The sequence below is a fragment of the Eptesicus fuscus genome, chromosome 3 (genome assembly GCF_027574615.1).
Source record: "Eptesicus fuscus isolate TK198812 chromosome 3, DD_ASM_mEF_20220401, whole genome shotgun sequence".
NCBI classification, from domain to species: Eukaryota; Metazoa; Chordata; class Mammalia; order Chiroptera; family Vespertilionidae; genus Eptesicus; species Eptesicus fuscus.
Genome location: NC_072475.1, coordinates 74,615,802 through 74,759,980, shown reverse-complemented (window position 1 = coordinate 74,759,980; position 144,179 = coordinate 74,615,802). Strand labels below are relative to the sequence as shown.

General features: G+C 37.1%; 2 pseudogenes; both read left to right on the top strand.

Annotated features, from left to right (window-relative positions):
* Window positions 1–49,258: 49,258 nt before the first annotated feature.
* Window positions 49,259–133,392, top strand: LOC103301566 (leucine zipper transcription factor-like protein 1; annotated as a pseudogene).
* On the top strand, window positions 132,573–132,717 carry LOC114228681 (small nucleolar RNA SNORA48; annotated as a pseudogene).
* Window positions 133,393–144,179: the final 10,787 nt, after the last annotated feature.

Genomic DNA, 144,179 nt, shown 5'->3' with positions numbered 1-144,179 from the left:
TTTAAACCCAAAGGCTTTAAAACAATAGTCCTTTAATATTGCTTATGAAAGCATAGTTTAGGTAAGCTGTTCTTTTGATTTTGGCTGAATTCACTCACCTGACTGCAATCAGTTGCAAGTTGAGGAAGCCGCTTTGTTGATTTTGAGTCCTCTGCTGTGCTTATAGGAGCCTGGGCCTGGCTAGATGTTGTCTCATCTGAGATGGCCTTTGACTGGAACAACTGGGATGATAAGATAAGAATGTCTCATTTCTTCTCCACATGTCTCTCACGTCCTTTCCCACATTAAACAGTTTTTGTTGCATACGGGAAACACCTATTGAATGATTTTGAGGATACTAATTGGAATTTGTTTTTGTGTTTATAGCTACATTATCTTCCCCCATCCTGAAGTCAGTCTCTTTGCTCATATTGTGCCTTCATTTTCATGCTAATGGTTTTTTACTCAAGAGGCTGTGTCCTTAGTTGTTCAGTTGTATTTATTCATAAAGGATTATGTTAGAATAAGTAGCAGGCGAAGGATAATATTAGATAGATTATAAAATGCTTCCCAAACAAACCTCTCTGAATGGGAGTGTGAACCATTTATTGGTGGAACTGATATTTCACTAGTCAGCATTTAATAGCAGGAATGCCAGGAATACGGGAAGAAAGCAGGCAGAGTGAACAGACTCCGACTACCAAGTAAATAAGGCTTTACTCTGGAAAGGTGAAGCAATTCAATTTATTTTATTTTTTTGTTCTGCCAAATTATTTCCACATCTCACCATATTTTTTCTTCTTTTCAGTTGATACCTCACTCTGTTCACTGCTCTATGAAAACAAACACCCTTTCTAATTTCCTCTAAATTATTTTTCAATTTATGTAACAACTGGAGGCCTGGTGCACAAGATTTGTGCACTCACGGGGACATCCCCCAGCCTGGCCTGTACCCTCTCACAGTCTGGGAGCCCTCAGGGGGATGTCCGACTGACAGAGAGGTTCCCGCCACCTTAGCTGCGGCTTGCCAGCCTCCAGCCATGAGCCCAGCTCAGGGCTTCTGGCTGAGTGGCGGGAACCTCTGTGCTGAGCATCTGCCCCTTGGTGGTCAGTACGCATCATAGAGACCGGTTGTTCGCCATTCAGTCAATTTGCATATTAGCCTTTTATTATATAGGACTAGAGGCCTAATGCATGAAATTCTTGCATGGGAGGGGTGTCCCTCAGCTCGACCTGCACCTTCTCACAATCCAGGACCCCTCGCTCCTAACTGCCCACCTGCTTGCTCCTCATGGCCTGCCTGCTCTCTACTTTCCACCTGCCTGCTCGCTCCTTACTGCCCGCCTGCTGACTCCTTACCACTTGGCTACGTGCTCCTTACCACCTGCCTGCTTGCTCCTTGCTGCTTGGCTTGCCACTCCTTAGTGCTGCCATGGAGGCAGGAGAGGCTCCCACCACCACTTGCCAGCCGTGAGCCTGGCTTCTGGCTCAGAAGCGCTCCCGCTGTGGGAGAGTACTGACCACCAGGGGGCAGCTCCTGCATTGACCGTCTGCTCCCTGATGGTCAGTGTGAGTCATAGTGACTGGTCATTCTGTTGCTCTAGTCATTCCTCCATAACGGTTGCTGGGCTTTTATATATAGATAGATGGTTCTTCACAACTTTTTCTTTGGACAAGTGTTGGTGCTCTATTTGCAGAGAGTAAAATAAAGATGACCGAAAATCCATGTTATTTTACTAAAGTATATTAATGAATTAATTTGATGTTCTCCCATTCCCCCCTTCACCCTCTACATTCTGCTTTGAAATTCACTGAGGCTTCCTTGAGACGAGCCTCACAGTTCTAGTGAATTGAAACATTATTTCCTTTGCTCTAATTTCTTCCCCATTCACATTCTATCTGCCATCAGTATTCCTGGAATCACTCAAAATTTTCTTATCTTCTAACACTCTTATAGTTGAAATAATTTTATAATTATTTGGTAAAACCATTTCTGTAATGACTTAAAAGGAATGGAAGAGAGATGTACTTGCTTTGCCATCAGGATCTGGAAATAAGTAGTTTAATATGTAATAAAATGATTTTAAGAAAAAAAGGGTTAATGTAACATATAATAGGAAACTCTCACTGATTCAATGGCAAATAATCCAGAATGTGCATTTTAGCAATGTAATACTTTGGCTCAAAATATTTTGGTCAGCCCTGGCAAGTGTGTCTCAGTTGGTTGGGCATCACCCTGTGTACCAAAAGGTTGCCTGGTAGCGGGTATCCAGGAAGGCAGCCAATTAATGTCTCCTCTCACATCAATGTTTCTCTCTCTCTCTCTCCCTCTCTCTCTTCTCTCTCTCTCTCCATCCCTCTCCCTTCCTTTCTCTCAAAAAAATCAATTATATCTACACTAATAAAAGAGAAACATTCAAATTAACCATCACTCCGCTACATCCACCAGCCAATCAGGAGGGAGTATGCAAATTAACCCAACTAAGATGGCGGCCACCAGGGAGCTGGAGTGAGCAGGAGGCTTGGGTTGCCCCCGGCGATGGAGGAGGCCAAGCTTCCTGCCAGCCCTGTCCGGCCCTGGCCTCTGCTCAAGGCTACAAAGTTTCAGTTATAGAAGATAAATAAATCCCAGATACCTGCTTCCAGCCGGCCCTGGCCTCTGCTCAAGGAGGTGCTAAAATAAAAAAGAAAAAGAAAAAAAGCCCCTTACTCAGGCTGGCCACACTCCCATGGCCCAATCCCTGTAAATGGGAAGTTGAACATCCTTCGACAGGTCCCAGATTGGAGAGGGTGCAGGCTGAGCTGAGGGACACCCCCCGCTCCGTGGATGAATTTCATGCACCAGGCCTCTACTATGTATATATGCTAGTATATATTTGACCAAATAACTAATTCTGAACAATAATTTTATATTGGTATATTTTGTGATGAGAAATCTATTTTCTATCTTCTCAATTGTCAGTGGCCAATGAGATCTATTATCATCTGTGTGTTTCCATTAGAGAGCAAATACATTTTAATATTCCCAAACAGCAATTTCAAGTAGAATTAAAGGAGTATAAAGTCTAATCTTAATTGACTAAGATTCTCCAACTTGATGACATAAATTATGATATAATTATAGAACTAGACTTGTTAAATCTATAGAATGATAGAGCTCATCTCTCCTATTTTAATTCTTATGTATAAAATTTCCTTATATCTAAAAATGTATCTTTCTTTAAGATAACTTCACATCAGGAGTCAATCAGGTAAGTCCTACAGAAAAATATGCACTTAATTTTTAATCAATCAGATTCTGGTAAAATTAGTATTGTTAGCATTTTCTTTGTAAATGACCCTTAAAATAGATCAAGGCCCTAAATAATAAACTTAGATACAAAATTGTTTATGGGAATTCTTCTTAGAATTCCATATCTAAACTGGTCAGCTGGTCAGAAAACAGGTCTCTGTCATTTTACAACAGGTCCCTTTCACAATCTAGGACTGCTGGCTCCCAACTACTCGCCTGCCTGCCTTCCTGATTGCCCCTAACCTCTCTGCCTGCCAGCCTGATCACCCCCTAACAACTTCCCTGCCAGCCCCTGATACCCCGGTCACCCCAAAATGCCCTCCCTTGCATATTCCCTCTTTATTAGATAGGGTTTTTTCTTTAGTATATTGGACAGTCCTAACTGGTTTGGCTCAGCGGATGCATGGAGTATTGGCCTGCAGAATCAAGGGTCCCAGGTTCGATTCTGGTCAAGGGAAGGTACCTTGGTTGGGGGCACATACCCAGTGGGAAGTGTGCAGGAGGCAGCTGATCTATGTTTCTCTCTCATAGATGTTTCTAGCTCTCTATCCCTTCCCCTTCCTCTCTGTAAAAAATCAATAAAATATATATTATAAAAAAGAAACATTTAAGATTCCTCCATATCTGCCTGGCTGGTGTGACTCAATGGTTGAGACCCCAGGCTGCCACCGCTGGCAGAGGATGGGGCCCTGGCCAGGCTGAGACCCAAGCCCAGGCTGCTGCCTCAGCCCAGCCAAGCTGAGACCCCTGCCCCGGCTGCCATCTCAGCCTGGCTGTGGATAGCCCGGTGGGGGTGTGCGTCTCCAGCCCAGGCTGCCTTCACTGGCCTGAAGATAGCTTGGTGGGGGTGCACCGCCCTGCAGCTTCAGGCTGCTGCTGCTGGCTGGGTGATCATGCAGTGGGGGTGCCCAGACCTGCAGGCATGAGACTCCAGCCCAGGCAGCCGCCTCGGCCAGGGATCATGCGGCTTGGGTGCCAGGCCCTGCAGGTCTGAGACCCCAGCCCAAGCTGTCCTCACTGCCAGGGGATCCTGCAGCTTGGGTGCGGGGCCCTGGTGGTCTGAGACCCCAGCCTAAGCGGCTCAGCTTGGGGGCGAGATCCTGGTGGCCTGAGCCTGAGACCCCCAGCCCATGCCTGTGCAGCTTGTGAGCCATCGTGCGGCTTGGGGGTGAGGCCTGGCGGCCTGAGACCCCCAGCCCAAGCCGGAGCAGCTTGCCAGGGATCACTCGCGAGTCCCTGCTCCCAGCTCCTCCCAGCGTGATTGGCCACCCCGAGTCCCGCCCCCATGCCTCCTGCTGGCCCAATCGTGGGCGTAGCAGAGTGATGGTTAATTTACATATTACCCTTTTATTATGTAGGATATATATACTAGTAGCCCTGTGCATGAATCCATGTGCCAGTAGCTCTCTGCGGGGCCTTGCCGCTCCATGCCCACTGCCCAGAGGCTCTCTGTGGCCCAGAGGCCCATCCGCAGCTGGGCACGGAATGCTTGCCTTATTGCCATGGTGATGAAGCAAGCATTCAGCCAGGCCGCTCTCACTGTCCGCTTTCAGTGGTTGCTGCCCCGGGACTGGGGGAATCCAGCAGGGCTGAGAGTACTGGGCGCTGCCATCTTGTGACTATGGGCACTGCCAGCTTTGTGATGGAGTGATGGTCAATTTGCATATTACACTTTTATTAGATAGGAGATATGTATGTATATATATATTATACAAGAAATTATAAAAGAAATTATTCTAGGGAAATTATATATATATATACACACACATAATGTCTATATATATATAGAGAGAGAGAGACATTATGTAAAATAAGGCATACTGACATCTAAAAATATATAAAAGAAAAATTGGCAGTGTGAACAGAAAAAGACATACTAAAAATTAAATAAAAGAGAAAATTGTAGAGATAATTATCAAGGAGAAATAGGCTAATAATTCTAGAATTGAGAAAAGATAAAATCACATATGTTAATACTTAAGTAAAGTCCAAAGAGAACAAGTAAATGATGTCCCTCTAGATGGAGTATGCTGAAATGGCAGAACACCAAAGAGAAAGAGAAAATATTATAAGCAGTTGGAGATAAAATGGTTTACCTACAGCTAAATGACATTTAGCCCAATAGTTGCCTTTTCAATATCATAATGGAAATAGAAATATAGTAGATAATATATTTATAGCAATTAGAGAAAATAACCATTGAACTAGAATTGTATATATTTTTAAATATCTCTCAGGAAAGAGGTCCAAATAAATTCATTTTCAAAATAACAAATGTGTTCACAATAAAAAAAAGTATCACTAAAGAATATACAAAGTTAATGCTATCCAGTAGAACTTTCTGCAATGATGGAAATACTCTACATTTGTTCTGTCCAATATGGTAAGCCATGTGTGAAAAGGTACTTGAGCTGTGGGATACTGTAACCGAGGAACTATTACATTTTAAATTTAAATAACTACTATGGCTTGTGGTAATGTATTGGACAACCAGTTCTAGAGAATATAATTTAAGAAGAAATTATGTGCAAAAATATTAGTAAAATTATGTCTAAATATTAAAATATATAAAACAATAAATATTCAATGCCTTATTTGTACTGTTAAGAGAATCAAGGGATATAAAACTGAAATTATAGGCAGCAATATCATCTGGGAAAAGAATAATTACAGTTAGAACATCTGAAAGTCTTTGGGTAAAGAGTAAATAGTAAATATTAACCTTAATCTTTGATAAACTAAATAGTTAATTCTAGGGAAATTATAAGTAAATTCTAGGGAAATTATAAAAGAAAAAAATAACTAGAATATGTAATTTCTAGGGAAATTATAAAAGAAGTTATTCTAGGGAAATTATAAAAGAAAAAAAGTAACTAGAATATGTAATTTCTAGGGAAATTATAAAAGAAATTATTCTAGGGAAATTATAAAAGAAAAAAGTAACTAGAATATGTAATTTCCAAAACAGGAGATATATAACAAAGAGTGGGTGGGAGAACAGAGGTTAGAAGAAGTAAGAAACAGATTCTCCTCTAAAGCCTCCAGAAAAATTGGGGCCTGGCTGATATCTTATTTTTGACAAGTGAAAATGAGTTTGGATTTCTAGACTCCCAAACTATAAAAGAATTTCTATTGTTTTAAACTACCAAGTTTGCAATAATTCCTACAGAGACAGTAGTAAACTAACACTCCCTAAAATTTAGCAGTTGAAACAACAAACATTTATTTTCTTTTTCTCTGGGTCAGGACTCCAGGAGTGGCTTAGCTGTACTGTTCTGGCTTAGATCATTTACAAATCTGCGACCAAGGTGTCTGTAATCACCTCAAGGCTGAGATCCCTCTCCAAGCTCATTTGCTTAGCTATTGGCAGATCTCAGAAAAATTGCTTCCAAACTCCTTCATGCAGTCCTTTCCACATAGATGCATCAGTACACGGCAGTAGGCCTCCCCAGAGCAAGCCATCTGAGAGAGAGCAAGAGAACACACCGGAGCCACAGCCTGTTTCTCGCAAACCTCAGGTGTGAAATTTCATCACATATGCAGCATTCTATTAGTTAGAAGTGAGCCTACATTCAAGAGGAGCATATTGTTCAGGGCATGCATAGCAGGAGGTGGGAGTCAATGGGGCCCTTGTTAGAGGCTACCTATCATACAAGCATAGAATTAGTGAGAAAACACCTGGATGCATTGAGGAAGCCTTGTTGTATGTTAGCCCAGGGAAGGGTGGGAATAAGAGGAGAGGCATACCTTAGAATTCCAGGTATAATTCTGGATATTCTTACCAGGAAATGAAGGCAGCATGATAGTTAATTGACTAAAATTGGTACTTTGGGGGTGATGAAATTATACTTAATTATAGTGACAGTTACCTCTACTCAATATATTTGATTACATATGTAACTCAACAAATTGTACCCCAAAATGAGTCCATTTTAGAGTAAATAAATTACATCACAATAAACTGTACAAAAATCATTCCCTTACTTCAAGCTTGGGCCAACATAAAAAACAAATAAGTCTAATTATATACTTAAATTTCTGGGAAAAGGAAAACAAGAATACTCCACAAATTATTTTATGGTGTATAATAATCTGAGTCCCCAAATCAGAAAAGGACACTAAAAAGAATCAGAAAACTAGAGATCTATCTCATTCATAAACATGGATATATAAATTCTAAACAAAATGTTAACAAAACAAATACTTTAAAATATAAAAGAGCAATACATCTAATAGAGTTGGATTCATCTGAGAAATGCAAAGTTAGTTTCTCAGTAAAATAATCAGTTACTGTGATTCTTCAAAATAAACTTAATAGGTAAAAATAAACTATAAATTCTGGTATTATTTAAATTTTTTCAAAAGTATCTCAACAAATTAGTAATATGAAGAATTTTTTTTTGTTTATCTGAAAAATTATAGTCACTGTTGCCAATATTTTATAAGCCATACTTGTCATAAATTTAAAAAGAAAACAAAATCAAACTTATTTTTTTCTAAATTCAGACTAATAGGGTGCTAGTATGAATGAATTCATTCAATTTGCCAGACCTTTTTGTTTGCTTATCCATCATCCTTTATTTCTTACTAGAGGCCCAGTGCATGAAATTTGTGCATGGGTAGGTCCCTAGTGGCTGCCAACCACCAGCTGGGGCCTCCCTTCCCCAGCTGCCAACTGGGGCCTTCCTTCGTTCTGCGCCGCCCCCTGGCGGGCAACACACGTCAGAGTAAGTGATCGAACTCCTGGTAGGTTGAACTCCCAAGGAGACACTTTGCATATTAGGGATATACAGTATATATATATATATATATATATATATATATATACACACACGTATGTACATATGTATGTGTGTATGTGTATGTGTGTGTGTATATATATATGTGTGTATATATATATGTATTAGTAAAATCCAGCTTTGTTCAGAGTAGCATTGGTGAAGCAAAACCAGTCTAAACTGTCTACACATAGTGAAGCAAAACCAGGCTAAGCGGTCATGACAATCTTGCGTTTCTTTGTCAGATAGGGAATTTACCAGCTTACTATTGCAGCCAGGTATGGCCCTGTGTCCCTGTTCTGACAAATGGAACATAGCACTTGACTACTATGTGATTGGAGTTGTTTCTAGGGAAATTCACCTTCTATCAAAAAGCATACAGATGGCAGTACCTTTCTTGTTTTGAATGTGAATGTAATGCCTGAAACAAGTCATTCTACACCCATGATACAGAGAGTATCTTGCTATAGATGATACACAGATATATGAAATGAGCCAAGTTATTTGAAGATATTGTTAAGCCACCATATCAATACTGGTTTGTCTATGTCTAGACTTCTTATCATGGGGCATTTTTCATGTCTTCATTGCTTTAAACAAGTATAGATAAGGAATTTTGTACTTGCAGCTGAAAATACTCTGATAAAATTGCTAATCACCTCAAAGTTCTCTTATAATTAATTATCCTTACTTTCAACTTATGAGAATGGAGATGGGATAGTGTGATCCTTTTTTTTTGAATAATAATTGTTTGGTTCAAAGAAACCATGTGTCACAAATTCTTGTGTAACAAATTAATCCAAAACCTAGTGGCTTAAAATAGCAATGATGTATTATTTCTCATTACTTTCTATAATTTTTGGAGTTTGCTGACTTAGTTGGATTGTTTTTGTTTTTGTTTGTTTGTTTGTGTGTGTGTGTGTGTTTTGTTTTTTTGTGTATTTATTTTTTCTATGCCACATGCTGTTGGCTGAGGTTACAAATGTGCACTTACTTGGCTGCTGGGAGCATGATTAGGACACACATTCGAGATAGCTTCCTTCACACTCACTACATCTCCGCTCTGGGTCTGCAATGTCTATGGGCTGGCTGGGGCTTATTACCACTCATCACTCAGTGATCCTGCCATAGCTTTTACACTTTGTGGTGGAATCTCAAGAGAACCATAATGAAAGGTGCCAAGTCTCTCTCTCTTTTTTAAATGTATTTATTGTCTAAAGTTTTACATATATCTGTCTCCTTTTTCCCTGATTGACCCGCCCCCTAGCCATTCCCACCCCAGGCAAGTCCCCACCACCCCAGTGTCTTTGTCCATTGGTTATGCTAATATGAATGCATACAAGTCCTTTGGTTGCTCTCTAAACCCCCTCTCCCCTGCCATTTGTCTATGGATCTATTCTTGTTCATCAAATTATGTTGTTCATTATATTCCACAAATGAGTAAGATCATGTTATATTTATCTTTCTCCAACAGGCTTATTTCACTTAGTATGATGTTCTCCAGTTCCATCCATGTTGTTGCAAATGGTAAAAGTTCCTTCTTTTTTATAGTGGCATAGTATTCTATTGTGTAGATGTACCACAGTTTTTTAATCCACTCACCTGCTGATGGACACTTAGGTTGTTTCCAAATTTTAGCTATGGTGAATTGTGTTGCTATGAACATAGGGGTGCATATATCCTTTCTGATTGGTGTTTCTGATTTCTTAGGATATAGTCCTAGAAGTGGGATTACTGGGTCAAATGGGAGTTCCATTTTTAACATTTTTAGGAAACTCCATACTGTCTTCCATTGTGGCTCCATCAGTCTGCATTCCCACCAGCAGGGCACAAGGGTTCCTTTTTCTCCACATCCTCACCAGCACTTGTCCTTTGTTGATTTGTTGAAGATAGCCATTCTGACAGGTGTGAGATGGTATCTCATTGTTGTTTTGATTTGCATCTCTTGGATGATTAGTGACTTGAGCATGTTTTCATATGTCTCTGGGCCTTCTGTATGTCCTCTTTCAAAAAGTATCTACGTAGGTTCTTTGCCCATTTTTTATTGGATCATTTATCTTCTTTTTGTTAAGTTGTATGAGTTCTCTGTAAATTTTGGAGATTAAACCCTTATCTGAAATATCATTGACAAATATGTTCTCCCATGCAGTGGGCTTTCTTATTGTTTTGTTGATGGTTTCTTTTGCTGTGTTGAAGCTTTTTATTTTTATGTAGTCCCATTTGTTTATTTTATCACAGAAAGAGAAAAAAAAAACAACAATCCCATTTACAATTGCACCAAAAAAAATTAAGATACCTGGGAATAAACTTAACTAAGGAGGCAAAAGACCAGTACTTGGAAAACTACGGGACATTGAAAAAAGATATAGAGGAAGACATAAACAAATGAAAGAACATACCATGTTCATGGATTGGTACAATCAACATCATTAAAATTATTAATAATGGCACAAGTGAGAATGTACCAAAGCAATCTACAGATTCAATTCAATCCCCACTAAAATACCAACAGCATATTTCAAAGATCTAGAACAAACGCTCCAAAAATTCATCTGAAATTTAAAAAAAATACCTTGAATAACCACAGCAATCCTTAGAAAGAAGGATAAAGTTGGAGGGATCACAATACCTCAAGCCACGGTTAGATATCAAACTATATTACCAAGCCATGGTTCTCAAAACTGCCTGGTACTGGCACAAGAACAGACATATAGACCAATGGAACAGAGCAGAGAACCCAGAAATCGACCCAAGCCATTATGCTCAATTAATATTTGACAAAGGAGGCAAGAGCATACAATGGAGTCAAGACAGTCTCTTCAATAAATGGTGATGGGAAATTTGATCAGATACATGCAAAAAAATGAACCTAGATCACCAACTTATACCATACGCAAAAACAAACTCAAAATGGCTAAAGGACTTAAATGTAAGACAGGAAACCATAAAAATCCTACAAGACTCCATAAGCAGGAAAATAGCAGACATATGTCATAGTAATATCTTTACCGACACAGCTCCTAGGGCAATGGAGACTAAGGTGCCAAGTCTCTTAAGGATCAATCCAGAACTATACCTCACTTTTGCCTCATTCTATCAGTTGAAAAAAATCATAGGGCAGTAACAATTCAAGAGATAGAAAAAAAGCTTCCTATCTTGATGACAGGAATTAGAGAAATTGTTGCAGGCCATCTGCTGACTGTATAATCTGCCTCAGAAGATATGGTATAGATTCAAATATATGCTTTTTACTAATTCAAGATAAGTTGTGGTTGTTTTTTGCCAAAGTATCATTCTAAGTAACCAAATTATTAATAATGGCACAAATGAGAATGTACTAAGTTTCAACTATATGGCCCTGACTGTTTTGCTCAGTGGTTAAAGCATCAGACCTCAGACCCAAGGGTCTTGGGTTTGATTCCCTGTAAAGGTTATATACCTTGGCTGCAGGTTCCTCAGCCCAGTAGGGTTCTGTGCAGAAGGCAACCAATTGACGTATCTGTCTCACATCAGTGTTTTTTTCTCTCTCCCCCTTCTCCCTCCCTTCTTCTCTCTCTAGAAATCAATGGAAAAAAAAATATGCTCCGGTGAGGATTAAAAAAAAAGAAAAAAAGATTCAACTTTTTTTTCATATTATATTTGCATTTATCCTCCCAAACGTTTCACTTTATGTTAGGCTGGAGATACAATATGGCATTATTTTAAACTTTTGGTTTTCAATGAACATTTTTCTTCATTCAAATTTAAAAATTATTTTTTACACTTTCCATACAAATGCAGAATATAGATAATTGAAGAACATTTTTCTATTACCCAAAAGAGCACTTTAAAGAGTAAAACTGCAGCCCTAACCTGTTTGGCTCAGTGGATAGAGCGTCGGTCTGTGGACTGAAGGGTTCCAAGTTTGATTCTGCTTAAGGGCATATACCTTGGTTGTGGGCACATCCCCAGTAGGGGGTGTGCAGAAGGCAGCTGATCAATGTTCTCTCTCATCGATGTTTCTAATTCTCTATCCTTCTCCCTTTCTCTCTGTAAAAAATCAATAAAACATATTAAAAAAATAAAAACATAAAAAGTAAAACTGCAGACTATAAAAATAAGTGAAACTGCAGACTATAAGAGAGAGCCCAGAAATGTTAAGTATGCCACATATGCATCAATTGCTTTAGTAAGTTACAATGTATTTATTTTATAAGTACCTCGCGCTAACTGATTGCTCCACTGGAGCTCCAATTTTATTATTTTTACTTTGTCTTTTTTAAATTTATCTTTATTGTTGAAAGTATTATAGGTGTCCTCTTTTTTTTGTGTTTTTTTCCTCCCCATTGACCCCCTTTCACCCTGTACCTGCCCTTCCCAGGCCTTCACCACTCTATTTAAAAATATTTAAGTATTTTTTTAAATTTATTTAACTTTTTCCCACTTATAGTTTGCATTCAATATTATTTTGTATTAATTTTAGGTGTAGAGTATAGTGGTTAGACAATTATATATTTACAAAGTGTTCCTTCTTGATATTTAAGTACCCACCTGGTACCATACATAGTTATTATAATATTATTGACTATATTTCCTGTGCTGCACTTTATATCCCCATGACTATTTGTAATTACCAATCTGTTCTTAACCCCTTCACTTTTTCACCCAATCCCCCAAAACATCTCCCCTCTAGAAACTATCAATTTGTTCTCCATATCTATGAGTCTGTTTCTGTTTTATTTGTTCATTTATACTCTTCATTTCTCTTTAAAGAACCATATTTTAGAACTCATTAAGGTCTTATACTATAGAATTGAAGCAAATTCATTGTTTTCTTTTGTGTTTTACTAAAACTCTTTGTATTTTTTTTTTTTTTTTTGAGGAAATCCTGACATCTGTGACAACATGGATGAATCTGGAGAACATTATGCTAAGTAAGCCATGCAGAAAAGACAAACATGTATGGTATCGTTTATATGCTGAATGTAAAAAAACACAAAACAATAAAACAAACAAACAAAAATCTTGAACTCATAGAAACAAAGTATTCCAATTGTGTCCCAGGAAATCCAGACTTACAGCCAGAGCATGGGGTGGGGGAGGGGGTGAAATAGGAAGAGGTCAGTAAAAGGGTACAAATTTTCAGATATAAGATGAATAAGGTCTGAGGATCTAATGTAGAACATAGTGACTATGGTTGATAATACTGTATTGTATCATTGAAATTCGCTAAAAGAGTAGAACTTAAATGGTCTCATTAAAAAAAAAGGTAAATATGTGAAATAATAAATGAGTTAGTTAACTTAGTGATCTGACTCCTTTTACAATGCATACATATCCTCCCTTATAATAGAGAAACATGCAAATTGACTGCACCTCCGCTATGCCCATGATTGGACCTGCGAGAGGCTGGGGGCGGGACTCCGGGTGGCCTATCCGGCCGTTGGGAAGACCAAGATGGCGGCGCACAATCCTCTTAGTTCCGGGAGTCCGCGTGGCGGGGCGAGCCAGGCGCTCCCTGGGGTCCCCGGGGCGATCGCCACCCGGGGGGGCGTGGCCGGGCCCAGCCAGCGGATCCTGGGGTGGGGGTCCCCGGGCGATTGCCACCCTGGCCTAAATGGCTGGTGCTGAGAGGGATCAATGGGGCCGGTGGAAGGAGCGGGTGGTAGTTGACCACCGAGGGCATCTGCAGCAGCTGGATGCAGAGCTCGGGTCCGCGTTCTTCAGGTTGGCCTCCGTGGGGTCTGCGTTGCATCCATAGTGGCCGAGTGGGGATGGTGGTATCGTAGCCCCAGCACGAGGCCAGCTTCCCAAGCCAGGCTGCGGAGGGAGGGAGAGCCTCTGGGCTGGGAGCACTCCCCCACCCCAGAAGACAGGGCACAGAGAGCAAGCAGCAGAGAGCTACTAGGGGTGGTGGGTGTGGTGGCCTGGCTTCCAAGAGGCTGGCTTCAGCTGCTGTGGCCTGCGCTGAGGTGGCTGGTGGTGGGGGCAACTGCGGGGGCGCATCCGAGGCTGGGGCACTGGGAGACGTGGGACTGCAGCCCAGAAAGCGAGGCTCCGGAGGACCTGGTCACCGACCCCCGGCATTGAAGCCGCCTCCTACAAGATGTATCCTAGCCTAGGTGTGTGGGAAGCAGGTTCAGGAACCTCTCCTTTTGCGGCGCCAGAGCCCAGGCCTGCCAGCGCCCCAGAGGAGACCCCCGCCAGGATCAGGGGCTTGACCAGTCTCTAAACCAGGGCGGCCATTAGCCCAGGCCTGCCAGCACCCCAGAGGAGACCCCTGCCAGGATTGGGGTCATGGCCAGCCTTCAAACTGTGGCGGCCCCTAGCCCAAGGAGGCCTCCTGGCCGAGGACACCTGAGTCTGTTCTTGACCTAGGGCTGGGATCTCCCCGCAAGGGACTCAGAAGCCGCCAGAGTCTAACCGCCAGTCTCTGGGAGTGCATCCACTGTCCACCAAAAAGTAGGGCCATCAAACCATTCAGTCTCAGTGCAGGCACAGGTCCGTGGCTGACGGGGTGGAGGCCAGACCAAAACAAAACAGCAGAAACACCCTGCCCACCTGGGCGGGTACTGCTGTAGTCCACGTGGCCTGGGCAGTGTAGAAAGCGCTACCTTCTCCCAGGTCCTGTGCTGGCACCTCAGCCTCGCTCACCCTCAAGCCCCCTGAGTCCTGACAGCAAAGTGTGTGGGGCATTCTGCAGGAGTTGTGACGTTCTGGGTGCTTTTGCCCAAAGACACACTTTGGGATGAATTCAGAGCCACATGTCATTTCCCATGAGACTGGAAGAACCATGTAAAAGGATTTTGACAAAAGCTTTCCACATCTCTGTTTATTCTTTTGAATCCATAAAACGACCTTAAAAAAAGCATTCGGGCCACCTAAGAAAAAATGCACTTTCTGGCCAAAGCACGCAGGATTCTTTTGCCCAACAGGTTAAAGGGAGCAGAGCTGGCACAGTGAGAATGGCCCTGGTGCCCTATGAGGAGACCGGGGGAATGGGGTTGCCGAAATTCCATAAGCCTCTTGCCACCTTCTCCTTTGCAAACCACACCATCCAGATCCACCAGGACTGAAGGCAACTGGGAATCACAGCCGTGATTTGGGACATGGTAAGCAAATCTTGAGGGGCCTCTGAAAACATCTGCAATTGATTGTAAGACTGGTCTTTATTTAAAAAGAAATAAAAGAACAGCTTTGTTGAGATATAACCTATATACTGTACATGTCACCTAAAGTGTACAATGAACTGGTTTTTTAAAGTAAATTCAGAGTGGTACAACCATCACCATGCTCAATTTTTAAATATCTTCATGACCCATCCCCTCCAAAAAAAACTTCTACCCACTGGAATCACTTTCCTGATCATCTTCCCCAAAATAGATTGCACTTTAAAGGTGGGTAAAGGAAAGTTGAGGGAAGTTAAAACACTGCACAAAGGATATTGTAAGATGACAAAGCCCAAAGTGAAGATCATGTGTTTCCTTTAAAAAATATATATTTTTAAAATTTCAGAAAGGGAGAGGGAGAGAGAGATAGAAACATCAATGATAAGAATCACTGATCAGCCGAAACCGGTTTGGCTCAGTGGATAGAGTGTCGGTCTGCGGACTGGAAGGTTCTAGGTTCGATTCCGGTTAAGGGCATGTACATTGGTTGCGGGCACATACCCTGGTGGGGGGTGTGCAGGAAGCAGCTGGTCGATGTTTCTCTCTCATAGATGTTTCTAGCTCTCTATCCCTCTCCCTTCCTCTCTGTGAAAAATCAATAAAATATATTTAAAAAAAAAAAAAAAGAATCACTGATCAGCTGCCGCCCACAGGCCCCCTACTGGGGATTGAGCCCGAAACCCAGGCATGTGTGCCCCTGATCAGAATCAAACCTGGACTCTTCAGTCCACAGGCCGATGCTCTCTCCATTAAGCCAAACTGACCAGGGCCATGTGTTTTCTTCAAGTTCTGCGTGGTTGTAATGGTCCCCAAATCTATACTAATAAAAGGGTAATATGCTAATTAGAGTGGTTGTCTTCCAGACATCTTTCCAGACAAAGCCGCAGTGGCTACAAAGGCCAAGGCTCAGGCAGCCATAACCAGCTGCAGTGGCAGCAGCATTGGGGTTATGGGGTGGTGCCTCCAGAGGGAGGCCAGACTGGGGGCCAAGGCACAGGCAGTTTGGGGTGATCAGGCTGATAGGGGAGGGCAAGGTAGGGGCAATCAGGCTGGCAGGAGATCAAGGTAGGGGCGAGCAGGCAGGCAGGCAGTGGGGTGAGGGACAATCAGGCAGGAAGGCAGGTGAGTGGTTAGGAGCCAGCGGTTCCGGATTGTGAGAGGGATGTCCAACTGCTGGAAGTTGGACATCCCCTAAGGGGTCCCAGATTGAAGAGGGTGCAGATTTGGCTGAGGGGCACACATCTCCCCTCTCCCCCCAGTGCACGAATTTCGTGCACCGGGCCTCTAGTATCAAATAATCATGTTGTATACTTTAAATATCTTACAACTTTATTTGTTAACCAGAGGCTCAGTGCATGAAATTCGTGCACTCAGGGGGTGTATCCCTCAGCCCAGCCTGTGCCCTCTCACAATCTGGGAGCCCTGCAATTGATCACCCCAAAGAGGTAGGCCCTGCCCACCCGGCTGGGGCTCTGCAATGGATGGCCCCCACAGAGGGAGGCCCCATCCACCTGCACAGCACTACTGCGGGGTAGCCTGGTCCTCCCGCTTTGGGACAATCATGGAGTCCCCCAATTGATCGATTACCCTGCCAGCTAGTGGCTTGGGCTTCCCTCTGCAGGGCAATCATGCAATCGATTGCACCCCCACAGAGGGGGGCCCTGCCCACCCACTGCAGCCTACTGGTCCGTTGTGGAATCCCTTGTCACTTCCCGCGTGTTTCAGGGTTCCCGTTCAGGTCTGGTTTCTGGAGAAGGCCGCAATCAAAATGAAAAGAAGCTAGAAAATAATCAATTTGGGTAAATGGGGGGCCAGGCGGGAGGCCACCTCTAGTGAGAGGACTACTCACTGCTCTAGCCTTTGCCATCCCTTTTATTGGGGTTCTGAGATACACCCATATCCTTTAGGCAGGAAATTCCAATAATAGACAATCAGCAAAAATTTACATATGATTAACAGGTGAGTGTTGGTTTAACTACCAATGTCTCAACTAAACAATGAGCTTTAACCTTCAGAGCGATTAAGGTTGACTAAAGCATTCCGGATTCCCTTTTCACATTTAACTTCCAATGTCTCAATGTTTGGTTTCCGATAGTCCGTGGCCTGAGCTTCCCTCTTTGAAGCTATCATGGAGCCCCCCTAACTGATTGATCGCCCTGCTGGCTAGTGGCCTGGGCCTCCCTCTGCAGGGTGATCATCCGGCGATGGCCGGGCCCCTGACCAATCGCATTGCATCCGCCTTGGCTGGCCTGGTACCAGTGGGTGTCATAGGAAGATTGTCCAGAAGGTCATCCGGTCGTTTTGCTGTTCAGTCATTCGGTTGATTTGTAGGTTACACTTTTTAAAAAAATATGTTTTATTGATTTTTTACAGAGCGGAAGGTAGAGGGATAGAGAGTTAGAAACATCGATGAGAGAGAAACATCGATCAGCTGCCTCCTGCACACCCCCTACTGGGGATGTGCCCGCAACTAAGGTACATGCCATTGACTGGAATCGAACCTGGGATCCTTGAGTCTGCAGGCCGATGCTCTATCCACTGAGCCAAACCAGTCAGGGCATATTATGCTTTTATTATTATAGATTATACCTCAATAAATATAGCAAGAAAATTTAAAGATTATCATAAGATAATCACTTAATGTATCATAACTTGAAAACTCATATATATATTTTAAATGCCTAACAAGCAACTTTTATATATCATAAAATTTATTTTCTCCAGTCCAGTTAATAGTAATCCTTCACTATGTTACTTACTTTAAAAATGAATAACTATTTAATTTCAAATTACCAAAAATTAATAACACTTAGAAGAGTCAATGTCATATTACATTTTATTGGTCAATACTATATTCAGTCATCCCCAGTCTTCTCTACACACACACACACACACACACACACACACACGAAAATATTTATATATATATTTATGTACATAAATACATATGTATGTATATATAAGCAGATACATATATACATGTGTATAAAGACAATTGAGAGAATACATATTTAAAAAAAAGAAATTGAAAGACACTGGACTTACAGAATTATTGTCATTACAACTAGTCAAATAGTACAGCTGTGATGGTAATTAGACGGCCACACTCCCACTGACAGGCCTGCAGCTCTGTAGCACTCATTCCAAGAATATGACTGGACCTAGACTCATACTGGAAATCACCATTAAATAGGCTTACTTCAGATTCAATCTCTCCAGTCACAGAGTGCAAATGAGGAAATTTGGACTGAGCAGAGTTGTGAAACTCAATCTTTATCAAACAGTATGTACAAGAAGAGAAGCTAGAAGGATATTGTATATGTTTCAGATTACAAACTTTTACAAAAATTGATGTACAATATTGAGATGTATGGCAGTGGATTATAAGGGGATATATAAAGTCTCATAATAATATTTGATGATGCCTATTAATAATGTTCCAACTATATTTTTTGGTTCGAGAAAAGTAAATCAGAATCAATTCCCTCAATCATTCCTAGAAAAAAATTAAACTAAAAATCAAAGTGAGCAAAAATATCACATAATACATAGGCTGTTAATTACTAATAAAAAATCTCCTGCTAACAATCTCACTGAATTCTATATAGTTCCCAATAATGACAATTATATTATAGCATTAATATCAATATTTACATAGTAATTATTTATCAATAGAACCCAATTTTCTTTTATATATGTTATCCTGCTCTACATTATACTTTTATTGAAGTAGTAAAAATAAACATTCCCACTTTGGAAAATTATGCAAGGAGTCAGAATTTTATACCTACCCAAGATCAAAGTAAACTATTACTTGTGAAATGACAGCCCTGAAACAAATGTCTCTTAAGCTCTCTAGACAATGCCTTCTCCTCTAAGTACATTTTCACCAACTCCATTTCAATTGATAATGCCAGAAATTTTGCTACATGGTTTTCTTCCAGTCTTCCTTTTTTCTAGAGAATAAGTAGCTGCAAGTCCATGGTCACAGTGGGAATTTACCATAGCCAAATGAGTGCCAGAACATACATTATTAGCATATCTCTGCCTCAGCCAATTGGTTGCTAGCATGGCCTCCAAGCAAGAATTTTGTTCCACTGATTTCAAAGCACTAGAGGAAGTTCTTGGGCCTTCGACTTTCACAAGAAGGACCACAGAAGACAAAATCAGAGCTATACTTTGCTCTATCAGTTTTTTTTTGTTTTGTTTTGTTTTTTCACTATTGACCTCACTGTATACCTACTTTTCCAGTTAGGGTCCTGTTGATTTTTTTCTTACTAAATGGTCTCTGATTTAATAAGTATCCTCTTCTTTTTTTTCTCTAATCATCAGCCTGATTTGGCTCCATAACATTCCTTTGACTAATTATGCTATAAATTAGGACACATATTCTTAGGTCTGGATTTCAGTTGTACTACTTTGATATCTGTTGAAAATTCTTCAGGCCTGTCCACCCCACTGCTTCTCCTGTCTGGCCTTCCATTGGACCTGTTGGTCTCAGTCTTCAGCAATCTAAATGTTGCCAGTGATGCTTTGACACTATCAAGCAGTTGGCACCTTGACCCTTTCCTTCACACCACCATCTCCTGCAACAATATGCTTACCATCATCTTCCTTATAGTGCAGTTTGAGTCTATTCAAGTGATCCAATAAAGTATCCCCTCAAATCATGTTCCTGTCCTTGTTCTAATGGGTAAACTGTCCATAGGAGGTAATATGGGAAGTTAGTGCCATATTTAATACTCTAATATATTTTGCTTATTTGGCACATTGACATTAACACAAAATTAAATTTGAATGCCTTTTACCATTAAAACTTACTATTGCCTCTTTTTATTAATTTAAATTCTTTATTGTTTAATGTATTACATAAGTCTCCCTTTCCCCCCATTGACCTCTCCCCAGCCACCCCACCCTTATTATTGCCTCTTACTAAGCCCATTTACAAAGTACATTATCTTTTAAATTTGCAATCTCTCAGTTAATAATGAGGATAAGAAAGAACACTATGCTCTATTTCACTTTCCTTACCTTCTAGAATGCAAGCATATGCCAGCTGTGTCCCAGGAAATCCAGGCTTACAGTCAGGCTAGAAGACCCACCTGACTTTGACTGATTGGCAGATAAAGGAAGAACCTTTGATTTCACAAAATCAGTGGAAATCAAACAGAACAAAACAAAAAATAAGAAGACATTATAGAGACCAACCAAATGAGCACAAGATGATGAAGAGCTCTGAACTCATTTCCAGACTTGTTATTACTGTAATCTCTGTACACTCTGAAAAGAGTATCAGTATATATTCAACAGAATAGAATTAAAATATTATTAGAATATAGTTCCTTGAAAATTTTAGGGGCTGCCTATGTCTACATCGTTTTTAAGTTTAGTTATTATTTTTAGCCCTTTAAAAAGAAAATGAGCCATATTCCTTAAGAGAAACCTTACAGGTAACCCCAATATTTAAAAAATAAATAAAGCTTTCCTAGTTGTGTAAAAGTGGGAGGCATTGAGTCTCATCAGTTCCTTTCCTGACACTCTAACCACTACAAGTCAACCATTTCCCCTGAGAAAAATTTGATTATCTCTACTTTCGTTTCACTTATCTTCATCAGTCCCTGATACCAAACCAGTCTATTGCCCTGACTTGTATCACACTTGTTTTAGATGGCTTCTTAATCTGTTCTGTAAGCCAATTTTCACCTGACCTTTATACAACTAACCAAAGTGCTAGTTAATAATCAGGGTCTTAACTGTCACCTACTTTTACCATAGTTTAGGTTTAGAGTCCATTTCCTCATAAAAACAACTGCCCCAAATTTACCTTCATTCAGTGTGTGCATGTGTGTGTGAGTGTATGTATGTGTGTGAACATCTATGCATGTGTGTGTGTGTGTGTGTGTGTCTGTGTGTGTGTATGAGATGGGAAGGGAGCCATTACAATGGAAGGGAATTATGAGATCCAATCTAAATATAATTGAGAACAATTATACATTTTACCTAATTGAGATTACTTCAATTAGGTTTAATACAGTAAACAATCTCTGTCATCAATCCCAAATAGTCCAGGTGCCTCGGCTAGACTTTGCTACTAAGGGTTGTGATTCTATGGTCCACTGATTTCCATATCTTCTCCACACCACACAGAAATACACATCTACCTATGATAGCTGCTAAAGCTCATCTATCCTCTATTATTCCCATTTAGAATCTAAAATAATCCTCTTTTATTATCTAGATGTATTGTTCTCAAACATGATAGCAATGACCTAGTTTCCAATCTAGGTAATTAAACATATCCCTTATTGAGAGTATTCTTCATGAGTTTTATAAAACATTTCTTAGCCTCCAAAATTCTGGTCTCCTTTTGTGGGTTTTTCATCTTACATTTATTCTGCAAAATAATAATCTCATGAGGTTCTGGAATAGACTTAGAATTTCTTCAAAATCTGTTTTCTTCCTCCCCTCCCCTCCTCACCCCTCCCCTCCCCTCCTCTCCTTCCCTTCTCCTTTCCTCTTTTCCATCTTTTTCCCTCCTCAATAAAGTTCCTCATTTTCAAGTAGGTTCATAGCCTAAACTTGCAGTTAGGTAAGGTGGAATGACAAAAATCCAGAAAATAAAATATTAGCTGAAATGATTTGAGCAACTTCTGGATTATGCTATGAAAGGGATATGGCATGCATTCCACATCTTGTCTTAGTCATTTTCTTACTGATTTTGTTTTCTACATTAAAAATTAATGTTTTATTTTATTAAAGTTGAATGTTTACAGAAAAATTGTGAACACATTGCAGAAATTGTCACACAATTTCCATTATTATCAGCATCTTATATCATTATGGTACATTTGTTACATTAATTAACCAATATTGATGTTATTATCAACTAAAGACTATATGTACTTTCTTCATAGATCCTTGGTTTTTACTTCGTGTTCTTTTCCATTTCTAGGATTACAGTCCAGATAGCATAACACATTTATTTCTTGTGTCTCCTTAAGTTCCTTTGGCTATGATAGTCTTATTTTGCTGACCTTCACAGTTGTGAACAGGACTGGTCAGATATTTTGTAGTATGTCCCTCAGCTGGGATTTGACTGATGTGTCTTTTTTGTTTGAACTGCATTTATGTGTTTTAGGAAGAAGAAAAAAGAGGTGAAGTGCCATTCTCATTACATCATGTCATGGATACTTATTTTTAATATTACTTATTATGGCTGATATTAAAGTTAATCACCCGCTACAGCAGTGTTTCTCGGGTTTCTCCACTGTAAAGTTGTTCTTTACAATGCCCTTTTAAGTATGCCCTTTTACATACTATGCTCTTTGCAAGGAAGTCATTATATACTACACACACTTTAGTAGGATTTAAGCGCAAACTCCTTTAGAGTGGAATATCTACATTTGAGGGGGGGTGGTTCTTCTATACAGGATTTTGTCTGTTCTCCTCCATTTATTTATGAATTTAATCAATATATTTATATCAGTTTGGCACTCATACATATTTATTTTATAAAATGCTATATTATTTTATTATTAAAACAAGAGGTCTGGTGCACGAAATTCATGCATGGGAGGGGTTTCTTCAGCCCAGCCTGCACCCTCTCCAATCTGGGACCCCTTGGGGGCAGTCGGACATCCCTCTCACAATCTGGGACTGCTGGCTCCTAACTGCTCACCTGCCTGCCTGCCTGATCACCCGTAACTTCCCCCCCCTACTACCCTGATCACCCCTAACTGCCTCCCCCCTGCTAGCCTGGTTGCCCCCAACTTCCCCCCCTGCTGGCCTAGTCAATCCCAACTGCCCCCCGACCTCTGGCCTGGTTGCCCCTAACTGACCCCCCCCATCAGCCTGGTCACCCCTTACTATCCCCCCTGCAGGCCTGGTCACCCCTTACTACCCCCCCTGCTGGCCTGGTCGCCCCCAACTGCCCTCCCTGCTGGCCTGGCCACCCTCTGCTGGCCTGGTCACCCACAACTGCCCCCCCTGCCAGCCTGGTCGCCCTTGCTGGCCTGGTCTCCCTCAACTGCCCCTGCTGCCAGCCTAGTCACCCCTCACTATGCCCCCTGCCAGCCTGGTCACAGTTTGGTTGTTACTGTGAGGGCATCCTGACCTATTTGTGTATTACCCTTTTATTAGTATAGATTGTTCCAGCTGTGGCCATAGTTTCAGTTGACTTCCATATCTTGATGCAATAGCTAGAAAGTTTAGTATAACACTGAGTTGGAGGGACACCTTTCCTTATTCCTGATCTTAGGGGACATGTGCCCAACTTCTCCCCATTAATTAAAAACAATGTTAGTTGTGACTTTTTGTAAATCTTTACTATAAATTTGAGAACACTTCTCTCTATTGCTAGGTCACTGAGTGTTGTTGTTGTTGTTGTTTTTATTTGATTTTAGAGAGAGTAACATCAATCAGTTGCCTCATGTACACACCTCTACCCAGGAACCAAATGGGGGATGGAACCCACAACCTGGGCATGTGTCCTAACCAGTAATCAAACCCATCACCCTCTGACATATGGGACAATGTTCTAAACAACTGAAACATATGGGCCACAGAAGTTGTTGAGAGGTTTTATCATAAATAATAGGTAAGTCAATTTTGCCAAATTCTTTTTCTTCATCAATTGACATGATTTTCTTCTTTATCCTATCAATATGATGCATTACATTTATTGATTTTTCTAATGTTAAACCAGACTTGCATACCTGGGATAAGTCCCACTTGGTCTTTTTTATACACTGTAGGATTTGCTAATATTAAAGATATTTCATTAGAGATATTATTAGAGATATTAAAATGCAGTTATTATTTCTTGTAACATTTTGATCTGGTTTTATTGTAAGAGTAATACTGACCTCACAGAATGAGTTAGAAATTATACTATGCTTTTGTTTTCTGGAAGGTATTTTAGAGAATTGGCATTCTTTCCTTTGTAAGTATTTGGCAGACTTCCCCAGTGAAATATTGTGAAATGGGCCTAGTGAGTTTTTTTTTTTTAACAGTTATTAATTATTCATTTAATTCATTGAAGATAGGCCTATTCAGATTTTCTATTTCTTATATGAACAGTTTGTGTCTTTTAGGGAATTGATTCATTTCATCTAAGTTATCAAATTGGTGGGCATAGAGTTGTTTATAACTTACTTTATAATCCTTTTTATGTTCATCAGATCATTAGTAATGACCTCTCTCACTTCTGATTTTATTAATTTGTACCTTTTCTATTTTGTTCTTGGTAGCCGAGCCATAGGTTTGTAAATTTTATCTTTTTTAAAGAACTAGCCTCTATTTTGTTTGTTTTTTCTCTTTGTTTTCCTGTTTTGAAGTTCATTGACTTTTGCTCTAAATATTATTTTATTTTTATCTGCTTCCTTTAGATAAACTTAAACTGCTTTTCTTTCTCTAGTTTCCTAATGTGGAAACTTAGGTTATTAATTTTTGTTGTTGTTAATTCTCACCCAAGGATATTTTTCTGTTGGTTTTTAGAGAAGTGGAAGGGAGAGAAAGAGGGAGATAGAAAGAGAGAAACATCAATGTGAGAGAGACACATCAATCAGTTGCCTCTTGCACATGCCCCGACCAACTGGGAAGGGAACCAGCAACCCAGGTAAGTGCCCTTAACCAGGAATCAAACCTGTGACCCTTCAGTCCACAGACAGAACTCTAACCACTTAGCCACATTAGCCAGGAACAGGTTATTAATTTTGGGTATTTTTCCTTTCCTCATGTGTACGTTTAATGCTATGAATTTTTCTCTAAGCACTGCTTTTGCCACATTCTAAAAATTTTGATATGTTGCCTTCAACTTTCGTTTAATTCAAAAATTTTATTAATTTTTAAGACTTCTCCTTTGACTCATATGTTATTTAAAAAGGTATTGTTTAATTTCCAAATAGTGGAGATTTTTCAATTACCTTTGTGTTGTTGATTTCTACCTTAATTCCATTGCGGTCTGAAAACATATTTTATACAATTTCAATTATTTCAAATTTGTTAAAGCTTTATTCACTTGCTTCCAGAGTGTAACCAAGAAGCAGAAATAAATGCTGGCTCTCTAGTGTTCCAATATTCCCCATGAAATGACACTGAGTGATGGTACAGGATATACAGCCCAGGTAGGGGAATCCTCTCATTGTCAAGGAGCCCTGAACAAAAGGCCCCTTTTCATGGAACTAGGAGGGCAGGAGGAAGGAGAGAGTGAAGGAGAAGGGCTACCTTAATTCCGAATGAGGAAATAGTGCCTCAGCCAAGGTGGTGAGAGAAGGAGGTCTTAGAGGAGGCACCTGGGAAATGCATCAGCAAATGCGCCAACAAAGAGGTCTCAAACTGGACCTGCCTGGGCTAGGAATGCAGATATGACTCAGGGAGGGGATTTCTCAGCACGTGACTGCAACTCTTCCCAAAGAAATGCAATTCACTGGCTGTGCACCCGTGTCTGGTATGGAGAGGGCAGCCTCTTGACCCATCAATCTTATATGCAAAGCTTCTGATTGCCTCTGGCTGAGCCCAAAATATCACACATAGAATTTTGGGCTGGAGTTCACACTTAATGATTTTTTTGTTGTTGTTGAAAACCAGATGTTTTGTTTTCAGTATTAGGGATTGAGTTAAATTGGCCTTTGGGTAAGGTTTTTCTGTTAAACCAGCTGGGAGCTGGGCTGCATTTACTGAGTGCTCTGGCTATGGGTTCCAACGTTTAAAACTCTGGTGTTCTTGCTTTTGTCTCCCCTCCTACTTTGGATTTCCCTAAGTAGTTCTCCTCAGGAAGACAGTTTTGCATCTCTTCCCGCTCCTATCCACTCTTATACTGGCGTTCTCCCCGTGCGATGCTCAGTGTTTTGGTGTGATGACCAGTGAGCTTTCAAACATCTCTCTGCTAACACTTCTACTTCTACTTTGGTGTCAATTTACACCAAAAGTTAAAAAATAAAGTGAAAGTCACCTTTTGAAACTGGCAGCACACTTCAGGACATTCACACAACCGAGGAATGGCTATGTGTGGCTTTATTTGGCGAGTATGATAAAGGGCCTCCCTACTGCAGTTCTGAAGCACTCTACTCCACCATTTCTTGGGTATCTTGAATCAGTGGATATCCTTATTGGGTGGAAAATTGGGAAGACAGAGCCCAGCTATCTTCAATGGTATTTGACTCGGGAAAACTCCTCATGTATCCAAGTTTAAATAGCAATTCTGACGAGGAGTGTAGCCTTCTTTGCTCTTGACTCCACTATCTCTTTTCTAGTCCTTTTCCTCTGCTTAACTAATGCAGGAGCCGGTCAGCAAGCTTGCTGGCCAGATAAGTCTCTTGAGGTCTTCTTCCTTGTGCTGTTACCTTGACTTGTGCATGCCTCAAAGACTGCCGCTTCCTCTCTTTCCAGTTCTCCTTTCCCATTGATTTGGTTTTGAGGGGATGTTGAGGGTTGTATGACCATTTCGGGCACCTCTTCAGTCCAAAAGGAAACAGAATTGTCCTCACCTACTGCAGTCCCTGTTAACTTAGAATATTGGCTATTTAACACCTTCAGTGTTCAGCTTTGGGCCTTAATTGTAATTCAGCGACTAGCAGAAAAAATATAATAATGTTTCTATGATCTCAATTTTTAAAATCATAACACAATAATAAGAGAGAATAATCTTGTTATGATTTTTAAAATAAAAGGTTTCATGGTAGTTTCTGTTTTTCTTTAACAAATGTTTGATTCTTTAGAAATATATAATAAAAGATGTTTGTTAAAACAAATTCCTTTGTAATGTGATTCCTCTCAGAAATCCAGAGCATCTATAATTCAATTTACCGTTTTTCATAGAGAGTATTTAACTTTATCTTACCAATATTCAAGAATTGAGATTCCACCTTTTTTTAAGGATTTAAAAACATTCAGCTTAATTTTAAAGATACATTTTCTAAATCCTTTTAAATCTCAAAAGCCTTTCAACAGTAATTATTCACTGGCAGATCAGCATTCTGTAATCATCTTACTCAGAACATGGATGCAAATCCAGACTCAAGTGGGAACAAAAACACTTAGTAACTTATGATCTGTGAAGAAAATACAACATAGGCATCCAGGCTGTCCATAGTCTGGCTAAGAGAGTAGCTTAATGAGCTGCATATAGGGCCTAGACTTTCATTATCTCCAATCAGTGAAGTGACCTTGCAGATAGAATCTTATATCCATTTTCTTACATATCAAATGTCCAAATTCTAATGGAAAAGGAAGAAATAACTATCCAGAAACAATAGAAAATTATAGTGAATAACCAAGACATAAAGCAGTGTTAAAAATATAGCTAAAATGCAGAGTGCGGAAAGTAAAGACTTGGTCACTTTTGTAAAAATTTAAATTTCATATAAAAACCTAAAATTCATTTAAAAACCATTGTCATACAAGCTATAAGTTTTACCCTTAAACATTTTATGTATGCCAAAAGCAAAATAAGGTTATTTAAATGTCTATTTCCATAATTACATTTAGAATGACTGTACTTTTCAATATTGCTTTACATATAAAGACAGTTTATTTATATATAATATCTAAATCATAGAGAGAATCTGATACTTTAAGGATCACTTTACAGAATCTTAGCTCTCTCTTACAGTAAATGAGTTCCATTTGTCCATTTAAAATACTGAATATTTAATATGTCCCGCTGTTCTTCCTCTGTCTCCTCTTCCCTTCAGCCTAGAGAGTACAGTTCATATCTAAAAATCCATTAACTTCTACGACATGACACAGGATAGGAGTGGTGTGGGAGAAAAAGGAGTTTTTGGCCTATCACTGACCTTTGTGTCAAAGGCGAAGATAACCTCAATTATTTTTTCTCACCATGCACATTTTGCATGATTTAAGTTCACTCACTTATTACTTTTAATATTTCCAAATAAAGATATGAGATTGGCCTGTACTTTCTGCCAAAGAGGCAATCTTTCTTAAAATAGCAACCTAGGGCAAATTCCACCAAAACAAACAAACAAACAAACAAACAAACAAAAAGAACCTGGAAAATTGGGGAACTTGAATTCCAAAATGTAATAGTGGTTTTAAAAAGAAATATGAAATAATTTCTTCACAGATTTAAAATTAGTTATATTAAAATATTCAATTTTAAAAGTACCCCTTAAAGGGGTACTTTGAAGCACACCCTCTTTCATGCAGTATGAAATCATGCAAACATTGTCCCCAGAAATGCATATACAATTGGGTTTAAAATAAGTGAGAAAGAGTGAGAAAGTGAGAAGAAAAACAGTAGCTCTTATGTAATTAGTACTTATTCCATGACAGCTACTTCTAACATTTTGCATATTTTCCATGTCATTTAATCCTGACAATAGCGCAATATGGTAGTTTTCATAGTTCTCATTTCCTAATGTTAAAATGGAAGCTTGAAAAGGCAAAGTGACATGGTAATAAATAGCAGAGTTAGGAATCCAACCTATTTATGCCTAGCTCCCAAACCTGCCCTCTCAACTATTCCCCTAACATGTTTGTGAATAAATGTGATCTGAAAGCAAATTTCAGCAGCACAAATGTTTCATAAAAAGAGATTTCAAGATTTTATTTATTTTGTTGATTTCAAAGAGGAAGGGAGAGGGATAGAGAGATCGAAGCAATGATTTGGGTGAAACATCAGTTGGTTGCCTCCTGCATGCCTCCTACTGGGGATTGAGCCTGCAACCCAGGCATGTGTCCTGACTGGGAATCCAACCAGTGACCTCTTGGTTCCTGTGTTGATGCTCAACCACTGAGCCACACAAGCTAGGCAAGATTTCAAGATTAAATTTAAGTTAAGTAATACAAAATAAGAGCACCTTTCTAACACAATTTAGATTATTTGGTGTATCATTATTGTAAATGCATTATTCCTCTTTGAAGGGCAACTTGCATTGTCAGTAATCTTATATAATAAAAGCCTAATATGCTAAGTGTCCAGTTGACCAGTAGGCTGTTAAACCAATCAAAGTGTAATATGCTAATGATATGCTAAGACTGCTCAACCACTTGTTATTATGTGCACTGACCACCAGGGAGCATACACTCTGATAGGTAGGTTAGCTTGCTGCCGTGGTCTGTCCGATTGGGAATGAGTGAGATTGGTGGGACATGCCTTGGAGCCCTCTCATGGTCCCTCCCTGGCTGGCCAACCTCCCGCGTCCCTCCCTGGCCCCAATCATGCACCGGTGGGGTCCCTCAGCTTGGCCTGTGCCCTCTTGCAATCCAGGACCCCTCGGGGGATGTCAGAGAGTTGGTTTTGGCCCGATCCTCCAGGCCAGGCGGAGGGACCCCACTGGTGCACGAATTCGTGCACCGAGCCTCTAGTAGTAAAATAAATCAATAAATTTGTCTTGGGGAAAAAAAAGTCTTTCAAATGATTTAATACCTAACTATTTTTCTACTTTTGACCAGATTAATGGATTTATTGTGCAAACATACATAGTGAAAATAGGGTATGTATTCATCAAGATTTCAAAAATAATCTGTGGCCTAATTTTCACCTAATAGGTAGAATTCCACATCCAACTTTCCATCTTTTTAAATAGCTCTGACATATCTTTGAAATACAGAAAACTTTTAAAAAATATTTTTCTGTTAATATTGTCAGAAGTATGTGAAACAACCTAATGTTAGTTTTCTCCTATCCTGTAACAAGAAGTACATATTTGGAAAAACAAACAAGTTCAGATGGTGTGATAATGATTTACAAAAGCATACCCTGTCTCTACAAGATGGGAAACCACCCCCACTCTTCTAAATTCTTGAATTTGCATCGAATTCTTGAATTTATTAAAATCAATAGATTTGTGCTTGAGTAATGAGGCAATCATTTTCTTTGTGATTGAAATCATCAGATGATCAACTTAACGCCTTCTAATTTTAACAAATAAATGACTTAACAGAAAAAAAGAATCACCTGCCAGTTTTCAGAGGTAGTCTAGATTTTGAATTAAACGATATACTTCTTTGTGGCATTTTCAAAAATTGTTAAAAACACATACATTATGTATTGAAAAGTGAAGGAAAATAACTCAGTTTGGGCAGTTTCCATAGGAGCTAGATATGTTTTTGTCATGACATAGAGTTTCAGTAGATTAAATTCCACCCCAGGTGAAACTCCAAGCTACTGGGCCTATGAGACCTGTTTCAAATCAACCCTGAGAAGATGCTCAGAAAAAAGTAGAGAATAGCAGTGTGTTAAACAATTTTGATTTGTGACACAATCAAACCAAATTACTTTTTTCCCCACTGTTCCTTTAAAATGCCTCTGGATTAAATATAGAAAATTCCCTAATTTTATGATTCTTGCTTTCCTCTCAGGCAGTGTAATATGCAGATTTTATAGTGCTTAAAGTTTATATAGTTTAGGGTGCCTTCCTCAAGAAAACAAACACAGAAATGTAAATTATATTAAAAATAAATATTTATTAATGAGGAAAAAAGAATGATAAGAACATATAATGCTTTTGTAAAAAATATATTTTATTGATTTATTTACAGAGAGGAAGGGAGAGGGATAGAGAGTTAGAAACATCGATGAGAGAGAAACATCAATCAGCTGCCTCCTGCACACCTTCTACTGGGGATGTGCCTGCAACCAAGGTACATGCCCTTGACCGGAATCGAACCTGGGACCTTTCAGTCGGCAGGCCAATGCTCTATCCACTGAGCCAATCCGGTTAGGGCCATATAATGTTTTAAAAACTTTCACACACCCTAAACATCACAAAATTTCCCCTGAAACAAACAAAAAACTCCACTACATTTGCACCAATTTCCCAGCTAAAATGCCTATGTAACACTTTTTTTTTTTTTTTTTTTTTTTTACCATTTTGGTAGGCATAATCCAATCTGACTGGTCTTATGAGAAGAGGAAGTTTGGCCACACAAAGAGATAGTAGGGGTGCACACACAGAGAGAAAAGACCATGTGAGGATACAGGGAGAAGGCAACCATCTGAAAGCCAAGAAGAAGCCTCCAGAAAAAACAGACCTACTGACACTGCTACCATTAACAACCTGGTTAATATTAATGGGAAAGGAGTAAAGGGGAGACTAGATAATATAGGCATGTCATTTCTAAAGCTTTGCCAGAAAATTGCAGTTAATATTCTCCAAGTCTGTCCTCCCCAGATCGCTGGGGGAAGGGACGGACAATAGTCGCATGCCCAGTAAGGTCTGGGTGACATGACGTCCGAAGATGCTTACCTTCAGTCACACCTGGGAGTGAGCCAATGGCCAGAAAAGGTGTGGCCACTGCAAAGGCGAGAAATCTGAGGTACTTAACTCCTGAACAAGAAGTTCTCACTCTAGCTCTTGCTCTTGTGCTCTTGGCCTTCTTGCTCTCTTGGGACTCTTGTTGCAAGGGGAGTGCTCCCCTGCATTCCCCTGTGCAGCTCACAGCCATGTGGACCCACACAATGGACTAATGGTCTTTTAACTCGCCTGATACTACATTGGACCCAGCTCTACCATGGAATAGAAACTCTGGACACTGGCCCTGCTTTTGGCTCTACTAGAGCCCTAGCAGCACATTTTCCATGGACTGGTTTAAAGACCATGGGACTTTACAAATTGAGGAATATAACTCCACACCAACAAAAACCAGTCTTTCTCCCATGGGAGTCTTAGAAAATTCATTTTATAAAAGATATCATAAGAACCCCACTCCCACTAGCAACAGAGGAATCCCACCAACCCAATCCTCTGGCAACAACAACTTGATCTTGAACTCTAGACTTCAGAACTGTGAGCAAATAAATATTGTAGAGATTAAAACATAGATATAATTGGGAGGAGGAGGCAGTATTCTATCTACCACCTAGGCCATCAAGAGATTAATATCATATCTAAGAGTTCGGACTCTCTAGTTACATTGATTTTTGTTTGAATTCTGTGACTTTGAATAGGCTTCTTAATCTTTCGAAGTCCTAGTTCCATTAAATGTGAAAATAACAGTGCCTACTTGTAGGTTGGTTATAAAATAATGTTTATACCATTCTTAGCATGGTGTCTGACACATAGTAAATGCTCAACAAATTGCAAGTATTATTTTATTTATTGTCAATATCTGAAAAGAAATTATTTATCTCATATCTTCTATGCTTTTTAATGAATGTTTAAACACACCTTAACATTGACCTATCCTGAGCAATAGAGTAAACCATGTCAACTCCAGAATTTAATATGAGTGCCCAACATCCTTAGAATTTTTTAAAAATATATTTTTATTGATTTCAGAAAGGAAGGGAAAGGGAGAGAGAGATAGAAACATCAGCGATGAAAGAGGATCATTGATTAGCTGCCTCCTGCACACCCCCTACTGGGGATGGAGCCCACAACCCAGGCATGTGCCCTTGCCAGGAATCTGACCTGGGACCCTTCATTCCACAGGCTGATGCTCTATCCACTGAGCCAAAACAGCTAGGGCCATCCTTGGAATTTTTTATTACATATTTCACAGTAATGCATATGTTCTAAATGATTTGGATGATAAATGTACACTCAAAATTCTTAAAGATTATAAAATGTCAGTCATGATGCACAATAATATAAACTTCCTACCCATTTCTAATCTTCTCAGTCAGATAGCCCTGCTAAGGGAAAACAAACAAACAAAAAAAAAACTTCAAAGGCCATTCTGATTAAACATATTTTCAACCTTCTCTAGAATTAGGGCAGTCTAATAGCCTTCAGTCCATCTGCTTCCTAGTAGCATCTCACTTATAACTCCTTTCACATTTTTTATTCTCTCATTAATGAACTAATTTATCCACTGCTTTCCCCTGACACCCACCCACACACATAAACACACACACACACAGTGGTAACCTCTATGATACCCAGTAATAGACTGTTGGAATATAAAATGAGATAATGAATTTGAATGTATTTTGAAAACTATAGAGAGGTCTATGAATGGAAGACATCAACTTGCTTGTTGGAGACTAGACATGTTGAAGTGGCTAAGTATGGCTCTATCTCACCACATGTGTATACTAAAACTTTACTAGCTTACACTTACTTCTATGAGAAAAAGGAGAATTTTCTCAAATATTACTAGGTATTATTGTTCTGGAAGAAAATTATCTTAATTACCCTTTGGAGTAAAAGAAAAAAAGAAGGTCTTTGAGATGATGTTATACTTAAACCCAGTGTATTTCTCCTGTGGCTATTGCCTTCATAAAGCTTTAAAGAAAGCCAGTAATAATGCATTTTTTTTTGTTATATGTATCTATTGTGACAATATTTTATTATTTATTCTTATTCCAAATTAAATATAGAACTAAATAGGAGTACTATTATTCTCTGCTATTTTTTCCTCTTATAATGGCCCCCTTTCTATCTGGTAAACACAAGCTTTGAGTATAAGACCACCTTCCCTGTGAAAGCCTTTCTGATTTCCTTGAGTAGTGAGTTAAAAAATATTTATTAATGTTGAATACTATTATGTTGCTGTCCTGGCAGTAAACAAAGGAGATAATGCTGTTTCCATACAGTTTTCAAATATATATATACTAGAGGCCCGGTGCACAGATTCATGCACATTGAAAGGAAATTAATTAGAAGGTGGCCGGCGGGGCAGGACTGGGCAAGACAGGCCAGACACACCCTGGAGCCAACCTCCTGATACACACACACACACACATATGTGTGTGTGTGTGTGTGTGTGTGTGTGTATTACTATCTATATATGTATAAATATACAGTGATCAGCATTCTATAGAATACAAAAAAAAAAAAAAAGCTATATAGAGTCCAAGAGATTGTTAGGGAAGCATTCTCAGTGATAGTGGTATTTGAGGATAGACCTAGGGGAAGATTGAAAAAGGCCAAGTAATAAAGTGGAAAATGTACGTATATGCTAGAGGAGGAAAAAAAAGGTAAATTATTTCAACTGGGCAGGGAATATATTTGGTATGTATGAGGATAGCAAGGAGGCCAGTGAAAGTAAATGAGGGCAAGAATGGTTAAAGATAAATTGAAGAGGTAGTAAAGGCTCAGATTATTTACAGTCTTGTAGGTGTGATTTATGATTTAAGTTTTTATTGTGAATACTAGAGGCCCAGTGCATGAAATTCATGCACGAGGGTGTGTGTCCCTCAGCCCAGCCTGCACCCTCTCCAATCAGGGATCCCTCTCACAATCCAGGACTGCTGGCTCCCAACTGCTCGATTGCCCTTAACCACTTCTGCCTGCCAGCCTGATCATCCCCTAACCACTCCCCTGCCAGCCTGATTGATGCCTAACTGCTCTCCTGCAAGCCTGGTCACCCCTAACTGCCTTCCCCTGCAGGCCTGGGTCTCCCCAACCGCCCTTCCCTGCAGGCCCAGTTGCCCCCAACTTCCCTCCTCTGCTGGCCTGGTCACCCCTAACTGCCCTCCCCTGCAGGTCTGGTCCCTCCCAACTGCCCTTCCCTGCTGGCCATCTTGTGGCGGTCATCTTGTGTCCACATGGGGGCAGCCATCTTGTGTGTTGGCATGACGGTCAATTTGCATATTACTCTTTTATTAGATAGGATAGAGGCCTGGTGCATGGGTGGGGGCCAGCTGGTTTTCCCTGAAGGGTGTCCCGAATCAGAGTGGGGGTTCCCTTGGGCTGTGGGGTGGCCTGGGCGAGGGGCCTGTGGTGGTTTACAGGCCGGCCATGCCTTCCAGCGACACAAGCAGAGGCCCTGGTATCTGGAATTTATTTATCTTCTATAATTGAAACTTTGTAGACTTGAGTGGAGGCCAGGGCTGGCCAGGGCAGGGTGGGAAGCTTGACTTCCTCCATCGCCGGGGACAACCCAAGCCTCCTGCTCTCTCTGTGGCCTCAGCCATCTTGGTTGAGTTAATTTGTGTACTCACTCCTGATTGGCTGGTGGGCGTGGCTTGTGGGCATAGTGGAGGTTATGGTCAATTTGCATGTTTCTCTTTCATTAGTGTAGATAAGTGAATTGTGAACACAGCAGAATGACATGATCATACCTACATTTTTAAAGGATCACTAAAGCTGTTTTTTGTAAACATTGGTTGGTGAGGAAGGCAAAAACTGAATTAGGAAACCAGATAGAATTTTCTTGTAAGAGTTTTGATAAGAAATGATGGCAGCTTTGTCTGGTTTCAGCAAGTGGTAACAAGAGGTCAGATTCTGGATTTATTTCAAAAATAGAATAGAGAGTATGTGCTCTCAGATTAGATATGAGTTTTAAGAGTATATAAGGCACCAAGGATATCTCCATGGTTTTTGTTCTATACTTCTGAAACACAGAGTTGCCATTTTCTGTGACAGGAAGTTCACGGGAGATAGATACAAGTTTTTCTGAGCTAGAATAAAGTAAGAGTTGGGTTTAGAGTAGACATTGATTGCTTCAGACAGCCTGGAGTTGCTATTTGCCAACATGGTAACGCAAAGGGAGTTCTGAAATTCCAGGAGTTCTGAAATTCCTGAAATTCTAACAGATATTCAGTTGGAGGCACCAGGCGTCCTCAAACTATGGCCCGTGGGCCACATGCGGGTGTTTTGCTGTTTTGTTTTTTTACTTCAAAATAAGATATGTGCAATGTGCATAGGAATTTGTTCATAGTTTTTTTTTAAACTATAGTCTGGTCCTCCAACGGTCTGAGGGACAGTGAACTGACCCCTGTTTAAAAAGTTTGAGGACCCCTGACACAATGGAATACCATGCTGCTATAAAACAGAAAGAATTCTTACCATTTGCAATAGCATGGATGGACCTGGAGAGCGTTATGCTAAGAGAAATAAGCCAGTCGGAGAAAGATAAATATCACATGATCTCACTCATTTGTGGAGTATAATGAACAACATAATGGATGAACAAAAATAGATCCAGAGGCAGAAGCATTGAACAGACATTCGAGCCTCAGAGGGAAGGCAGGGGAGAGTGGGAGGAGCGGGTAAGAGATCAACAAAAAGACTTGTATGCATGCATATAAGCATAACCAATGGACACAGACAGTAGGGGATTGGGGGAATGTGCTGTGGGGGAGCAGGCAGGGAGAGGTCAATGGGGGAAAAAGGAGACATATGTAATACTTTCAACAATGAAGAATTTAAAAAATATATAATAGAAGCAGGGAAAATGTAAAACACATACACACACACACACACACACACAACAAACAACAACAAAAAAAACCCTGGAGGTTAATAAAACTTTTTTTGCCATGAACCACATTGACAATTAGGTTAAAAAAAAAAAAAAAAGGCCCTAACCAGTTTGGCTCAGTGGATAGAGCGCCTGTGGACTGAAAGGCCCCAGGTTCGATTCCGATCAAGGGCATGTACCTTTGGTTGCTGGCACATCCCCAGTAGGAGGTGTGCACGAGGCAGCTGATCGATGTTTCTCTGCCATCAATGTTTCTACCTCTCTATCCCTCTTCCTTCCTCTCTGTAAAAAATCAATAAAATATATCCTTTAAAAAAGTAGGTTAAATACACAGAAGTGGATTTCAGGGGAACACAGGCCTGTGTTGGATTTATACATTTGAAAGTTGTCGGTGCAATTACGGTATTTGAAACCATATGACTGGATGAGATCATCTAGGACACAAATGTAAACAAAGAAGAGAAAATGTGCAAGTTCTGAGCTAATTTATTTTGATGAGTATATTGAAGCCTGGACTAATTAAGAGATTCCCTTTAGTTCAGCTAATGATCTCCAGGGCCAGGATTAGAAATGTAATCACCTTAATCTCCAGCCAATGCTCTCTCCAATAAACTAGTTCCTGCCTTGGGTTAAAATGTAAACATATGTTTCCTATCTCTACACATTAGCACACACAATGATAAATAAATCCTAAAGCATCCATGCAGCTTTTAATATGCCCACATATGTGGATTCTCAAAGGTGTCCTTTACTCCTGAGCACAATGCAACCAATAATCATTATGCAGAGCTGATTAACACTTTCTAAGATAAAATAACTTTCTCACATTGCAACTGCAGCCAAAATAAAAGGACCATCATCTAATACAGCTCTCAAATAACAATCTTGAAAAGAAAGGTATAAAGTTTTCTATGGCAAGGAAATAAAATGTTCTTACTTATATTACCTTCAGTGGAATGATCACTTTACTCTTGTATTACAGTGAAATTAATCATATATCTCACCTTTTAGATAGGGAATCCTTGAGTGTCAGGGATCATTTGTTACAGATAATTGTGCCTTCTTGATTATAGAAACTGGTACCTGTCTGGTTTTTTTTAAAAAAATGATTTTTGAGGGGAAAAAGAAAGAAGAAGGAAAGAAAGAACGAAAGAAAGAAAGAAAGAAGAAAGAAAGAAAGAAAGAAAGAAAGAAAGAAAGAAAGAAAGAAAGAAAGAAAGAAAGAAAGAAAGAAAGGAGAAAGAAAAAAAGAAAGAAAGAAAGGTTAAAATATTGGGCTGTTAACACTAATACGTTTTGGAACTGAAAGGATTTGTTAATTAATACCCATAAGTTCCAAGAGAGCAGTTTCAGTCAAGCAGGGAGGCAGAAAAAGACACCTCTAAGAAATAGAAGAAAAATGGGGTAATATGGAAGAAAGGGTCAGTTTAAGGCCAGGAGAATGTGAAAATTTGTGAATAAATAAGAATAATCTAGCCAGGACAGGAGAGCTTAAAGATGCAAATGAATTTATTAGCTACCTCAAACACTGTGGATGGAAAGTGAGCAGTTAAAGAAGGTTGGTACGTGGGGTAGATTTGCAAGAACAGAGGAACATTTTCTTGTGAGTCAAAAAGGAAGTGAATAGGTCAAGAAAATTTTGATATATAAATAATTCAAAGAGAAAGATGAACATAATGACAGTGAAGTGGTGTGATTAGATGGTGGGAGAAGTCTTAGAAAGTATTGGAACAGCCACTGTGAGAACTATGATAGGAAATCCACAGGAGACAGGCAGCTGTTTTCCTGGGTTTGAGTAAAGAATGAGAACAGTATGAATTTGAAATGGAAACAATATTGCTTCAAACAGTCTTTTTTTTAAAAAAATATATTTTATTGATTTTTTACAGAGATGAGGGGAGAAGGATAGAGAGTTAGAAACATCGATGAGAGAGAAACATCAATCAGCTGCCTCCTGCACACCCCCCACTGGGCATGTGCCCACAACCAAGGTACATGCCCTTGACTGGAATCGAACCTGGGACCTTTCAATTCGCAGGCAGATGCTCTATCCACTGAGCCAAACCGGTTTCGGCTGCTTCAAACAGTCTTTAATGAAAAACTTTTATGAGCACTAATTTTGTAAAATGTTATACGAGTACAATTGGACATAGTCCCCAATCTTTGAAAAGATAATTTACTCAAGAGTTCAATATAAAAATATCATTTCTGGTATAATTTAGTGTGTGTTGGGTTCTAATTTAAGAACTTCTTATGAAATAACCTTCCCAAAATTTTATGAGATAGAATCTATTATCATCTCCTTTACATATATGAGTAACTGAGGAATACAAATGTTAAACTGTTTAATCAAGGCAAATAAGTTGGACCAGCTTGGAACTGGATTTCAGATGCCATGGTCTTAAACACAGTGAGACGAGAAAGTGACCAAACATCAATAAATGTGTGTGTGTCTGTGAGTGTGTGTGTGTGTGTGTGTGTGTGTGTGTGTGTGTGTGATGCCTTTTTTTTTTGTCATAGTTGTGGTGGCAAGAAAAATCAAAGCCGATCAAGGCTGTAAGACTAAAAGATAAAAGATACAAAATGAGAACACTGTGTTTTGAAACATGAAGAATTTCAAGTAAGGAAATAACACACATAATGATTTCAGAGATGAAAACTTTGTACATATGTAGGAACAACCTATTTCACCTGGGTAAAGCAACAGTATCTCTGATAAGGGGAATCTTTGGGAAAGAGTCTTCTTATAAAAATGATAATGGGCTCTAAAATTCACAATATGGATATTTTAATTAAGTTTAAAGTGAACCTACTCTAGGCTTATGAGGAGATATGTGTAACTAAAAATTAACTCAAAAAAGAATAATGTATTTTTTAAAGAATGAAAACTTATTATTTGAGATGGTATGGATGGACCTAGAGGATATTATGCTAAGTAAACAAAGTCAAAGAAAGACCAATATCAAATGATCACACTATATGTGGAATCTAAAAGAACAAAATGAACAAACAAAATTGTAACAGATACAGAGAATGGACCGATGGTTGTCAGAGAGGAGCAGGGTTGGGGGACTGAGTGTAAAAGGAGAAGGGGTTAAGAAGTACAAATTGGTAGTTACAAACTGTAATAGGGATATAAAGTATAGCATAGGAAATATGGTCATTAATCCTATATAATAAAGAGCTAATATGCAAATGGTCATTATGCCCTGGCGCCCTTGCACCCTCATGCCCCACACCCTCGCGCCAAGCTGGGGGACCTGAGGCTGCGCCCTCCCGCCCTGGTGCCGGGGCCAGCGGACCTGAGGCTACACCCCCTGCCTGGTGGGGCTTGACAGGGGACCTGAGGCTGAGCCCCCCACCCGGCACAGGGGACCTGAGGCTGCGCGACCCCCCCCCCCCCCCGCCTGGTGGAACTTGACGGGGGACCTGAGGCTTCACCCCCTGATCAGCGGGGCTTGACAGGAGACCTGAGACTGTACCGCCCACCCTGCGGGGCTTGACATGGGTAGGGCTGGCTGGGTCTGGGTCTCAAGCAATTTTGAGGTGCACACGGGTGGACAGGGAGTTGACTCTGGATCCCGCGGCGTGCACCAGACTCTGATAGGAGGAAGATTTTCATATACATTTTACTAATTTTCTTTCATCTCTGACACTTCTGTTGTAGAGAAAGTGCAAATGACAATATTAAAATATTTCCTCTAATTAATTCCCTTGTAATGTGCACAGATTTCGTGCACTGTTCCACTAGTCTATATATATAAAAGGCTGATATGCAAAGTGCTCCCTCAGGAGTTCAACCTGGAGACGGGGATTTTGATCACTTGCTATGGCTTGCGCTGACCACCAGGGGGTGGCAGAGAATGAAGGAAGGCTCCAGCCGGTAGCCAGAAGGCCCCAATCCGCCCTGATTGCCAGCCAGGCCTAGGGACCCTAGCTGTGTACCAATTTTATGCACTGGGCCACTAATATTGTGATAACTATGTATGGTGCTAGGTAGGTACTGAAAATATTAGGGGGAACACTTTATAAAGTACATGATTGTCTAACCACACCTGAAACCAATACAAAATAATAGTGAATGTAAACTATAATTAAAAAACAAATTTAGCCCTAGCTGGTTTGGCTCAGTAGCTAGAGCATCGGCCTGCAAACTGAAGTGTCCTGTGTTTGATTCTGGTCAAGGGCACATGCCCGGGTTGCAGGCTTGATCCCCAGTAGGAGGCATGCAGGAGGCAACCAATCAATGATTCTCCCTCATCATTGATGTTTCTATCTCTCTCTCCCTTTCCCTTTCTCTCTGAAATCAATACAAATATATTTAAAAATAAATAAGTACATAAATAAATAAATAAATTTTAAACAAAATAATAATGTATTTTTTATGTCTTAGAATAGTTTTGGAGAAAGTTATTCACTCATTCATTCATTCATTTAACTCATGCAATATTTGTGTTTGTATTTAGAATTGTGTAGTAGCAGTTTAATAATTGTGGGATACTTAGAAGTCAACATAGACAAATTTGGTTTATTGACTTTAGATGGCATGTACATAACTCTTTCTGTGAAAGAGAAGAGTTTTTATTAAAGGAAAAGTTTGTTGTTTATTAAAATAAAAAAGGGAAAATATCTACCATAATAGGTAAGAAAGAACACCTAAGAAAAGATCTCCCTCCGCTTAGGTTCGAGGGACCTATATTCAGTAAGGCTGTGATTTTGTGCAGATTGCTTAACATCTGTGGTTCTCAATTCTCTCATCCATAGAGTGAGAGATGATCATTGAAGCCCTTTCCAGCTTTAACAGCAAATGAGTATCTAATGTTAGGACTGTTTCCCCAAACACACACAAAAATAATGATGGCTACCTGATAACAGGATTCCTTCCTGAACAAAACTAAGTCAGGTTCCTTTGAGTCCTTATCTTCACTAGGTCTCCTTCTGTATTCCTGAGCCACCCCACCCCACCAATATTTAATCTATTTCTTCTTAGTAATGTTCCATCTTCTGACTCCCTCACTCTGTAAATTGATTATAAATTCCCAGCAGTCTTTGTTGTATTAGGAGTTGAATTCTGTTCTATGTTTAAGTCTCTCTCTCCAACAGCAATAGCTTAAATAAAATCTGTCTTGTTGTTTTAAACAAATATACAGTGTAAATCCTCTTTGATACTAAAGCTAACAGAAATTGATATTTACTGGGTAAAAAATTATAGATAAATGTAAGAGCAAAGAGAGAGAGAGAGAGAATACTTAAAATCTGATTTTGTCAATAACAAATCAGAGAAAAGAGATATTTACTTGGAATTACTCTATAATTTTTTTGGGGAGGAAAGTATAGAATTACCTGTTTTCCTGAGAAGTCTTGTTTACTGACCATTGCAGAGGGTTCCATTTTTCCCTCTTTAAAATGAAATTAAATTGTGTCTAAAGTTTTAGCATTGTGATGGGTAAATAGTATGTTAATTTACCACATTTGGAATTTGTTTATAATTAGATAGTGTTGTACAGATTGTGAAATCTTAGAGCATATTTCTTTCTTTCTTTGTTATATCTTTGTTAAGTCACTTAAACTTTGCTTATGAGCTATCAACATGAAAATAATACATTTAAATGTTCAAACATTATTTAGACTAGCCCATGCTTTCATATTTAATAATGGATAAAAGCTATTCCATAACAGTGCTAAGCTCCCAAGAGCAATATGGCCTCATGTGGAGATGGAGCCCTATAGTAATGAATTGATATATTTTGACCTCACTGGGATCTTATGAATTATATTTATATAAACAGATGTGTTTGAAAGTAACACATTTTTTACTTTCGTTCATGATCTTGAAAGAGATATTTGCTGTTATAAAGTTTTCAAGTACATACACAGAAAAATGAAGATTAATGCCTAAAAATATCCCATGCTAAGGAAGCATCTGAGAAAGCCTGCGAGTAAATAGAAACTGTTTCATAGGTATGATGTAGCAACTCGCATGATGATTCCAAGGGTCAGAACTATGGAGGAAGGACTTTGCCTTCCATGAGTATTTTCTCAGATCTTTATTTCAGAAAATAACATACTTGAGATTATTAAGGTTGTAAAATTTTATTCAGGTCAATCATAATTTAGGAATTTAAGAACACCAAAAAGCATTTTATTGTATTAAGGATATTGATAAAAATATGAACATGTATTTCCCAAAGCATTGTGCTCATCAAAGCTGTCACCTTGGTTAACTTATTCATAATCTAAAATTATATGGAAGTATAGATAGAAAAAAATATAATTCACACTGGAAAAGAAGTCTAGTAATTCAAATAGCAACTAAAATGAATTTATCACAGGATATTCACTAAGTGAAAAAATGCAATAAATGTATATGAAGTTATAAAGGAATATTTAGAATGCAAAGTATCATGCTTAAAATATTTATACATAAATACTTACATACGTAAAAATTCATACATTCATTCTTTGGTATTGAACTAACCTAAAAAAGTAACTTGGAAGAAAATTTACAAATAAATATGGATAAAAAAGGACATACCTGAAAGCATTGACATTCAATTGGTAAAATACAGCTAACTCAACAATAACAACAAGCTGATTTTCATTCATTTGATGACTATAACTAGTAGCCCATCACGCAATATCTCGTGCAGGAGGCTGCCCACTGCTTCCGCGGGAACTGCAGTGCACCGCCGGGAGTCACGCTGCTTCCGTGGGAGGCGGGCTCGCCATCTCTCCAGGCCTGTGCTCGGCAGTGGAGGCTGCTGGCCGAACCCCTGTCCCTGTCCCTGTCCGTGTCCGCTCCGGGCCTCACCTGCCCGCGCAACCTCCTCCTGTCTGGTCATGACCCGTTATGGCACCCTGGCCTAATTTGCATATTTCCCCTCTCTCTCTCTCTCTCTCTCTCTCTCTCTCTCTATATCTATATATATCTATATATATATATATATATATAGATATATATATATATATATAGATATATACACATACACACACACATATATATACACACATATACACACACACACACACACACACATACCCATTATAGAATTGTGAGTTTTAGAGTTTAACTATTTTTATGTATGGAAGGATACAGATTTAGTTTATAATGTTTGTTATACTCAAAGTGCTGCCTTATGATATATTCATTCACACCTTACCATTTAGATGATCTTAGGTATCTTGAAAATATAGAAGCAATGAACTCAGTAATACAGACTGGTCCTTTCAGAAAATATTATTCTTGCAAAATAAATAAAGCCAGTTTTATACCATATTAGAGGCCCAGTGCACAAATTTGTGCACGGGTTGGGTCCATCCCATCTGCCCCAATTAGGGCTGATCGGGCCAGGCCAGCCTGGGGGAGGGGCCATGGGTAGTTGGCGGGCTGGCCCTGCTCTCTGGTCGAACTCCTGGTTGAACTCCTGGTCGAGGGGACAATTTGCATATTAGCCTTTTATTATATACTAGAGGCCCATTGTAGGAAGAGTCCTGCAATAGGGCTTCTTGGGGTGGTTTATGCTGCCCCGCCTGCTCCCCTCCCTTCTCCCCCACCCTGCCTGCTTCCCTCCCTTCTCCCCCACCCTGCCTGCTTCCCTCCCTTCTCCCCCACCCTGCCTGCTTCCCTCCCTTCTCCCCCACTCCACTTGCTTGCTTCTCTGCAGCTTTGCTCCCTTCTGCAGCACTTGGCTTCCTTCTACACCAGTGATGGCGAACCTATGACACGAGTGTCAGCACTGACACGCGTAGCCATTTCTGATGACACGTGGCTGCTGAGGCGGATGCATGCCAAGGATGAAACATTTGCTGCTCCTGAGGATGAAATATTTGCGAAATAATGTTTTTTCCTCAAAGTGACACACTACCCAAGTTATGCTCAGTTTTTTTGCGAAGTTTGACACACCAAGCTCAAAAGGTTGCCCATCACTGTTCTACACTGTCTTCAGTCTTCTCTCTGTGCCTGGATATGCAAATTAACTGCCATCTTGGTTGGGTTAATTTACATACTCGCTCCTGATTGGTTGGTGGGTGTGGCTGGTGGGCATAGCAGAGGTATGGTCAATTTGCACGTTTCTTTTTTATTAGATAGGATGATAAAATTAGTTCTTTGACTTTACTAAGTCCTAGGTCAAATTTTAAAGTAAAAAGGTCTGAATTTGGTTTACTAATAGTTTTCTTTTAATAGCTTTTTTCTCTTTCTGAAACTTACTCTTTTCCTAAATGATTTTCTCTTATGAATTTTCAAAACCAGGTAGCTTGATTCTAGTTTGTTGTCAACATGTCCTGCTAACTTTATTATATCACTTTGGAAAGTTGAAATTTTAATAAGATTATATATTATTAAAATTGTATCTCTTTACATAAACTATCATTAAAACAATATAATCAAAGAGAATTTTAAAAATAAAACCAACTAAATAATAATTACAGTACATTAGGCAAAGAGTTGCTTTTATAAATTGTGTTCCTTTTAGTATTTGACCACATACATATACGTATAATGTCCATACAATTTTGGACTCTATTCCTTTTTTCTTATTTATTATTAAATTGTCAGCCTTTGATCATTAAATTATTTCCACTGTTTAGGCATTTTTTTAAAAAGCTACAAATAACATCTTAAAGATATGTTTTGCTTTGCTTTTGTATTTCTTAATGTAAAAAATGGGTTTAAGAGATCAATGTGTAGAATCAATTTTCAATGTCTTCAGAATTGTGATACTGATTTTAAAAAGCTTTGTAACAATTTACAATGCTACTAGTTAATGCATGAATGTACAAGTATACCCCAACCTCATTAGCATAGGGTGTTATGTTCATTAATTTAATAGGTTTTAAATGTACCTTTTTATTGTTTTAATTTGCAAGTCTTTAACTACTAGAGGACGTATTCCTGTTACTATTCATGTTACCAGATGTTTATTTTCTACCTGGATTTTTAAAAAAATGATCTGCTCTTGTTATATGTTTGAATATTTACTTTGTATTAAAAGTCTCTGTTTTTTAATAATTGATGCATTTTTCATCTGCTTCTTGTTTGCTATATTTGTTATATTTGTGGCAATATAAATGAGACTCCCAGTGGATTTAAAGTATTTTGACCATGGCAATGCACACATTGAGTAATATTCTGAAAGGCAGCTGGATTTTTCTGTACTGTTCACAGCTCATCAAATAGGCAACATGTTGGTTTGCTTCTTTAGCATGGTTAGCATCACCGATTCTAGTAATGGGCTCTTTTTTGCAAGTCTATGGTGCATGAAGACTCCTGATAATAACATGCACTTTAATGGAAATGTGTATTTAAATTAATAACAGCACTGAGATAATGTACCAAAAATGGCTAGGCTGAAAGACTGAAAAGGAAAGTAATAGTAAAGTTGTAAAATGTATAGCTTTTCAAATTGGATAGGATCAGGCAAAAGGAAGTGATATTCTAATGCTTGGAGAATGTAAGCAAAATATAAAGGAATATAACTATAAGTAATGAGATGGCCTATAGAAAAATTAAGCAAATATCAAATATTTTATAGGCAGTTTATACGTGTTATGTATATTTATAAAAGCTATTACTGCCATTTTGTTTGAGTATTTTTCCAAACTTTTATGAGTAGAGAGGAAAGTGAAAAAGGTATAACTCATTAAAGTTCACACTGTAAGACAGTGACAAAATCAACACCTAGCTCAAAAATACATTATTTTTGTTTTGCTTTTAGCCCTGGTTCTAGGGCTTCCCTCAAATTATCCAAAATATTTCAGAAGGATGAGTGGAAGCTAAAATATATTAGACAGATGCAAAGAGGCTGGGAGAAATAACAAGCAAAAAACCCCACAACAAACCCAAAACAGAAAACAATAAACAGGGAGAAACGTTCTTGCAGTGGTTTAATGTTTTGGCTAATTAGAGCACTGAGCGCAGTGAAACCTGTTTCAATGCACCTGGCGAATCACACCTCAAGTCTTGTAGCTGAAAATTCATGTTAATTTTATTTCCTTGTTGTCTTCATTTGAACATAAGATTCATCTCAATAGCATCCAGATTTATTATGAAGTATTAATTAGTAAAATTATACCAAATTCACTGAAGTTATTTGGTTTTATTTTTTTCCTCTGTGATGTTTATATAAAGTTACTATGTTAATAGATAAATACACTATTTACAAGTTCTCCTTGAAGCGTTACCAGACTTAATGTACCATCTGACTAACCGACCTTTAGCAGAATTCTGGGCTTAATCTGCATCAGTTTTCAGTTTACTTGCTAATATCTCTTCAACAATATTCATAAGACTTCTTTCTTCATTCTCTAAATTCTTCAGTTTTTCACTCCATTTAAAAAAATTTCCCAGCTGCTCCAAGTTCCCCAGTTGAATCTGCGCTATTCAACCCCTGATAAAATTTCCAGCATCCCGTAAGATATTTTACCAAAAATAATGCATTGTACATGTTATCTCTTCCCTCAACCACTAAAAAGCTGTTTCTATTCCCAGATACCCAGAGTTGGTGGAGACAAGATTGAGAGAGCTAGCATAGAACTGAGAGAGCTCCAAAAGGAAATGGGTGCAAAAAAGAAAAATGACCTGGGAAATCTTTTGAAGCCAGCAGTGATAGTTACATTGATGGTGGTGGTGGTGGTGGTGGTGTGTGTGTGTGTGTTTTGGTACTTTCTAATTGCTAGGACTCAATTCTCTATCCTCAAATTCCATAGAAATATTTTTGTTTCACCTTCATATTCTCTCACAAATTTCTCATGAATGTAAATTGATGTGTGCTCACGCAAACCTAAAGTAACTATTTCATTGTTTAAAATAACAACAACAGCTTATTTTGTCCTGTACACAAGTTTGGCAATACCAATGGTCTCCTACAACACATTCCAAATTAGATTCTGATGTTGAAACTCTACATCTTGGATCCTAAAGGATATGGTGTCAAGTGTTAAGGACCAATTCCAAAACTAAAATAGATACATAGGAAAGAAGAAGCATGTCAAATCTGTCTCATAAAAATACTAAAAATATAAAAATTAAATAGAAATAATAGAAATAATATTAAAATTAAGAGAAGGAATTTGCTCAGGAAATGAAATTAAGAATGGCTAAAAACAAAGAAGGAAACAACCCACAAATCCTGAAAGATACACACATGTAAATCTGAGTAAAAGTAGTGATTTTACATAGCTGAGCATTTACAACTCAAGAAAATTTAAGAAAATGTTGGGGCATAAAGAGATTTAATATATTTAAACATTTGATCTTCAGCTCACTAAGGAAATTAATTAGCAAAACATCAAATATTTACCAGGGATTCTCTTTTCTTTACAAACAACTAAGCAATTTTTCACTTTTTTCTAGGGCTCTGAAACCTCCAGAATGAATTTAGAGCAGGTATTAGTGACTGTTTTGGTTGACTGATCAAAAGTCAAAAGGGTGAAAAGGCCATTGAGATGTGTGCCAGTCCAGAGCCACAGATCAGCTTTTGTTCTAACATCTCCTAATTAGCTGCTGAAAAGTTAGTAGGAAACAGGCTTCATATGTATAATAATAAGCACTTTCACACAAACATGGATTAGGGGTAACCTTAATGTTAGCAGGCAATCCAAAACTAGTTAAGGGTACCTTGAAGGGACAGTAGAGATGCAAAGTCTTAACCTTTTGCACTCGGATGTCGAGTGTGACTCGACATGGTTAGAATTAGAATAAAGAAATCGAGAAAAAAGCAAGCGAGTGCAAAGGGTTAATGGATTTATTATACCCCACTCTTGACATGCTACTACTATTGCCCAAGCCAAGAGTTACTAAACTCAACTTTACTGGCTGCTTTGGACCAATGCAAATTCTTTCTGGCTGATGTAAAAAGAAACACACACACACACACACATACACACACACACACACCATAAAAAAAAAACAAAAAACACACACACCTAGGGCAGTCTTCTGAAATAAATTTGTAACCGTCAGTGGAATTTCTATGTGAAGAACAAAGCTAATTAAAAATAATAAAAACAATCCCAGTACTAGAAAAATAAAGTTCTACCACTGCCTCACTCTGTAGCTCTCCAGCCTTGTACTGAGTCCACAAGAACCTTACTTTCCTACTCAACAACTGAAGAATTTGAACATGGACACTAAAATATGGTAAAGTTCTAACTTCCCTTGATTTTACATGATTGGATTTTCAACCCTTTCATAAACATTGCTTATATCTTTCAATTTGGAAAATTTTATATCATAAAATTATCAGATATTCCATGTTCAAATTAAATTAAAGACCACAGAGTCTAGTGTATTTCATGACACTTATGAATAAGAACAATGAGCGGTAAATAAGACTAAACACCTAAGGGTACATGTTTTCTTCATGTGCAAATATAAAGAAGTTCTTGTCTAAGAACTATGGTAAATAAAACCTTTCTTTAAAAATGTATAGTAAAACATATTTATAATTTGCATCAGTATAGCTGACTAAAATCACATATCATTTGTTTTTCCTGACTGATTCTCTTATTCTTTAGGCACAATAATTGATATTGCATACCAACATAAGGACATAAGGGCATGAGGGCATAAGAACAGCCATGCTATGACTTTGTATACCTTATAAACTCATTTAGTTATTCATTTATTCATTCTACTAATTTAATGAGCACTTACTAGGTGCCAGTAACTATACATGGCTTGGGAGGGACTGAGCTACAAATAACATAATCCTTTACTTCAAGGACTTAAGTATTTAACTTTAGTATATAAAGATGAATCTTTCAGTGAAACTCAATTATTTTAGCTAACTTTTCTAATAATAAACATTTATTTTTTTTATACACAATCTATATATACAAAACCCTAATAGGCAAATTGCACTGAATGGCAGAAGAACCGAACATCCGAACAACTGAACAACCGATCGCTATGACATGCGCTGACCACCAAAGGGTGCGCACAGAACATGGCGAGCATCGGCGGCAGGCAGCAGAGCGCTGGACATGGCAGATGTGGGCTGCGGGATGGTGGAGCAGGTGAGCAGGGGCACCAGACCAAGGCAGGGTGCCAGTCGCTGTCATGGGCCAGTCTCTGGTAATTATTGAAAATTCTTTGCTCCCACATGCTACGGTCTGCCAAGTGCTCACACCCTCTGCCGGCACCTGGAGCCAGTCCTGATTGCTCGGAGAAGTCAGCCGGTGTGAGCGGCGGCTGCCAGCCCCCATTGCCACTGAGGGCTTCTCTACCTCCCCCTGCTCTTGAAGGGTGATCAGGGCAGCAGCTGCAGCTCACACCCGCTGACTGTACCGGCCCCATTCGCACTCACTGCTGGTGCTGGCCCCAATCGCTTCGTGCTGTCAGCAGATGCAAGCAGGGCTGGCACCAGCAGCGTGTGGGAGTGGTGGCAGCAGGAGCAGGGCTGCCAGCAGACAGAGGACCAGGGGCCGAGACAGGAGGGGTCAGGCAGGGGTGCGGAGAATTGGCTAAGACCTGCCCCTGTGCCCACCACAGCCTCCAGGCCCACAGTTCCTTTCAAGGTGTGCGAATTCATGCACTGGGCCCCTAGAATGTTATACTTTTTCGCAGGCAGCATCCTTTTATGATGTTTTTGCCACTCATTTCTCCCAGCAATCTTTCAGGCCAATGTTATCATAAAAACTTATATATCAATCAAGTTTAATGTTATTTTGACTGAGGAGAAACCACATATCCTTCACCTGTTATTGATCAATTGTTAGGAGAGGAAATACTGGTAAGTTATACATAATACAAACAATAAACAATACATTTTAACTTGTGAGAAAAAGACACTTGGATGTACATGTGAAATAAATAGATAAATAGATATAAAAATCAAGAGATAATGTGCCCATGAGGAGTCAGAAAACCAGAGAACAAAGAATAAAAAACCATGACAAAGCAAGAGCAATATTGTAAAAATAAATATCACAGCATAACACAGACTTGTCTTCTCTTGGAAAGATGCCAGAGAACTACTCTGTGTCTCTGAGTAGCAACAGATGAAGCAGCTTGATGAATGCTGCTCTGGTCCTAGCTTCATCCACAGAGGTCACTGAGGCTTATTGATGATCCAGGAGGGATAAAAGGGTTGGGAAAAAGAGTTACAGCACCAATATTGACAGACTCAACATGATTACAGAATGGAAGTCTTTATCATTCTGTGGATTACCTATGAAATTATAGCTATAATAGCCTTACTTAATATTATTGAGTTATTGGTTAAATTGTATACAAAAGAAAAACAATGAAATACCTATAATTATGAAAGATGTAGAGGAATCAGTAAATATAATTTCATTTCCTTGGGCAGAGCCTATATGAAAGCCAAAATGTCCTAGGTAGCTTTCCTGTCTTGAATTGCTTAATCCTGAAAGTCCTAGGAAGTTTAGGGGACTAATGAAGGGCCAAGTATCTAAGGAGAGTGACAGGCTATACTTTTGCATGGAAAAACAGCAGGCCCCGGGCTTATAGAATCTTCATGTCTTCATTGGTTTGATTTCTATAATCTTTATGGGTTGTTATTAGGTGTTATAGCTACTGAGATAAGCAATAAGAAAGTAAGCATGACTTTTAGTAACAGTCATTGTCATGAGTATAAGTGCCACATTGAGCAATACAGATGATTTTTTTTTTTGCTAAAAAGAGATATTATATGTTAGACTGCTCCATTTTACTTTTTTAAATCTATATTTTGTACTTTCCTAAATTGAATTTCCTAGTGAAGATTATCAAAAGTCATCAAACAGGAGAAAATATGTATAAAAATTAGATAAATTTAAGTAATTTTACTCATATGAGATTAACATTACCACTATTTATATTTTAAGTGTTTTTCAGTAACTGTACCAAAAAACTAAAGTACAGTATCAAGAAAGTAAAAATGTTTAACTTTAAATAGTCTTTCAAATCTCTATATTACATGAGATTTCTCAAATGAGAAATATAGGCAATTCCAGTTCAGTATTAATCATAGAGTGGGAAGGGGCCTTAGATAGTTTACATTTCAGTTTCCCATTTTCTTCTTAAATATCTTTAGAGGATGAGAATCATGTTTTTAGTGTGAACAGTAGAGACTAACGGATAACAACCTTGGTTCTGCACAGAGGCTTTGTGGCCAGTCCCGCCTTTTCCAACTTGGATAACCTTGGACAATTTACTAAATCTATACTTGGAATACTGGACAAACCACTCGATTTCTCTTGACTCACTATTTCCTCATTTTAAAAACAGAGAACATAAGGGTTCTTACTTCATTGGGTCGGTCAGTAACAGTGTTAAATTAGTAAAGTACTTAGGACAGTGCCTGACACATAGTGTAGTCTCCAAAATCTTTAGTCATTATTACGAGTGTATCTTGAGTGCTCAAAAGATTGTCCAATCCTTTGTGGTATAGTTTTTAATATGGAAAATTATTCTTTATATTGAATCAAACCTGCCTTCTGAAATTTTGCTCCTATTTATATCTTCAAAGGAAGAAATTTAGTGCCAATTTTACTTAAAAGCTATTTTTAATTAGAAATCAGTGCTCATATCCACTCCTGTTTTGTGTGTGGGATGAAACATACCAAGTTTCTTCACATGCCATGTTTTTCAAACTCTCTGTATAACTCACTGATACCAATCACTGTTCAAATATTACATTTATGAAATTATATAAAAATCCAGTTATATACACTTATCATTTCATATTAGAAATCCTATTCCCTTGATCTAATTCAGTTAAATCATTAATTATTCTAAATCTAGAACATGACACTTTTATGTTTTTATTTTCTCATAAAAAGATAGAATAGAAGAGTATCAGGGCTAACAAGGTTTTAGAAATCAAGTGGTTCAAATCCCATTTTTTTTATAAATGAGGAAATAATAACTGAGTACTACAGAAGGGAGATAATTTTTCTAAGGTCACACAGCTTAACTTTTTAGTCATTGTTTGGCCAGGGTCAAGCCCTAAATCTAAAATCTGCAAGCCAGTCTTTAAACCCCTGTGCCAACTCTGATCAATTGCTAGGCATCCTGTTGATCAAGATTTAAAATTTTATCCTGGATCCAAGGGAAAGAGTGATGACTATCAGAAATGTCTGCCTTGGGTAAGGAATGTGAAGTAGTCTATACTTAACACATATTTTTTATTTTTAATCTAATGTCCTCTTAATCCAAAATCATTCCAATACTGAAATTACACAATTGATTTTTTTAAAATTCACATGAGAAATTTTACGTTTATATTTAGCAGGTTTTTAATTATTATTTTGAGTTCATCATTCTAATATGTTGACCTATTCTCAAGCCTTGATTCTGACATTAAATATATTTACTATTATATATGATGCACATATTTGATAAGCCCAACAACTGTATCTTTATCCAATCATCCATTAAATGTCGAATAAGGGTATTTTAATACTTTAATAATATACTAGTATATCTCACATTTTTCCTAAACTGGAACTGAAAGCAAATATTATTTCATCTGTCCAGGGTATATCTAATAGCAATCTAGGGACAGGTCTAATAAACAAGTCATATGTCCAATCACTCCAATTTCTTTTTTAATATGATTTCATGGAAATATAAGTGTGAGGAGAATAATTACATGCACTTACCTTGGAAAATACTGTTGTTTATTCAATATAAAGGGGTAAAAGGAAGTACGGCTAAGATATTAAGGGGAGAATGGCATTAGAAAAAAATTGCTAATGCCAGACAGTGACAGGGGAAAAAAGAAATTATATTATAGGCCAAGTAAACTATTTTAAAACTTAAAAAAAATGTTGAAGTATTTTGCAAATCAAAGCAAGAACATCAGCTAGAGCAGAAAAACTACACTGCAATTCTAAAAAGGACTTTTCTTTTTTTTACTGTTTGGTAGGACAATGCCTAAAGCAGTCAGCAGCTTCTGGTTCTGAAGTGGAGCAGGTCCCAGCAAGCCCCGGTTCAAAACATTTCACTCCTGGGACCCATAAAAGAGTAAGTTGTGAATATTGAAGCACTAGCCAGTGTGATACCTGCTGCCCAGGAAACATTTCATCTGCGATGCCTTAAAGGCAGCTTGCTTATGGGTCTTTAAAAATCTGTACTGGCTTCTCATTGCTATTAGGAGGAAACTAATAAGCACAGTGAAACTTTAGCTTTTTTTTTTTCTCTCCAGTTACTACAGAGTGAAATACCGGGACTCTTTTAAATACAGTTGTCTTATAAACTGCGTCCTTTCTAGTCCCTTTCTGTGCATGTCCCAAGAATAAAATATAAACAAAAAAAATGAAAATAAATAAAAACCTCAAAAACCTCGGTAATCAAAATTATCTCCTCATACTATGGGAAAAAAATTGTTATGGCAGCCAGCACCTGGGTGAACATGTACACAAGGGGCCATTGCAGTTGTGTATATTTCTACTGCTCAGTCAAGGCAAACAGCAACCAGCTGGCTGTGACTAGCTCAGACTAATAAAGAGAAAATCAACATAGGCTGATCCAGGATGAATATCAGCATCTGCTAGGCCATTGTCTCTGCTGATGTGTCTGAGCAGAAGGAAAAGCCAAATAGACAGCCGGCTATGAGACAGAACACAAGATGAGGAGCTGCTAACCAACTGCCGAAACGCTGGTGGAGGAGCAATGGTAAGAAAGAGAGGCCTCAAACCCATGCAGAAGGTGCCTCATCTGAAATGCAAACTCTATGCCCTATTCCAGTTGGATTTTTCCTTAAACAATTCTTTTGGAAATTTTAAACAAAAGGCAGTAAAAAAGAACTATCCATGAGTCGGGAGGCGGGATTAATGATTAGGAATCATAAAATTACTTTATGCTTCATTGCACTCACTAGAGACAGCAAGATGAACCAACATGGCAGACTATGGACCACTGCAACACATAATGAAGTATCCCTCTGATATGAACGAGTAATATTACAAATATAAGGCATGATTCTCAAATTGAATATGGGGAGGAATTTACCTTTTTCCTATTGCTTCCACTTTCTGTTGGGGCTTCTGCTGCTAGCTCAGCTCTATACCTCAGCATATTTGCCTCTTTCCGTGACCTCAGAAACACTCAATACCTTAACATTATGCTCAGACTCTTCTGATACTGATTACTCCACCAAGTAAGCTCTTTATCGCTCTTGGGAGGATGGCCTCTTGAGTAGAATTTTAAAAGCCAAGGAGAAAACTGACGAAGAGAAAAACAAGTGGTCTTCTTGCCAATCTCTCTTCTCTAGAATAATTATTTCTACTATGTTATTGTTACATGCTGTTGGGTCTGCCCCAACTTCTGGTAACTCTATGAATGAGTGATGTCTATGGTGTCTTGTCCTCAAGAGACCTGCTCAGCTCTAGATTCACACCTATTGTTTTGTGTGTGTGTTTTTTATGGAGTCAGTCCATCTTAAACTTGGTCTTCCTCTTTTCCTGCTGCCTTCTAGTTTTCTCAGCATTATTGTCTTTTCCAAAGAACCTTGTCTTCTTTAGATGTACCCAAAGTAGAACAGCTTCAGTTTCATGATTTTTGCCTCCAGTGATGTTTCAGGCCTAATTTGCTCTAAGAACACTTGTTTTTCTTTCTGGAAGTCCAGGGTATCCATATAGCTCACTTTCAACACCATATTTCAAATGATTAATTTTCTTTTTTCCATCAGCCCTTCCCACTGTCCAACTTTCACATCTCTTCATAGCTATCGGAAATACAAGGGTGCGGATGACCACAGCCTTGGTTTCCAAAGCCATTTCTTTGCTCACACCACTCTTTCCTAATTCTTCCATTGCTGCCCTTTCAAGTCTCAGGCTTCTCTTGATTTCTTGACTATAGTTTCTATTCGAATTGATGACTGAACCAAAGCAAGCAAAATCTTTAACAATTTGGATATCTACATTGTCTATATCAATGTTGTGTATTTCTTGTGTAGTTGTGATTTTTATTTTCTTGGTGTTCAAATACAATCCTGCTTTCTTCTTTGACTTTCATCAGAAGTCATTTCTGACCTGGCTGTGGCTTGGTCCCTTCTCAGTTTTTATTCCCTGAAGCCAGGGGTGGCCCTAAGAGTAAGAGGTGAAGGCAGGCAGGAAGCGGATCTGCAGGTCCAACTGTTGTGGCAGTGCATCCACTGGGAGAATTGAGAATCAGGATGAAGAGGAGACAGAAAAGAGGAACCAGCAGTAAAAAAAAATCAACACACCATTTGGGAGGCTTGGAGCCCAGAAGCCTGGAGGAAATGTCAGGCTGGGAAGGGTTAGACTACTTGTCCCAAGTTTTTGATGGGCCATACCTAACAGGCATGCTGATCACAATGAAGTGGGAGATAATGTAGAAAAGATCATAGTGCAGCAAATGGAAATCAGGAGAACTATGAGGAGCAGCCAGTGAAACATCACATGCATGTCCAAACTCCTGAACCTGATCATCATGATGACTTTTACCTTTGAATCCTAAGGTTTTCTCTGAGGTGAATAATGTGGCTTCTGCACTATATGTTTTTAGTTTTGTAGTTTACTTTTCTGTAAACCTTTTGGTGTTATTGCTTTACAGTTTCTAATTAAATATTGCTTTTGTCTGATTCTCAAATCGAATATGGGGAGGAATTTACCTCTTTCCTATTGCTTTCACTTTCTGTTGGGGCTTCTGCTGCTATCTCAGCTCTATACCTCAGCATATTTGCCTCTTTCCGTGACCTCAGAAACACTCAATACCTTAACATTATGCTCAGACTCTTCTGATACTGATTACTCCACAAAGTAAGCTCTTTATCGCTCTTGGGAGGATGGCCTCTTGAATAGAATTTTAAAAGCCAAGGAGAAAACTGACAAAGAGAAAAACAAGTGGTCTTCTTGCCAATCTCTCTTCTCTAGAACAATTATTTCTACTATGTTATTGTTACATGCTGTTGGGTCTGCCCCAACTTCTGGTAACTCTATGAATGAGTGACTCTATAAATTTTTCTGTCCAGAAGGGAAATTTTACCCAGTTTTCAGAAAAATATCTTTTCATGATGTGAAACTAATAAAGCCGTTTAAAAAGAAAAAAAAAAAAGTCATTTCAAATTATTACTCAAATAAAATAATCTGAAAATTGCTTGCCATTTTTAAGAGGATAAGAACCTCAGATATCTGTTGGACTATTTTGTAAACTTGAAAAATATGAGTGTGGGAGCTTAGTATGCTAAGTGATGTTTTAAAAGTGTGATGTAGAGAGGAACCAAGATGGCGGCAAAGGTAAACAACTAAACTGCTGCCTCACACAACAATTTAGAAACTACAACTAAAAGACAAAACATCTATCATCCAGAACCACGGGAAAGCTGGCTGAGTGAATGATTTACAACTAAGAAGGAAAGAAAAAGGAGCATAAATGCTGAAAAGCTGAGGTACGGATGTGCGTGAATTGGACTGGTGGCGGGCCACTGGGCACGTGGCTTTTTTTCAACCCAAAGGGAGACAAGCTCCTGATCACTCTGAAATCCAGATTCTGGGGACACGCGGGGGACCCAGACACCTACGGGGAGAAGCTGGACTCTCGGCCATCAGGTTGGAAAATGAGAGTGACTTTTTTGCAGAGGTGGGCCCAGCAATCATTGTTTACTGCGCTGGAGCGCCGGACGCAGGGACTTGGAAATGTGGAAAGACAGAGACGTCTGACAGCAGCCATCGCCATTTGCCACGCCCTAGCCGAGTGACACCCTGAGACCCAGCCCCGCACATTCTACAAACCCACCCAGGCTCCACACAGCGGCTTTTGCATATAAATGGCCTGTTCTGTGGAAGCTTAACCAAATAAATTGCAACTCCAGTCAGACTGCTCCAAAACCACCAAAGCCCAAGCAAAGAGGAGAAAACTGTAGTTCTTGCTGTAGCTCCTGCTGGGTGGCCACAGACAGTAGCTGACTTGCACCCCATTGGAGATCCAGAAGCTAGTGTATCTAGTGGTCTGTGTGAGATGACACCAGATCTCAACTACTCTCATAAAGGACACATTCAAGAGGCAGACTCAGTGAGCACCAAAGCCCTACTGGAACAAGTCCTGCCCCATAAACATGTCTCCAGCACAGCAATTCTTCCGTTATAGACACAGTGGGTCCTCACAGCCAATTGGCCTGGAGGTCAATTCCTCCCAGTGACACCAACAACAATCAAGACTTAACTACAACAAGGCTGTATACACAGTCCACAAAGGTGTGCACCAAGAGTGTTCACCTCAGGTAACTGGGAGGCTGACCCATTGAACCAATAAGACACCTAGTACACAAAGCTACCCTACCAACTCAGAGAAGCAGCGAAAATGAGGAGGCAAGGAAACAGATCACAAATGAAATAAATGGAGGAGAACAAATGACTGGACATAGAGTTCAAAACCACGGTTATAAGGTTTTTTAAGAATTTCATGGAAAAAGCTGATAAATTTAATGAGACCCTCGAGGATATGAAAATAGGTCAAACTAGAAGTGAAACATACACTGAAATAAAAAAATATTATACAGAGACCCAGCAGCAGACTAGAGGAATGCAAGAATCAAGTCAAAGATTTGGAATACAAAAAGGCAAAAGACACGCCTCCAGAAAAGCAAGAAGAGAAGAGAATTCAGAAAGTAGAAGATAGTGTAAGAAGCCTCTGGGACAACTTCAAGCGTACCAGCATCCGAATTTTTGGGGTGCCAGAAGAAGAGAGAGAGCAAGACGCTGAAAACCTATTTGAAGAAATAATGACTGAAAACTTCCCCCACCTGGTGAAAGAAATGGACTTACAAGTCCAGGAAGTGCACAGAACCCAAAACAAAAGGAATCCAAAGAGGACCACACCAAGACACATCATAATTAAAATGCCAAGGGCAAAAGACAAAGAAGGAATCTTACAAGCAGCAAGAGAAAAACAGTTAGTTACCTACAAGGGAGCACCCATACGATTGTCAGCTGATTTCTCAACAGAAACTATGCAAGCCAGACGGGAGTGGCAAGAAATATTCAAAGTGATGAATAACAAGAAACTACAACCAAGACTACTCTACCCAGCAAAGTTATCATTCAGAATTGAAGGGCAGATAAAGAGCTTCACAGATAAGAAAAAGCTAAAGGAGTTCATCACCACCAAACCAGCATTATATGAAATGCTGAAAGGTATTTTTTAAAAAGAGGAAAAAGAAGAAAAAAGTAAAGATAAAAATTATGAACAACAAATACATATCTATCAACAAGTGAATCTAAAAGTCAAGTGAATTAAAAATCTGAGGAACAGAATAAACTGGTGAACATAATAGAATCAGGGGCATAGAATCAAAGTGGATTGAAAATTCTCAGGGGGAAAGGGGTGTCTGTGTGGGGGGTATGGGAAAAGACTGAACAAAAATCATACACCTATGGATAATGACAGTGGGAGGGAGGTAAGGGCAGAAGGGGGGTTGGGAACTGGGTGGAGGGTAGATATGGGGGGGAAAGGAGAAACAATTGTAATAATCTGAACAATAAAGATTTATTAAATTAAAAAAATAAAAAATAAAAGTGTGATGTAGGTGTATGTTTGTGATGGGTATTGAAAGATAGCAGAATATAACTGCTCCAAGAATGTCCATAGACATTGAGGACATGCCACCCAAAATATGCCACTTTGTTATATTAAGTATTTTGAACTGCAGGTTCTTGCAAATGCAGAGAGAGGCTTTCTCTGAAATTCCACTCCCCACCTAAATATAGATCCTCAAAAAAGAAACTCACTGTCCTAAATCTCCTACTAGGGGAGTTTCATCACAGGAGAGAAATCTAAATATCCACACCACACCAAACTTTGTTACAAACCAACATATCTCCTATCTGTTCTTCTAAGGGTCCATTTATTTTCCTAAAGATAATGTATTCTCCTCTAAGAGGGCTCCATCCCTGTTCCTCTTTCCCTGTTAACTTAGTATTTAATTCCGAATTCTAAGCCACCTTGGGAGTTACTAATTTTTTTCCTTGGAATCTCCCATGTATACATGAAGTACATGTGTTATACATGTTAACAAACTTGGGTTTTTTTTCCTGTTATTAATCTGTTTATTTTATTATAGGCATGTCAGTCAAGAATTCAGAAGGGGAGAGTAAAAATTATTTTTTTCTCAATTATATATGTAACACTCACATATCTGTGTGGTGACTAAATAGTTCATAAACCATGAAGTTCTTTTTTAAAAGACTATCAAGAGAAATTGCCTTACTTCAAAAGGAGAAATTAAAGATAATAGCAAAAGAAACAGAAGATATCAGAAACAGAATTTACACTATTTAGTGTAAATGAAAAGAGTGTTTTTTGAACCAAATGTGAAGATTCATAAACTGTGAATCACTGTGTGTGGGGGGAAGAGAGATAAATTAATGTTGCAAATTGGCTCAGCATTTTTGTTTTCTAATTTTTCAGAAAGCCAACACAGAGAACAGAAAGAAAAAAAGAAAATAAAAAAGAGCTTTGTAAATCAATGCTTTTCAATTTTCTCGATGCATCAGAAATAGTTTAATAAATTTGAAAGAAAGAAAGAAAGAAAGAAAAAGCTTGGACAGGCAGCTCTGAAAGCCATGTGTGCGTTGTTCCTTCACGTTGTTCCAGCGTTCGGCTCCGGATAGGCTGCCCCTCCGCTGCACTCCCCCTCCACAGCCCAGGACTGCCACCTTTTGTCCGCCAGGCTCCTTGAACTCTCTTGCCTTAAGAGAAATCCACTGCATGGGATCACCCACGTGCCACTCCATGTCAGACGCTGAGGTGCACATCAGCTCCGAGATCACCACCAAGAACTTAAGAAGGTAGTTGAGGAGGTAAAGAATGGAAGAGACGCACCTGCTAATGAGGGCTCTAATGAGAAAAATGGGGAGTAGAAGGCTGACAATGGGATACATGAAGAAGAAGAAATGGGTTGAAGAGGAGGAGGAGGATGGAGGTGATGGTAAGGAAGAGAATGGAGATGAAATTTAGGAGGCTGAGGCAGCTACGGGCAAAAGGCAGTTAAAGATGATGAAGATGAGGATGTTGACATCACGAAATAGTAGACCAATGAAGATGACTACACAGCAAAAAGGGAAAAGTTGAACTGAAAATAAAAAGCCTTCCATGACCTATTCACCCTCCACTTCCTGTGTCCCTCAAGTAGAGAGTCCCGTGGGCCCACCGCAGAGAGCACCACGGGCAGATGACAGGCACTCTCCACCACCCAACCAAATCACAAGGTGAATTTGCAAAAGGGAAGGAAAAAAGACCCAAACTTCCAAGACCCTGCTTTTTCTTTCTTAAAAGTACTTTATAAAGGAAAATATACATTTTTAAATTTGAAATTGTATATTTTTCTACATATTGTTAGGGATCAATCAATTTTAGAGATCTTGGGATGACAAAACCAGACTTTGGAGAGTTCTCTGTCCTACTTCTGTCTTCACTTGTGCTGTGACCATGCTCGTTGTAATCTCTAAGAAAAAAAAGCCCAAAACCTTGTAGAAGAAGAAGAAGAAGTAGTAGTAGTAGTAGTAGTAGTAGTAGAAGAAGAAGAAGAAGAAGAAAGAAGCCAAAACAATAACAAAGATAATCTTATTCTGAGAACGCCAGTAACATTTTTGTGTATGTATTTAGCTCTACTATCGTAGTTGGTTAGTATAAGACCAAAGATACAGATAAAAGGTTTCTCCGCCCCTTTTTCTCTTTCTATGAAGTTGCTGTTTGCTTACTTATTTATTGGCCTGTTTGATGTGCATGTGAAACATTCTGTCCAATAATAACCTGGAGTTTTATTTTGCTGAGTTTTTCTAACAACACCACCAAAAAGCCCAAACTTTATAACAATCTTCCACTTACCCTGTAATCTCAGTTTAATTTGGGTGGGTGGGGTCCAGTTAACAAATTTTAAAAATGTGTCCAGGTGATTTTGAACCAGCAATAGCTAAGCATACCTACTGCTTTAAAGGGAGGAAAGTTCTAAGAGCACTAATGGGGGAAATGGAAAAAAGAGGTTTGGGGCAGTACATCAACTCTCCTTTTGCAGGAGAAATCATGGGCATGCCATTTTGGAAAGATTCCACTGACTAAAGTACTGTGGAGAAAAGACCACAGTCTTTTCAGATACTTGCACTTGATATACCTAGTTTTCATAAAAGCAAATAGAAAATAAAGCTCAATCAGTTCAGCTGCCACACTAAAGGGTTAAAAAGCTGAACCTTAGAGATGAAGTGACTTTATGTTATTACCCATGAGGAATTACAGCTCAAATTGGAGGACTGATATCTTCTCCTCAGGACCATTTGCTCTTTGTCCATCGCTGAAATAAGAAAACTATTAATTTTAGAGATGTCATTGAGTCTAGAGAACCCCATTCTTGAAATGTGGGTTTGAATGTCATGTTTTTTTATTTGAATCTGGAAGAGAAGCTGACTGGACAGAGGGAAGAAGGAGGCAGAGGACAATGGAGAGAAGCCAAGTTATCCTAGAGACAAAGTGCTCGGTTTAGAAAGTAGAGTGAGACAACTCATATTCATTTATGAGGGAAAAAAATCAGATATTTACCTCATTGCACACCTAAGAATAAATTACAGTAGTATAAAAGGCCACAAATTGAACAGACATTTAAAAAAATTTTTAGAATAATATATAGCACATATTTAGGGTCTCAGGATAAAAAGAAATTTATAAGTCAAACACAAATCCACAGATCATAAAATAAATAGAATGTAAATGTGACTGTATATATATATATATTAATATCACATATAACAGAAGATATATAATAAAAGTTACCATAAAAATGAAAATTCAAGACAGTTTTGAAGAAAATAGTTTAATAATTAGTATCCAGAATATATAAAGATGCAGTTTAAATTTTTAAAGTGTGAACGACTAGAAAAGTATATAGGCAAATTCACAATTCACAGAAAAGGAAATTATAATAACCAATAAACATAAAATTATGCTCAAATGTCTTTAAGGACATGTAAATTAAACAACCAGCAAACAGTTTTTAGCATTTAACAGATTGGCAAGATAACTTATATCTGATCATGTCAGATATTAACAAAGGATAAAAAATGTTAACTTTCAAGTTTCACTAGTTGGAGTATTAATTGCTGAACAACCTTTATAGAGTAATGTGGTAACATCTAGTAGATGTACATAAATAAGACCAGAAACTTAACATGTGGTGTAGATCCTTGTGAAACTCTCACACTGAAACAGTAATTTTTTTATAATATATTTTTATTGATTTCAGAGAGAAAAGGAGAGGGAGAGAGAGATAGAAACATCAATGATAGGAATCATTGATCAGGTACCTTCTGCACACCCCCTACTGGGGATCAAGCCCACAACCTGAGCATGTGCCCTGACCCAGAATCAAACAGGGACCTACTGGTTCATCAGTTAACACTCAACCACTGAGCCACATCGGATGAGCTGAAACATTAATTTTTGTTGGCCTAATAAATGTAATCAGTCTAAAAGAGACTGAAAGTAAACTGTGCTGAATTTTGTATTAGAATCATGTACAACTGGTAAAATAAACAAACAAAGCTATACGCATCAACATGTATCTTGCAACTTTGAAAGTTGCTAAGAGAGTAGGCCTTAATAGTTCTCATTATAAGAAAACTAGAGGCCTAGTGCATGAAAATCCATGCACTGGAGTTGGGGGTCCCTCAGCCCAGCCTGCTCCCTCTCACAATTTGGGATCCCTCAGGGGTGGGAGGCGACCCGGCAATCAGGGGAAGGCGACGCCCCATCATACCTCTGTTGCTGCCACTGCCAGCAGCACAAGCCTCGGCCAGCCCTGGTTACCTGAGCCTCAGGCAGCCCTGGGTGGCTGGGCAGCTGCCATCCGAGGCTTGCCTGCACCTCAGGCCAGCCCTGGGTGGCTGGGGGGCTGAGGGGACTGGGGGGACTAGGGGACTAGGGGACTCCAGAGGCAGGCATGCAGAGCGGCCAGGCCTGCCCTGAGGTGGGCCTGGCCTTGCCACCCCGTCAGAGCTGAGAGGATTTGGCACTGCCATCTTGTGGCTGCAAGCACCACCATCTTTGAGAGCATGGCAGTCCATTAGCATATTCCCTCCTTATTGACTGTGTGCACCTCCATCTTTGAGGGTGGGGCAGCCAATTAGCATATTCTCTCCTTATTGGCTGTGGGTGCTGCCATCTTTGCAACGGCATGAGGGTCATTAGCATATTCCCTCTTTATTAGATAGGATAAAGTTAATTATGTATGGTGATGGATGTTAACTAGATTTACTGTGATGATTATTTTGCAATTTACATAAATATTAATTCATTGTATCATATATATGAAACTAATATAATGTTATAGGCTAATTCAGGGGTCCTCAAACTTTTTAAACAGGGGGCCAGCTCACTGTCCCTTAGACGATTGGAGGGCTGGACTATAGTTTAAAAAAAAAAGAACTATGAACAAATTCCTATGCACACTGCTAAATCGGCTGCTAAGCAAGACAGGCAGCGGTGGCAAAAACACCCAGCGGGCCGGATAAATGACCTCTTCGGGCCGCATGTGGCCCACGGGCCATAGTTTGAGGACCCCTGGGCTAATTATATCTCAATTAAAAAAAACAAAAAAACAAGAAAAAACACATAAAGTTGAATAGAAAAAGGGAAGAGGGAGTAGAAAAGAAAGGGAAAAGGGAGAATTAATTGCATTTGGCCAAACAATTTCCAGAATTAGTGAAAAAACATAGAAGATGGTACTATAATGAACTGGTTTAATATCCTGGTCCTTGGGGTCAAGCAGGTCTGACAGTTTCTTTAAATTTAACATTAGATAATTGCTCAATCTCTGTAAACCTATTAGGTTCATCTATAAAATAATAAAACCGAACTTACAGAATTGTTTCAAGCTTACATTAAATAAGAGAATATGTAAAATTTGGCTTAAGGAAATTGTGCAATTAAACAAAATAAATTGCATTAAACTTTTTCCATCTTCATTATTTCACCTTTGTACATATTGTGCTAAATGCTAAATATAATATGTTGACTACTAAGGAGATGATCTCTACCCCTACAGAAATTGTGATCCTTTAAAAATCAGATTTTAAAGACAAAGGCACACCAGCTCCCTTGGATTTTTCAGTATGGGACTTCTAATCTCTATATGTTTTTATTCAAACAGCTGAGCAATCAAAGAAACTAAAATAATCTCTCAAGCCCCCAAATACATCCATTCCAGAGCATCTCACTCTTTGAAACTGGATGCTGCCATTATTATAAGGGTGAACTCTTCGGACAGGCTCTAACTGGGTAGACTTTTGGGGGGGTGAACATACTGGATTAATGCCTGGCAGTAGTAGATGACTATTTACATTACCAAGCTAGAAATACATTAAAATACATAAATATTGGCTAAATAAAACTCATGTGACCTATTTTTAATTGTTTTATATGTATTTCTACTTTGTGGGCATAAAACCATATCAGTGCTTAGGCTTATAAATAAGTAAATACATTCTATTGCTGCAACTAACTACCAAATTTAAGATTCGAGTTTCTCACCCAGTAATCGGCAACATTTAAGAATATGAAGGTTGAGAAAGAAGTTTAGTGTAGGTATCACTGTGTCTTCCACGTCTCTGTCTCTCTGTCTCTCTCTCTTTCATTGGGAACTTCAATAACATTTTACAACAGCCCCACAAACATAGAGTAAATTTCAGGAGAGGTTTTACTGAACAGAATATACTGTTTTACTTATGCACAGAGAAGTCATGGTTAAACTTCAACAGCTCAGCTTGTAAGTTGCAAAATAAAAATAAGCATAGCTTTTAGGAAATCAGAAACTGCTAATTGCATGAAAAACAAAGACTACATCATGTGCTTCTCCCTATTATGCAATAAAGACTATTTTTATAAGATTTTTTAACTCCTGAAATTATCCAAAGCTGAGCAGAAAATCAGCAGTTTGAAATGAGCAGGTTCTTTGTTATATTTAAGTAAAACAAAGAAAAATAGAGGAAAGAAAAATAAAGAAAAAAAGGGAAAAATAGAAAATGCTATATTAGATTAAGCAGCATTTAAATAAATACAAAATATTTACTTCAAGAGAACTTGTTCAGATTACTTAGGTCAAAGTCACAAACAGGTAACTTGAACATTTTGTTAGAAGTGATAAAACTAATTTTCAGCAAACCAAAAATATGTACAAGTTCTGAGAACATATATATTAGATAAATATTGATAGAATACATTCATTAAATATAAAGGTGAAAAAAGTCATAATCCTCAATAATTTATACTTTATTATATAAAAGAAACAACATTCACAATGTAATGGGAAATACATTAGTAGAAATCTTTGCAGATATTTTAAATCAGAGTCTTGAAGGATGATTATAAAAGGATTAATTAAGGAAGGTGGCTGGGAATCTCATCCTAGAGAGAGGAAAAAGCACAGTCTTACAAAGATTTAAAAATTGTGGTGCATACTTGAGTAAAAATGAGTAGTTGTATACCAGTCATACCTGTTGGTATTAACACTGGTCTTTCAGCAGCAATCTGATTTTTCAATCCTACAATGTTCTTGAAGGGAAATGTCATTCTCTTCTGTTATGACGTCTCCTTTCCCAGATCAATGTATGCATCATGAAATATGGCCACTTTGGCTCCATCTGCTGATCTCCCAGAGAGAGGTTAATGTTTCAACCTAATGATTATAGCAAAGATTACATGGAAAATTTCAACCAATTTCACGCAGCCCATTGGGGGGAAGGGACTTGCTTTTGTAAATGCAATTTTGTTCTATCTTCTCTCACTCATCTATATATCCTCAGCTCCATCTGACATAAAAATCAAACAATACAATGCCTCTAAAATTCCTGCAACCTACCAACAGAGACTGAATGCTCAGATTTGCTAATTTTCATCTTAAAAAACAGGTAATCCTTAGTATTTACACTTTCTCAATTGAACTATTAAAAGTTATTAGATTATTATTAGTGTCAACTTTGAACAGTGTTCTTGTGAACCATTATGAACAGGGAAACATTTCATAACTCCAGAATGTGTAACTTTGGTGGCAAGTTTTTTATCCATGTGTCATGGTTTGGGACGAAGTTGTGCTGTGTCCCTCTAAATAGTGTTAGATTTCTAAATATTACAGAGAGAGTTTTTTTTTCCTCTTTGCTTTACTATTTTAAATCAGTTTAATATGCAAATAAAGTGAATCTTTTCTATCTATTAAAAGACTGATAGACCACTGTGTTAAGTTTGGAGCTTACAAATAACTACTCCTGGATTATATATGATTTTTAACTTTAAAAGAAATGCAACAAGGCAGCATATGATTAATTTTTCATCAGTTCTGTGAGATTAATAAAAGATAAAATCACAGCACATAATTTTAAACCCATGAAGTGAAATGAAGTGAAGTGAATAACAGAGAAGTGAAGTGAATTTAGAAGTTCCTGTTAGGCAGTTTGCATCAGAAGTGTGTTCTTTTTGTTTCCTCTTGTCTCTCAAGTAGAAGCAACTTACCAGCAAACTCATATACCTATGAGCTATACTTAGGAGGAATTAAATATTGGAAGAAAATCTTGTGTTTTTATTGCTGTGTTTTGTTAGCAAGGTGTTCAGGATTAAAAGATAATTTCTAAGCAGAGCCAGCTCCAGTCATTGAGACATTTATCTAAGCATTGTGATTTGAGACAACTTCTGGACAGAATGTTCCTTTCAACACACACAACCTGTCATTCCACAAGAGACCTATATTTCTGCTTCTTAAGGGTTTCTATTTTCAAGGGCTTCCTATTTTAATGTAAATTCTAGCTAACTGACACTGCAGGTTTACTAAATTCTTCTTACAATTAGTTGGCAGAGTGGTTTGAGTAAGATTGATGGAAATAAAGCTCAGACAAATTTTTTAGTTAGGGGAAGAGTGAGGGGAGATCATTTTGAGGTGGTTGATGAAGTCTGAATATAGAGGATAAAGCCCCAAAGACTAGGTAAGATAGTTGAGTTATCAGGGGAAATTCAGTAAATGTCCTTAAAATAGATAGATAATTTAAGCCTTGTGGAAAGCCCTTTTTAGTCCAATATTTAATTTCTTATTGTCAATGCCAGAGAAAGATTTAGCCTACCTGCCCTGACACAGCAGATTAGATGGCATTAGGTAATCAATCATGTCTATGATGAATGACTGTAGTTGGCATAACTAGTAGGTTAAATTCCTGATTGTTGAAGTCAGACCATCTGGATTCCAACTTTTGCTCTATAACTAGCAAGCTAGGTGGCCTTGGTAAAATTACTTAATCTCTCCAAGTCCCTCTAAACTTGGAATTTTTATAGGAAGTCAGAAAGGAAATAAACCCATAATAAATAGAACAGCAGCTTTGATGAAAGTAGAAGTGGCAGCATAAAAAAAGAAGCAACCTAGTTTTCCTAGGGGAGTTTGAGAAGGCCTCTCAGAAGAAATAAATATGAGCTAAGATCTAAATCATGTGTAGGAATTTGCCAAGTGTATAAATTTAAACTGTGATTTCAGACAATGAAAACATCATGCAAAGGCAAGAAGGTATGAATAAGCATGTAGCCACCAAGGAATTTAATATGGCTGGAGTCTAAAGGGCAAGAAGGACATAATATAAACAAAGAGGCAACGGGGGACCACAAATTATTCAGAGGAGAAGAGTAACACTATTATGTTTCCTTATTGGAAAGGTCACTCTTGTGACACCCAAAATAAATTATAAAATTTTAACTAAGCATTGATGAGAAACTGAATTAGGACAGAAGATGGAAAACAACAGACAGATATAGAAAATATTTAGGAAGTGAAATCAACAAGACTCAAGTGCCAATTGGGTGGAGGAGAGGGAGAAGAAATCATCCTGGAATGACTCTTAAGTTTCAGCTTAAACATTTTGGTGGATAGTATTGACCATCATTGAAGTAAGGACCACAGATTTGATGCAGACAGTAAAGAGACAGACCTCAAAGACCAAAGAGAAACAGGACTGACATAGGCTTCCGTCTGTAAGACCATGAGCAGGAACCTCACTGGAAATCTGGATTTCCACAAAGACTTTTGTCACAGGGCAATTGTCTGTGACAGGGTGTTCCAGAGGTTCCCTGGCCATGGCCAAGAAGGGTAGGAGCCAGTTCATGAGCCTCTACAGTTAGGACCAAGGTCTATACATCTATACAACACATGGGTGGATGAGATTACTCATGAGTCCCTTGGTGTATGATAATGGACCCTACAGCCCCCAGAAAGAAACATTTGTCCATGAGTGGATGCCAAATATTTGTTTTTGAGTAAGGGTGTTTATGAGTGAGGGACATCTTATTTGGCCATGTTGCTAACATTATTACTGGTTTCCGGCTTTTAAATGTAAACATTTATCTGGAATATAAAAGTTTGTAAATTATAACTAAAATAACTTACTATGAGCAGAGCAATAATTGTTAGTGTTTCGGCATTGGCTTTATCAAATGTCAACTTAAATGATATGCCGAGTGGGATTTGTAGCTTATTATCATTGTCCCATCACAATGCACCCCGTATTAGTTTTATTTTAAATAATTCTCAAATATGTGGAATTTAATGAACAAACTGAACTACCAAGCAAAATAGAGACAGACTCAGGGATTGAGAGCAAGAGCTTGGGAGGGCGAGGGGAGGGAGAAGGCAGTAATAGGAGGGAGTGGAGGGATTGAGCAAAAAATAAAGAGAAAGAACTCATGGACATAATTGCAGGATTGCAGGGGCAAAGGCGGGGTGGAGGTTGAAGAGGGCATAGAGGGGATAAATGTCGATGGAAAAAATAAAAAATAAATAAAAAGAAAAATAAATAAAATAAATATAAATAGAAAAAATCAAAGTTAAAATTATAGTAAAATTTAATTTATTCATTAGCTTATTTGATATCTGATTTTTAGTAAATAGCATTAACAACAGTGTCATGCTTGCTGTCTTAATTCATAACTGCCAAGCTTGAGCATATTCCTTTGTTTGTATCTTCCATGAATCCAGTTTTCATTACTTACCTATACTTCTAAGGAAGATAGTCTTTCTTTTATTATGCAAATGTTGTTTTACTTTATATAATGATGTGTTTTTGAAACTTCCATTGTCAGCCAGTCTTTTGAGATTCAATTATATTTTAAATGAATTCCTATACTTTAAAGCATTAGCCAGAAAGTACTTTTGTGTGTGTTTGTGAATTTAATCATTTTTAATGTTTCTTAATTTACTAGTTTGTAATGGAGTTGAGGAATTTTAAATTATATCTTCATTTTTCATTTATGTTGTTGTTCTTACTACTTTTGTTGCACTTGTTTCAAACTTAAAATATTTGTTATCCTGATTATTTAATTCTAAGAAACTCTAATAAATGGTCAGTGTTTCATAATTATCTCCAGCAGTTCAGGAGTGAACTTGAGAAGTTTGAATTCAGGCTGATCTTAAGTATTAACATAGAACTGAGCATGTCAGACCAAGCAATTTGGGATTTATTATATGGGTGATATTGGAAGAGAAAAGATAAAAAAAAATTGGTTATTTATTGAAGAATAAAAATGTGGCTTTAGAATTTGAAAGAAATGGAAAAGAGAAAGATATGAAAATATCTTGCCATATGCTGATATTGGCTAGCATCAATCTCCACAGCTTAAAAGAAATTTTTTGTGAGGGTTGAGGAAATAGGTTATTAAATGGCTCCATTAATATATAACAGAATCATAACATCATAAGCTATTAAAGTGGGAAGGGATTTTTGAGAATATCTACTACAATATTTCCATATTTAAAGTTAGAATATATTATCCATAAAGATGAATTGTTTTCCTTAGGGAAACATATATTTGTAGCAGACATTGAATAAGAGCTTTACAAACATTAAATATCCTTCAAAACAGAAAGCTTTGCTCCAGATCTTCCTATTTGACACTTTACTATTTCTATGATATACTTCTAGCTATCATTAAGCATTTCAGAAAAAATGTCAAAATGATACCAATGAAGATGTCCACACTCACCATTTCCAAGAACCAAAACCAGTTTCAAGATTGAGCTCACATGGAACTAGAGTTTGACTAAAACTTTTACTAATATTGAAAACTCTTTTTATTGGAGTTATTTTCCCTCATATTTTCCTCTCAATTTGCATATTTACTCACACATATTCTGCATTAAATACCTTGGTTTGTTCTAGTTTCATTTTCTTTACTAGGCATGAGTGTTATATTAGTAATAGTTTGATGTCCCACCATCAAATTATGTTTCCATAATTATAACGATTCAGTGGGAGAACATATCAATTGGACCTTTGCTAACAAAATCTGTTCCATAGATCAGCAGAATCAATATCATCTGGAAACGTGTTGTAATTGCAGATCCTTAGGCCCTGTCCCAGACCTCCTGAATCAGAATCTGCAATTTAACAAGATTCCTAGATAATTCCCATTCACATTAATGTTGAAAAAAGTCACTGAACTAGGTCAATAATTTATATAGATACCAATGGAAAGGTACTTTAAATGCCCACAATCAGATAGATTCCCCTTTATTGCTTATATTTTGTAAGATATAATAATATCAATTAAAAAGAGACTACCTAATCTGGCTGATTCTGTTATTAATTTTGGCAAAACAAAACTCTAGTCTTCTCAAAAGCAGAAATATCTGTGTTAACAAAATAGAGTTTTCATTTTTTAATGCTGAATTGTTATAAAGGTTCCCAGAAACACAGTGATAATTTAAATTACTGAAAGAATGAAAAATGGCAACTACAGGATAAGAATATAGGTGAAAGTGAGAAGAAATAGTGTGGGAGACTGAAATGTAAAAACAAAATACTTTTGACAAGTGATAATTTCTAAAATAATAAATTCCTATGTCATGATCTTATAAATGAAGAATACTTTAGACATGAATACTCTGACTCAAGTGGTTTTGTCAACACAAACATAGAACATGGTTGGGCAAAGAAATACCTAGTTTCCTTTCTACCATATTGGCATGAATCAAAATCACATGGGTATTTATAATGGATCAAAGTGTTAATTCTTCTTTTAACAGGTTTCAGATGAATAAGGAAAAATAGTGAAATATATATGTTGAGATGGTAATAGGTTTGTTTATTTTTAACTGACTTTGCTCTAGGAAACATCTAATATAGGGAGCTAGTGGGTTACCTGTTTACTGAAGCAATAGTTTATTGTGGAGGGGAAAAAGCATATTTTAAAACATTTTTACATTTAAATAACTGCATGGTATATCTTTCTGATCTAGATAATGAGTGGTAAACCAGTGAGAAATACTAAGTCATCATATAATTTCTAACCAATTCTCAGTTAGTCCAATGCTGTGCTATTGAACTCTTCAAGAGACACAGGTTAACAAATATTCACAAATGTAGTAGCTTTGTTATAACATGGAAAACAAGTTATAAAAAGGAATTTCATTTCTCAGAAGAAAGATATATACTTATATCAGCACATGCCAAAACTGAGGAATTATAATCAACTAGAGGCCCGGTGCATGACATTTATGCACTGAAGGGAGGGGGCGGTACCCTCAGCCTGGCCTGTGCTCTCTCACAGTCCAGGACCCGTCGGGGGATGTCTGACAGCCCAGGGAGCAGGCCTCAACCGGCAGTCGGACATCCTCCAAGGGGTCCTTAGTGCTGCAACGGAGGCAGGAGAGGCTTCTACCACCACTGTGTTCCCAGCCATGAGCCCTGCTTCTGGCTCACACTGACCACCAGGGGCAGCTCCTGCATTGAGCATCTGTCCCCTGGTGATCAGTGCACATCATAGCGAATAGTTGTTTCACGGTTCAGTCAATTTGCATATTACCCTTTTATTATATAGGATAAATCTTAATTTAAAGGATTGTCTGTTTTAGATTGCTATTATTTCTATTTCTAGTTTATATTCAACTCTAAATAGATCTAGTGCTCTACTAGTAAGCACACAGGTGTAATGGGAGTGGCTACTGCAACAATTATCATTATTTTCTTCCATACAGCAAATGTTAGCCATTTAAGAGCAGAGAAGAGTATCATAATGGCTAGTGGAAACTCAAAAAACACAAGATAACATCAATTTTCATGTTGCCTTTTCAAACAAGGCTAGAAAAAAGAAATGGGAGCTAGCGTTTTCCTTAACAAAATGAGAAGGCTAAAATATATGTTCCATTAAAAGTAATAATTTGCCTTAATGTGTTACTTAATGCCCAGCACACATTAAAGTATTCAACAAGTATGAGATAATTAGTAATGAATAAATGAACTTAAAGGAAAAAGTCTTCATATTTTATTCTATTTAAATAAAAATTGTAAATAAATATTTCATATCTTTGACTAACAAATAATTGCAGTAGTTTGTTAATATATGTTTGTTTATTCATTCAGCAGAAGTTGATCTACTAAATGCCAGGCATTATTGTACGCTTTGAGAGTGTGAAGATGAATAAGTCAAATTACTTGATTTAAGAAACCTAGAGTCCAGACTGAATGCAATGAATGCTATGCCCCCATCCCTCCATCACGCACAAGGCATGCATTCCCTCAGTTGCTTGCGGGCGAAGGGTGATGACTGATAACTCTTGGCTGGGTCCCTCTCTTAGAATTTCCCTTACTAGGTCTTTTCTCTGAAGATACCTCTTTGGTGTGAGTTCATACCCCTTCCCCAGAGGCAATCCACATCCAATGACTAATTTTTATAAGTGAGTATAACCCTGTCTCCATTGCCACAAGGAAAAAAAAAAAAAAGAAGACTGTGAAGCACTGTGCCAGGAAGTCCAGAGATTCCTGGGGATTTGGTTGAAGCCCCAAAAGGATTTGTACTGAATGCAACTCCTCTCTTTGTTGCAACTGATATGCACTGTGACTCTTCCCTTTTCCAAACCATAATATCCTTTATTCCCCAACTGTTTTCATTTCCTATGGTTCTTCTGATCAACTTTCTGCACATAAATTTCCATCATAGAGTCGATTTTTTGAAAAATAAAACTAAGAGGTTTGATGTTAGGAGTGGTCTGAGATAATGGGGTTTGGAGCCAGCAATAGGACAAGAAGATCCATCTATAGTGTAAGTAAGGCACTAATTGGTTTTGGAATGTTGCAGGAGTTCAATTGTCAGGATCTTCACAAGTGCTAAACTGGGGTGGGATACTGGTAGAAGGGAATTGGACTAGCATATACAATATCTCAGGCCTTTAAGATAAAATAAAGAATATTAATTATATTGCCATAACCGGTTTGGCTCAGTGAATAGAGCATCAGCCCATGGACTGAAGGGTCCCAGGTTCGATTCTGGTCAAGGGCATGTACTTTGGTTGCTGACACATCCTCAGTATGTGCAGGAGGCAGCTGATCGATGTTTCTAACTCTCTATCCCTCTCCCTTCCTCTCTGTAAAAAATCAATAAAATATATTTTAAAAAAGAATATCAATTATAAAGATTAACAGGACTCTGATGGTCTTGTTGAATGACTGGGTATATAGAAAAAGACTGAAACGTTTAGGTTGTTGAATCACCAAGTGAAGGTGAAATTAAAAAAAAGTGTGAAAGTCAGAGTACTTCTTCAGTAACATTATGAAACACTTATTCCCATAATTGAAGGCTGACAAAGGTGAGGGCCATGCCCCAGAACTTAATTATAAGAGTTTCAGAACTCCAGGGAAAGTTGAAATCCCTGCCCCAGCAAATATACTATGTCAAGATCATGTTTCTGGTGAGAAAGGTGTGAGACCCTGAAATTTGTATATCTAGGAGTATATCTAGGATGATTCATGCAAAGCACTGGAACAGAACACCTGGAACTCTCTAAACCCACACCCATAGGGTCTTTGATCCAAGAAAGCTATGGGGATAACAAATAGAACCTATACCCCTTGGTTATGATAGATAAGCAATCAAAAAGGATATTGCTCAATGTATAAAATAAGTCAAGAATAGATAATCAGAAGGCTAAGGGTTTCATCTCTCAAAAAAGCCATAATCCCTCGCCTAGTTTCTGATACTAAACCAGTTCTAAGAACATCAGACCACTGATTGAAGGAAAAGAGTGAAATTGTATGAGTCCAGTGCTCTTGGGTACTTCAGAACAAAGGAAAAGGCAAATTATTGCCACTGGTACCTTCCATACTAAAAACCACAATGCCTATTAGGCCCACCTGAATTCTGTAGGCAGTATATTCCAACTTGGGAAAATATTGTTGTCTCATTCCTATATCAAGTAATACAAAAGGCTACCAGCTTTGAATGGGACCCAGAGGGAAAAAAAGGTTCTGCAACAGGATCAGAATGCAATGCAGCTGTTACTTCTGATCCTATTTTATCAGAGAATTGGCAACTGGAAAAATGCTGTGCAGAGTTTATAACAAACTATACTAGGAGAATCACAACTTAGACTCCTGGTTTTCTGGATGAAAGCCACGCCATGTGGAGCAGGTAATCTGCTACTGGGTCCTGATATAAAGTACCTGACCATGAGATAATGATTAACTGTGTTCAGAAGTGCCTGCTAAGACCCAGGTTCTGTCAGATACAAGTCATAATAAGTTCAACAGCAATCCATGCTGTAGGATGGAAGTGGTACACCAGAGGTTCCAAGTAACAGCACAAGTAAATGACCTAATAATGTTTTATATCATCCATCTTTGCTTTATTGAGGCCTCTCCTTTGATTCACAGCTAACATGTGGGCGGAGCCGGGGGGGGTGTTTATACTCACTGATAGAGAGAACTGCATTAGTGGATTGACCCAGTATGTGAGTGTAACCCAAAATTATAATATGTTGCTACTATACTAAAGTCTCACCAAGAATCTCTGTGAAAAGACATGAATAAGGGGAGATTGGAACACCGCCCAATGGGAAGAACGTTAAGCAATACACTTGCTTATCCATTTTGTATACAAATAGAAATTAGCCAATGGGAAATAATTTCACTAGGAAACAGGGAAAGAGTTCCATTCAGAGTCAAGAAAAGGAGTCATACCCAGCCAGTGTAGCTCAGTGATTGAGCATAGACCCAGGAGGTCACTGTTAAAATCCCAGAGAGGGCACATGCCTGGGTTTCAGGGTCAATCTTAAGTAGAGGGCATGCAGAAGGCAGCTGATTGATGACTCTCTCTCATCATAGATGTTTCTATCTCTCTCTCTTTCTACCTTCCTCTTTCTGAAATCAATAAAAACATTTTAAAAATATTTAAAAAAAAGAGTCACAATCATGTCAATGAAAATTGACTCTCGTCATTACTAAGAGGCAGGATGCTCTACACAGAGTGTGCAGGAAGTTGTCTGGTCCACTGAGATACCCTATGGTATTTGATATTTTAATTTTGATGATAAGTAGATGAGTGAAACAGCCACGGTGAATAAAACACATGGTTACCAGGTATTCAGACTATCTAGGCCCGAGGGTCAGGAACAGTGGTATACTGGCTTATAAGCTGAGAACCATTTTTGCACAACTCTTCTGAACCCCAAGTGGAGTGATATCACTCACATTGGTAGCTTGAAATTAGCAAAGGTGAAAATATTTACATTTTAGAAATTGGAAAATGCTAGACATCAGAGTATTTAGAGAGAACCTGTTTATCAGTACGCTTTGGCCTGGATCACCTAACAGGTAAGCTGCCTAGACCAGCAGAAGTGATCAGTGAGGCGAGGGAAATCTAGAATGGGGCATAGAGGAGGGAGAAGATCAGAATCAATTGCAACCCCCAAATCAGTTTCAGAAATAGAGCTCCCATTCCTTCCACTAACTTTTTTGTAAGGATTTTTTTTTTTGGGGGGGGGAGAGGGTGTTTTTGTTTGTTTTAGTAGAAGAGCCCACCAGAATCTCTGGAGAAGTTATTTTCATAACTTCCTATTATATAAAGTAGATCCAAACAGTAAAATAAGTTGCAAGTTAATTGAGTTTGCAGGATTTGCTCTCCAGAGAGCACATTCTGAAACTGAGTTTAGTGTTCAGAATGCTTCTTAGGGAGTGCCCTTAGGATTCACACTGGTGGGAAGGAGGATGAGGAGGTAGGCTTGGGCAAGAGCAGAGGTCAAGCTGTGATGTGGGCTTGAACAGTCTCTGTCAACTCTGTGGGGAGCTATGGAGCTGAAATGCCCCAGGTAGTTTTTATGCTTTGGGCCAAGTTGACAGGATTTTTTATCCCACCTTGATAAGTGTCTGGGTGGAGACCCCTTGAATTTGTCCAAGGAAGTTCTTTACACCTGAAGGAGTTTTTCCATGATGACTGTCTTCTGAATAGATTCCCAGCAGCTGAGCAACAGATGCTTCCTAAAGGGGAGTTTGGACAGAGCCTCTCCATGTCCACCACAGTGCACACCCTTCTTCAGGACTGTGGCACTCATTCGCCTAGCTGTTAAAGGGATGGTATGTGATATCTGATGGCGGTCAGCTGAGATACATCCTTGGCGAAATTCATATGCAAAATAAAGAAGCTTAGGTTGGTCATAGAGGAGCAAGTCTCTTTCCTGTGTCATCCTGGCTTAAATTGCAAAAAGTAAAGATCAGGAAAAACTCAAACTTATTGCATCTGGTATTTAAATAAGACTTTCCACTGAACTCACACACCCAATTCAAGGAGCACTTTATTCACACTGTGACTTACATACACAGAATCTCAAAATTATTTATAAAGTTAAATAATACAATTACACAGTTAAATAAGCACAAAGGGAAAAGAAAATTAAGAGAGCTTTAGGCAAAGGAAAAGAGACTTTCAAGAACTATATGAAAAGTAGAAGAAATAGAGTCACTGAAACAGAACAATGAAAGAAGTTACTTCCAGATGGAAAGAGCAATAAAGGAAAAGACATTTGATCCCATCTCATGGAAACACACCGTGGAAGGAAGGGAGAATTAATGTCAGTGAACTGAAGGAATGGAATGGAATGGAATAAAATGGAGACAAATATTTTTGAGATACCTTACCTAGGTCAAAGCAAATGTAAGGACATTGGTTCTAAACAAATTGAGATATTAAAATCTTTTAATAGCATATGGGTATGGTTCCAAAATTCTTATTATACAACTAGACACAATTTTCAGAGCAGAAAATATGAGAACATATCTGCTTCATAGTCATGACTAGACCAGCAGTATTAGATTGCATGAGCCCTCGCCCTCCACCCATCTATCCTTAAAAACAGTGTTGATGCATTAGAAATAAATTTGTTATATAAACTTTCTTTTTCTTTTATATTAAAAGCCATCAACACTGCTGCAGGGAGATATGAAATACATGTGTGTGTGTGTGTGCTTTTTTAAATAAGGCTTTTCATTTTTTTAAAAGCCCGCCATATCCATTCTATCAACTGCTATACTTTTTTAATGTGGAACATTTAGTCACAGTTTATTCTTATAGCCTATGTCTCAGTTATACCCTTTTGAATAGGGTTCTGAGTATACAGTAGTGAACATAGTACTAGACTTGGAGATAAAAGAAGGGATTTAGAACTTTGCTCAGCTAGTCTAGTGTGCATTCATCAATGTGTCTCATTGTCCTTATCTATGAGAGAGGATAACACTTCAAGGACCACTGAGATAGAAACAAATTAAATGAATTTTATGACAGAGAAGAGATGAATGAGACATTATTTGAATTGAAAAAAGATGGTATCAGCTAAGACAAAAATGGCAGAAGTTTATTCTACTATTACCAAAAGAATTATATAAACTATATGTGAGTGTTTTGTGAGTTTTAAAAACATACATCTAAACTAATAAGCTTCGGAAAGTTAGTTCTAGAGAATGCAGAATCAGTTATGAGTACTGTCTTTGCAGATGGAAAAGCACTGTGGCAATCTTTTCCACATTAACAAAGCCATCGAGATCTGCTCTAAGAAACCCTCATTAATGTGGGTGCCTTCGGGAAATTTAATGTTACATTATAATGTTGTACCCAAGCAATACATTGTCTTCAAAAACTATCCCTTTACTAGCAGATGCAGTATTTTTAAGGTATAATTCTTCTTTATTGGCCTTTATACTGGATTAGTATAAAATTGTAGGGTGCTAACAATAGACAAAATTATATATAACCAACACTGAAATGATGGTATTTGGGTATTTAAAAACCTATCCTGTATACTATTTGTGGTGAAATGTGGATTTCATTAACAGGAATCTTTGCCTTTCCTTATACTGTTTGATGAAGAGAGCTGCAACACACAGAGAGAGAGGCTAAATTGCATGGAATATGTACAAATGGAATATGTTCCATCAAAATGGAACAGAGCCTACAATTAGGAGTGAGGAGTAAGAAGAGACAGAAGAGCCAGCAGACACTATAATGGGGAAGATGTTGGGAAAGGGGAATTGACATTTACTTGATGAGCTTATTCAGTGACAAATACGGTTTGAGGAACTCAGATGAGAAGGAAAAATATCAGGACATTTTGCTATGTGTCATGCAAAGCATTTCTCTATTTTTTCTCTTTTGTGTAAGATATCCTTTCGTTTTAAGCCTTTTATTTTTAATTTTTGACTTGTATTTTTTTTTTTAGATGACACTCTGCTAACATAGCTCATGAGGCAATGTGAGTGAGATGAACACAGATATATTTAATAGCAACTAGAGGCCCAGTGCACAAAATTCATGCAAGGGTAGGGTCTCTAGCAGCTGCTGGCTTCCAGCCAGGGCCTCCCTTCCCCAGCTGCCGGCTGCTGGCCGGGGCTTCCCTTCATTCCGCACCACCCCCTGGTGGTCAGCACACATCATAACGAGCAATGGAACTCCTGGTCAGTGGAACGCCCTTTGCATATTAGACTTTTATATATATATACTTAAATTGCTTTACTGCAGATATACACACAAAGTTTGTCTATGGTAAAAAATGATGACTTTGGGAAAAGGAAAACTGACTTACATTTAGAATAACAACCTGAGAGGCACCATATACCTTAATTCTGCAGGGATGTGCTATACTCTCTGATCGGATTTCACACTGACAGTCCAGGGATGATATCATAGTGTTACTAATGAAATGGAAGGGTTAAATGGAACAAATAAGGCCTAGAGCAAAATAAGCAACCAAATCATAAAAAACCAAGCTTCTATTGCAATGTAAAACTTGCCTTTAATCTCATTTATCTTTTTGAAAGAGGGGAGTATTCTTATAGGAAATTTCCCCTTTTATGTCCCTTTGGTTACCAATTTGACCTTTCATATGAAAAACTCCTGAGGTCACAAATATACCACTTACAGTAAATTTTAATCCAAAATTCATAATTTTAGTCACTTTAGGGTGATTTCTTTCACCTCAGTGTGCTGTTCTCCTTGGCTTTTACATGAGGTTTTCCTAAAGTCATCATCCAACAGAGTCTGCATTTTAAAAATGTTACAATGAGAACAAGATAGTGATGAATAAAAAGAGCCAGAAGGAGTCACTATCATTGAAAATTGCCTTAGTCAGTGCAGTTAAGTAAAAACATATGCTGATAAGTGTCATAATTTTCAGTAAAGCATATTCTTGTGGCTTAATTTGTTCTACCAGACCAACCATTTCCTCCCACCATTTCTTTCTAAACACAATATTACTTTCTCTCTTCAATTATATTAATAGTAGCCCTGTAAATAAACACAATAGTTTAATTGTACTTTCTTGTGAGCTATCTGTTTTAGTGTGGTTCTAAACAATTACCTACTCTAATTATTTTTGTGAAGCGGCTGCTCATCAAAATAAGATAAAAGCCAGTGGTTACAGCAGGAAAGAGATGAAGAGCACTTTAAGAAAAGCATAGAATTGCATTGTAAAAGGAATGAAATGAGCCCTAGATACCAATAAGTCCTACCTACCAAATCATCAACTTCATGAGAGACTGAAGCTCAGATAATAGATTAGTGAAGACATTCATTAATTAGAAGATCTCTAAGAACTACAGTAGGAGAGGCTATGGTTTACTACTGAGATCTGCCTTACACAATTAATGCACTTATTCCTCCAGCTGCTGTTAGTGTTGGCTTCTGAGATGTCACAACTGAGAACTGTCTAGAAATTACCCTTACAGTAAGGGTACTGTCAACCCAGGATTATACTCCTCTGGAATATCCAATATCAAAGGACTGATCTATGTGGAGGTTTGGTACACTTACTTATATCTGAAACATCTCTGATTGTTAATACAGAGCTCTAAAACTCTCCTTCAGACTGGCTAAAGCTTTTGGTGCAATTGTATTACAATTCAACTTCTCTCTCTAGATCATTGGTCGGCAAACTGCGGCTTGCGAGCCACATGCGGCTCTTTGGCCCCTTGAGTGTGGCTCTTCCACAAAATACCACATGTGGGCGTGCAGTCACAGTGCGATTGAAACTTCGGCCCATGTACAGAAGTCGGTTTTCAGCTCTCAAAAGAAATTTCAGTCATTATACTGTTGATATTTGGCTCTGTTGACTAATGAGTTTGCCGACCACTGTCCTAGGGAATCCAGCCAGTGACACACATTTGGACCAATATAACAATTGCATAATTGTCAACCTCAGAAATGTATAAATACCCTGAAGTGCCTAAACTTTTAATCACATTTTAAAGGTCAAGAGATTTAAAAAAAGAAAAGATAAATCAAAGTATTTGAATTCCTGATAAACTTTTCCTAAGCATCAAACTAAGAGTTAGGAGTTCTCTTACCATTGAAAATTAGACAAACACTAGTTTCAGAACCCAATAACTTATAATTAGTCAAAGATTTCTTGAGCCCGCATGATATGCCCCACATAATGCAAGGAACTAAGCATGGTAAGGACAATATGACACAGACGCTGCCATCAGGGAGCAGACACTTACCTATTCTCAATGAAGTGTAGCAATAAAGGAATAAAGGTAAGTGTCAGATGAGGAAATGGGACAAAAGAAGAGCAATTATTCTATTTTGGCGAATTTAAGGAACCCTTATATAGGAGAAGATATTGTAGCTGTGACTGCAGAAATTTGTAATGAGTTCAGGATGTCAGAAAAGAAAGTGTGGGAAGAGTAATTCTGACAGCTATCCTATAATGGACAAAGTCACAGAGGAAGCCAGAAGGACATTTTGTTTGAGGATACTCAAGTAATTCAAGATGGTTATCATGGAAGGAAGAGTGAAAGACAGAGAATGTATATAGAATGAAACATGAGGATTATCTCCAATAATATTATATGATCTGTGTTTTAGAGAGAACATTCTGGAAATTGCAGGGAGGAAGTACTGGAGAAAAGTAAGACTAGGAATAGGATAACAAATGATGATACTTGGGTAATGATACAAATGTGAGATGATGAGAGTAGTGACAATTATTAATGAGAATCATATACATAATAAGAGGAAGGACAAATACTAGGACATGCTAACCAAATTCCCCTTAATGCAAGCCTCCTTTTTGTTGATATTTCATACTTTTGGCTTATAGTATTCAGATGCAGCTAAATCTCACCTCCAGGTATATCCCAAGTGACAATCCCACATTAAAATCTATGTCTTCCATAGTCATGTCTTTAGGAACCTTAGTTACTCTTGTAAATTAATTTATTATAAACTTTAGTTATTCTATGTTTAATATCTCCCAAATGTACCTGCACTTCAACAAGAGTCTTAATGGATATGTAATGTCTTAACACTGGGGAATGATCCACTAATGATGAAATTGCAGGCTGTTCTTCCTATGCATATGGCCAGTTCCATTTCCTACACACATATTTCTTTCCCATCCAAAAAAAATGTAGTATAACTTGGTGCATAAAACACCTAATTATAAGCAAATTAAAATTTTCAATATGGAGGTCTTTTAAAATAAAATCCTTTGTTGACATAATTATACATATTTTACCAGCACCACACCTAGAAGAAATCCAGCATCACTACATGAGGATGAAAGAAGATGGCTTAAAATTGGAAGAAAAGAAAAAAAAATCTAAAAAAAATCCAAATTTATATTAAAAAAACTTTTAAAAAGAATATTAGGGTCTTTATATTCCAACTTTAAAAATTTCTAGATAAATCAACTGATGTCATTAAAAAAACCCACAAAGTAAAGGTCTCCAGGGTTAAGTAACTTATTCACATTGATGAAAAATCCAAGACAATAATTGAAGTCACATGAATTCAATATTTCAATTAGGTTTTTTCCCTAATACTTAATTCATAAAAAAATATCCATCACAATTCTATTACATTCCAGTGGAATGAGAACATATAATGATGACTTGATTGGGATTATAATAGCCAGGTTTTATAATTTCTTTTCATTCCATTTTAATAGAAGTTTTTATAAATTTTCACTGACTCATTGAACTCCAATTTCATGAAGCAAGAAAATGTATTTTATAGATTTCTTCCTAAATCATGGGTTTTTGGTGTTGTGTTTTTGTTTTTGTCAAAATTGTTCCCATGAAGTAGCTTGAACAAATCTTTCCATCACACATTTCTGACCACAGAAATGTTTCTTTCTTCAGTTCTTGGAATTAGCTCTTCAGAAAGAAGCCACTTTGAGGGCCTGGCTTCAAATTCTTTTTGGTAGAAGTGGAGTATAAATAGATTTAATTCAATAATACGAGATTTTTAGGCTTCTTCCTTCTTATCCCCAGCAATACTGGTTACTTAGAGACATGGAGACTAAATATCCAAAAGTTTTCAAGTTGCACACTCTCAAAGGACAAGTGAAGGAGGCGTGTGAGATGGGCCTGCAAGGAACTTTGTCCTCAGACCTCACACAGAAAAGGGTGGCAATAAATGAGAGGAGATGATGAGATGCATTCAAAGCCATTCTTCAGAGCCCATACACATATACAGCTATGATCAAAACCAAGGTGCTGACATCATAAACTACCTGGAACAAATATATAAAATATGGAAGAGATTTGTGATGAAGATAGGCAGAGGAGAGCAAAGAATAGTTAGAAAACAAACAAGAAAAAACAATGATGCATTAGCAAAAGATTCCTGGGTCACTCCAAATAGCATATTTAATCATTTATAAGAGTAATTAAAATACAAAATAAGAATAATTTAACTTTGTTTTTATAAAGTGTAAGTTGACATCTATTCTTAACAATTTAATGAGAGATAGAGTGAATTTTTAGATAAACATGTATGTCAGAAAATCTAATAATGAGTTTTGGGTTTGCTGAAATATGAGAGAGAGAGAAGGGGAGGGTAGAGCATTGCATAAATGAAAAAGGATCTAAAATGATACACTGATTCATTTTTAATTCAAAACAAGAGTACTAAATTAGTCACCAGTATATAATGCATATCTGTCGATTAGCATTGTCAAAAATATACATGTTTTGCTGTGATATGGGACTCAAATATTTTTAACTATTAATTACATTCTCAGGTGCTTTAATTCTAATTCTATTATATGGATTAATTTAATTAATATTATATAGAAGTTTTATTCAAATCTCTGGAACAACTTTAATACAAATATAAGATATGATAGGTATCCACTTTGAATTATAAAATAGGTTTAATGTAATGAAGTTGAGAATGCAATACAACTAAAGACTATCTGCAATTTTTAAAGAAAAGACTTGTGTAAATCTTTTCATGATTAACAGTCATGCTGGCTTCAAATGATCAAATAGCTTGTTATTGTTATCAACTACCAATAACAATAGATAGTTGTGTGTGTGTGTGTGTGTGTGTGTGTGTGTATGAAAAATAGATGGAAAACTTTAGATATTAATTATTTTGCCTATACTTCATCACAAGATAGGAATGCACAAAGAGGGTAAAACACATACATTTTACCATTTAAAAAGATTCAGAGAACATTTATATAAAATAGAATGGTAAAACTAATACGTTTGCTTCCTTTAATGTCTCACTACAAATTTCAATATCACTTTCCTTAAAAATAAACAAACACAGTGATTTCCTCAAGTGTGCTATTTCCCCATACTCTTAAAAAATTGGATGTTTATAAGGAGGTGTGATGTAGGCTTATGGCAGTGTGTCTGAGAGAGAGAGAGAGAAGGAGGGAGAGAGGGGGGAGGGGGGGAAGGGAGGAAGGGAGGGAGGGAGGGAGGGAAGGAGGGAAGGAAGGAAGGAAGGAAGGAAGGAAGGAAGGAAGGAAGGAAGGAAGGAAGGAAGGAAGGAAGGATCCATTGCCTCAAACTATCATAGGTTCTTTCTATTCTGTTCAGAATTTCCTCATAGCAATGCTACACATCCAGAAAAATCTATTAGGAGGGAAAATGTACTCCAATGCAAAACAATTTAAATTGTATTTAGAAGCAGTCTTTAAATAGTAAGTCAGGCAATTAAGATTTTATGAAAGGTGCTGCATATGAAACCTACAGAAAGTTTCAAATGTCTCAAAGAGCAACCAAAATCAACTCCTGAAGCAGAGGAAGAAGGTGAGGGAAACGCAGAGAAAAAGTAATAATAAATAAAGCCATATGAAATAAGGCATTAATCCTTTCTATTTTAATATCTCAGAATAGGATAAACACTACAAATGAAACACTTTAATTTTGACACATTGTCTTTTGCTTCAGTAAATGTACTTTCAAAATTGAATTATGTTTACATTATACTTGCTAAAGGTATTTTAGATTGTGTGACTAGAGTACATAAACCAGCCATGCTTAATGGACATTTTGTATATCACTCTATTTTTAAAAATCAAAAGATATCTGTTTTACGCATTCTGTGTGCTTTGCTCTTAGTTAACATGACATTAAAAGGTTTTGTGAATTTGACAAAATATCCTAGATATAATAGCAAATTTTCTCATGTAATTTTTAAAAGCTCCAAAATTATTGAAACACATTTAGAATTTTGATCAATTAAGAAGGGAAAATTACCTTGATGTTTATAGATTTCATAGAATAACATTGCTCTTTGAACAAATCAGATGTAATTATACCACAGTGCATCTTCATTAAGTTTAGTCATTATTCGGTATACACTGAATTAGAACTTTACTTCCATTCTTAGTTTTGAAAAGGAGTTTATCTGACATGATAATTTATCTTATTTAAAGTGCACAGTTCTATAACTAAAATGATAGATCTACTTTAGCAAATGAAGAGTCAATTAGTTATTAAATTACTATTAAAATCTGTATTTAAAATATGTACAATGCCAATTTTGTAACATGCAGAAAGCAGAAATGCTTTGAAAGCTAAAATGTGGAGTTTTATTAAAAATACAGTAAATATAGAAGGCCTTTCATTACCTTCCCTCATTCTTTTTTTCTAATCTCACCTCATTGTGCTACAGTCATATCAAATGATTAGTTAATTTCCAAATAAACAATTTATTTTAAAGTATGTTACTTCTGTTTGGAATGCCTTTGCCACTCATGGTTTAAGATTTTAAGCTATAAAAGGTAAATGTCTATGAAGGTTGTTGACTTAGGATAATATAATTATGGGTGATTTGTCTATTTTTTCCTGTTTTTCTTTATTACTATAATAGTGGTTTTGTAAATGAAAGAGAAAACTACATATAGGTATTCATATATATCTGTGTGTGTGTGTGTGTGTGTGTGTGTGTGTGTGTGTGTGTGTGTGTACTTTAACCCTTTATAAGTAGCTCCAAACGTAAGGCATAAAGTTAGTATTCAAGAAACAAAGTGATTTTCCTTCCTTGTTATAGCATATATGTAGCTCATTCTTTTTTTGTAAAGTATTATCACAAAACACATGCTTTTTGACACGAAAGCTTAAAATCACTTTCCTTTCTAAACCTGAGATAAAGCTGGGAAGGAGGTCACTCCTTACCACCACCCGCACGGGACTGCTGAAAGCACTTCCCTGTGTGTGAAATAAGCCCAGCAGGCAGGAAACATGATCCTGCACTCAGGGTGCACCCTTGGACATCTCTGACAAGTAGAAAGAAATTTAAATGCCAGCAGAGCTTGTTTCTACAAACTAGCTACATACAAACATTTCTGCTCAAGAACAAAACTACACCCCTCCTGAACTGTCTACTTGTGCCAGTTACAAAACTTCAATTTGTTCTTGAGAAAATGTTATCCCTGTAATTCTATCCAGTCAGTGCATCCTTAAACGCTCTGTTTTCTATGTGAGGGTTGTTAAAATTAAACCATCTCCCTTCCCAGAATATTTTTTGTAATCATTTCATGGATCAGAAAAAAAATTTTTTTTTTCTTAATTGTGCCATTTTTTTAGAGTTTACTGCCTCTCAGAAGTGGATACATTGCCCATTGACCCCCATCAGGCATAAATTTATTGCTTCTTACTTGTAGAGCGCAAACTTCTACTTCACATGTACTTTCTAAGTAAGTTATAATAATACCCACGGGGAGCTGCATAGTTTCAATTGTTAATAATAATATCCTGAGTGAGAAGGAATTTACTTTTTGAAGTTAGATTATTTATGTTCTCAGTTGCTATCCAAACATGTTTAGGGGTTGGTTTTGGGGGCATGTTTTATTTTTTTTCCTTGGGGAAAAAAGAACACATACTTGTTGAGCTTAAATTGTCCAAAATGTAGAGCTCAGCCATTTCAGAAGTCATGTTTAATACTCATAATTCACAGATAAAAAAAAAACATTTATCTATAAAACAAAGCAATCTTCTTACCAAAGCATGTCATCAGATATAACTTTGTTTATAATACAGTAATCTTTACCAAAACCACATTGGCTTCACTGTGAGTTATTATTCTGTTCACCTCTCCCTTCCCCCTGTTTTATAATTAGCACTTTAAAAAAATGTGCATAGCTTATAACTGATGTTCTCTGTTTGCTCTGCACTTTTTAACTAAAAAAGTAAACGCAGTTTCGGGAGCAGCTCCTCTCACCATTCTTCACCTCAGGCCAATGCCATGGAGGAGATAGCCACTCTGCCCCTGGGAAGCACCATGCTAAGGATGTGGCTAAAGGAGGGAATTTCAGTCTGCTGAATATCAGTGACTCATTCATTTGGTGACTGATTCTCTTTCACCTCTCGCACTGTGTTTTCTATAAAATAAGGAAGTCCTTGTGGCTTCACAGATCCAAATCTACAGTAACAAAGAGGGGCATTATGACCTGGTCGGACTGGTCCAGAAATAACTGAGAAGAGTCAAAGGAGTTGTCAAGTGTGCAAGAATGTGGCTGTAAGATTCATAAATTAACATAGTTTTTGGACTCCAGGTACAAAGTATTTCTTTAACCTGAAAAAGTGACACATGTGATGTCTGTCCAACAAGAAAGGGTGTTTGTTTATGTATTAAAGAGTGCATGGTTGTTGTTTTTTTATAAAATTAAATTTGGGCACAGCTGAACAGTGACAAAGAAAGATCAGGAATTACATAAGATGAGAAAAAGTCAGATAAAATAAATATAAAACATAATACTAACAAAAATATTAAAGAAATGGCGAAACCACATGATTTCCAACCAGAATGTGATATATTATGTCAACAGAATTACTAAAAGCATGTCCCAGCATTCCAATTAATTGGTGAAGCATTTAATATTTTAAAAACAAATAAATAAAATGTATTGTTCCACCATAGTTCATAATATAAAGTAAAGACACATCCTATATAATAAAAGGCTAATATGCAAATTGTCCCCCCAGGAGTTCAACCACGTGCTATGACATGTGTTGACCACCAGGGGGTGGTAAAAAAAGAAGGAAGGCCCCAGCAAGCAGCCAGAAGGCTCTGATCGGCCCTGATCACCGGCCAGGCCTATGGACCCTACCTTTGCACAAACTTCGTGCACTGGGGCCTCTAGTTTTTAAATAAACAATACAAGGCCTTTCATTACCTTCTCTCGCCTCATTGTATTATCCTAATATATAAAAACCCTGGGTTGTAACGACCAGTAATGACAGGAGGCTGACCAACCAGAAGTCAGTGCTGGCCCTGCCCCCAAGCAAATGGTAAGGGGCAATCAGGCAGGCAGGCAGAGGGGTTAGGGGTGATCAGGTAGGCAGACCAGCAGTTAGGGGTGATCAGGTAGGCAGGCAAGTGGTTAGGGAGATCAGGTAGGCAGACGGCCCTTCACTGGGCTAGACCCGCCCTCCCAGCAAGTGGTTAGGAGAAATCAGGCAGGCAAGCAGAATGGTTAGGGGTGATCAGGTAGGTAGGCGAGCAGTTAGGGGAGATCAGGTAGGCAGAAGGCCTCTTGCAGGGCTGGCCTCGCCCCCCAGCAAAGAAAGAGGGAGGCCCAGGCCATCCAAACCATTGAACCCCAGACTGTCACCTGCAGAGGGAGGCCACCGGTGGCAAGGAAGTGGGGAGCAGTGCTACACAGATGGCAAGCAGTGGCAGTGGTGGGGGTGGGGCCAGCTGCCTGCAACCTAGAGAAGGAAAGCCCCGATAGGCCCTGATCTGAGACCAGTTCTAGGGATCCTACCCAAGGGGTCCTAGACTGTAAGAGGGTGCAGGCTGGGCTTAGGGATCCCCCCAGTGCACGAATTTTCATGCACCGGGCCTCTAGTCTATAATAATAAAAGCATAGTATGCTAATTAGACCAGATGTCCTTCTGGATGACCTTCCAGATGAAGCCAGGGTTGCAAGGGATGAGGCAGCCACCGTGACTGCGAGGGTCAAAGCAAGTTGCCATGGCTGCGAGGGAAGCCCAGGTCCTGGGTGCCAGAGGGAAGCTTGTGCTGGTGGCCGGGGGAAGGAAGGCATACTCTTGCAAAAATTTGTGCATCAGGCTTCTAGTAGTCATACAAAATGATTAGTTACTCTATAAATAAACCATTTATTTCAAATTATGTTACTTCTGTTTGGAATGCCTTTGCCACTCACTCCTCACATTTTTTCTTTTATTTCCCTGTCCAATATACTTCTGATTAATATGAATGCTATTCAACTATTCCTTCCAGTGCAAATTCCTTCTTATAAACTCCTGTAATGTATCCTACTTACCTTTATTACAGCATGTGTCTCATTGTCAAATAACTGTTGACCTGTCTGTGGCATTGCCTAACCTGAGTAAGAAAGGAGTTACATTTTGTTTATTTTAGTATTTGTAACACTCCACACATATTGAAAAAAAAAATTTTGTCTATGTTATAAAAATGATTGAACAATATTTGTTTCAATACTTTTCTCATAGGTTTGTCAGTAAGAACTATTTTGAATATGCTATTTTATATTCAAAAGCTCATCTTAAAGATATCTTCTGATTAAAACTTACAATTATCCTACCAAGAGTATTTCTTAGCAGCAACTCATGTTTTTGATGTAATTGTCAAGCCAAAAATTATTAATGTATATATTTCTATTAGTAATCAAAGCAAATTATGTAGAAAACATTACTGTATATATCACTTAGTAGTTTTTAAATTAGATATTATAGAGAGACTAGGAGTGCTTAGAAGTCATCAATAAATCACTTATGAAATGATAATACATTAGAAATATTGCTGTCACAATTGACTCAACAGTGCATATTTTCATAACACTTTGTCTTATATAATAATTACTTTTTATCAGATGAAAATACACAGATTTATAAACTTATGTTTACACAAAACCTACACACAAATGTTCGTATCAGCTTTGTTCATAATTTCCTAATTTCCTAAAGTGGAAGCAATGCAGATGTCTTTCAAAAAGTTAATGGATAGACAAACTGTGGTACATTTATACAATGAGATACTGTTCCACAATAGAAAGCAAACCATCCAGTCACACTTTTGTCGATACATTTAAAAAACATCTGGCTAAAATAAAGAAGCCAGTCTGAAAAGCCTACATAATATCTGAATCTACTTATGATATATGATAACCTGAAAAAGGCACAATCATACAGACTGTAAACAGAGCAGTGGTTTTTCAGAATTCTGGGGCAGGGAGAGAGGGGGCACATTGATGGGTTTTTTTACTGTTCTGTGTCTATTCTGAATGGCACTACAATGCTAGATATATGACACTAAGCTCTTGTCAAGACTTTAAAAAACAAAGTGTAAATTTTAATGTATGCAAATGTTTAAAAAAATTGTATGGAAGCTTGGGAAACTCTGTAGGATGGCATGCAGAATGTGACAAAAGAATTCAACTGTACTACATATGTATGAAATGACTTCACTGGAGGGGATGGAGAAAAGGTGTTGACCTCAGTAACTCTGGAAATGAGTGAAATCTGTAAGATTAAAGGCAAAAGAAAAAACACAAATGTGTGCACTCTAATAGTTTAACAATTTTAAAAACAACTATACTCATATACTGGAATTGAATCATTAAGTAAATGAATAGCCAATAATGGGAGCCAGGTTTCTCACTGCTGGAGTAGGAGGTTATAGATAAGCAAGAGGATAGAATGAGCCATGTGGCAATGGAAGAGATTTGGAATTATCAGTATAAATTCATGCTTAGCTTAATACAGATATGGATAGTTACATCCCAAAATATTTATAGAAATGTGCATTAAATATATGAATTCGTATATATGTACTTTTTCTGTTCAGTTGAGAAGGCCAAGAATTAATGACACCCCAGGAACAATGAGTATACCCAGAGATCAGATCTTGGTTTCTAATACCATTCTCCAATTAAATAAAATAGTGCTCCCTAGAGAAATGACTGATTTTAGAATTGGGGCAGGCAATATACAGATGAACCTAGAGCATTGTATAGTTCCAGAAAATAAGGAAGTGCTCAGAAAACAAAATCTGCAATGCAGGTAAAAATAAGCCAACTAAAAAAACTCCAAATACTAAAGCTGGAACATTTGAGCAACAAAATGAGGTAATATTAGATTCTAACCTAAAGTATAAAATAAATTTTCATGAGTCACCACTACTAATAAACATAAGTGATTAAAAAGATAAATAAATAACGGGATAGAATAAACAAATTTCTTGAGCAGAAAAATTCCAAAAATATTATTGCATACTTTGCCCCTAAGGGCGTAGAATGGAAGTTGTCATTCCCTAAATATGATCTGCACACAGTGACTTCCTTCCAAAAAGTACAGTGAGAAGAGTTGGTGGGGGGGGGGAGGGGACTTTATATCCAGGTAGTCAAAGTTAAAACCCATAGATATGTCATATTGGTAGTATATTCCCTTAATACAATGTGATCAGAATGTACCTCTGTGATTTTTCTCCCCAAAACATTTAATTCCAGTACAATCTTGAGGAAAAAATAAGACAAATTCCAATTGAGGGATATTTTGCAAAATAACTGACCAGGACTCCTCAAAAATAAGGTCATCAAAAATAAAGTCTGAGAAAATGTCACAGCCAAAAAAAGTCTGAAGAGATGTGACATGATGACTAAATGTAACACAGTATTTAAGATAGGCTTCTGGAACAGATATAGGACACTAGGCAAAAACAAGAAAAACCTGAATAAAGCATGGCCTTTAGTTTATAATAATGTATCAATATTGCTAAAATAATATTCCAAAGAATCTTTTCTTGTTAACCTTTCATTTGCTCTCTCTCTCTCTCTCTCTCTCTCTCTCTCTCTCACACACACACACACACACAGAACACACACACACACACACACACACACACACACACACAAAGAGCGTACACTCAATAGTGACTCACATAGTGCACCAAAGCTGACACACTATGGCCTGATAAGCATTTACCTTCAGTAACGCTATAGTTATTTCTTTTCAAAGAAAACATACCAAGAATAAGTGTGCATGTTTATTTAACATCTGTTCCATGATAAAGATCACCTCTAAAAAAAAACAAAATTGTTTTTTTGTGCATATAATTTTTATGAGTCTTTTTAAGTTATTGGGACTGTTATAATTAAAATTTTTATAGCAATCAGAAAAAATGATTTCATAATGTTCTCATACTTTACAGAAGTACATTTGAATATTAATTATACTATTCTTATCTTCTCAAATTTAAATTGCATAATTTAGAAGTTATTTTTAAAATAACATCTCTCATGTATTTATTGTTCCATTTACCTTTACAATTAACAAAAGGAATTTGGAAGACTTTTGTATAACTGGCAAATTAAAATATATATTTTTGATATTTTGCTCATTTTTAATGGATAAGTTTTGAAAGTATTTTCATAATAGGATATATACAAGGATAATGTCATCATCTTAAAAATTCTGTGAAGTATTTATTATAACATTTCTCATATAAAAACACCCTTGGTCATGTTGGAAGGTATTTTAAAAATGTGTTTCACTTTCTTGATACACTGAGAGAAAACATGACATCTTTGGTTTGTTTTTTGATTAGAGGAAGGAATTGCAGATCATCAATGGTACTCATTTAAGTTATCAAAATTTTAAGAGCAAATTAATGTTGCTGATTTAGTTGATATTTGTATACTAATATTTAATATTTATGCCCAGATAATTAAAATAGAAGAATACTTTGAAAAAGCCATGATGTAAATGAGAAGTTTAAATGACTTTTCAAATCTTTCACAGGTAGGAGTAATGGAGCCAGGAGTGTCATTCTTTTCCTTATGATTTCAAATTTAAAATTGTCATGTAGTAATAACTTATTGTTATCAATATGAAGTATTATATATGGCTAAATGAATCATTACTGTTATATATGGAATTATGGAGTCACTCAAAATTTTGCTTTGGGATCCAGGGTCAGTAGTTACTCCAGAAGCTCAATGGGCAGGCACTATGATAAGAAAACCAGTGACCAACTAATTATGTCTAAAATACAGAATAATTATTTAAGCAAGTGTATAAATATACAAAGCAAAAATGACAAAACCTCACTCTGAATTTGACTTGGTATAGAGAGATGAAGATAATATTCATTTCATAAATTATTTTTTATTTTCTCTCAACAAAGTCATTGAAATTGGGAAAATTTCTTCATTTTTTCTGTTTCCTTTTCATTTGACATATTCAAAAATACATTGTAGTGACTTTATTAATAAGCATTATTTTATAAATATTCTGGATATACAAGCTGCATTTGTAAATACAAAACTAATAAAAATCATAATAACATCATTGAAAGGTGATATTAAAAAGTATTTCAGCATATGACATTTCAAATTGTGTCCTGATAAAAAATTCTGAAAATCTGACATCAGCTCCCCTGAGTGATTTAATTATAAAACTCCAAAATTAGTAATATCATCACTGCCTTTTTGTAATACCTGTTAGACTCTTTATATAACATTAAAGCATAACATCAGATGAAAAAAAAAGTATACTGGCAACAGACTGAGGGCTGCCAGAGGGGACGGGGTTTGGGGACTTGGTGACAAAGGTGAAGGAATTGAGCAGTACAGATTGATAGTTACAAATTAGTGATGGGGATGTAAAGTATAGCATAGGAAATGTAGTCAATAATATTGTAATAATTATGAATGGTGCCAGTTGTGTACTGAAAATATCAAGGGAACACATTGTAAAATATATAATGCTATACACCCAAAACTAATAAAAATAATATTAAATGTAAATTCTAATTGAAATTTTTTTTAATTAAAAAATGTAAAAATATATTACCTGGCACTTTAATCCTATCTCATTTGTGGAATGTGGTTGTAGACAGAGGTTATTATGAAAAGTTGGGGAAAATAAGAAATAAATTTAGGTATATTGTACTTGATTTGCACTTGGAAAAAATCCAGAAGATATTAGAGATGGGTAATTGGGAGGCACAAGCATAGTGGAGACTGAATGAATGAAAAGTCTTTCTACTTCAGGTGTGAAGAAAGACTATTATCTGGGTCAAATTATATTTGGGTTGTTTTATGCTTTTGGGAATCTATACTGCTATGCCTGACCTATTGAGTCAGTGTCCCAATAGAGATTTTTTAAAAAATATCTCCCAACAGAATCAAAATTAACACTAAAAAAGAACCAATTTGGGTTGGAGTTGGAGAAGGGATAAAGAGGTGGTGCACAGAGGATTTTTAGGAAAGTGGAAATATCCTGAGTGATACAATAATGATGGCTACAAGTCATTATACATTTGTCCAAACTCATACAATGTAAAACACCAAGCATAAACTTTAATGTAAACTATGAACATTGGATGATTATGATGTGTCAATGTAGACTTATCAATTGTAATAGATGTACCATTTTTGTGGGGGATGTTAATAATAGGGGAGACTATGCATGTGTGGGGCAGGGGCTAAATGAAAAAAATCTCTTTCCCTCTAGTTTACTATAAACCTTGCACTGCTTTGCAAAATAAAATCTCAATATTGTTAGAGGTTAAAAACAAAAACAAAAACCAATCTACTCAGAATTCTTTTAAATGGGAATAAACCAATGAAAGAGTTTTCCTCATCCAGCTTTGTGAGCAGTCTCTCTCTGTCTACTCTAGTTTGGACTCCAATGTGCAAGATTCAATTAACCCCCAGAGGCAAGTAGGATCTATTGCAGAGGCACCAATAAATTAAGCACTTCTACCTGACTTTACTTGTTTCTTATCATGATAACAAATCTAAAATTATTACTCTTGAGGCAGAATAACTTCTCACAAAAACTTTTACACATGTTAGTTTTAGAGCATGCCATTCCATCCATATTTCACAGAATTAACTTTGCCATATGCCTAATTTCCTTTAATTTCTGAAACTGAAGAATAACTTTTGGAGGCCAATAGGGAAGTCCATGCTAAATACTTCAAACACATAAAGGGTGAAAATGTTTTATACTTCATTTAACTATTTTACTATTTGTACTATAATGTGTTAATGATATAGAAAAACAAACAATATGAACTCTCAAAAGTTCCTTTTTTTAATTAAATCTTTTAAACTCCTCCACAAATTCCTTTTTTTTCTTATTATAAATACCAAAAATAGCAGCCACATTGTTCTTAAGCAAATGCTCAGTTTAAGGACTGCTTCCAATTATTTCCCTTTAAACTTCTGACCTGGTGAAAGAAGCAGGGCCTCTTTCCAACAGGATAGTTTACTTTTTTTGTGATTCTTAGATGGGGGAGCACTGGGAACAGGAATAAAAGTAGGCTTCATCTCATTTGTCTCTATCTATGGGCACGAGGCCAGAAAGTCAGCATGCCTCCAACTTAAAAAGAGCTGAGAGTGTTATAAAACATGTTTCCACCTTTCTGCCCTTTGGGGGTTAAATACAGGGTGGATTGTCTGCTTTGGCAGCTCCTAAAATTGGTCACAAAAAGATACAGGAAGTCTCATAAAATTCTCACTTTCTAGAATGACATTCGTAGCTATGGGACTGAAAACTGCACCATAGAAAGAGGCAAGATGTAATAGCTTGAAATGCCAAAATTTCATGAAAATATTGTTTCTTGGAAAACTAAGGGGATTACACAGATATTCACAATTTTAAGCTTACCCAAAAGCATACTATAAGGGCTGTGGCCACCCCTCCCCCACACAGCTAGCTTCCAAAATGAACTTTTCACCAGCCCTAATGACCGATTCAAGTATGACTCAAACAGAATTCCATTTGCTTGGTTTTGTTTCACCAAAAGCAAATTGACATTTGCACATGTGAATAAATTATAAGAGCCCCCAGTCCACAAGAATTCATTGATGCCTACAGAAAATTCAGGTTTGTTACACAGGCATGCTTCATTTTATTGCGCTTTGCTTTATTGTGCTTTGTAGACACTGTGTTTTATACAAATTAAAGGTTTGAGACAACCCTTGTTGAGCAAGTCCATCAGCATCATTTTCCCAACAGCATGTTCTCACTTCATTCTGTGTGTCATTCTAGTAATTCTCTCAATTTAAATTTTTAAAAATATTATTTGTTTTTAAAATTATTATTTGTTTCTATTGTTATTATTATTTCATTATTATTTGTTATGGTTATCTGTTATAAGTGATCTTTGATGTTACTATTGTAATTGTGTTGAGTTTCCAAGAGCCTTGACTCTATAGGAGGGTGAAAGCAATGGAAAAACGTTGTATGTATTCTGACTGCTCTACTAACCTGCTGTTCCCCAATCTCTCTTCCACTCTTCAGGCCTCTTTATTCCCTGAGACACAACAATATTGAAATTAGACAAATTAATAACTATACAATGGCCTCTAAGTGTTTAACTGAAAAGAAGTATTGCATGTCTCTCAATTTAAATCAATCATTAAAAATTATTAAGCTTAGAGTGTAGAGAATGTTGAAAGCTGAGATAGGTTAAAAGCTAGATCTCTTATGCTAAACAGTTATCCAAGTTCTGAAAGCAAAGAAAAATTCCTTAGGAAAATTAAAAGTGCTACTCCAGTGAACACAGAAATAAGAAAGCAAAACAACCTTATTGATTATATGGAGAAAATTTTAGTGTTCTGGAGAGATCAAACCAGCCATAACATTTTCTTATGCCAAAGGATAATCCAGAGAAAGGTCCTAACTCTCTTTAATTCTTTGGAGGCTGAAAGGTAATAAATCTGCAAAAGAAAGAGAGAGGTTCAAAGCTAGTGGAAGTTGATTCATGAGGTAGAAGGAAAAAAGCCATGCCTATAACATGAAAGTACAAGGTATTGCAAGTACTGAGGAAGAAGCTGCAACAAGTTATCCAGAAGATCTAGCTAAGATACTTATTGAAAGTGGTGACACTAAACAACAAATTGTCAGTGTATATGAAACAGCCTTATATTGGCGATACCATTTAAGACTTTTTCATAGCTAGGAAGGAGAAGTCAATATCTGGCTTCAAAGTTTCAAAGGACAGGCTGACTCTTTGGTAGGGGCTGATGTAGCTGGTGACTTTAAGTTGAAGCCCATACTCATTTATAATTCTGAAAAGCTTAGGACCCTTAAGAATTTTAGTAAACTGCTCTGATTTGTGCTCTATGAATGGAACAACACAACCTGAATGACAGCATATCTGTTTACAACATAGTTTTCTAAATAATGTAAGCCCACTGCTGAGACCTACTGCTCAGAATAAAAGATTTCTTTCAAAATATTACTGTTCATTGAAAATGGCCGAAACCGGTTTGGCTCAGTGGATAGAGCGTCGGCCTGTGGACTGAAAGGTCCCAGGTTCGATTCCGGTGAAGGGCATGTACCTTGGTTGCGGGCACATCCCCAGTAGGGGGCGTGCAGGAGGCAGCTGATCGATGTTTCTAACTCTTTCCCTCTCCCTTCCTCTCTGTAGAAAATCAATAAAATAAAAAAAAAAAAAAAAAAAAAAAAAAAAAGAAAATGCACCTGAAAACCCAAGAGCTCTTCTGGATATGTACATCAAAATTAATGTTGTTTTTATGCCTACTAACACACATCAATTCTGCAGCCCATAGTCTAGGAGTAATTTTGATTTTCAATTCATATTATTTAAGAAATACATTTTGTAAGGCTATGGCTGCCACAGATATTGAGTCCTCTGATGGATCTGGACAAAGTATATTTAAAACCTTCTGGAAATGATTCACCATTCTAAATACCATCAAGAATGTTTGTGATTCATGGGAAGAGTCAAAATGTTAATATTCAATGAAGTTTAAAAGAAGTTGATGCCAACTCTCATGGATGACTTTGAGGGTTCAAGACTTCAGTGGAGGAAGTAATTGCAGATGTGGTGGAAAGAGCAAGAGAACTAAAATTAGATGTGGAGCCTAAAGATGTGACTGAATTGGTTCCACCTACACTAATAAAAGAGAAACATGCTAATTGACTGTAACTTTGCCTTGCTGGAGAGAAACCTGATTACCAAGGATGAAATGTGAAAACTGCATAGAGACTAGTTGGGTGGAGGCATGAAAAGGCTGGCCATGCTCCCCCAGACAGCAGCTGGAGTTCTGGAGGGATATCTCAGCTATGGCAGGAGGCTGGGGGGGAAGGAATTTTACACTGAGAACTCTGGGGTCTAAACACAAAGTTGGGCTCCCAGCCAACAGCACCTAAACTGAAAAAGTTGCTCAGAGAACATCTGGCTGTGAAAAGCAGCAAGGTTGCAGTCTTCCAAGGAGAGATGGCTGGAAATGCAAACACCTTCTTAAAGGGCCAAATCACAAAATTTTATCTGCAGCCACTCACTTTGGGCTCCAGCAGAGGGAGGGCAGAGTGGACTGGAGCTGTGTGAGGAGAGTCCAGGGTTGGGGGATCTTTGGTGAGAGCACAGAAGGCAGACACCTCAATTTCCCATGCTGAGTCATTCCCTCATACAGCAGAGGACATCTTTCTCCTGCAGACCTTTACCATTCGGGTATCTTTCGCCTGGGGGGTCTGAGGGAACAATTTCCACACCCTGTTAGAAAACCTCTTGCCTTACCCTGTAACCCATAGCCTGAGGCTAATCAATCCAACAATAGTCAGACTACAGGCAAAGGTGGGTCTCTGGAGGCTTTGAGTCTTTGTTTGATCAAATTTGGAGCTTGGAGCTAGGAAAAGCAGACCCTGGTGCACATCTTGGTCCTTCCCAAAGGCACCCAGCCCAAGCAGAGGGAGCCACAAGCTGTGGCTTGCTAATAGCTACAAACAGATACTCAGGGCCAGTCACAAGCAGAGTCTGATACTGCCCAGTACTAGAGATTGGGAATTATAGCTGATATACCTAATATATAGACACAAACCCAAACAGGTAGCCAATATTGGGAAACAAAAAAACAAGCCCCAAATGAAAGAACAAGAGAATTCTCTAGAATAAGAGCTAAATGAAATGTAGATAAGAAATTTATCAGACATAGAGTTCAGAATAATGATGGCAAGCATGCTCAACAACATGAGAAAAGACATAGTAACAATGAAGAATGACATAGCACTAATAAAGAGCACCGTGGAAGGAATATACAGCAGGTTAGGGGAAGCCAAGAATTGGACCACTGAATCAGAAGATAGGGTATAAACAGATAACCCAATCAGAGAACCAAAAAGAAAAAAACAAAACAATTTAAAAACAGGAGGACAGCTAAAGGGAGCTGTATGTCAACATGAAACATGACAATATTCACATATTATGATTGCCAGATGGGAAGAACCTGAGCAAGGGATAGAGAACATGTTGAAGAAATAAGGACATAAAATTTCCCTGACTTGGTCAAGGAAAAAGTCACACAAGTTTAGGAGACACAGAGAGTCCCAAACAAGAAGAACTAAAATAGGACCATGCCCAGACACATTATAATTAAAATGTCAAAAAATTAAAGACAAAGAGAGAATCTTAAAGGCAGCAAGAGAAAAGCAATTTGTTACCTACAAAGGAGCTCCAGCTGGTTTCTCATCAGAAACTCTAAGGTTAGAAGGGAATGGCATGAAGTATCCAAGGTAATGAAAAGCAAGGATCTGAGACCAAGATTACTAAATATAGCAAGGTTATCATTCAAAATACATGGTGAAATAAAGAGCTTCTGAGACCAAAAAAAAAAAAAGGCTAAAGGATTTTATCAGCACCAAACCAGCACTGCAATAAATGCTAAAGAGACTGCTGTAATGAGAAGAAACTGAAAGAGAAACATAGGCATAAAGAATTAAAATGGCAATCAACAAGTACCTATCGATAATAACCTTAAAAGTAAATGGATTAAATGCTCCAATCAAAAGACATAGGGTAACTGAATGGATACAAAAACATGACCAAATATATTCTGTCTACAAGAGACCCTCTTAGAACAAGACTCACACAGGATGAGAGTGAAGGAATGGATAAAATATTTCTATGCAAACGAAACAAAAACCACACCCTGCAGTAGCAATAGTCATATCTGATAAAATAGACTTCAAATGGAAGGCCAACACAAGAGACAATAAAGGTCACTTCATAATACTAAAGGGATCGATCCAACAAGAGGTTATAACTCAGGTAAACATATATGCACCCAATATAGGATCACCTAAATATATATAAAACTTCTGGAGGACTTTATGGGAGAGACCAACAACAATATACCCATATTAGGGGGCTGTAAACCCTACTGACTTCACTGGATACAACTTCCAGGCAAAAAAGTAACAAGAAAAGAGTGACTTTAAATGACACACTGGATGAGATGGACGTAATTGATATTTATAGAACATTTCACCCGAAAGTTGCAGAATATACATTCTTCTCAAGAGTACATAGGTCATTCTCAAAGATAAACCACATGTTAGTACACAAAACAAGTCTCTACAAATTCAAGAAGATTGAAATCATTTCAAATATCTTCTCATATCACAATGGAATGAAATTAGAAATTAACTACAGTAAAAACAGTAAAAAATATTCAAACACAAGGAGGCTCAATAGCATGTTATTAAAAAACTAGGGGCCCAGTGCACGAATATGTGTACCTTGAAAGGAACTGTGGGCAATGATGCTGCGGTGTGCACAGGGGCGGGTCTTGGCCCATCCTCTATGCCCCCACCTGGCCTCTTCCGCTGTGGTCCCTGGTCCCCTGTCTGCCAGCAGCCCCACTCCCTCCGCCACCATTCCCATGCAGTGACAGCGCCAGCCTTACTCACGCCCGCTGATGGTGCTGAGCGATTGGGGCCAGCGCCAGCAGTGGGTGTGAGCAGGGCCGGTGCCATCAGCAGGTGTAAGCGACGGCTGCTGCCCTGATCACCACTCAGGACCAGGGGAAGGTGGAGAAGCCCTCAGTGTGGATCAGGGCTGGAAGCTGCCATTCACACCCATTACAGGCCAACCTCAAAAAACAAGAAAAATTAATAATAAATTATTTAATTCTACAACTTAAAGTATTAGAAAGAAAACAACAAGAAAAGTCCAGAGCAAGTAGAAGGAATAAAATAATAAAGATTAGAGCAGAAATAAATGATATAAGACTAAATAAACAATACAAAAGGTCAATTAAACCAAGAGCTGGTTCTTTGAAAAGATAAATAAGATTAATGAACCTTTATCCATACTCATCAATAAACAAAAAGGGAGGACCCAAATAAACAAAATCAGAAATGAAAAAAGCAAAGTAACAACTGACCCCACAGTAATAAAAAGGATTGTAAGGAAATACTGTGAACAACTATATTCCAAGAAGCTGGACAACCTAGAAGAAATAGACACATTCCTAGAAAAATACAACCTTCCAAAACTCAATAAGGAAGAATTAGAAATCCTAAATAGACAAATAATAATTGATGAAATCAAAGCAGTAATAATAATAAAAAAATCTCCAGCAAACAAAAGCCCTGGTTTTGACAGATTTACAGGGAAGTTTTACCAAACATTCAAAGAAGATCTAACACCTATGCTCCTCAAACTATTCCAAATTATCCAAACAGGAGTAACACTTTTCAGTTATTTCAATGAGGCCAGCATTATCCTAATTTCAAAACCAGATAAAGATACTACAAAGAAAGAGAACTGCAGGCCAATATCCCTGATGAACAAAGATCCTAAAATCCTCAACAACATATTAACAAATAGGTTCCAGCAATATATTAAAAAGATCATACACCTTGACCATGTGAAATTTATTCCAGGGATGCAAGGCTAGTACAATGTTTACAAATCAATAAACGTGATATATCACATAAAATAATTGAAACACCAAAATCACATTATCATATAAATAGATGCAGAAAAAGAATTAGACAAAATGCAACACCCATTTTTGTAAAAACTTTCAGCAAAATGGGAATAGAGGGATCATAACTCAATATAATAAAGGCCATATATGACAAACCTACAGCCAGCATCACACTCAATTGGCAAAAACTACAAGCATTTCCCCTAAGAACAGGAGTAAGATGGATTTTCACTTTCACCACTCTTATTCAACATAGTACTGGAAGTTCTAGCCACAGTGATCATACAAGAAGAAAGCATAAAAGACATCAAAATTGGAAAGGAGGAAGTAAAACTCTTATTATTCAAAGATGACATGATATTGCACATAAAAAACTATAGAGACTCCACCGAAAAAAACTACTAAATTTAATAAATGAATTCGGCAATGTAACAGGATACAAAATTAACACCCAGAAATCCATGGCTTTTTTATATACCAATAATGAATTCACAGAAAGAGAAACAAACAAATTTAAAAAAAATCCCACTTACCATTGCACCAAAAATATTAAGACACCTAGGAATAAACTTAACTGAGGAGATAAAAGACCGATACTCAGAAAACTACAGAACATTGAAAAAAGAGAAAGAGGAAGACATAAAAAATGGAAGAATATACCATGTTCATGGATTGGTAGAATCAACACCATTAAAATGTCCATACTACCCAAAGCAATCTATAAATTCAATGTAATCCCTATTAAATTACTAATAGCATATTTCACAGATCTAGAGCAAATACTCCAAAAATGTATATGTAACCAAAAAAGAACCCAAATAGCCATAGTTATCTTCTGTAAGAATAACAAAGTTAGAGGGATCACAATACCAGATATCAAATTATACTACAAATCCACTGTATTCAAAACAGCCTGATACTGGCATATAGATCAATGAAACAAAACAGAGATCCAAGAAATTGACTCAAGCCATTACATTCTATTAATATTTGACAAAGTAGGCAAGAGCATACAATTGAGTCAATACAGTCTCTTCAATAAATAGTGTTGAGAAAATTGTACAGGTACATGCAATAAAATGAAACTAGACCACCAACTTACACCATACACAAGAATAAATTAAAAATGGATAAAAAACTTAAATGTAAGAAATGAAACCATAAAAATCCTAGAAGAAACCATAAGCAGCATTATCTCAGACATCTCTCGTAGCAATGTGTTTATGGATACATCTCCTAGGGCAAAGGAAACTAAGGATAAAATAAACAAATGGAACTACATCAAAATAAAAAGCTTCTGCACAGCAAAAGAAACCATCAACAAAGTGAAAAGACAGCCCACAGCATGGGAGAACATATTTGCCAATGATACATCTGATAAAGGATTAATATCCAAAATATATAGGGAACTCATACAACTTAACAAAAGGAAGACACACAATCCAATTAAAAAATGGGCAAAGGACTTAAATAGACACTTCTCTCAAGTGGACATACACAAGGCCAAGAGACATATGAAAAAATGCTCAAAGTCACTGATCACTAGAGAGATGCAAATTAAAATGACAATGTGGTATCACCTCACACCTGTCAGAATGTCTACCATCAACAAATCAACAAATGACAAGTGCTGGCCAGGATATAGAGAAAAGAGAACCCTAGTACACTGCTGGTGGGAAAGAAGACTGGTGCAGCCACTAATGATGACAGTATGGAGTTCCCTTAAAAATTGAAATATGAAACTGCCATTTGACCCAGTGATCCCAATTCTAGGAATATATCCTAAGAAATCCAAAACACCAATCAAAAAGGAAGTATGCACCCCTATATTCACAGCAGCACAATTTATAATAGCTAAGCTCTGGAAACAGCCCAAGTGTTTATTGGTAGATGAGTGGATTAAAAAGCTGTGGTATATTTACACCATGGAATACTATGTAGCAGTGAAAAAGCATGATCTCATACCCTTTGAGTCAGCATGGAGGGACCTGGGGAGTATTATGCTAAGCAAAATACTAGTAAACCAGTCAGAGGAAGACAAGTATCACATAATCTCACTCATATGTGGAGGCTAATGAACAACATAAACTGTGGAACAAATTGATGCAGAGACATAGAAGCATGGAACAGACTGTCTAATCTCAGAGGGAAGGTGGGAATGGGTGCGTGGGAGGGAAGAGATCAACCAAAGAACTTGTATGCATATATGTATAACCCCTGGACACAGACAATAAGGTGGTGAAGGCCTGTGGCTGGGAGCAGGCCTATGGTTAGAAGGGTTAATGGCAGAAAAAAGGGGAACATATGTAATACTCTCAACAATAAAGATTTTAAAAGATTTTAATTAAATATGTAAAGTATTTTTATAGACGTTATGTTATTGCATACTAAATAGACTATAATATCGTGTAAACATAACTTTTATATACACTGGGAAGCCAATAAATTCATGTGACTTACTGCATTTACTTTATTGCAGTGGCCTGAAAGTGAATCCACAATTTCTGTAAGGTATGCCTATATAACAACTTAATATAAATTAAGCCCCATGTTTCCTATATTCTGCTCCTTACCAATTTCACAGTCATTTCAATTTCTGTAGAATTAATTTCTTTGTGATTCAGTATAATAAAAAAGTGACATTAAATTATGACTGTTCAAATTAGAAAAGCAGGAAATAGAGTTAAGGTTTCCAAATCACAATGACTTTCTTAGTGGCCATACTGTTGTATGAGAAAATGAATAAAGATCATAAGGCAGAGGTATGAGTATGATAAAAATGAATTTTAAGATATCTAGAAATAAATGAGAATAAAATCTCTGTGAGTGATTCAAAATGTAATGCATTAATTCTAAATTTTCTTTTTGTCTTATATAAAAGCTAGAGGCCTGGTGCACAAAATTCATGCACTGGAGGGGTTCCCTCAGCCCAGCCTGCACCCTCTCCAATCTGGGATCCCTGCGGGATCGGGCCTAAACCGGCAGTCAGACATCCCTCTCACAATCCGGGACTGCTGGCTCCTAACCACTCGCCTACCTGGCTGCCTGATTGCCCTAAGCCACTCTGCCTGCCAGCCTGATAGCCCCCTAAGTGCTCTCCTGCTGGCATGATTGACACCTAACTGTTCCCCTGCCGGCCCAATCACCCCCAACTGCCCTCTCCTGCAGTCCTGGTCACCCACAACTGCCCTCCCTTGCTGGCCATCTTGTGACAATGTGGGGGCCGCCATCTTGCGATGATGTAGGCGGCAGCCATCTTGTGAAGATGTGGGGCCAGCCATTTGTGAAGACATGAGGGTGGCCATCTTGTGATGAAGTGGGGTGGTCATCTTGTGACAATGTGGGTGGGGGTGGCCATCTTGTGATGTGAGGGCGTGAGGGTCAATTTGCATATTAGCTCTTTATTATATAGGATGTTATATATTAAAAGTTTTAAGGCCACACTTATTCCTTCCTATATATTCTAGTCCTTATTTTTGGCCATAAATTGCATAATATTTTTCTAATAAATTACTCTATCATCCTTTTTTCAGATATCTTGTTCTTCTGTCTTATTTCATGGTTATATATCTTTCAAACCTCAGTCATTTTCTAAATTTGCTTCAGGATTGCTTCTGGCTAAAATTAGCTAAGCCTTGTCTTCCCTCATTTTGGCAAAATAAACCTGGAATATAAGGATCACCAATATCACTGAGCATGAGCAGAAACTTTATTCAGTGCAAATAGCAGAAAATACTCAAGTTTCATCAAATAACATAATTTATAGTAAAATATTTCTTGGTTTTAGCACAATTGTACATTCTGGGATTATATAATTTTTGTCTTATAATTATTAATGTTCGAAGTACAAAACAATAGTGTAAGAAAAAACTTATATGAGAAATAACTTTTTAAACTTAGCTCCTGAAGTACCTCTGGTCACATACCCAGTTTGTCAGGAATTAGAAGACTTTTCAACAGTGATATTTGGCAGTGAACCCCAGAAACATCCAGGCAAGCCAGCGGGTAGTTGGCTACATTAATTTGTGTTTTTGTTGTTTTTTTTGTTTGGTGGTGTGTGTGTGTGTGTGTGTGTGTGTGTGTGTGTGTGTATGTTTAGTAAGGGAGCTTGGATGGGATATTTTAAGTGGGTTTTGGAGAAATATAGCTTGAAGTGGCACAAGAAATATAAGAAATTTCTTAAAAATAAAAAATATTTAAGACCCTAAGTTAGCTTTAAAACTCATGCAATCTTGTATTCTGTATACATCTGTGATCATTTTAATATAAAACCATGGGTTTATTTTTTAGTGATGAAAATTTCTCCTTTCCACCTCTACACTTCACATAAAACTGGTGTTTCACATTTATCAGGTGGCTTCAAATACTCTCTCGACACACTGCCACATGCCTTTGCAGATTTAAGGAATTACCATTTATATTTCCTAACTCTAGTAGTAAAATACAAACTTCTAAACTGTTGAAATATATATAATAACATAACATGTATCAGTTTCTTTCATTGTGAAATATAACACATAAGAAAAGTATACAAAATATATTACACTGGGATTATCTTATTTGAGCAAATGTCACCCTGGCCAAAAAATAGAATGTCATCTGTAAGTACTTCCTAAACCCACACCATGGCTCCTCTCAAACACCATCCCTTTTCCTCCCTAGTAAACATCTATCATGATTTTAATGATAATCACTTGTGTATTTTATTATTTTCTTTAGCCACTATGTACACACCCCTATACTTTCATTTTACCTAACTTTTGAGTGTTTATAAATGGTTTTTATACATTTTACAAGTGTATATTTTTGCATATCTGGCATCTTTGATCAATTTTATATTTTTAATAATTGTAATGATGCTATATGTCTGAGTTCATTTATTACCACAAAATTTTTAATTATATAATAAAACATATGTAATCATTGCAATGATAATAAACATTTGGATTGCTCAGCTAACAGAAAAAATATTTTGCAATGAAAATTCTCATGCACGTCTCTTGCTATCCACGTGTATATATTTCTGTTCTGCTATACTGAGTAACAAAATTACTATATTATAGGTATAAATAATCTTCACATTCATAGATGATACCAAACTGTTCTTCAAAGTGGGTCTAAAAATTTACAATCCTACAGCAGTATCTCAGGGACAACATAATTTTATATTGTTTCCTACTTTTGGTACTGTCAGCCCCCTTAATATTGGCCATTGTAGAGTGTGTCCAGTAATTTTTTATTGACATTTTAGCTTCCATGTTCCTGAATAGTTATTCTGTTAAATACACTTTTTTGTATATTCCATTTGGAGATCCTTCCTTCCTTTCTTCCTTCCTTCCTTCCTTCCTTCCTTCCTTCCTTCCTTCGTTCCTTCCTTCGTTCCTTCCTTCCTTTCTTTCCTCCCTTCCTTCCTTTCTTTCTTTCTTTCTTTCTTCTTTCTTTCTTTCTTTCTTTCTTTCTTTCTTTCTTTCTTTCTTTCTTTCTTTCTCTTTCTTTTTTTCTTCTTTCTTTCATGTGTGTGAAATACCTGTTCAAGCTTCTTACACATTTCTTTATTGGGTTGTCTACATATATAATTTGTAGCAGTTTTTATATATTATATACAACTTTTGTTCGTTTTAGATGTTCCAAATATTACCTCCCACACTGCAGAAGTTTGAATAGAGTTAACTTTGCCAATAATATCCTGTATTGTGAACTTTTGTCACCTGTTGAGGAACTACTAACTTACCCTGAGATATAAACTACCTTATTGAAGTTATTTAAATCTTTAAGATTCCTGATGGCATTTGCCTGAGATTTGGTATAGAGGTTTCATTTCACTTTTAAAACATAATTTTTCCATTTTTTATAGATCAGTTGTAGAAAATTTACCTTTTCCCCTTTTTATCGTATAGCAAGAGTTTAAATATTTATGGGTCTGCATATGAAATCACTATGTGTTGTGTTCCTACATTCATCTAGGTTGGAACCAGTGCCACATTGTCTGTATTACTGTAGCTTTAAAACAAGTCCTGAAATCTGGTAAAGTAAGTTCTCCCTCCTGCTTATTTTTCTTTAAAAATAGCTTCCTTATCTTGGGAATTTTTGTGTGAATTTTAACATTAGCTTACACAGCTTTGCAGCCATACACACACACACACACACACACACACACACACACACACACACACACAGAGGCACATTCACACAAACAAAGCAATTAGGATTGCTTTGAAACTATAGATCAAATTAGGAATAATTGAATTATTTGTAGAACTGATAAACTCACCTCTATAAATATGATATGCCTCTCCATTTTGGTAGGTTTCTATCTAATACTAGTGGCCTGGTGTACAAAATTCATGCACATTAAAAGGGAATTAATTAGAGGAAATATTTTAATATTGCTATTTGCTCTTTTTCTATAATAGAAGTGTCAGAGATGAAAGAAAATTAGTGAAATGCATATGAAAATCTTCCTCCTGTCAGAGTCTGGGGAATTCTGCGGGACCCAGAGTCAAGTCCCCATCCACCTGCGCGTGCCTCGAAATCATGCAAAACTCTGACCTGGCTGGCCCCACCGCCTTCAAGCCCCGCCAAGCGGGGGATGAAGCCTCAGGTCCCCCATCAAACCCCACTGGGTGGGGGGTGCAGACTCAGGTCCCCTGCCCTGGCCCAGCTCCACACAGCCTCAGGTGCCTGCTGATTGCTCATTATGGGAACCCCGCCTTTGCTGTGGGCACAGCCATCTCATGTTACAGCAGTGATTCTCAACCTTTCTAATGCCGCGACCCTTTAATACAGTTCCTCATGTTTTGGTGACCCCCAACCATAAAATTATTTTCGTTGCTACTTCATAACTGTAATTTTGCTACTGTTATGAATCATAATGTAAATATCTGTGTTTTCCGATGATCTTAGGTGACCCTGCTAGTTGTTCTCAACCTGTGGGTCACAACTGTAGAGCCGAAGACCATCGGAAAACACAGATATTTACATTACGATTCATTAATAGTAGCAAAATTACAGTTATGAAGTAGCAATGAAAATAATTTTATGGTTGGGGGTCACCACAACATGAGGAACTGTATTAAAGGGTTGCAGCATTAGAAAGGTTGAGAACCACTGCGTTACAGGAAACCTACCTCCACTGTGAATGCAGCCATCTTGTGATGGTGTGATGGTTACTTTGCATATTACCTCTTTATTATATAAGATTTTTCTACATTGTTATAGTAACATAATAAAATAAATAATTTTTCTATATAAAGATCTTAAATATCTTTGGCTAGAATAATATTTGGTGTGTCATATTTTATGATGTTAGATGACATGTTTACATTTTATTTTCTGCTTGCTGCTTCTCATAGAAATTTATATGTATATTTTATATTGTATTTTGTATATTGACAGTATCCAGCAGCCTTGTAAAACTGCTATTAATTCTCATAATTTATCCATCTATTCCTTTGGCTTTTCCATACACATAGAAATGCATATGGAAAGTAGATTGAAGATTTGAATGACACAGTCACAATCATATTGTCTAAAACCTCACAGAATTTTTCCTTTGTGATACCTATAATTTTAGTCTCATTTATAATAATTACTGATATATTTGGGTTTAAACCTAGCATTTTGTCATTTCATTTCCATCCTCTTAGGTATTTCTTTTTATTTCCTTTCTGGTATTCCTTGGTGCTTTTTTTGTTTTCTGTTAAGGAAATATTTTGCCTAACTAATATTACAAATGTTTTCTGTGTATTCTTCTAAAAGTTTATTTTAGTTCTTACCTTTAGGCCTATAATCCATTTCAAATTAAAATTGTGTATTATATGAAGTAAAGATTGAAGCTCATTATTTTGCATACAGATATCTAACCTCTAGCACCATTTATAGAAAAGACTATTCTTTCTTCATTAAATTAATGTGGCACTTTGGTCTAAAATCAATGACCATGTAAGTCATGTATATTACTGGACTAACTATGTTGTTTATTTACTCCATATTAATGTCTTATCTTTATCAGTGTGGACTGAAGTAAGTCTTGAAATTAGATAGTACATCTTCCCCCAAATATGTTATTTTTTCAAAAGTATTTTACATATTCTAAGGCATTTTGCCATTTCATATCTTTTGTAATCAGTTTTTCAACTTCTTTAAAAAGCATATTAAATTTTTGATTGGGGTTGTATGGCTGTAAGTCAATTTGGAGAGAACTCACATTTTAACAATATTGAGTGTTTCAATCAATGATCATATAATATTTCTATGATCTATTTAAAGTTCCATGTCCAGTGTCTTGCAGTTTTTATAGTAAAGTTATTTATTCCTAAGTAATATTTTTATATTATGAATGATTTTTTATTTTATTTTCTCAGTATTCATTGCTAGCACATAGAAGCACAATTGATTTTTATATAGTGACCTTATATCTTGGAACATTGCTGAAGTCACCTAATAGTTGTATCAGCTTTATTCTGATTTTCTTTAGAGTCTTCAACATATTAGATTATATGATTTTTCTTCCAATTTATATGCTTTTTATTTCTCTCCCTTACTTTAACATTGGATATGACTTTCAGAACAATGTTAAATAAAAGTAGTGTCCAACGAATCTTGAAATACTGTATTTTCATTATTTATTTCACAATATTCTAAAATTCTCTTTCAACATACCATTTTTCTAAGTCTCAATTCAAATATATTTGTTAATACTATACTTAGAAATATATGGTTTTTAGCTTCGAAATAATTGAGGTTTTTATTGTTATTTTCTTTATAAAATTTTTAAAATATATTTGTATTGATTTCAGAGAGGAAGGGAGAGGGAGAGAGAGATAGAAACATCAATGATGAGAGAGAATCCACACCCCTACTGGGGACAGAGCCCACAACCCAGGCTTGTGCCCTTGACTGAAATCAAACCTGGGACCCTTCAGTCCATAGGCTGATGCTCTATCCATTGAGCCAATCCGGCTAGGGCTATTGTTATCTTCTTATTATAGTTTCTAGTTAAACTCCATTGTGGTCAGTGAACATTTTTTGTATGATTTCAAACTTATAAAATTTATTGCATTATGTTGATGAATGCATGTGTCTTGGGTAACAAATTATGTGCATCTAAGGAGAATGTTTGTTCTGTTGTAGATTACATTTTAAAAGCATACAGATCAATTAAATCACTGTTGTTCAGACCTTCTAGGTATTTTGTGATTTCTTAACTTATTTTAATTGTTAAAAGAGCAACCAGGTGCAATTGTTCCTTTCTCTCTTATCAAAATTTGCTCCATATGTTTTGAAACTTTGTATTTGAAAATATGTACACATATGATTATTATCTTTTGTTATATTGCATTTTTTTCATTTAAAATATCCCTCTTATGTATGCTAATAAATTCTACTTTAAAATTTACTTTTCAGATATTAACATAGTCTCTCCAGCCTTCATAAGATTTCTATTTGCATGATACATTTTTTCTCACCCATTTACTTTCTTCCTTTGTCATTATATTTAAAATATGTTTATGGAAACAGCATATAGTAGGATTTTTTTTCTCATTTAGATAATCTCTGCCTTTCAAGTGCAGCATCTAGTCAATTAATATTAAATATAATATTTTATTTTTTATTTCCTACTTATCTCGTCATTTTTTATCTATTAGCGTTGCCGAAGGAGGAACACACGAGGCCAAAAGGGGTAAAGAATTATGAATTTTATTAGGTCACCTGGAAACCCAGATAGGCTGAGCCCCAAAACAGCACCAGCCCCCAAAGACAGGGAGTCAGAGGTTTTTAAAAGACGGTAGGCAGGCTTTTTCTGGGTGGAGAATTCTCTGTGCAGGTCCGGATTCTGGGAAACTCCGGAGGGGAGAGATAATGGTCTTAGCAATTGGAATGTGGTCTAAGCAAGTGGAATGTCCATCGAGAAGTGGCCTAAAGGTCAGTTCCCAGGGAGGGGGTATTGATTCAATTATTTGATCAGACCTAACTTTATCCTCTATTGCTCCTTTCTTATGAGATTACTTCAATATTTTCATAATTCTCTTACTTTTCTTGCTTCCTCTTTGGCTATGCTTTTGTCCATTATTTTTATAGCAGTTGAATATAAGTATATATTTGTATTCAAGAGTATAATCATATAATCTTTAATATAGTATAAGTGCTACATGTAAAATTATAAAAACAAAAATGTTTAAATTTTATATATCTGTATCTACTCCCTCCTTTATGTTATAGTTTTTATATAATACAACTATATATTATGTCAAATGGGAGTTCCATTTTTAATTTTTTGAGGAAACACCATACTGTTTTCCAGAGTGACTTCACCAGTCTGCATTCCCACCAGCAGTGCACGAGGGTTCTTTTTTCTCCACTTCCTTGCCAGCACTTGTTGTTTGTTAATTTGTTGATGATAGCCATTCTGACAGGTGTGAAATGGTACCTCATTATCATTTTGATTAGCATCTCTCAAATGATTAGTGACTTTGAGCATTTTTTCATATGTCTCATGGCCTTCTGTATGTCCACTTTCAAAAAGTGTCTATTCAACCATTACTTCTTTAAATATTTTTTCTGCCCCATTCTCCTTCTTTTCTCTAGTACTTGAATTACACCTTCATTTAATCATTTGGTATCACCTAAAGATTCATGTAGCCCTGTTCATTATTTTAGTGTTTTTTCCCCTGTTACCCTCTTATCCACTTTGAATATTTTGTAGTTATTCTATATTTGTCCTTTTGCTTTTTTTAAAAATCTGTAATGCCCATTAGACTGTTATGTCCATCCACTCGATTTTTATTTTGTGTACTGTATTTTTTATTCTCAAATTTCCATTTGATTTATTTTTATTTTTTCTGCTTCCCTACTGATATTTTATTTTCATCTAATGAAAACATCTTTTGTTTTACTTCATTAATGATAGTTATAATAACCTTTCACAAGTTCATCCATTTAGTTCAGCTCAAGGACAGAAGTAACTGATTTCCTTTGCACTTGAAAATGTGTATACTTTTCTTGCTCATTCCTATGTCAGATGATCTTGAACTTTAACCTGGACATCATCAATATAAAATTGCAATGATTCCGAATTTTTTTATTTTATTCCATTGAGTATTTTTGTTTGTTTTTTAAGAGATAATTTTTTCAGCCGAGCTTGAACTAAAATGCATTGTTTAATAAGCAGCAGTTCTGAGGTTTGTTCTGATAGTTTTTCCTTAACTGGGCTTCTTTGCATTGGTTGTACACATGCATATCTGTGGGTCAGAGATATGAGTAGACAGATTTGGGAATTCTTCTCACTAGCTTTTTCTCTTCTGGAATTCCTATATACTTTTCAATATTCACTGTTTCCTGGCTTCACTTTTCTGATTTTCCAGCTAGAAATTGGGCAAGATCTTTTTCAGGGAGCGTCTCCTTCCCTACCTCCCCCATCCTCACTCTTGTGCCTTCTACAAAGACTGAAACCACGCCCAGTCTAAAAGGTATAGTGTGAGAACTTACTTGATGGTCCTTCTCAATTCATCTTAGTGAATGTGCAGTCCTCATAACGTTTGGCCTGCCTTTGTTCATGTGCACACGTATGCAGAGCAGCAGCTCTGGTGTCATTTCAGATTTCTCTCTTTGTATTACTTGCTTGGTTTTGCATGTCATAAACTGCACAAGATAGTGTTATAATTTGAGTTTTTCAATACTCATGTATTTTGGAAAGAAATTAAGAGAGAAAAAGCCAATATAAATTAATTTTGCAATTACTCAGATCAGGGCCAGCTACAGATTTTGTTAAACCAAGGAAAAATTAAAATGTAGAATCTTATTGTTCAAAAAGTGGGAACAAAGTTTCATTTTTTCTACAACAATCTCTCTCTCCCAAACTGTCATAGTGTCTTCATTTTCTATTCAATGGTACGTCCCCACTGGGGTGGGGATATTCACAGGTGAAAGCAGACACACACAGATATCCGGGCTTCCACCTGACTCAGTGTGCAGGGCACGAGCACCTGATCCTGAACCGCCTGCTCACCTGCATCCAGGCCCATCCTGGGGTGGAGGGTCGTAGTGGCTCCTGGGAATGGGTGGGGGAACAGGCAGCTGAGACCCTGTCCTGGGATGTGTTAGAGCTGAGACTATGTGTGAGTGTAGGCTCCAAGTACCCAAGACATGTTTCATTGTCCCATTAGACTTCATGTACAAAAGAGAAATTCAAAGTTAAAATTATTAAAAATGTCAAGGTGGTGACCACAGAGCATTAAATACCAAGCATAGGGCCTTGTTCTGAGCATAGGCTCCTATGTAACTGCTTTCAACTCATGCCTATGAATCTAACCTTGATCCACATATTACCTAATGCTATTTTTTAATAATTAATTTTTCATCATCTTTTAGAACTTCCTTTAATATATCTTATTGTGCAGAACTGTTGGCAACAGATTTTCTTCCTTACTTTCAAAGCTCCCTGTCTCTATTCTTCCAAACCAGTGTGAACTCCCAACTGCTTCTCACTCCCCATTACTTTTAGGGGGCTGATTTTTGTACTGTGTCTGGGTGTTAGTTTTTTTATTGGTGTGTGTGTGTGTGTGTGTGTGTGTGTGTGGGTGTGTGTGTGGGGGGGGGTGTGTTTCTTTCCAGAAAAAAAAAAGTCTACTGGAATGGTTTTAGTCTGTAGTTCCTGGAAGCAGAACTTGAGCGTTTCCTATTTGGTTCAATTTTCTAGGTGACCTCAGTAGGAATGTCAATATAAATTACAGGGTTTTCAGAATCTGAAGACTAACAACAAACAAAATCATTGCAATGATTGCTTCCCTTCCATAGAATAATGGTTATCTGTTTCTTTCTTTTTTCTACCATAGAGTATTTCTTTGGAGGAACTATTCTCAGTCCTCTTTAGGTTAGTAGCTGAACATATTTTCTAAAAGCTATGGCGATTATGTGACTCAAGCCTGGTTAATCATATTTCTCCAACCCCTTGGCTATATCCCTACTGCTAGTATTTAGTGAGGGTCTGCCTAAGAAAGATATCAACAAAGAGGTATATAAAACCATAATATAGGTTAAAAAGCACTTCATTGATTGAATAATAAATTTCTGTTATTATTTGAACCCCTATTACAGCTGTGTCAAACCAATATCATGGCTCAAACTTCTCAAATATGCAAACCAACAGTTTTACTTTATTTGCTGAAGACAGAAATATTTAGGTTTTGTCACTTGCAACAAAATGAACTCTAATGAATTTTGTCACTAATCAATAGATGTGGAAATTTTTGTCTCAAGCTCAGAGGTAAAATCAAGACAGATTTTCAGGAAGTGTCTTTTTAAACAGATTTTCCTTGTATACATATTTTAATAGAATGACACTGTACATGCTAGTTTTAACCTATTTATTTATCTAATATTTTATAGATGTTTTATACATAAACATGTATAAAGCATCCGGTGCCCCACCTTGGTCTGGCCCCCCTGCTCACCTGCTCCACCATCCCGCCACAGATGACACCTGCCATGTTCCACACACGCCCCCTGGTGGTCAGCGCACGTCATAGTGACTGGTTGTTTCACCTTTTAGTTTATTTGCATATTAGGGTTTTATATATATATAGATAATATATTCATTTTATATAATAAGATATTTCTAATGGCAAATCTGATAAAGCTTTTGATATTCTCATCCTTCCTGATAATTATAGATCAGCATCCATGTTATTGAAAGAGTAGTAGTAATAGTTTTGTTGAGATATTTTAATACTGTAAATTCATAAGCATAACAATCCAATGTTATTAAAGTATTAAATACTTATAAGACTACTAGAGGCCCAGTGCAAGAATTTGTGCACCTTGAAAGGAATTGTGGGCCATGGTGGGCATAGGGGCAGGTCTCAGCCCATCCTCCGCACCCTTGCCAGGCCCCTCCCGCCCTGTCCCCTGGTCCCCTGTTTGCCAGCAGCCCCGCTCCCATGTGCTGATGGTGCCAGCCCCACTAGCACCCACTGATGGCACAGAGCAATTGGTGCCAGTGGCAGCAGTGCTTGCGAGCAGGGCTGGCGCCATCAGCGGGTGTGAGCGGTGGCTGCTGCCCTGATCACCCCTCAGGATTAGGGGGAGGTGGAGAAGCCCTCAGGAGCAATCAGGGCCAGCAGCTGCTGCTTGCACCCACTGACAGTGCCAAGCGATCGGGGCCGGTGCCGGCAGTGGGTGCATGCAGGGCCGTTGCTGGCAGCATGTGCAAAAGGTGGCTGCCAGCCCCGATCGCCCCTCAGGAGCAGGAGGAGGTGGAGAAGCCCTGAAGGGTGATCAGGGCTGGCATCCGCCGTTCACACCCACTGACAGAGCCAAGTGACCAGGGCCAGTGCCAGGCGCTGGCAGCAGGTGTGAGCAGCAGCTCTGGTGCCAGCAGCAGGTATGAACGCTGGGCAGGACCACTGTGTGGGGGAGCAAAGAATTTTCAGTAACTACCAGAGGCTCGCCCCAATAACAGCATCCGGTGCCCCACCTTGGTCTGGCCCCCCTGCTCACCTGCTCCACCATCCCGCCACAGATGACACCTGCCATGTTCTACACACGCCCCCTGGTGGTCAGCACACGTCATAGTGACTGGTTGTTCGGTTGTTCCACCTTTCAGTTTATTTGCATATTAGGGTTTTATATATATATAGATATATAGATAATATATTCATTTTATATAATAAAGAAGTAATATACAAATTGCCCTCATGCCCTCACAAAAATGGCTGCCTATGACAATGCCGGCAGGGGGGTTAGTGAGGGACAACCAAATGATTGAACAAGCAGGCTGCGTGGGGCAACCAGGCCGGCAGGGGTGTTAGTGAGGAATGACCAAATGACTGAACAGCAGGCTGCGTGTGGTGACCAGACCAGCGGGGGGTGGGGGGGCAGTTGGGGGTGATCAGGCCAGTGGGGGGGCAGTTAGGGGTGACCAGGCCAGCAGAGAGGGGCAGTTGGTGACGGCCAGGCCGGCAGGGGGGGGCAGTAAGAGGCAACCAGGCTGGTGGAGGGGCAGTTAGGGGTGACCAGGCCAGCCAGTGGTGCAGTTGGGGGGGACCTGGCCAGCAGGGAGGGCAGTTGGAGCGATTAGGCTGGCTGGGGGGCAGTGAGGGGCAACTAGGCTGGAGGGGCAGTTTGGGGCAACCAGGCCAGCGGAGGGGGGCAGTAAGGGGTGACCAGGCTGGCGGCGGGGGGGGGGGGCAGTTAGGGACCAGGCCAGCAGGGAGAGGGCAGTTGGGGGCGACCTGGCCAATAGTGGGAAGCAGTTAGGGGCAACCAGGCAGGCAGGCAGGTGAGCGATTAGGAGCCAGCAGTCCAGGATTGTGAGAGGTATGTCCAACTGCCAGTTTAGGCCCAATCCACAGTATCGGGCCTAAACCAGCAGTTGGACATCTACCAAGGGGTCCTGGATTGGAGAGGGTGCAGGCTAGGCTGAGGGGACCTCCTACCCGTGCACAAATTCTGTGTACCGGGCCTCTAGTATAATATAAGCATACTTTAATAAATTTTCTTAAGCCATTCCTGATAGAAAACTAGATGTACAGCATCCTTTGGGAAGTTCTAGATTACCTTGTCTTAATAGATAATGCTAAACTATCTGCTATTAATGTGTGGAGCATAAGACAAGTGGAATAGTTTTAAGCTAGTATTTTAAAATTTGTATGTGATGTCAATTAAGTGTCCCATTTGAATACTGTGCTCTAGTACTTTACTACGGTCTAATAAGTAAAGTGTATTTTTTTTTCTAGAATTAACACTAAATTAAATAATTCCCACTCCATCCAGATATTCTGAATAACCATTAACTAATAATTATTGAGGTCCATGGTAGATATTTTTAAAAGCACAGTACTTAGCATGTTGTGACACTGAATTAAGCACAGAAGTTGGCAGAGTAACTGAAAAAGTAAGCATTGCAATAGGAATGTTGACTTATCCACACAGCAAAGTTCTATATATTATATATATATATATATATATATATATATATATATTTTTAAGTGAACCAAGCCTGTCCAAGTGGTTCAGTTGCACCTAAAGGTTGTTGTTCTGTGCACCTAAAGGTTGGGGGTTAAATCCCTAGTCAGGGCATATAGGATCAATGTCTCTCTCGCTCTTTCTCTCTCTCTCCCTCTTGTCCTCCCTCTAAGCATACCCTGGGGTGAGGAATAACAAAAAAAAAGCAGACCAAAATTTTCATTTTTTCTGAGCTCAGCAAATGATGTCTTTCACACAACTCTCTGATGTCTTCAATCAAAACAAATAAAAGAACAGAAAAAAATGAAAATAGAAGGAAACTTCCTCAACTGAAAAAGATTATATGTGGAAAACACATAGATTATATTATATTTAATGGTGGATGACTGAATAATTTCCCCTAACATTGGAATCAAGACATGGATACCCACTCTGACCATTTTTATTGAACATTGCATTGGTGGTTCTAGCCAAAAAAGTATGCATGGAAAAAAAGGCATTCAGATTGGAAAAGTAGAAGTAAAACAAATTTTACTTGCAAATGACATAATTTTATGCATAAAAATTCCCAAGGGATACACACACACACACACACACACACACACATACACGTATACACAATTAGAACTAATAATGAGTTCTGCAAAATTGAAGAGTACAGGAATAATACACAAGTATTTTTTTTCTATATTCTAACAAGGAATACCCTTAAAATAAAATTAATAAATCAATTATACTTACAATGGCATCACAAAGAATAACATTCTTAGAAAAAAGAACATATGTGTAGGCTTGCAGTAGAACTGTGTGTTCTAATGAATACAGAGTTTATTCATGTATTATTTATTAATTATTGCATTATTTATTTGTATTACAATTGTAAATCTACCTTTTGCCCACCCATCTAAATATCACATCTTCTGTACACATTCATCTATTTATGAAAACCTAAGTTGCTTCCATGTCTTAGCTATTGTAACTAAAGCTTTAGTGAACATAGGGATGAATATATCTTTTCAAATTAGTGTCTTAATTTTCTTCAAACAAATACCCAGAAGTGGAATTGCTAGATATGAGTGTAGCTCTATTTTTAATTTTTTCAGCCATCTCCATATTGTTTTCCATGGCGGTTGCACCAATTTACAATCCGACCTACAGTGTCCAAAGGTTCCCTTTTCTCCACATCTTTAGCCAACATAAGTTATTTTTTTTTACTTTTTTGATAATGGCCTGCCTAACAACTTGGTATCTCGTGGTTTTGATTTACATTTCCCTGATGATTTTTAGTGATATTGAGCATCTTTTCATGTGTCTGTTTGCCATCTGTATGGTTTCTTTGCCAATTTTTTATCAAATTATTTTTTTGTTGTTATTATTGAGTTGAATATGTTTTTAATATGTTTTGGGTATTAAGCCCAAATAAGTTATGTCATTTGCTAATATAGTTTCTCATTTAGTAGGTTGATAACACAATTTTAAAATGTGAAAAGAATTTAAACATTTCCTCAAAAAGATATGTATATAAATAACTAATAAGCATATGAAAAGATATTCAATGTCATTAGTCATTTTGTAAATGCAAATAAACATCACAATTAGATACTATTTTATACCTTCTGGGGTGACTATTACAATAAAGATAAATGATAATAATTGCTGATGAAGATAAAGAGAAATTGGAACCCTTATATATTAGTGGTGGGAATGCAAATGTTTCAACAGTTTTAGAAAACAGTTAAGAGGTTCCTGAAAAAGTTAAACATACAGTTACCATGTGACCTATAATATATACATTCTTAGGTATGTACCCAGGAGAATTGAAAAAAACATATGTCCACCCAAAAACTTGTGCACACATGTTCATAGAAGCATTATTTATAATAGACAAAAAGTGGAAAGAACTATTCATAAATGGATTAATGCATACACAAAATGTGGCATAGCCATACAATAGAATATGATTGAACCATAAAAAGAAATGAAGTAGTGATACATGCTACTACATGAATCAAACTTAAAAATTTGTTAAGTGAAAGAACCTTTACATAAAAGGCCACAGAGAGCCTATTTCCATTTATATGAAATTTCTTGGTTAGACAATTCCATATAGACAGAAATTAAATTGGTGAGTTCCAGCAGTTGGGAGCTGGGAAGTGGGTGAGAGTAACTGTTAATGGGTACAGGGCCCCTTTTGGGGGTTATAACATTTTTCTGAAATTAGATAGTAGTGTTGGATGCATATCATTTTGAATATACTAAAAAATACTAAATTGTGTACTTTAAAAGGATGAATTTCTGATTGGCGTTTTGGGAATCTTGGGATATATTCCTAGAAGTGGGACGACTGGGTCAAATGGCAGTTTCATTTTTTAAAAATTTTTGAGGAAACTCCATGCTATATTTTATAGTGGCTGCACCAGTCTGCATTCCCACCTGCAGTGCACTAGGGTTCCTTTTTCTCCACATCCTCGCCAGCACTTGATTTGTTCATGATAGCCATTCTAATAGGTGTGAGGTGATACCTCATTGTCATTTTAATTTGAATCTCTGATGATTAGTGACATTGAGCATTTTTTTTTTTTTTTATGTCTCTTATCCTCTTTGGAGAAGTGTCTACTTAGGTCCTCTCTCTGCCCATTACAGCAGCATTATTTACAATAGCTAAGATCTGGAAACAGCCCAAGTGCCCAACAGTAGATAAATGGATTAAAAACAACAACAACAACAAACAATTCAGGTATATTTGAACAATATAAAACTATACAGTTATAAAAGAGAAGGATCTCTTACCCTTTAGATAGCATGGAGGGACCTGGAGGGTATTATGCTAAAAGAGATAAGCCAGTCAGAGAAAGACAAGTAACACATGCTTTCACTCACATGTGGAATCTAATGAACAAAATAAACTGATAAACAAAATAGATCCAAAGACATGGAAGTATGGAACAGACTCTGAAATCTCAGAGGGAGAGGAAAGTGAGGGGCAGGAAGAGATTAACCAAAGAACTTATGTGCATAGCCCATGGACACAGACAATAGAGTGGTAGGCCTTGGAGGGAGGGTAGGTGCCCAGGGAGAGGGGTCAAAGGGAAAAAAAGAGACATATGTAATACTTTCAACAATAAAAATAAACTTAAAAAAGACAACTGAACACAAAATAAATAAATAATAAAAGGATGAATTTTGTGGTATGTAAATCACACCTCAGTAAAACTAGTATTAAAAAAAAACACCACCACGGAATGGAGGAAATGATAGGACAAAAGGATCCCATTCTGATCTGATCATTATATAAGCATTGAGCAGAGTAATTTTTAATTAAGGATTATTTCTCTAGCTATCTGAAAGTACTGTATACCTCCTTTATAGTTGTGGTAGAGACTATTGGCTATTTACCAAGCTGGTTTCTTTTTATTTTTGGACAAAGAAACCAATTATTTTCTGTGACCATGTGAGTGAGTCCTGACCAGTGTTGTAAAGGAAAACATTGATATGTGCTTCTTCCCAGCCTGATTCAGGTAATCCTCTCATGTAAGATCCTCCATGGTCTTTCCCATCCATTAGCTTAATACAGACAGACAAGAAGAAACCCATGAGCTGAAATGGCATAGATACAAGGAAAGAGACTGGAACCACACATCTCAGACAATTATGAACATCTGTTTTGGTATTTAAATGCGTAAGAAACAAACTTTTGCTTATCTCTGCATTTCAGGTGTTGGGGGAGCGGTTATCTGTTAAGACATTTTTATAACTATTAAATTGTTCTTGCTAGGTAGATTCCAAAATTAGTAAACCAATTATGAAAACATTAAAATAATCAGAACCATTACGTGGGACAATTATTTTGCTTCAGGTAACAGAGTTTATATTCCAAGGGAAAAAATGAAACTAACTCTGAATACTCTTAAAAGTGTCACAGAGCATTCATTACATAAACAAAGGCAAATAGGTGAACATTTCTTTACATGTGGAGTTTATAATTTAAGCTGCTTGGCAAAAACTTTTTTTCACTGATAGAGTTTAACATAAATGGCCATTTATTTTTCTTTTTCTCCATGCAATAAGTGGTAGTATTTGAAATTTTCTGAATAGGACAATTGTAAAACCCTTAATATGAGAATACTTGAAGCCAGGTTTACAATTTGTTTCTTTCCAAATTATTTGATCCCTCAAAATTTACAGGTTATATATTTAGTTTTGTAAGTTCAGCCTATAAAAAAACAAAAATAAATTACTATAACTATTTCCTTTATATAATTTTCAAAATTATCATTCAATATTTCAATTACTAAAATTATCCTTCAAAAATAAAATATATTATTATAATAGAAAATTATACTTCAGATTTGGAAAGGGAAATTTCACTCAGAGATTTTCATGGTTTTACATTTTATTTACTTGAGTACAAAGCTGTTAGCCAAATTATACATCATATATTATAAAACTTAAGGTACAGTTGACTAATTTTGATCAGCTGTTTTGTATGGCTATCATGAAGGTATGTAGTAATATTTTGCATTCCCAAATAAGAATGCCTCATTTTAAGGGTGAATAATGAAACTTGACATAGCCATTTCAATGCAGCTTTATTAATACTGTAAAAGGTAACTACATTAAAAAAACAAAAAGGAGTTCTTTTCTTTGTTTTTAATAATTATAATATATATGCATCAGTCTTCTGTCATCTTCATCCTATCTGTGGCTCCTTCCTAAGTCTTAAGTTTGAGACTTAAGTACTGATTTAGGTTGTGTTCAGTATTGGGCTAAGGGTCGGAAATGGGATGAAGCTGTTATTTACTCACATTACTTGGTAATAAAAATGACAAAAGTATAGTGGCCCAAGCACATCCATTAGGAAGTGCTACGTTTCAAACAAAGTCCAAAACAAACTATTTTCACCACCCTCCACTTCATCATTCTTTTTTTAAAATATGCTTTTATTGATTTTAAAAAGGGAATAAGAATGAAGGATAGAGAGATAGAAACATCAATGATGAGAGAGAATCATCGATTGGCTGCCTCCTGCATGCCCCCTTCTGGGATGGAGCCCACAACCTGGGGATGTGCCTTGACTGGGAATCGAACTATGACCTCCTAGTTCATAGGTAGATGCTCAACCACTGAGCCACACCAGCGAGGCTCCACTGCACCATTATTGATCTAGCTTCCATAATTTCTTGCATCTTAATTGATTGTCTTACTTCAAGCTTAACACCTACAGTAAGTCAACATAGAGCATTCTTTAAAAAACATAAATTAATTACAGTCTTTCTAATCTTCAATGCATTCACTACAAACTTATAAAGTCCTACAAATGCATAAAGTCCAAACTCTAATATCCAGGCTACAGTGATGACATGATGAGGCCCTTGGCTACACTTCTCTCTACATCCTTATGGCTCTCTTCCTTCTTTACTCTATGAAAGCCACACTGGCCTCTTCAATCTTTCATTTCTTTGTTTTGTTTTGTTTTCTCTTTACCTGCTTTTTTCTTTCTTTTTTTAAATATATATTTTATTAAATTTTTACAGAAGAGGGAGAGGGATAGAGAGCTAGAAACATCGATGAGAGAGAAACATCAATCAGCTGCCTCCTGCACGCCCCCTACTGGGGATGTGCCCGCAACCAAGGTACATGCCCTTGACCGGAATCGAACCCAGGACCCTTCAGTCCACAGGCCGATGGTCTATCCACTGAGCCAAACCAGCTAGGGCTTTACCTGCTTTTATTAAAGCATACACTGCACCACTAAAGTGTACATTTTGATGAGTTTTAATATATTTATACCATTGTCAACTGTCAACACAGCCAAGTCTTAGGACACTTTCTTCATTCCAAAAAAGCTATCTTGTGCCCATTTGCAATCAACTCCTACTCCTGCCTACAGTTTCAGGGAACCACTTATTTGCTTCTGTACCTATAGTCTTCTCCTTACTGGTAACTAAATAGAACTAGAACCATACAATGAATAGAACCATACTATGGCTGGTTCTGTCATTTAGCATACTATTTTTTAAGGCCTATCTATGTTGTAGCATGTAAACAGTAGTCCATTCCTTTGTATTGCTGACAAGTATGTTATTTTAAAGCTAGACTACATTTTATGTTTACTTTCACCACTTTATGGACATTTGGATTTTCTCAAATTTTCATTCTTTTGCATAATGATGCGATGAACATAAATGTCCAAGTCTTTGTGTGAACATATGTTTTCAATTTTCTTTGGTATGTAACCAGCAATGAAATTACTGGGTCATGCCAAAAGTGTATATTTAACTTTTAAAGAAACTTCCAATGTGTTTTCCAAAGTAATGGTACCATTTTTAATGCCACAAGCAATGTATAAGGGTCTAGTTTCTTTACAGCATTGAAGCACTTGGTATAGTAAGTTTTTTCTTATTATAGCCATTCTAGTAGTGTGTATGCAATATAATTATAATTGAATTTGCATTTCTCTAATGACTAATTTTGTTTAAAGTCTTTTTACTAGGTGTACCAGTTAATAATGCAGATTTTTTTTCAATAGATGGAGTTACACATATGTTGATATATATGCGATTTGATATGTATGATATTTTGTTGTATTGACAAAAAGCTTCAAAACTTCATATGTCAAATTTGCTGAAGGTGTTAACATCATAGATATTTTTACACTTAAAAATGTTGAATTTCATGCCAAAAGAAGAGCATTTGCAGGAAGTTTTAATTCATTACTTTATTTTGAAGAAAAGTGCTGCTGAATACTTCGGGAAGCTGATGGTGAACATGCTCCATCTCAAGATACTTGTGAGCGCTGGTTTAAATGCTTTAAAAGTGATGATTCGATGTGAAAGACCAGGTCAACCGAAAAAGTTTGAAGACCAACAATTATAAGCATTATTGGATGAAGATGCATGTCAAACTCAAAAACATCTTGTAGAGCCCTAACTATTTTGGCTCAGTGGATAGAGCATAGGCCTGTGGACTGAAAAGTCCCAGGTTCGATTCCTGTCAAGGGCATGCACCTTGGTTGCGGGCACATCCCCAGTAGGAGGTGTGCAGGAAGCAGCTGATCGATGTTTCTCTCTCACTGATGTTTCTAACTCTCTATCCCTCTCTCTTCCTCTCTGTAAAAAAATCAATAAAAATATATTAAAAAAATACAACAACAAAAATTATAAAAACAACAACTTGCAGAAAGATTAAACATTGCTCAGCAAACAATTTCCGATCGTTTACAAGCAATGGGAAAGATTTTAAAGGAAGAAAAATAGGTACCACATCAACTGAACGAAAGACAAATGGAAAACCAAAGTCATCAGTAAAATGTTGCTTCAACAGCAAGAAAGAAAGTCTTTTTTGCATCCAATTGTGACTGGCGATGAAAAGTGGATTTATTTTGAGAATCTCAAATGCACAAAATCATGGGTTGATCCAGGTCAACCATCAACATTGACTGCAAGGCCAAATCACTTCAGAAAGAAGACAATGCTCTGCGTTTGGTGGGATCAGAAAGGTGTGGTGTATTATGAGCTTCTAAAACCAAGTGAAACCATTAATACTGATCGCTACTGACAACAAATAATCAATTTGAACCATGCTTTGATCGTGAAATGACCAGAATGTTCCAGAAGACATGGCAAAGTAATTTTGCTTCATGATGATGCACCAGTTAAAGACATGTTAAAAGATCTTGCCTGGGAAGCATTAACCCACCAACCATATTCACCAGATCTTGCTCCTTCAGATTACCACTTGCTCTGATCGATGGCACACGCACTTTCTGAGCAGCACTTCAAAACTTATGAAGAAGTAGAAAATTGGGTCTCTGAATGTTTTGCCTCAAAACAAGAAAAGTTCTATTAGGACGGTATCCACAAATTACCTGAAGATGGGGGAAATGTGTAGCTAGCGATGGACATTACTTTGAATAAAGCACTTTTGATGTTTCTCTTGAAATTATCATGTGTTTTTTTTATTACAAAATCCGCTATTATTAATTGGTACACCTGTATGTATTCAGTTACCATAACATATAACTGCCTTGCTGCTGACATGATGCAGTTTTGGTCACTGTTACATCTTAGCATCTAAAACAGATCCCTGAAAATAATAGTACTAATTATTTTTTGTTAAATGAAGGAATATGGTCCATATCCAGAGAGATGTGCTAAATTGGGCATATCAAAATATTGCAATTCTTTAAAGTAGCACCTGAGTATGTTGCTAACTTTTCTTTTGTTCTAGCTATTTATTAAAAGCAGCAAGATTTGAACATACTTGTAATTGGATTTCCATTGCTAAAAGTTTCTATCTTCGATAAAACTTATAAGTAAAACAATGAATCAATTGAGAATATTTAATTACTCTAAAGTTGCTACTCTCTACACTATATAAGCTGCTTATTAAGCAGTGAACTTGGGCCAATGCTTTCAAATGCAAATACTAGTATATGTCAGCCTTGCATTATCTTTATTTCATTTATATATATATATTTTTATTGATTTCAGAGAGGAAGGGAGAGGGAGATAGAAACATCAATGATGAGAATCATTGATTGGCTGTCTCCTGCATGCCCCCTACTGGGGATTGAGCTTGCAACCCAGGCACATGCCCTTGACTGGAATCAAACCTGGGACCCTTCAGTCTGCAGGCTGAAGCTGTATCCACTGAGCCAAACCAGCTAGCACTTGCATTATCTTTATATCACTTCACCCTAAGGAATTATATCCTTAACTATAGATGGCAAGGCACATTTTTTTACCTTACTATCTCAACTTTTTTTTTAAATCTTGGTTTTTAATGGTTTGTTGATTCCCATCTGTGTCCCTTGTTAATCTGCAGTACATTGATCATGTCAACTATTTTTTCCCTTTCATTATAATGGGAGTCTTTATTGGGCTAGAGAAGGAACATAAAAGTTGCTGTTCTATGGAGTTACAACCCTAGCCCTATGTCTATTCCTTCTTTGACCACCTAGGAGGCTCACTCCTTGGGGTCTGGATACTTTCTGCACACTGTTACTAGAACAATCTCCTCCAAGATACTTTGACTCACTTCCTCATTTTCTTCATATCTTGGCTCAAATTTATCCATATGCAAGTGGTCCCTGACCACTCTATGTAAAATTAAAAATCATCCTCACTCCTAACATGACCTATAGTCCTACTTCCTTGTTTTATTCTAGCACGTACCATCATCTGTAATGTTATTTAAAAAATGTATTCATTCTATTATTATAGAGATTTATATGAGTTTACAATCACATCTCTCTATTTCGTTAACTCTTGCATTCTCTATGATTACATCATTGCCTAGCACAAAGTGAATAATAAATAAATATCTAGATTGGATGAACTGACTTATTCATATACCAGGTAAGGACTGAGAAACTTTGTGAAAGGGTAAGCAGAAAAGACGTGGACTGAAGGCTTTCCATGTTCAGAAATATAGAAATATGTTTCCTGACAGAGGAAATATTGTAGGACATACTGGGAGAAAATTCATTCTGAGGGATACAGTGCAAGGACCTGAGAACATGATTCAGTGCCATTGGCCAAGATTAACCATGAATGATAGCCCTGCTCCAGCATAAAATACACCTTCCCTTGGGCAAATAGTAGCACTCCTTAGTTGTAACAATTGCAGCAAAAATTTTTTGAAAGAGCTGCATTACACTTATATCTCTAACACTTGGAGCACTTATGAAACTTTGCTTTACACTTGAAACCTTCCCCTCAATGCATTAAAGCAATTATGAGCAAGTCAGGCCTACATGCCCACAGGTGACAGCTAGTGACGGTGACAGGTGGTTGAATTTAAGCTCTACCAGCACCAGCTCTCAGAGGATGCAGCAGATTTATACTCACTCCCGTTTGGGTTTGGGCTCATAAAGACAGGGATGTTATGGTGTAGAGCTGCCCTTCTGTGAAACTGAGACAGCAAAGTACACACCTGATAACTGGGATGGTACCTGAAAAAAATTCATCTCTGACCACTGGCACATTGAGGTTCGAGTAAATCTGTACAAGCCCTCATGGGAGAGTAACCAAAAAAAGGCAATTTTTCCCCACTTCTCAGCAGCACCAGTATAAATATGTGATTGAAGTGCAGCGATCTGCTCTGGTTCCACTGGCCCTGGGCGTGGTTTGTTTCGAGTTATGCCCATAGGTATCTGGTGGTATCTGGTGAGGATATAGGTGGCGATGTTGGCATTGCTGATGGCAGCAATGCTCTAGATGTGCAAGCACTGCTATGGACATGTTAGGGAGTCCTGGCATAACTAGCGACTCAGCAGCAGTGATTGTCAACCTTTTTCCTCTCACGGCACACATAAGCTAATTACTAAAAGTATGCAGCACACCAAAAAATATATTTTTGCCAATGTGACCAAAAAAAAAAAGGTACAATTTTGATTCATTCACACTGGACAGCTATTGTTGTGTTGCTGTTGTCATTTTTATTTGACAGTCTAAGTGAAAAGAGGTCAGTGCACCTGACTAAATAAATAGTCAGGTATTGCATGTTTTAAAAATTCCCACGGCATGCCAGTTGAAAATCGTAGTTCTACAGCAATGAGCAACAATCTGAAAAGAAGTTTGAACACCTTGGATTCCTGAGGGGAGAAACTTTGTAAAAAAAAGTTACTATTCCTTCAATCACGGAGAAAATGGCACCAAAAGTATAGCCACAAACTGGTGAGGACAAACACTTGAAGAAATCACAATGAATTCTCAGGAATCTATGCTTTATATGCTTATATTTTAAACTTAGAGTTTTTATTAACTGAATTCTTTTAAACTGGCTGCTATCATTGATAATTTTTCACTCAACACATACAAGCAATTTGAACCTTAGAGAAATAAGTTCTTAACTTTAGTACTAGAAAATACTAGTATACATCATTCCTGTCTATTTTCTTAAGAATGGCTGCAAAATGTTGCCTGCCATGTCATAAGGGGTGGTGGTAAGGGCTGTTGAAAATACCTTGGAAATTTTGGTTGAAAAACTAGGCAGGTAACATTCCTTAGTCTTTCTCATTGAACAGAAATTATTACTATGATTGATTCTATGTCACACACTATTAAATAATTCTACTATGTGTAGCAGTCCTTAATTTGTTTTCTGGTTAATCATTTAAATGTCACTATGTTTGTTATACTGGCATGGATGGTGGGAAGTTATATTATTACTGCCGCTTCCCTCAATATGGATTGATCTCTATGCTGGAAATTACATTACCATTATTAGCAATTATGCCAATAAAAAGCTAAGTACACTCAATTCACAGTGCCCTTGGTTACTACACCTTGGATGTAATCTGGAGTGAATTTTATCCAGCCAACTAACTTTTATTATGTCTAGGGTACATAGTTTACTTCCTTATTTCTCCCTACTTTATTCCTATCTTTATAAACTTGGCCTCTTGAAAACTAGGCCAGGACTAAACTTGAAATTATTTGGAAATGAAATGGAACTCAAGTGTAGACAACAGAAGACCTTACATTCAAATGAAATTCTAATGTTACTCCAAAATATCTAAAATGCCAGAAGAAGTTTTATATAATCACCAAGTCAGAGAAAAGAGAATCCAGAATTCACATTCATAGGATTGAATCTCTGTAATCAATGAGATATCTTAACTTAGCAGCAGGAAGTAAATTGTGAAGACTGGAGGTCATTAAACTAAAGCTTAGGACTTCATCTAGCCTGTCACTTTCACTGAAAGGTAAATTTAGACATGAATTGGCCAAATGCAAAGTTAACACTGACACTCATATTAGTTAGACATCTTTATATAGCTATTTGATGCAGTAGAATGAAAATGTGAATATACCTGTTTTAATAATTGAAAATGTATGCAAATAATCATTCATGATCACCTTGGCTTAATCTCTAAAAGTGTAAAGAATAACAAGCCTGGTGTGGGAAGATTTTAGGATATAGTTGGTGAATTGGAGTTAATCTCAAAAGTGGAGAAGGAATATCTGGTCATTCACTTTATAATTTATTCAACAAATATTTTTTAATGTCTATCATTGTCAAGTAGAGACATCTGTTATATACTTTTTTTGGATTTGTGTTTATTAAACTGGAAGTTTACAGTGTGGTTTTATATCCACCTTAAACAGTCTAGACTTTTTAAAAAGGAGAATAACAGTCTGAGAAAATACACCATATCAAAATATATCTTCCTATATTTCTTTGGAAAATGGCTACCCATTTCTCTTTTAAAACAGAAAATGATTAATGTAGGAGTATTCAGAGCTTCATTCCCTTTAATATCTGCTAAGGAAAATTTAACTTAAATTTGCCTGATTGGCAATGGCCTCTATCATTGTGTGTGTGTGTGTTGTGTGTGTGTGTGTGTGTGTGTGTGTGTGCACATTCACACTCAAGCCTTCTAATGAAGAGTGGTCGGAGGGGAAGGAGCACTAGACACTGATTTTGATTTGGGAAATTGCACCAGAGGGAGTAGAAACTGGTTGCAGGATAGAAAAGGAAGTAGGGGCAAAGAAAAAAGGAGGAGAGAAACAACTAAGGCTGGGTGGGCTAAAGTCAGAGACAGATTTCTGGATAGTGGATTAGAGGCCCTAACTCCTCTACATGGAAAGGAACAAAAAGATTTTGCAAAGTTCTTCTAGATATGCAAATAAAGAGGGAAGATACTTTTTTTATTGCTTTGAATTTTCTCTACAATGTGATTTTCTTAAGAAATTGGGCCACTGGTGTGTATAGGAATTAGAATCATACTAAAGACAACCTAAACAAGAAAGAAATATGACAATGAATTCTATATTATTTTTCTCTACTGAACTGAATTATCAAGAATTGGTGTTTTGTACCTGTTCTAGACCACTACACTTTTACAAAAGTAATGTTTCAAAGTGATTATACAACATAAGCATTTATAGACTTTGTAATACATTTTAATACAGAGATGTCAATTTAACGAAAAAAAAGCCTGAAAAAATCTTTTTTTTTAGTTGATTTTACTTTTAATCTTTCAATGAAAAAGAATTTTAAATGGAGATATTTTTAAGTATTTAAAACATTGGGGTTTCCTTAGGTTTACAAATATGTATACTCTAGAGGCCCAGTGCATGAAATGCGTGCATTCAGAGGTGTCCCTCAGCCCAGTCTGTGCCCTCTCACAGTCCGGAAGCCCTTGGGGGTTGTCCAACTGATATCTTAGGCCCACTCTCCAGAGGTGGGAGAGGGTCCCACTATTGCTGCTGCGCTCGCCAGCCGTGAGCCCGGCTTCTGGCTGAGCAGTGCTCCCCCTGTGAGAGCACACTGACCACCAGGGGGCAGCTCCTCTGTTGAGTGTCTGCCCCCTGGTGGTCAGTGTGCATCATAGCAACTGGTCGTTCTACCATTCGGTTGATTTGCATATTAGCCTTTTATTGTATAGGATTAGTTTTTTTCCTAAGTAAGTTATTCTGCTGTGAAGAAAGTCAGTGAAGGGGCTACAATAATGATCTAGTTGATGTTGCATAATTTAAAATAATCATATTTTAGTTCTGACATATACTCAATTCAATCCCAAGTATCACCTAAAATCTCATCCACAGCTATTGTCATTTTACCATATTAGACTCTATTTACTTCTACACTATATTTACCATGTAGACAATGAGGAAAGAAGGGGACATTGCAATAGTTAATAATTAATGCCACGGTTCACATCACCCTTTACAAATATAAATACATTGGTGCAGCCAACATTAGAAGCCACTAAATGCCATCGTTCAGGAATAGTTAAATTGACACTCAAATGTGACATTAGCTCTCCTCCATGGTATCAATTGCATAGGATGATTAAAGGAGTGGGAACTTCCCAGCAAGCCAGATTGCTGCTTTTGTCCTGGTGAGATTGCTGCTTTTATCCCAGTCATTTCATAATAATTCATTATAATGAATTCACAGTAAAGATTCATAAGAGTTGCATAGCAGCCTTTCAACCTAAAAAGCCCCACTTAAAAAAAAAATACTACCTTATTAGAGATGATAGAATTATGTCTTTAGCAAACATCACAAAACTGATTGCATAGTTTGGATTGATAAAATAACCACCAATTTCTTGCCAAATATTTTCACTTTTAAGTTTTCAATTAAAACATACTTTCAAAGGAAGAAAAGCCCCATCTGTGATTCTAATTCATTTAATGTTAATTCATCTAAAGCAACAATTTTCAACCTTTTTCATCTCATGGCACATGTAATGCAATTGCTAAAATTCTGCGTCACTCCAAAAGATGTATTTTTTAGGCAAAATTTTGATTTGTTCACACTGGCCAGTGATTGTTGTGTTGGCTGTTGTCATTCTTTTTTATTCAACAGTCTAAGAGAGAAGAGGGCAGTGCCCCAGACCAAATAGTCAGGTATTGCATGTTTAAAAATTCTTGTCACACCGGCTGATCTAAACATTAAATTATAGGACTCATTTATTGTTCATAAAAGTCATCTGCTGTCTCTATTGTTGATGGTTGTGATTATTTATTTTGCTGTATAAAGCCAATTTTCATTCCTTACTGATAGCTACAGAAGATATTTGATGCTACCTGTAGTGATTAAAAAAGGTCTAGGCCTCTCTTCCCATTAGCAACCCGAGGCTTCTAAACAGCCCGCCCTCCCTCCGCACCCCCTGTGGTCCAACCAGGGGCAGTGCTCAGTTTAGTGGGGTTGTGCCTGGCCCCTCCTGGTCCTCAAGGCTGCTGATTGCCACCTGGCAGAGTAGGGCCTAAATGAGCACCATCAAAATGAAGTTATTAATTATATGCATTCTGTCCGTTCAAAAAGAGGCTTGAGACTCAAAACTGTAGATTCCTGCTTCCAAGACCTCAAGGACAGCAGGCTGGGCGAGGTCTGAGACTTTCACCTCAGACAAAGTCTCTGCAGTTCTGAATGGGCTGCAGGCTATGGGCCACAAGGAGCTTACACCAACGAGTTACTTCTGGGGCAGCTTTTCTCGCAAGCTGAGAAGTGGTACCTCAAGCTGCAAACAGATATCTCTGAACTTGAAACCAGAGTAATTAGGACAAGTTGCAGAATTTGAAAAAGCAGAACTGACATCTTCCACTAAAAAGCCCATCATTCCCCCTGGCAATGGGCAATGAGACATCTGATTGCTGGTGTTGTTCTTATATCAGTCAGGGGCAAAGCAGATGTACAGTCCTTAGTTCATCTTAGCTTGATGCCTGTGTTGGTGGCCAGAGCTGTTTCATGCCTGAGGTACATTGAAAAAAATTAAAATAAATAAGTAAATAAGCCTGTCATAGACATCATAAAGCCAAAACTTGATCCACTTAAAAAAAAGTGTAAACAAGGAAATTTTAAGACTTCAAGAACAGAATGAGAAATTGAAGTCAAGGCTGAAGACCATCGAAATGCAGGCTACAAACTCATTGGATGAAAAGTCAAAGCTAGAAAGAGCACTGCGTGATTTACAGCTTGACTGAGGAAATCGAAAGGATTTTATAGAGGCCCAAGACTTGAGTGGAAAACACAATTGCTGCGTTAAAGACTGGCTTTCAGAAGACACTTGAGACAGAAAATCAGAAGTGTCTGGAGGAGAATCTAGTGACAGCCAAGCATCACCTACCCAGGATTCAGGAGCAGCTGAGCATGGCTGAAAAGGAATTAGAGAAGAAATTCCAACAAACAGCAGCCTATAGAACATAAAAGAAATTCTAACCAAGAAGAATAACCAAATCAGAGACCTGAGAAAAAGACTGGCAGAATATGAGCCTGAAGATTCAAAACTAAACATTTCATCTGGAAGCTGCCATAACAAGCTATTCTCACCTCAGGCATGTATTTTGAAGAAGCTTGTTGCACTTCCTCTCTTTATTTTTCTAATATTTAAACTTTGCTCTGACTATTTAAAACTCGAGCTTCTGTTTTCAGTTGCCTAACTGAGAAAAGAGAAAACCTGGCTCTGGTCAGTTGCCCCAAACTCCTCTTTACCGAGTGCTCCGGAGTCTTAGTTCAAATGCATTGAGAATTACGTACAGTACGGAAGAGATTTTTAGAGTGGGGAGAAGAGTCTTATCCTTTTATAATAGTATAAAGAGTACACCTTTTAAAAATATATTAAAGCTAGCAATATCTATACTTCTGCATTCCCCAGGGTAAATATAAATACAGAGTTATTGAAGATAGTTATTACAAATAAACCTTATTTTTTAAAAGGTCTAAATTTTGGTAGTTGATATTTTGATTAATTGCAACAAAGAAACTGGTTAACATGGAAACTTTTGAAACCTTATTAATAAGATATAGAAATCATTCATTTTTGCTAGGTATTTTTTCCCTACAGAATATATAGATTATTTAGTAGAATCAATGGAGATAAAAGAGGAGTTTGCAGTCTGAGTCTGTAATCTCTAATACCAGTATCTTCTTTGAAAGTGTTCAAAAATATTATGTTGTCAATGGATATATTGTGTCAACCTAATTCATAATGTAATATAATATTGTTTAGTTACATACTTTCTTAATAAATTACTGCATGGTTATACAGAAAAAAATCTAGCTATAAACTAAAATGCTAATAGTGGCTATTTCTGCTCTGCTTATCTTTACTATTTCTTTTGTCTATTTTTGTTTGTTTCTAAATTGAAGATGTGTAACAGAAATTATCAATTAACAATACTTATAGCTCATAGTCATCTACATATTAAACAGCCTAATAGAACTAGATTAAATTTTTGATATACTTTAGAAATCAGGAAACAGATAGATACATAATAAAGATCTTCAGATTTTTCACTATTTATGACATTTCAAATGAGGAAATGTAAAATGCTTAAAATTCGCTTGAAAATTGCAAAAGATGAAACTGGAAAATAATTTTATCAAATAAGTGATTTGCAACATGTTTATAGGCATTTGATATTTGCAAGTTTGGTTTTTATACCATCTAAACTTCCCTGTGTTATAACTTGTTCCCCTATGCCTTCTGAACTCAGAATTTAGAATTTTGTGCCAGCAGACAAATAAACATTTCAGGATTTCCCTTTGCACTTTGCTGTGTTATTTTTAAAGCAAATATAAAACAACAAAAAAGAATGTTTTGCTAGTGATAAAAGGTATGTCTCTTAAACTTAATATAATTGAGATAATGGTTATAATCATCAGCTATGCCAAATGGGAGAAAACTTCAGACAGTCTTAAGACCTAAGATTGTTAAATGTGGATTTAAATGTGAATTAAAAGTACAAAATTAAAGCATAGATACAAAAGCCTGGATATGTCATCAAAGATCCTAAGAGGTGAGGTATAATTAAGGAAATTATTATAATCTTTAGTCATCTCAGTAAGGAATCTTTTGTATAACATGTAAACATATTTTCTGACTTATTTTTAAATTTCCCTTACATTTGCAAATAGGCTCATAACAATTTTGCTCTACTGAGTGTTGAGCACTAAATTGTCTTTCCACTGTCTTGTACGTTAGATATTATTTGCTCAATTTCACAACAAAGAAACAGAATAAAAAACAAAACAAACAACAACAACAAACAAAACTTAAAATATTATTTAAGATCCAAATTTCAAGATTTAAACCAATTTCAAGAAAAATCAATGAAATCAGGAATGAACTCATTGAACATTAAATCTGAAGGAATCTTGGAAGTTATCTGATCCACATATATCCTTGTGTGACTAAAGAATTAGAGGGTCAAAAGATATAAAAGATAGGGTAACTCCTTCTGACGGTTAATCTGACCCCTGAATAGCAACTTCTTGGGTTTTCACCAACACAAAAGTGCTATTTAATGAAGAGATATACTTTCAAGTCTTCATATCCTTCTCTTACTTCTATCCTTTACATCCAAGGAATCCAGCATCTGTTGCCAATTAGGCTCACCACACTCTATCTGGGGATCTCTGCTGTACCACTCTCTGTTAGTGGATAGCAGGGGCCTATGGCTGCTTGGCTAGCATTTAACCTCCACCCTGCCAGGATCCAAGCATGACCTATTCACCCCACCACAGTGATCTGTAAGAGTAAACACATATGCAATCAAGGTTCCAATGCCATGGTAACCAATGGGCAAAGAAGTCACTAAGAACACAGAATAGTAGTTGGCACTTCTGCACATTTTCTTGGCTTCCAGCTGAGAAAGGCAAATACGGTTTTCGAAATACTACCTACAGCTACTAGGAGTTATCAGGATGTAGCCTTTTAGATGCAGATGGAAATGACCTGTAGGTTTGAAGTTTTAGGAACAATTGAGAAGTTATTCCTTGTTCTTATTCTGATTTTTGTTCCACGTGCTCTGTACATTAGACGTTCTCATGTAATGATGTTAATTTAAGTTTGCATGTTATGGAATAAATATATTTTTATTTGTTCTCTGTGTGTTTACATAACATATAATGAAGTGTATATACTTTATATATATGTGTGTGTATATATATATATATATATATATATATATACACACATATATATGGAAATATTTTTAAAAGGTTCACATCTTTATTCACTTCAGATCTAGATTATTTAACTAATTTATGAATATTATAATATGTTGTCTTTGAAATTGACATAAAAGGAAATAAAGCATTGACTAAAAGTAATTAAATTAAAGACAAAATTATATTAATATTGGCATTTTTAGTGTAATGATTTTTTTAATTATCTTTTTTACTTATTCTATTTTTGACATTGTTAGTGAGGCCAATACTTTGATACCCATATGCATTGTGAAATGATTACCACAGTCAAGCTAATTCACACAGTTACCTTTTTTCTTTGGTGAGAACACTTACGATCAACTCTCAGCAAATTTCAAATATACAATATAGTATTATGAACTAGAGTTACTATGCTGTAAAGCACATTTATAGTACAGTCATTTTGTAACTGAAAGCTTTTACATTATTTGTTTTTTGCTACTCAGTTGTATGAGCTCCTTATATATTTTGAATATTAACCCCATATCAGATATATAGTTTACAAATATTTTCTCCCACTCATAGGCTTCCTTTTCATTTTGTTGACTGTTTCCTTTGCTATGCAGATGCCTTTTAATTTGATATCTCATATATTTACTTTTTTATTGCCTATGCTTTTAATGTCATATCCAAAAATCATGCCAAGACCAATGTCAAGGAGCTTTTCCCCCTATATTGTCTTTATAATATTTTTTATAAATCTTTATTGTTGAGAGTATTACAGGTGCCTCCCTTTTCCCCCAATTGTCTCTGTCCACCCTATTGCTGCCCCATCCCAGGCCTTCACCCCCCTATTGTTTGTATCCATAGGTAATGCATATATGCATATGTTCTTTGGTTAATCTCTTCCTGCCCCCCTCCTTCCCTCTGAGATTTGTCAGTATGGTTCATGTTTCCATGCCTCTGGTTCTATTTTATTCATCAGTTTATTTTGTTCATTAGATTCCTTATTTGGTTTGTTTTTATTTTTAGATTCAATTATTGATAGCTATGTATTTATTGCCATTTTATTATTTGTATTTTTATTCTTCTTTTTCTTCTTCATCTTCTTTTCCTACTTATTTTTCTTTTTCTTCTTAAAGAATATCCTTCAACATTTCATGTAATACTGGTTTGGTGGTGATTATTCCTTTAACTTTTTCTTGACTGTGAAGCTCTTTGTCTGACTTTAATTTTCTAATGATAGCTTTGCTGAGTAGAGTAATCTTGGTTGTAGGTCCTTGCAATTCATCATTTTGAATATTTCTTACCACTCCCTTCAGGTCTGCAAAGTTTCTTTTGAGAAATCAGCTGACAGTCATATAGGTGCTCACTTATAGGTAACTGTTTTTATCTTACTGCTTTTAAGAGTCTCTCTTTGTCTTTAACCTTTCACATTTTAATTATGATGTGTCTTGGTTTGGGCATCTTTGGGTTCTTCTTTGGGACTCTCTGCACTCCTGGGACTTGTAAGCCTATTTCTTTCACCAAGTAGGAGAAGCTATATATCATTATTTCTTCAAATAGGTTTTCAACATCTTGTCCTCTCTTCTCTTTCTGGTACTCCCATGATGTGAATGTTGGTATGCTTGAAGTTGTCCCAGATTCTCCTTACACTGTCTTCATATTTTTCATTTTTGTTATTCTGATTGGGTGTTTTTTGCTTTCTCATTTCCCAAATAGCTAATTTGATTCCAGGAATCCTCTACTCTATTGTTGATTCCCTGTAAATTATTCTTCATTTCAGTTAGTGCATCCTTCATTTCTGACTGGTCCTTTTTCATGTCTTTGATGTTCTCGTTAATTCCTTCAAATTCTCACTAAGATTCTTGAAGCTCTCATTGTGATCCTTGAGCATCCTTATAACCATTGTTTTAAATTCTGTATCTAGTAATTTGCTTGCTTACATTTAATTTAGTTCTTTTTCTGGAGATTTCTTCTGTTCTTTCATTTATGACAGGTGTTTTTTTTCCATCCACATTTTAGCTGCTTCTCTGTGTTTGTGTTTGTTTCTATGTATCAAGTAGAACTGCTATGTCTACTGGAATTGGTAGAGTAACCTTGTTAGTAGGGGTCCTGTAGATCCCAGTGGCTCAGCCTCCCCATGCCACCCGGGCCACACCTATGCATATTTTAGGCGGCTTTTCCATCACAATATAAAACAATGGTGTCATTTTAATATCAGGTTCTTAAAATAAATGATCCCTCTTTAACATATTTCTCCTTAGGCCAGTGCCAAAGAGTTCAACAATGCAATGACTGACATTCACCAGATGCTCTCTCTAATATTTGAGAGATCTCATCTAAATGATATGTTAAATTTCCATTTCTCCAGGCCAGAGCTATATTACTATATTATTACATCTGGTCTGTATTATCTTGCTTTCCCCCTGCCCAGAACAGTTATGCCTTCACCGTTACAATGCAAAGCTATGTCTTCAATCTTTCTTTCATTTTACTTCACTAGAAACATCAATTTAAAGTGTTCATAACTTTTGCAGTCCTGCTGTCAAATATATTTGGATATTAAAATTTGCTATTTATTGTATACCCAGACATATGATTGGTTTTTCTTGAAACTTATTATTAAGAAAAATCTTAGCCTTGCAAATGAAATTGTACCTCTTTATTAAATTGAACTATATATATATATATATATATATAGTGTGTGTGTGTGCGCGCGTGTGTGTGTGTGTGTGTGTTTTACTTTGTCTACCCAAATTATGTGAGCAAGAGTCCATAATCAATGAATATAACTGACCATTCTGGGTTAGTGGGAAAATGACCTTTCTTTTCTATCTCAGATAGTGGTCCTGATATTTCTAGACCTGCTAATCCTTTGAGAACCTGACCAAACTCATTAGCCACTCTCCATTCTAATGAGCACATACACATAAAATTTAACATAAACAGGGATTTCAAAAATCCTAACTGTGAACACTAGGTTAAAAATTCTTCTTTCAATAGATTTCTGACCCACCCTTTTTTTGAAACTCCCCAGTACTTTTTTTTTGTTTTTATAAATTTACTTAAAACTCTCTTAGTAGAAAACAATGTATGTTATTAATTAACCTTAATATTAGTAAAATAAATTTCAAAAGTAATATAATAATAACAAAATAAATAATATCAATAGTTTATTATGGTTTTATTAATATTAAACAATAATAAATTAAATTCTAATTTATACAATATTCTCTCTTTTGGTTAAGAATGGGCAATGATGAGACAAAGAAATAAACAGAAACCCAAGGTATTAAACTACATCCTAAATATGTACATTTCATTTCCTGACACCCCTCATTCAAACATTATTTCAAGCTGCAAAACTCTGGTTAAGCCATATAACTGGCCCGTGATTCCTTGGTTATTTATTGTGCACCTTGATTTGGATAGACCCTGAGAATCATTTCCCAAAGCACATTAATAGAAAACCAAAGCTTGTTTATAAACAGAATGAGATGTGGGTGAACAATCTCCTTGAAATTATTATCATGACTCTTCGTGATCTTTGTTATTCTATCCAACACATCAAAAATGCTAGTGTAGCAGGCATTTATCATCACCCTATTTCTCAATTGAAAGTGTTGTGGCAAGTGACTTTTTTAAAAAGCTACTCCCCTATTTAAATATTTCATATAGAGTCAAATACACATCTTTAGAAAACTGAAAAATAGAATCTGCGATTTTAGATTTAATAAGAAAAATTAAGATTTCAGCAAGAAAAAAAAAAGGCCACCCACTCTGTCCATAACATTTACAACACAGTATGTAAGGGAGTACAAATTAAGTTATTGAAGCATCATCCACATATTACAACTCCCTTATTTAGCTCTGCATATCCAAGACAAAGAAAATAAAGCAAATGTTTTTATAACTTTCTTTTAGTCATAATTTTTCTACACCATGCTTTGTAGAGTTAATATTCATATCCTTGAATATCACCTTAAATGTTGTGAAGAAAATCAAAATTATAGATTAATCATCCATTTGAGTTGCTCCTGGCTCTGACTGTATTAGTTTCGTAAGGCTGCTGTAACACATCTTCATAAAGTTAGAGGTTTAAAACAGCAGAAATTTACTTTCTCATAGTTGTGGAAGCCAGAAGTCCAAAATCTAGATGTCATTGGGATTGGTTCCCTCTGGTGTCTTTGTGGGAGAATCTGTTTCCTGCTTGTATCCTAGTTTCTGGTGTTTCTTGGCTTGTGGCTGGATACCTCTAATGTCTCCCTCTATCTTAATACATCTCTCAGTGTCTCTGTACTTTAAATTGTACTACTCCTTTATTTCATCAGGACCCCAGTCACTAACTTGGGGGCCCACTGAAATCCAGGATGATCTCAAGAACATTATCTTATGTACATGTACAAAGATCTTTATTCCAAGTAAGGTCTCATTCTGAGGTTCTTGGTGGACATGAATTTTGGGGGAGAGAGTATTCAAATCACTCCACCTGCCTTAGAAATTGCCTCTAAAATGTAATTTAGCATCACCTGTTTGTTTGTTTTTCCTTCTGGTGTTCATGTTGTCTTCATTATATACTGTTGTAATAATTAACTTTTAAAATAGCCTTTGCTTTTACTTTGAAATCCTCTAAAATACTATTTTTTCTATTTACCAAAGCAAAAAAATGTTTATTGTAGAAATTTTGTTAAATGTGTAAAACCACAAAAATAAAATAAAAACCACTTTACTCTCAGAATTAAAGATTTTTTATATATTTAAATATATAAATTTGTTAGTTTATACAAACATCCATATGCATTTCTTAGAATTAGATACCATAGGGGGCATATTTTTCACATAATAACATTATCTTAAATATTAATCAATTTTACATCAAGAATATGTAGTTTACTTATGTCATAATCAGATACCATAAACTTTACCAGGCTATACACAATCTTACAATAACCCTACTTAGGGGGCTGACTATTGATACAAGAGGACTCCAGGAGAAAAAGTATTTTAGGGCATATCATCTGAGGGTGTAATAAGAATTTAGTCAAGAAACCTATCACCCATATGAAGGATGCACTGTTGGAGTCCCTAATAAAGGGGCTCTTGGGAGAGTCAACAAAAATACATCACACAACATATATGGGCTACTACCACACAAAGGTTCCTCATAGAAGATTCCAGTATTACCAATATTGCCTTTTCTAGCTAATACTCCTTATTTCCCCCACTTCTGGTGTATTCAGAAGCAGTCTGGCAAAAGTGGACAAAAGTAGAAAAGATAATATTCCTTTCACCATTCTGAGTGGGAAGCAGGTGAAAGACCAAGCAGAATTTCTGAAAGCAGTTAAAGATTTAACTTATATAGGGCAAGATTTTTTCATTATATATAAATGGCTTTAGCTCTATAATTGATCACAAAGTACTGAGATCTGCAAAAGATTATGCTAAATGATGGAAAAGAAAAATACAGCAGAAATTACTGAAAGCATTAGGAAAAGAAATAATTCTAATTGTATCTTTCCAATTTCAGCTTGTTCATGAAGAGTTAAAAGAAGTTATGTTTTTATTGATGGCTCTTCATACCCAGATGAATCATATAATCAATATACAAAATTTCAAAGAGTTATATTTGGATTTGAAAAAAAAAATTTTTTTTTTCACTTTTAAAATTTTATCATCACTACTACCATAAAATAGTTATGCCTCTAATCATGCTCATAAATAGTTTGGGTTCTAACTTTTAAAACATTCTCCATTCTTTGTAATGTTTCATTACTATAAATGTTCCATCAACAAAGTTGGGTTATATTCTTTCTGATTGTTAGTTTATATAAGCTTACTATTTTTAAAAGTCAAGGCAGAATATGAAAATATTTTTTCAGACTAGATTTAACCCATTTCAATTAATATTTATTTTATGCTTACTTTTAGTGTATAACCAAATGTTCATGGATTCAGGAAGTTTCTACTATCTGGTGTTTATAGTCTAATAAAGGAAGAGAATTTGTAAGAGAAAGAAAAGAAATTGAGTGCAATACACATGGAAAACAACTTCCATAGAAGAGAAAAAAAAGAAGCAATTAATTTTGTGTGGGCCGTCTAAGAACTTCAAGATGAGTTAGTCATGTTCAGAAACTACTGAAGTTAATATTTGAGTCTAACTAGATAGGTGACCTACAATTTGATAAACATTAATTTTTATATTCTCTCTGCCACTGTGATTAAGAGACATCCTGCAAAGTGTAATTTTTAAATTTATATATAATCCCTAATATATATAACACTTTTCCTTTGGAAGAGTCTCTTTTGTACCATTTGTTCACTCTTTGTTTGGTTAAACCTTTATCTTTCATCATGAATCAATAGTTTTGATATTTAGCTTGAGCCAAGATTAGTAGATAGAACAAATATTTCCTCCAACATAACTTAGCAAAATAAATAATTTTTACATAATTTTATTTGGAGAAATGAAGCTCAGTGTACATTATTCCCAAAGCAGTGATAATGAAACCTCTGTGTACCTCTGTGTTCTCAGAGGGTATTAAGGATGCCAAAGCTATTTTCAAAGACATGTATAACTGCCTTTGAATGCAGTTCAGAATCTCTAAACATTCAGTCTACTAAAAGGTAATGTCTTTAGTCACAAAAACTAGTAAACATACTGAAAGAGGGGAATTTTATTGCTGAGGAATGTTAAAAAGGTGGCCTCACTATGGTGCCATTTTTCACCTTTGAAATTACATTCCAAAGAGTGACAGTTTTTAGAAGCAACCTCTACCACACTTTCAAAGGTCAAATTTTCTTGGATAAGTAAAATATCACAGTAGGTAAATCTGAATTTACAAAACACATAAATTAGAAAGGCATAATTCGCAATGTAAATGATTCAAAAAAGGGTTTCTTTAAGACTGTAGTAAATATTTTTTAAGTAGTTGTTTTCAGTACATTAACTACATCATAGAAAGACTAGAGGGAATGGAATTTTAATGCCAAAAAATTCCAAATATATATGGTGATATATATTTACTAGAGGCCTGATGCACAAAGATTCGTGCAAGATTGGGCCTTCCTTACCCTGGCTGCCGGCACCGCCTTTGCTCCAGACCAGAGCCGCCTTTCTGCCTTCCCACTCTGCCCAGAGGCCTTGAGCAGCTGGGGTGGTGCGGAATGCCCCTGGCCATTCAGCGCCTGTGTATGCAAATTAACCTGCCATCTTTGTTGAGTTAATTTGCATACTCATTCCTTATTGGCTGGTGGGCGTTGCAAAAGTATGGTCAATTTGCATCTTTCTCTTTTATTAGTGTAGATATATCACCATATATATATGGAATTGGAAGGGCCTGAAATAATTAGGTAAAAACATTTTATGTTTGAGGTAAGAAGCCAAGAGAAGGTAGGACTGCCCTATGTTATCCAGCTAATTACCTGAACTCAGCCTTTCTAACCCACAGTCTGAAAGTCCCTCCATTACAGCAAAACCAGCTAGATATGGTTCAGTTTACAAAAATGTGATCACAGAGAGACTTTTCTGGATAAAGATATCTATTCCAGAGTGAAGATTTATTGCACTTACTTTCAACTATACATTAAAAATTGACAATTTTATCACATGCTCTATGGATAGGAAGTATAGCAGAAAGGATGAATAAATGTCATTTAAAATACATTTTCTAAAATAATAAAAATTGAAACTAGTTGAAAAACTAGAAAGTAATCTAAGGGATACATACAATAGACTATTGTCTATTTGTGTTACAGGTTATATCCTCCAGGAAACAAGTCTGAGAGTGACTTTAGTGTTTAGAATATTTTAAAGTGTATACAAGTTGGTCAAGAACCTCAACCAAGCACACAAGAAGCTTTGGGATTAAAATAGTCCATCAGAATTGTCTTATGTTGAGCCAAAATAGTGGAATGAATGAATTTAGTCAATGAATGAATTTAAAAAGGGCATGGCCTTGGACAGAGAAGCTCTCTACCATTGGAGTTTCTTTTAAGGAGCAGTTGAAGAAATATACCATTTATTAGAGAGATCTTGGCAGTGCATTAACATGTCCATCACACTTTTCAATTTGGAATTTTATGTACAATCTTTGAATATCATTAAAACTAGATTGAAATCTCTGCTTTCCAATGCCTGCAATGGGACTTTGAATAACTCACCTAAACACACTGAGCCTCAGTTTCTTCATCTTTAAACCAAGGTAAATAGTGCTTACCTCATAGAATCCCTTAGTCCTTAAAAGATGGTTAATTAATAGTATCTATTAGGGATGTGATTTACTGATTATTCTCT